At 37.0% G+C, this 124,180-nt stretch overlaps 1 protein-coding gene and 1 long non-coding RNA gene across 4 annotated transcripts; both read right to left on the reverse strand.

Moving 5' to 3' along the window:
* Positions 1–13,887: 13,887 nt before the first annotated feature.
* Positions 13,888–83,433, reverse strand: RB1CC1 (RB1 inducible coiled-coil 1). Of its 3 annotated transcripts, none has more exons than XM_052703166.1 (24): positions 83,333–83,433; positions 70,811–70,923; positions 68,843–68,970; positions 67,269–67,395; positions 66,843–67,013; positions 56,317–56,519; positions 54,841–55,276; positions 51,363–51,533; positions 47,007–47,191; positions 44,123–44,309; positions 43,961–44,042; positions 43,212–43,273; positions 42,265–42,368; positions 40,112–40,238; positions 32,027–33,942; positions 28,695–28,854; positions 26,477–26,585; positions 26,118–26,358; positions 23,345–23,396; positions 22,281–22,328; positions 20,964–21,022; positions 19,098–19,225; positions 15,478–15,548; positions 13,888–14,904 (listed from the first exon to the last, which is right to left on the reverse strand). In XM_052703166.1, the coding sequence occupies exons 3-24, from the start codon at positions 68,911–68,913 to the stop codon at positions 14,827–14,829; spliced, it is 4,788 nt and encodes a 1,595-aa protein (XP_052559126.1). In that variant the 5' UTR covers positions 68,914–68,970; positions 70,811–70,923; positions 83,333–83,433; the 3' UTR covers positions 13,888–14,826. The 3 variants fall into 3 exon arrangements, with proteins under 3 accessions (XP_052559126.1, XP_052559125.1, XP_052559127.1); XM_052703165.1 differs by having other exon boundaries at positions 19,089–19,225; XM_052703167.1 differs by lacking the exons at positions 67,269–67,395; positions 68,843–68,970; positions 70,811–70,923; positions 83,333–83,433 and adding an exon at positions 60,237–60,291 and having other exon boundaries at positions 19,089–19,225; positions 66,843–66,958.
* Positions 83,434–88,819: 5,386 nt separating this feature from the next.
* LOC128090723 (uncharacterized) lies at positions 88,820–96,718 on the reverse strand. The gene is made up of 4 exons (XR_008211074.1): positions 96,669–96,718; positions 95,370–95,436; positions 95,156–95,260; positions 88,820–89,399 (listed from the first exon to the last, which is right to left on the reverse strand). It is a non-coding gene; the product is annotated as an uncharacterized LOC128090723 (long non-coding RNA).
* Positions 96,719–124,180: the final 27,462 nt, after the last annotated feature.

Consider the following 124,180-nt stretch of genomic DNA (forward strand, 5'->3'; position numbering starts at 1 on the left):
AGGATGGGGCACGGAGAAGCAGCCTAGGACCTGTGTATGCGAAGCTGAAATCCCTGACTCTGTTCCTGCTTACCCTTGCCAATATTACATCATTCCACAAGGGCAGACAACCCAGTTTTCAGACCAACATTAAACTGGAAGACAGCTGGGCTTATCTTTCCCACCTGTAAATTTATATTCAAAGGGGGTTTTTTTAGGAAAAAGTATATAACACGCCAATCTATTTCTAATCCAAGCATATGTTGAAAAGCAGCCTACGATGGTGTACAGATAGATATAGAGTGGGGTGTAGGAAGGGAAAAACTCTTACATGAGCTCCAGAATCACTTACATCGCAATACAAATTGAATTTGCCCTATGAGCCAGTTCTGAGGGGTTCAGAGTCATTAAAAGGGAATTCAGCCATCTGAGGAATGCACCTGAGCAGCTGATTTTCATGACTGTGCTCCCTGATGCCTTTCTATGTGAAAAGATGCTCTAGCTGTTTAACTTCATCTCACTGGAATGTGTTTTGCAAACGTTTTAATAAGTTATGACCCTACTTGTCTATGTAATGCAATTCTTCAGACACGTCAGCTGTGCTCCTCTCAGCTGTTTAAGCTGCAAATTCCTTAACGGCTTGGATGTTTTGGAAAAAGGGAAGCTTACACCTTGCTAAACAGGGCTGTTGCTACCTCAGTGATAAATTCTCACTGAGTGAATATCTAAGAAAGCAATTTTAAAATAAAGTCTATATTTCTATTATTTCTCATGAGTCCTTGAGGCTGTGCTGCACAGTTCCCATCTCCCACAGTGAGAGTGTAGCAGGACAGGTAACCTGACTGCAAATCTCTCCGTGCCAGGCAGCTGGAACAGCTGCAGAGATGCACACTGAAGAACACCTCCACTCAGCTGCTCATTCTCGGAGCACACTGTGTTTTGCTTAGACAAAAATCCCAAGGCATGGGAAGCCCTGCTCTTTACTTGCTATCAAGGTGCCTCTGCCTTCTGCAGTAGCTGTCAGAAATATGCAATTTGTGTGTGAACTTTGATACTGCCAAACTATCAAACTGCATAGGTAACCATTTTGTTTTAGTAAGTGTACAGCATGAGATTGTAGAAGTGGCTTCAGACCAAGCTGGGGAAAAAACAATCAGAACAAAGAAAAAAAAATCAAACCCACAAAACAGCAATCAAAATTCCACCCTCTACTGAGTATATCTCATTTCAGAAGGCCAGCCTGAGGAGACTATTAAATATTGATTTGAAGGAGCCTGGAAATCAAATCAGATTTTGGTTTGCCCAATCAACAAGTGCTTTTGAAGGCCTATTGTGTCTACTTGAACAGTGAAAATTAAGTGATACTTTTCATTAATTGTCGGTGCTTTGTTTATCCTCTCTAAGGCCACGAGAACCTGCATGAATTGCTTTTTATATGATTTATAAAATTAGATTGCTCTCTTGTTCAACAGGAGCAAGACAGAACTTCATTCTTCTAAAGAAAGCCTACCTTTGGTCCTTGCAGTTTTTGAATAGCTGTAGTCAGTCCATCCACTTAGTAGAGACCTGATCTTCAGCAAGGGACACAGAAGAAAGATTTGTCAGAACTAAATTCTCAAAGTGATTTCATTGCACATCTGGCAACCTAAAAGATGCTAAGGAGAGAAGGATAAGTTAAAATAAATTCACAGAGGCCAACTCATAGAGTTGAGTTCCAAACACATCGAGAAGCAGAGGAAAAGCATGAAGAGTCTTGGGGAAGGTGATTTGCTTCAGACAGCACTACGAATTGGTAGAGCAAACCTGGGATCCCTCCTAAGGACTCACATCAACCATGTAGTCCCATTTCTATGGGACTCAGGATATCTAAAACAAACAACCGTTCACTAAACAACTCTGAGAGGAAGTTTAGTATTTTTAGCACACAACCTTCCTTCCTTGTGTGCTGAGGTTTAAATCACAGGCCTAGGCAACAGGAGACATGAAGTCAACCACTTTGTGGTCCTGAGGAAACCTGAACAATACTTTTGATAAACTATTTATTTCATGAAAATAACCTAGCATTCTTTTATAAGGAAGGTCATCACTGGCCAGCAGCTGACAGAACACCAGACACTCAAATCTTTGGTCATGAACAAGCCTGAAGATTAATCAAGTTTTTGACCAATTTTGGCGAGGGGAAATAAAAAGTTCATATTAAAAAATGTACATAAAAGTCCTGTCTTATAATGCTTCAGTCATTAAACTCCAAAACAAAAAGGAAAAGCTGAATTGTTGCTCCTGCGTGGGGGCACTTGAATCCACCTCTACCACCATCTTTTAGAGCACATTTTGCTGTCATGTCTAACAGCATGACAATGGATGCCAAGGGAATGATTTCCTGGAAGCTTTGTTGCATCTCTACGTGTACCGACGCCTACAGCACTTCACTTGGATGTTAAACATTAACTTTCTCATCAAACATGCTGCTGCATTAAGTGGCAGATCTTAATGAAATCTTGTCCCTGTTACCAGGTCTGCACAATTTTTGTTTAAAAAATACAAAGCCTCCTTATTGCCTTTTATAAAGTACAGGTTTTTACACAGAAGAGGAAAGAGTTTAAATATCTATTCATGTTGAAACTTGCAGTCCTCAAGGGGAAATTTGTTCCACAGAGAAGTAACGAGGCTAAAATCTTGTTAGTTTGCAATTAGCCATTCTTCAGCTGTTTTCATAGCAGCATTTACAGTAACAAAGAACACTCATCAGAGACCAGAAGTGCCTGATACAGACATCAGGACTGGATTTTTTTCCTTGTTTAACAGATCACAAATGTTGTTTCATACCAAAAACTAAGTAATTTCCCATACAATCCACATTACCTTATATTATCAAAGCTGGGAAAAGATTATCTGCATAAGACTGGTATTATCATAGTCATCAGAGCTGTCCATCAGTCTTCTGAAATGTGTCTCCAAGCATTAATCTCAAATAATTATTTTCTTCTTTCCAGTCAGAGCAGCAACACAGACGCTATCACATAGGGTGAGAACATCTAAATATTATTTTGTATCTAAATATCTTATCCAACATCATTTAAAATATCTTAGAAACATCCCTAGCTGCTGTTAACAGTCAATTTTTATTCATATTTAACGTGCACAAGAAACCAGTTCTGGTTGGTGATTTTATGTAGATTAAGGGCCAGTTTTCAATACTGTCTCCCCTTGTACTCAGTCAATGCAAAGACATCCTACAGACAATTTAACATTGTCATCCTCAGGTTGGCAATCTGCTCTGGAATTTCTAGTCACAGAGCTGGAGGCTGGACCAATACCAACTAGCATACATACAGAGACACACAGCAGGCAAAGGAAGAGGAGCACATGCTCCTTCATTAGCACTGTGAAGTCGTTGCCCTTGGTTGTGAACATGATTAGGTCAGCATGGATGTGGGTGGCGGGCATTCATGAAGGTACCTCTGATTCTCCCGCTGCTCTCCAGATTGAAGAAGGATCTCTCTTGATCAATCAAGAGACCAATCTATGAAGTCAATCAAAAAGAAGAATAAGATGCAAGTATCTTCAGGAAGGGAACATGCTTTCCTGCTTCCCCCATGGTCCAGTAGATACAGGGTCACTAAAGCATTTGTGCAAGCTACAACTTAAATTTTACCCTAACACGCCCAGGGCAACAGACCACCAGAATGAGACCAAGGGCCACGTGATTTAGAAGTCAAGCTCATTTTTATTGTTTGCATTTTTAGAAAGCAGTGTTAATTGCTGTAACAAATTAGTAAGTGCTGCTGAGAGTCATGATAGTAGGATCCAGTATCCTCATGAAAAACAGGCTCATGCCTGTTATTTTGATTTAGGCAGGTTGTTGCGTTCAATTCAGTCGTAATGGAGAAAAGTATTAAGTGCTTAGAATGCCAAACTGAGGTCAAACTAAATAACCTAATCAGCTTTCTGACTTAAAGTCTACACAATTACAAAAATATTTAAAAAATAAAATTAATAAATAGAAAAATATGAAAACAGTCACTAGGACAACAGCACAAAATACCATTACCAGCATTCCGGCAGATGGAAGAATTGATATTGGCTGAATGTACAGTCATTTTAAAGACATTACTCAGCATAAAAAATAGATCAGACAGTCTAAACAAGACAGGTTTTAAAAAAAAAATCTAATTAATTATGTAAAATAAATTCATATTTATCCATAAATGAGATACTTTGTTTCCATGCAAATTTTTCTTAAGGGAACTTCAAGCTAATTAGTTTGGAATGGAAGACTACTCTAAAGGAGTAACTCCCAGAATACTTACCCAGATATTAAGCTTGTTATTAACACGCATTTGTTTAGTCTCATGATGCAATACAAAGAGATTTTTTAATGCAGCCATTTTAGCATTAGAAAGATAAGTTAGAAACAGCTTACATTTTTTCTTTCTTTCTTCAAAAAAACCCTGCATTTTCCTTAATCATTAGAGGTGTAAACATTTAACATAAACCTGTGAAAACCAGTTTTAGATGAGAATCATATCATAGAATCACAGAATCATAGAAGGGCCTGGGTTGAAAAGGACCTCAAAGATCATCTAGTGTCAATTCCCCTGCTATGTGCAGGGTTGCCAGCCATCAGACCAGGCTGCCAAGAGCCACATCCAGCCTGGCCTTGAATGCCTCCAGGGATGGGGCATCCACAACCTCCTTGGGAAGGAGATTAGGTTGCTGTTTTTACTTTTTTAATTGGAAAAAAGTTATTGGAAATAAACTCCAAACATTACAGAACAGATATTGAGAGCGTCAGTTCATACATAGTGAAAAATTATATACCTTTAAAATGATTACCTCTAATAAAATACCAGAAGGCAGCCTTTCACCTGAAATGCAATTTTATTTTAGCACGTCTTTCCTTGTAGATAAAGTTGTTGGCTCATCTTATTTTAAAGAAATATGCTGGTGAGAGGCTACAACAATATTTTTCTGCCACTGCATGGTCATGCAACATCTCCCACAGTGTGCTTAATATCTAGAGCTGATTAAATTCTTGCAGAAGACTCCATATCAGTTAACAGAATACCCTGTCCATGGCACTGTGTTTGTTAGAGGAGTCAAAGGTTCATCTCAGCAAGAAACTAATAAAAAACATTCTTACTAAATATAAGACTTCTAATGAATAGTGAAAAATATGAAATAGTGAAAAAATATCAAAAGACATCTCATGAGATGTCTTTTGGTTCATATTGGTCACAGATGACTTTTTCTTAATCAAGGAAAAAAATATTCAAAGCAACAGTAGGTTTTTGATTAGTTTAATAACTTCATAGGAATTTACCACCCTTATGGCTGTGATATTCAAGGATTCAAAGCACTGGAAAAGATCTGCTTTCTTCACTGATATTCACCCAGTTACTTCCACAAGCAGAAAAAAAAAACAACTAAAAAACAAAAACCTCTGCTTTCTTCTCTCACCAATGAAGAAACTCAGCTAAAAATTCCACCACGGTCTTCTACTACAGGAAAAAAATGAAACAGTCAAAACCTTGCCTCCCAAAAACTGACAAAACCAGTTCCAAATTCAAAATCATTAAAACCATGTTTGAAGTGGTTAAAGACCTATGCTAGAAAATTAGATATAGTAGGAAAAACAGAATCTATATGAATATTTGATGAAGCATATTCAAAAATATCCATTATTTTCTGCAGAAATTAAGCAGCACAATGGAACATGAAACACAGAAGACTGCCTCTGAATTTCAGACAGCACTTCTGAGATGTAAGGGTGATGGAGCACTGGCACAGGCTGCCTAGGTTGTGTGTGGGGTCCTCAGCAGCTGCCGCCTGGACATGGGCCTGGGCCACTGCTCTGATACCCTTGCTAGGGCACAGGTAGGACCCGATGGACTCCTACATCTGGTAGTTATTCAGTGAACTTACTCTGAGACATGCTATGTCTGTGTATGCAATTGACAGTACTAACACATAATTCTCTCATGAGTCTCAAAGGCACATTAGCAGATCCCGCTCTGATGATGTCACCCCAGCAGGACTTGCTCCCCAGAATCCCACTGGCTTTCCTGTGTCGAAGGCACTCCACTGCCAAGCTTGTTCCTCCAGTGGTATGCAGCCAGCAGTCCTCCAGCTGCTCATCCTGTTGGCAATAGCTAGAATTTTCCTTTCCTCCTTCAAAGCTGACAGCTATTCCTATTATGAGACTGAACTTTCAGTATTATTCTCAAAACTATGTCACATAGCTATTTTCCACCTCACAACTGAATTGCATCATTTCCACTCAGATATTACTTACACGCACTGAAGCTTTTTGTAGAAGGTAATACTGAGTAATCAATTTTCATTCTTACTCTCAAGACAGCAAAATTTTTCTTGCTTCTCCATAGTATCTTCCTGAAATGGAAGCAGCCATTTCCTCCTTAAAATTGCCATAAAAGAGGCATTCAGGAGGTGTGAACTCTTCAGGTTAGACGCAAACTATTGAAAGCTCAATTGAGAATAGACAGATTAAGTTAGCTATCACAGAATCACAGAATGGCCAGGGTTGGAAGGGACCTCAAGGATCATGAATCTACAGCCTCCCTGCCACATGCAGGGCCAACAACCTCTACGTTCAATACTAGACCAGGCTGCCCAGGGCCCCATCCAATCTGGCCTTGAACACCTCCAGGGACGGGGCATCCACAACCTCTCTGGGCAGCCTGTTCCAGCACCTCACCACTCTCTCTGTAAAGAATTTCCCCAACATCAAACCTAAATCTCCCCTCCCTCAACTTAAAAACATTTCCCCTTCTCTTGCAGTTATCAACCCTTTCAAAGAGTTGATTCCCCTCCTCTTTGTAAGCTCCCTTTAGGTAGTGAAAGGCTGCAATGAGGTCACCCCGCAGCCTGCTGTTCTCCAGGCTGAATAAGCCCAGCTTCCTCATCCTGTCTTTGCAGGGGAGATGCTCCAGTCCCCTGGTCATCTTCGCGGCTCTCCTCTGGACCCTCTCCAACAGCTCCCTGTCTTTCTTGTACTGGGGGCTCTGGACCTGGACATAGGTCTCCAGATGGGGCCTCACAAGAGCATTGCAGAGGTAGACAATCACCTCCCTGTCCCTGCTGGCCACCCCTCTTCTGAAGGAGCCCAGGATACCATTTGCTTTCCAAGCTGCAAGAGCACACTGCTGGCTCATGTTAAGCTTTTCATCCATCAAGATTCTCAGGTCCTTCTCTGCAGGGCTGCTCTCAAAGACCGCTCCTTCCAGTCTGTATGGATGCCTGAGATTCCTCCGGCCTAAGTCCAAAACTCTGCACTTTCCTGTGCTGAACCTCATCAGGTTCACCCAGGCCCACCTTTCCAGCCTGTTGAGGTCCCTCTGAATGGCATCCCTTCCTTCCACCATGTCAACCGCACCACTCAGCTTGGTGTCATCAGCAAACTTGCTGAGAGCGCACTCAATTCTGTCATCGATGTCACTGATAAAGATGATAAAGATGTTAAAAGAGCACTGGTCCCAACAAAGACCCTGGGGGACACCGCTCATTACCAGCCTCCACCTGGACATAGAGCCATTGTTGACCACCCTCTGTCTGCAGCCTTTCAACCAAGTTCTTATCTATCGAGTGGTTCACCCCTCAAATCCACACCCCTCCAATTTGGAGATAAAGATGTGGTGGGGAATGTCAAAGGCCTTGCTCAAGGTAAATGACATCGGTTGCCTTTCCCTTGTCTACCGATGCCGTCACTCCATCGTAGAAGGCCACCAGCTTAGTTAAGCATGACCTTCCTCTGGTGAAGGTGTGCTGGCTGTTTCAGATCACACGCTATCTGGCACCACCTACTCCCTTCTGTTCTTCCATAGTTCAGTACTCTGGGACTCTGGGAAGCAGATGCTAAAATCTTCTTAAGAAAAAAAAAAAAAAAAAAAAAAAAAAAAACAAGACAAAAAAATCTATATATTCTCCCACAGTAATCTCATGATTTCCCATTTTCATTATCAACACGGAAAGGAATTAGGGTTAAACATACAAAGGAAAAAGGAAAACTCACAAATGGGAGGAAAGAAAAAAGATGCAGAACAGCCACAGGTTGTAAGGCTAGCCTGTGTGAAACATGGACCTGGAGAAACATCTCAGCCAAGATCCTTCATCAAGATGTTACACAGAGAAGAGAGTGGAGTTACGGGTAACCACTAATGCTAAACATCAGTAAAATGTGTATATACATAAAACAGGAGATATGTTCATTCACAAGTCAAAAGTAGAACTTAATGAAAGACAGGAAATATAGACTATTTGAAGTACTACCTTGTATGAAATTAGGGTGGTTTTTTTTTTTTTTTTTTTTTTTTTTTTTTTTTTTTTTTTTTTAATGTCTTACCTCAAAACATGCAACTTCTAAAAAGCAGGACTGGAGGAGGTCAGTTGTAAAGTCTAATCTTCTATCAGACAGAAACAGGCATCAGGAATTACCGACTTCACATCACAGCCATCCAGATACATCACAAACATGAAGCTACCCACACAGCAACACCATATTGCTGTTTTCGTGCTATGTAACCTCTATAGAATCACAGATTAGAAGCAGGGCATGAAAAAAACTTGGGCTTACTGCCTTATGCCCAGTCACTTTCTAAAGGATGAAACGCAGCAGAAAGCAAGCTATTATTTTCACTGTAGCTATTAACATATTGTTTATTGTGTGATTTTATTGTTCACCAAGTAAGCATACACAAAAAGTGTCTAAGAAGTAAAGAAGGAACTATCCTGAATACATAATTGCATTCAGTTTAATAAGAGATAATCTCTTTTTTTTTTTTTTAACTCTGGTTTTTAAAATAAAAAGTGTCTAATTCTCTTTTTTTAAAAATAGATTTAAACATAACTTATGTAAAAAAAAATTGTATGAGACTACTAATACCTTGCTTTGTCTCTTTCCATTGAAATAACCCACGGATTTTATGTTATAAAAAGACTTCTGGATTGCCAGGACACACTTGAAATAGTAACTTACTGAGAGTCATTTTATGCTTTCAAAAATTTAATAATAGTCCTCCTTTGCACTTGAATTTCCAGCACATTATTATTATTTTCCATTCTGGATGTGAACATACCTACCTAACCAACTATTCTGCCTTTCATATTATCATCATATGCTTGTTTTAAAAGGATCAACTATGCACGCAGAAATAAGTGCTACTATTGCTCTTTCATTTACCTAACAACCATCTTCTTAACAAAAATATTCTCTCAGAAAGAACCCAAAGAAGGTAATGCAACAGAGACAGACACTGTCCTGTGGGAACTGTTAATTCATTGTAAGAAGCTAAAAGTGTGAGCACTCATTTCTGGAGGTGTATTAAAGACAGATGAATGCCACAACTACATGTGGTTAGGACTCTGGCAGTTGGAAGTAAAAGAACAACAACATTTTTTTTTCCTTCAGGTTCATGAATCTCTTGCAGCACCACACTTTGTAAGAAGAGGCATAAGCTTTAAGCGCTGTCCTGAACTTTTATTGGAGAACGTGTGCAAGAACAACTTCACTACCTATTCTACAGACTGCCATCCTGAACCACTTGCTACACTCAGTTGAAGGATTAAATTTGAAGAAAAATATAATAAATTATTACTTTTTTCTCCTCCCACTATAGGTCAATAAACTATTTTGTACAATAATCTGAGGCAAAAGGCAATGTCCCAAAGGTCCCACCTGTAGATCCTGCATCATGAGCATGATGAAGGCCAACAACACAATTCAGCTGCCAGGATGGCCTGCTGTTCACAGCTGGTACTCAAATACTGCTCCCTGCTATGCTCCTTTCAATTGCCTCAGTCATTTCAAAGAGCTTACGATGACAAGGGTTGGAGTCGGCAGTACCAAAACAAACTGAATTCCAGAAGAAATGAAGCAGGATTTGGTAAGCTTGTTCAAAGGTTTAAAGAATCATGTGAAATGGAGCATTTTGACAGAACCAGCTATTCAACAAAGTACTGAAAGCAATACCATAATTTCTGAATGAAGCAGGCAACTTCAGCATCAGATTAATAACCTTCTCTGAAGACCTGTCAAACAAATCACCAGTACATTTCCTTCCTATCTCTGCTTGATCAGCAGGTCCTTGTTCAGCCATGCTAGTTTCCTACCACCTCTGCCTGATTTCATGCATTGGTGTATGGAGAGCTCTTGTGCTACAAGGTATCTTTAAAGAGGATGTGTTTAGATCACATAGATTGCATGTAGAAGCGTGGGAGCAGGAACAGAATTTCTTACTCTCTATGAATGACCTGACAAGGCTTCTCCACTAACATCTTAGTGGACTTCACCAGCTCAGTTCATGACAGGAATTTAGTCTAAATGTTCTTTTTAGTACAAGAGACAATTAAGGCGGTTCACTGGGAAAAGTCTCAAGATAAATACGTAGAAGACAAATTTAAATCCAAAAAGAAAAAGTTGAGGAAAGAAAAGCAAGGCTGCAGCCCACGATCAATTCCACAGAATTAAGATAAAAATACGGAGAAACTATGCAGCAGTGCAGCAATAAGCCATAAATTCAAGGCTTGAAGCATTCTATTACAACCATGAAAAGGAATATAAATTAATATATAAAACAAAAATACAGTGTATTTGCTGGGGACAGCCATAGAAATAACAGTAATTTAGTTGTGATCTCCAATCCTTTAGTGAAAACGTCCTTGCAATTGTGCCTGAGCAGGCACCCAGACAAGCTGACCTTGAGAGATCACTTCCAACCTCAAATGTTCAGTGATTCTGAGACCACTTGAGCATGTCAACATTGAACTGAATTCCTCGCCAGTAGCTACTTAGAACACAGGACCAGACTTTCCAGTACTCCTCAGTTTTATATATGGATGTTGTTAAAACAAGTGATTTAATTACAGTGAGTGCTAAAGGAAGTAACTGTTTAACATTTATAATTTATCATCGCTTTAGGACTGCAGAATGGCTTGTAAAGTGATATTTAAGACGCCGTGACCTTAAAACACAGCACTGAGGCAGCTTACTGAAGTCTAATAGTCAAATGTAGCTTGAAAAGGCAACAATCGCTGAGCTATGAATGTTCAATTTCTAACATTAATCATTTTACTCCAAGGAAAAATAATTTTCTGAACTACAACTAATCAATGAAAAACCGACAGGAATGAGTAAGAACTATAAACCGTTCTTCAAATTTTACTGTTACAGCCAATGGGATTTCCAGCTAAAACTCCACAAAACAAGAAGGGGTGGAATACTGGGTCACAGAGAAGATCTCATACTGCAGGACAGCACCGAATAGTTTTGCAAAGGGCTGACTTCCCAGTCTTGTTACACAACAAATGTAGTGGCAGCTATATTTAGGGAAACACAAACACATATACTTCAGCATATACTAAACCAGTCTTACTCACAGACCATAACAAGATTCAAAAGAACCACAACTGAATTCTTAAAAGCACAAGCACCAGACTGAGACCTGCTGCAGCAAAGCTGAACAAAAGGCCACATACTTTTCAGAGCACTTTCAAGAACAGTAAAAAGAGCCCTTTTAAATCATCACAGCCTTTCATCCTTTTTGTTTAGGTCCAAAGCATAAGCTTTGCTTTCAACCAGCTTTCTCCACCATCCATGTTATTTTGCACTTCAAAATATTGCTGCTGCTGTCTGAAATAGGACTTGCTCAATAAACACATCAAAGCATAAAAAAAAAACTTTTTTTTTTTAAACCAATACATTTTCAACAAAATAGAATTAGAAAAATCTCTGATGATCTAATTTATTCTCAGAATTCCCCCAACCTTGTGAATATTCTGTTCCTCCAAGTTATATAGCTATATACAAAGTTTTATTATGGAGCAAGATGAGACACATAGGTGGTGCATAACAAACATAGTTTCAAGAACCAGTAAGGCTGTGACATACAAAAAATATGTAAACCAAATTTTTTTCAATGACTGTTCAGAATCATTACTGAATATGTTAGGAGTTTGTTTGACAGAATTTCCATTTTGAATATACATACAGATTATAAGATGAAACACATGACAAATATTCCTCAAAACCAATGCCATGGCTTGGTTTTTTGGTTATTTATAATTTGTAAGTATGATGTCATGAAAGAATAACAGATATATCCTGGTATTCTCTTAAGTGGCATAGATCAGCAGGAAAGGACTTTTTCTTCCCTCGTGGTTTGCATTATAGCACTTTATTTTAATGAAGGTATTCAGCTGCCTCACAAGTTCACGTTCATAAACTGCTTGTGTGTTTGTTATATAAATGTCAGTCATGTTTTTGTCTACGTTAAGACAGAAATCAGAAGGGAATCATGAAGTTTCAAAGCATTATATATCACTGCTGCTACTGTCCACATAAAAGTTTAAATATGTACACATATTTTAATCCAGGCAGCAAAAGTTTTATTTCATATTTTAAATTCTCAGCACAGGGTTCTCACTGACCTCACTTCTGCAATCACAAATATGATCCCAAACCCACAGTGACCTCCTTCATGATGCAGAGTAGCAAGACACAGAGGATTTTTGAGATTAGATTACCAGAAACACAATTTAACTTTTGAATGCTCTAAAAGGAGTACTTCTTGTGGATGCATAGTTCTGTAGGGCCATAATCAAAGCAGCAGTTTTCTCCAACCTACAACTTTACAGACACATCCTCGTCTCCATGAAGAATGAACCTGGGGAGTTAACTTTGAAGTATGATATTCAATGATGGCAGCATGGGGCTTTAGGTTGTAGTGCAGGTTTGCATACAGCTGTGCAGGTCCATTGCTGCTGCTCCAGGAGTAAGTGTCCTCCCAGGAATGGAAGGACCTCGTGGTCCTCGTGGCTTTTGGGTACCTGGAAGACAAGTACACTCAAAGCAGTAGGAAGACTGCCTCAGGTAGGAAAAATTTTGTCACGGATGTAAAATGTATTTGTGCAAATGAACATGTAGCATATGAAGAAAAAAAGGATGAATAGTGCTACACATGACTTTCTTAAACTCAACTGAGTAAAGGAATGAGGCTGCATACAAATTCCAAACAGAACTGAATTCCTATGAATTTGAAAGTAAAGTATTCAGTGAAAATAGTGCATCATAGGTTGTTTTTTGTTGTTGTTGTTTTGCTTTGTTTTATAGATAGATGTTATTTCCTAGCTGACACTGGATAAACTCCAACAATGGCAATATTGTTCCTGAAGTACAAGACACTTCCTGCTAACTTTAAAAAAGTCAATACATCAACTAACGAATTTAAGAAACAGATAAGAATGCAACTTGACAAAATAACATCCTATTTTCCAGAGATCAACTGTCTCAGTTTTATTTTAATCAGAGATGAGATACAATTCCAAGCCTATGCATTTCACAACTTAAAACATCTGAAGTAACTTGAAATAACTCTTTTTCTTTTAAGTAAAGCATATACAGGAGTTTCAGGGTACTCACCAGGTTAGTCTACGGGAATACTATTTGCAACATATGGGCAAAAGCATCAACGTTTTCATTGTATCTTTACCTTTCTCTTCCTCCTTTCTACATCTCCTGAAGATAAACCAGTTACATGATTTTATCCACTAAGTCCTAGACATAAGCTTATTACTGAACCAAGAATTTAGCTTTCAACTAGTTACTCTTTTCACGGTGTTGTTAAAAATAAAATGAAATAAATAAATAACTACATCTCAAAAAATGTCACCTATCAATTTGAATTGCTGAAAAAAATTATTTCTACTGAAATTCTTTTTATTATTACAAGGTAATTCTTGTAATTACTGAATGTTATCGAACATGAACTGGAGCAAACATTTCTATATAATGAAACTTTGCTTAAGTAAGCAGAGAAAAGCTACAACAGGTTAATATAAAATAAACATTATAGAAAGTTAATATTTAAAAGGCACACAAATGCTTCAAACACATACAGTTTCAAATCTTTATTGTTTTAAAATTCTACATGTCTTTTACAATTACAATAATTTGTTACTTAAATGACTCTCGTATGGTTAATGTACAATGAGTTTTTTCCTGAAACTCAACCATGAAATACAATTTCATCAATATGATTTTTCTAAATAGATTAATACAAGATTTCTGGTTTGTCAGGAAGAACAAGTGCTTCAATTTGAACAACAGCACAGGTGTCTTCCCCTCAGAATCTGTGATCAATCCATTGAAAGTGCTTTTGAAGATTGCAAATCTAACTGTGACTGATTTCCAAAATCAGTCTATCAAATTACAAGGGTTTTTTTTGTTGGTTTTTTTTTTTGTTTCTTTTTTTTTTTTTTTTTTAATAACATTAAAGAGCATTTTCGTGTAATGAAACAAGTTGCAGTAGTTATTTTTATTCATCTACTGAGGCAAACTCATGTTGAAGAAAAATTATATGATTATCTGCATGCAATGAACACTCCTCTTTAAATAGTTGATGAATTTTACACATATAAAGAATCTGTTAAAGAGTGCAAGTACTTTGATAATGATTTCACAAAAGGACATATGCTGGTAATAATGGTAACTAACACTTAACACCTAAATACAAGCTAATGTATATTTAGCAGGCAATTAACATGGCTGACAAACCATGTTGTATGTGGTTGCCCTTTGAGAAAATGAACACGTTTGGTCCACACTCCTAAAGTTATCAGGGTAAAAAATTGGAACAGTTAGGGCCAGAGACTTTGATGCAACTCTCTTGTTTCTAAAATGTGACCTGTTAAAAAGTAAAAGCAGTACATCAGTGAAGTATCTTGTCACGTGAACTCAGTATAAAAACATGGCCTGGTATTTGGAGCGACGAATGAGCACTGCAGGACAAGTCAAAAAAGAATGGAGACAGAACAGACTGAAATTCTGCTGTGTTATACTTTCTTGTTCCACGGTACTGCTTTCACTCTGTAGAATTTTGTACCCAGAGGAACTTTAAATCTGTTTTGAGCCTATAAAAATCAAAAAGAAAAACAAAACAAATCACATCAGAAATGTAACTGGAAGCCCATTCCTCTGATTAATATATTTTTAAGCAAAAAATAGACTCCCATCCTTCCAAGTTTAGCAGACTCAAGAGAATCTGGCAAAGTTCCTCCATACTTTCTCATACTAAATGATTTCTGTATCTGGGCCTTCGATGATGCCTCATTACTTCCCCTGATGCTTAAAAGTACCAACATTTTTCTAGGAATCAAAACTAACTTTAGCAATTGCAGTCACTGAAATATGCTTGCACGGGGTAATCAGAAATGTTCAGGAGGATCCATAGAAAGCAAAGTTTCTCACACAGGCAGCTTTTCCAGGGGGGCAATCCTACCCAACACACTTGCTCACTTTCTCTTTTTTCTCGTTCCCCTTCTCTTGCTATTCAATGACTTGAAGAACACAGCGAGAATTGTAGAACTTTGGACAATTTTCATCCTGAAGAGCTCTCACTCATTACTCTAATATTTTTAGAAAGATAATCTTATTTTCTCCTCTATTAATTTAATCAGATGATGTTTCTGCTTCCATTTCCTTACCTTTTTTGCCTGGCAATATTCCTTTTCCATCACTTTTCCCAGCACCCAAGGTCTCCTAGATGCACCTGAAGCTAAAGAGACAATATATTTATTATTATAGATAATCAACTACAGATAACAGAGTATTATACTAACTATGGTTAAAGACTACATCCTTGAAAGCATAAGTTGAACCAAAAACAAGTTTTCTCTTATTTTTTTAAACAGTCACAAAAATTAAACAAGTTCAAAGACGTAAAAAACAAGGTCACTGGAATTTTCAAATGAAAAAAATGCTTTCTATTTAGATTTTGTTTGAGAATTAGAGAAAACAAAAGCAAGTCAAAACTTTATAGCTTCAATTAAGGGCTGAAAATTATTATAGTCAACCCAGACTGATCTTCGGGTCTGATTTAAGATAGTTATTTCTTGATGTGTTTCAAGAGATAGTCTCCACACAAAACTTTCAGCTTGTATAAATTTCTGTAGGAAATGTTTATTTCTCTTCTATTTTACAAAACATTGTCTATTTAATTGCTTCACTCTTCTCAAACCGTCAATGATCAATGGCATGGATACAGCATCAAAAACAGACTGAAGGAACAGCTCAAATATGCAGTGCATCATCAGTGCTCCTCTAAGCATGACTATGAAAAACTGTATCAAGTGATAAAAACATAAGTCACTTGAATCATTGTCTGAAATTTTATTCTTACTCTTGAAAATTAATTTGGTTATTAATGATTGTCTTAGTTTCAGCAGGGACAGTACTTTTTTCTTCAGAGTGCCTGGTATGATGCTATGTTTTGATTCTAGGAGAAAAACAATGTTGATAACACATCGTTGTTTATAGTTATTGCTAAGCAGTGTTGTACAGCGCCAAGGCTGTTCAGTTTCTCAGCTCATGCTAAGGGTTGAGAGGAGACAGAATCAGGACAGCTCACTTAAAACTTGCCAAAGGGATATTCCCTACCATATGACATCACACGATAGGAGAGTTTTGAAAGGGGTGCGAGTCCATCATGCTCTTCAGCTGCTCAGGGGGCTTGCTGGGCATTGGTCATAAGGTGGTGAGCAACTGCTTGTGCATTACTTGTTATATGCACACATGCATTTGTCATAACTATTATCCTTTCCTCTACATTAGTAAACAGTTTTATCTCAACCCATGAGTTCTACTTTATTTTTTTCCCCACTCAATTGGAAGCAAATGAAGGAAGTGAGCGAACAACTGTGTGGTGCTTAGCCACCTGCCAGGTTAAACCACTACAATAATGAAGCAGATTCCATTCCACTTCAAACTTCTACAGATCTGTGTGAAGTATGAGAAGTATTCATACCTGACCTGAAACCTCTACAACTAACATTTAAATCAGAAAACACAGTTTTCCTGAATTTGCTTGAGCAATGGACTTCACTTATTTCACAAAAATGAGGAAGATTCCATTTACCCCTGAAATTTGCAAATGAAAACTTCCATATTCAGATGATGTGTAACAACACAGAAACCTTGCAGTCTTCAGCCAATTTCAGTGTCATGCAAGGCAGAACAACCAATGACAACCTAAATATTTAACTCTTAATACTACAGTTAGATCTGTATAGATTAATACAATACATGTTGGTCAGATTCAGATTGTTTCTTGCAGCCTGAAAATAATAATCTGCAGTGCCTAGCCCTACTCCAATTCTAACTTATCACAAATTAAAGTGAACTAATAATCCTCTCTTTTTTTTTTCCCCTCATTTTCTCTACTGTACTGATGTGAGGATAAAACCAAGACACTGTTTTCTAAAGTACTGAGCTATAAATAAACATTCCGAAAGCAAATGGTAAGTCCTCATGGTTGTTCTACTTGCAACTTTCTCAAATTTGAACACTAACTGCATTTAACAAGTGGTAAAGAACGGAACAAAGTAAATCAATTAGAAGAGTTCAGTGAATCACAACTGCAGAACAGTAGAGAAACTGACACAGGGGTTACCTTATGCATGAAAAACAATACAATCAATCATATTTCACAGATACACACAATACCAATTCCATTGTTACATTATATCTGTCTTACGTATTGTAGCACTTCTTCTCTTACCTGTCCCAGAAAACAAAGCATAGATTCATCAGCAGTCTTGAAATGAGTTAAAGCTTGGTAGCTTTCTGTTACTGGGATTGAAAACTACAACAAGGGCTGCTGATTGAGAGCAAGTTGATAACTTCTCACAAGAAACACCATATAGAAGTTTTCACTGAGAAGTCAGAATTAGTACCAAAGTTCCTTTTCATGTATTCTTACCACATTTTTGCAACAAAAATATGGAGCACAGTGGGCTGGGAAGGTTTGCAAGACATACATCAGGTATGACAGTTTAAAAACATTCATATGAATCTATTTCTTTTTGTACAACACACTAAACATTCTTTTCCTCATTTCAAAGAGATTAGTGCTTCAATTTTGTAAAGTTTACAGAGCTGCCAAAAACAGATGACAAATAATATAAATATTAAAGAGGGGAAGCAAATGCACCACCAATTTCAGCGGCAACATAAGCAAAACATACAGAAACTATTCTCTGGAGAATAATGGGTCCTGATAAACACAACTGGATATGATGGAAAAATTTTATCAGCAAAAGCACTGCTTGCAAATCCCTCTACAGTAGAGATAGAATTTAATTTCAGACATGTATATGGAATTTAGAAATTTAAATACAAAGAGAACAAAATTTATCCAAAGACAATCTTTAAAGAATATCATAAAGACAGGTATTAAAAATAAGAACTGAGCATGCATAGTTTGGAAAGAAATATTAAAATGAGTTTTGTGCTTGCCTTTGTCAAAGAAGTCATTAAAAGTTTAAATCTACATAAAAATAGGCCAGAGATATATACAGTTATGTATCATTATTGCTGATTCTGAACAGTTAAGCACGTATTCACAGTAGGAATATTTTCCATAGGTAATCAAAAAGTTGGAGAACCTTCTCTATGAGGAAAGGCTAAAGCAGGCAGGTCTTTTCATCCTAGAAAACAAAAGGCTTGGAAGGATCTCATCACAGCATTCTTGTACTAAATAGGCAGCTGCGAAGAGGACAGAAGATCTCTTCACAAGCAGCTATGTAGGGAAGACAATGTGCAACAGGTACAAACTACACTTAGAGAGGCTCTGAAGCTTTTGAAACTTCTTTTTTAAGTGAAAAGGGCCAATTACTCAGGGATGTTGAATAATTTCCTATCACTGGAGGTTTTCAAGATGCAATTGGACAGGGAGCTAGACAATCTTATCCGGCTCTGTTTTCCTACAAAAGGTTAAACCTGATGATTTTCTGAGGTTCACTCTAACTTGTGCTGTTCTAAGATTTTGTTTACATATACCCACTGTGGACAAAATTGTCATTTATTACAGTTTACTTTAAAGATGCTCCCATTTTTCACAGCTAGATCTAAAATGTTCTGTACTGAATATCATTTAATAGCAAATAGCAAAAGCTACAAAGATAACCAATAGCTAACTACATTACATGCTTTTTATGTTTACCACAGATGTTTTTATAATATCATTTACTATCAGAATATCATTTAAGAGTGTTAACTTGGAAGAAGACATAATAACAGAAAGCAATCTGACACTTACCACACTCACCTGGTTTGAGGTCCAGTGCAGCAAGAGATTCAGAGTGCAAGAAATACAAGGTTGGACTAACAGTAAATAAAACGTAATTGTCGTGTCTTTCGTCTAAGATTATGAGAACCAAATCGCCAACCTGAAAACTAAAGAAATTAAGGAATTTAGCTAAAACAGCAAGAAAGTTAAAGATAACATAAATTACACAAAACATATTCCTACACATTGCCCAAGACGAGACTTCTGTACGGCAGCACATAATTTTCTGCTTGTCAACTCATTCATATTTTGTATTTTGTGGGATCACCAGAAAAAAAAATATAACTAATATGTTTTGGAAATGTTTTCCAATATCCCCATTTCTTTTTTTCCTGAAAGAACTGACAGCTTTGCTTTAAAACACGAACAGGAATATCTAAAACAGACTGAGGTCTATTTATACTGATTTTTATTCACCAAGACTAACGATGATGATAATAGTACCACAATATTATTACTGCAAATCTACAACAGTAGCTAGGTATCTGGTATTAAAATTTCAAGCATAAGGGAGGGACAGAATATTTATCAGACTTTGATCAAAAGGTTAAAAAAAGAAACACTTTGGTGACTGACTTCACATAAAAAGCTTTTTTAAAATCTTTCTTCTAACATCAGGATAACACAGGAAGCTACAAAATTCTTATGACAAGTTTCAGTAACAGAATTCAGACTTTTTCTGCCTCCAGTTTCTGTTTCACCATGCAAATGTGCTTGAAGTAATTTAACTATCCATGAATGAAATGAAGTTTAAAATAGCTAAAAATTAAGCATTAAACTACAAGAGCAATCCAGTAAGAAATACTGATACTATTCTTAAAGTGGGGAGAAATTAGCAAAGAAAGGGGAAATCTCTTCTTCATAAACAAAGAGTGGAGATATCCACTCAAGGATAAGTAAGTAAATATACAGAGAAATCTAGCTCATATTCTAGATTGCGAACTTTCAGATTAAACAAGCAATACTACAAGCTTTTCTCTCTATTCTGATAATGATGACAGACTTCAAAGACTCGGACAAAGACATCCCGCTTGGACAGGCATATTCTTTCATATTATTTTTCTCCCTGGCTACTTCCAACAGATTTCGACAATATTCTCTGCTCAAAGGAAAGGCTAATTCTGCACATACTACCATTATTATAATAAAAATGCAATTTTGTGCAAATCAGAAAACACTGAAATAGCGATCATTTGTTTTCTTTTGTAAAAGCAAAATTACTTAAGCAACCAACTACGGCTTTTGTATTTTGCAATAATTAACAGTTCTCCCCTCACTCCCCAGTAGCAACTATTAACTCTACATTATTAATTCAACCATACCTAATGAAATATTTGGGTTCACTTCATTATGTAACCAAAAATTTTTTAAGACTTTGGCAAAGCAGGATGTCTAGTGAAACACAAGGTAGCACTACACGTTCAGGGTGAACGTACACCCACTTTTCTTTCCAAAATAATAGCTTGAAGAAAAAGGAACCTAAAAGAATACATTGGGTGCATTCTAGGAAGCCCATGAAGTACTCGCCTTACAAATAATGTAAAGAATGGCAAAGGGAAAAAATATAGCAATTAAAAAAATAAAAGTTAAAAAAAAATAAAAATCAAGAAAGCCAAGTTCACCAAATCGAAAATGCTTTTTTTTTTTTTAAAGGAAAAATAAATGTTTAATGTTTTATTGATGCTGAACTAGGATTGTTCCATAACTAACGTGAACTATCGAGAAGATCTATACATCTTTTCATCATGAAGAAAGAACTAAAGAACTGTGACAAACTTTAATTACATAGCTATTACTGAAAGCACAGTCATCTGTTCATAGGGAAATTGTTAAACAAGTACTTACTCTCTAATTGCTATTTTTTCAGAATGTCTTGAGGATACTGATGACATGCTCTGGGACATCTGTATAAAAAAAACAAAAATGAAAAGCTATAAAGAACTGGCAAGCTATGATGAAGTATAAATGTAAGGTTAAGACTCATTATAGGTTTCAAACATTTTCTGTAGAAAATGTTCTGGGAGAGCTCCAGAATTTAATTCAGAAAATCTACACAGAGGCTTGGCAGAGTGTTCACCGTGTTTCAGAATATGAAGTATGGTGGAAAAGGTGTTGCAATCTTTTCTTTACGACCTTTGCTAGCAGTGTGATTAAGGACTGGTTTTAACATGGAATGGAAAGATTTTTGGGAAAAAAAAAAAAAAAAAAAAAAAAAAAGACAACTATTTCATATCTGAATATGTAACAGAAATAACAGATGACTGTCAGGGTCTCCAACTCAACTGGAAAAAAATATTCATACTATGAAATACAACTTCACTTCAGAACTTAGGTACCAATTTCTAGTAAATTACTAGATACCATTTGTCACTTGAAGGAAATGGGAGATATCCATGGCCAGCCCAACCAGTATACTGCTAAGAAATACATCTGTTTCCCCATATGCAAAGTAATTTTTTTTTTAAGCTTAAGGTTAGCATGGCTAAGTTGTGGGTAAATAAATAGAGAAGGATTCATAGTTCATGAATTAAAATAACTATCAGCATACTCCCTATTCTTCTTTAGGCACTGACTTCAGTGTTAAAAATGATGACTTGAGTATTTTCAGTAGCTAAGCAGAATTGAAGTTTCACACTTGACAAAAATACAAGTGCAAGTTAAAGGGTCTCAGAATATTCTGGATGCTTTATTAGGATAATTACATTTTTGGCTTGTAACTTAGAAATACTTTTTATCAGAAAAGTGACAGACAATAGCACTGACTTTTATATGCTGTATTCATATTCTGAAAATTGAAGAAACCTCCAAAATGCTAACTTCAAGAAACAATTCCCAAAATTAACCTCTAAGTTAGCTAGCACTCCTTATATACAACCATATATACAATTCTGTAAACTGACTTTCAATCTACTCTACTTGAAAAACCTGAGCCACGGTGCCACTGGAATTTACTCCTATCACATCAAGTATGGATAGTCTGTTCTCTTTGGGAAGAGGTCTCTCTAACCTTATTCATTGTTTACATAAGAAAACTTAAATTGAAAGATTATCAGATCATCAATTTTCCATTGCATTAAAAACATATTCATAGATTTTAACAAGTTTAACATTCGTGATTTTTTTTAATTTTTAAGGTAGTTAAAACATGTGTTATACACTTACCAATCTTTGATTTAATCTCTTATTCTCCTCTTCTTTCAACTGCAAAGTCTGAGAGAAAAACTTACTAGATTAGTTAATTAATACAACTTTCACAGTATAAACATCTAAAATAGTGTTAATATGACCAGAGACAGAACTCTTGCGCCGTGCACATACTATAGTTTTAAAATAGAATCAAAATATAATTCAAAGACCTATACAAAATTTGAAGGACAGTAATCACCCCTGCTACACCAAGTGCTAAATTATGTTAATCTGCAGTTTTTCTCCTTAATTTGAAAAACATTTTACAGATGGAACAGCAACAGAAAATTAACTTATTACTATTTGTAGCTGCCAGATACAAACCATGATAAATCATTTGAAAACAGATGACAGAATCAAATATGCAAGTGCTAATAGTTAGAAACATCCAGTAACTTGCATTATATGGTTCAGTATTCAATTTCTCCTGCTAATCTCAGACTTCAAGGGAACCTACAACCTGAAAGCTAAGAACTGAAATTTGGTGAACGGAATGTGAAGTGGAAGCAGGGGCATCTAGGTATAAACTTAAAATCTCAGCCTGCACATTAATTAAATACTTAATGTAAGGGCACAACCATAAATTCAGAATAATGATAACATAAAACATTCAAAACAGGTGTTATTTTGCTTCTTAAGAAAGCAAAATTGTCAAGGCTATAATGCATCCCAGTCAGAACTAAAGTATCTGTTTCTCAAAGATACAAGTAAACCAAACTTCTTTCCTGACCAATTGGTTCAGATGCTTTGATTTGAAAAAGTTGTGGGTCTTTTTTCCCCACCTGGTGAAGAATTCCCTAGATTAAGGATCTGTCACTTACAAAAGTATTACACCTGATGCATTTGTATGGAAGTTCAAATGAATAAGGTGAATTGAGTAGTCCTAGTATAAATAGAGTGCACTAATACCCATTTTGAATGGCTTCAGTTACATTGAAATTAGTATAACCAAAAAACCAAGTATGCTATATTGCATCAGAGTACATAACCAATATATTTACAATAATTAGCTGCAACATCTAATCTCACAATCTACTCACTCTTTCTAACAACATGATCCTCTGTTTTTCTTCAGACATGTGGACATTTTCACTAAAATAGAAAGAAGACAACAGGTATGTTAGAAGTAATTTCCCCCCCCCTCCTCCACACACACACACACACACACACACACACACACACACACACACACACAAAATGTTTCTTTTTCTTTCCTCTTCTCTCACTCACAGGTGAATGCCATCATTCTGCTAGCAGAATGGAATTCACAGAATACTTTGGATCCTAGCATTCTATCTTATGTAGACAAGGCATATATTCAGGAAAAGAAAGGATCAGGAAAGTAGCAAATAAGAGGGAGGAGAAAAACAAAAATAGTGCAGAAAGGTACCTTAAGAATCAGGACTGACAGAATCTTATAAAGTAGCTTTCATTTTCAACCCAGTGACTTTTCAGCCATTGATAGATAACTTACAAAGTTGCTTAGAGTCATTTCTGTGTATTTCACATTATTTTCAAAATGTTAGTATGAACTACAGATCTAAGGCCTTTGGCAGCTAACCTCTGATACTGCAGTTCGGCTTCACAATGCTGTATTTCCCTAATCTTGTCAGCTTAAATGCTCTGTGCTTTGGGAATTCCAGGTAGAGAAAGGCCAATATGAATACTGTGTTGCTAACTGTGCATATCTCTGTCCATCTGCGAGATAAAAAGCAGGTGGACATAAGATAACGCTAACAACTTAATTAGAAGTTCCCTAAGAACCCAGAGTAATTCCTTTTACATTTAAATTGTATTTTGAAAGGCAGGTTACTAGGGAAGAGCCAATACCTTGTGAAGTCCAACTTGATTTGGTTGGGAAAGGAAAACGGACATGTTTTTGAACTGATAGTGCATTCATCTAGTCTGACAAGACATGCTATAAAACCAAGCAAAATATTAGGTAGAACTAAAAGATAAGACATTTTTGTTATTATTTTGTATTATGCTTTTAAACTGTTTATTGTCCTCACTTGAAAAAAAAGTCCTAATGGATCAACTGGAACAGACCTTCATGCTGAATTTCAGCCCTTCTTCCCATTCATACCAAAGTGTTCTGACCCTGACCCTCCAAAAGAACTGCTACCTCTGTAGCTTCTCTAACACAGTTTGGAGGCCATACGGAGCTCAGGGCTGTCCACAGAGCAGCTCAGAGACATCAGTCCCAACCTGCCATCTTCCTTCCTCGAAGAATGTTCCATGACAACAAAAACATGCCTGAACTGGGCAAGGGAAGGCCTGAGAGTTGCCCTGGTTGTCACAAGCAGGATTCTGCAGGGTCCCATTTTTGAACTAGTTGCCTGTAATGTTTTCCATGAACGATTCCAACAAAGATCTGGAAGTTATATTAAGTACATTTGGACAATGATAAACTGGAAAGAGCGTTGACTGCCTTGAATGAGGAGAGGCCTTGGACCAAGATCTTGATAAATTTGAAGGTGGTCACCATTAGCATGAAGATGACTAAGTGCTGGATTCTGCACCTGGGATGGGGCAGACTATGGACAAGGTTCTGAAGAGCAGCCCCAGAAAATGGATCTGGGGGTACCGGTTGGCAGCAAGTTGACCGCAAGTTGTCAGCAGAGCTCCCTGGCAACCAAGAGGGCCAATGTACGCTGGGGTACACTAGGCCCAGCACTGCCAGCCAGGTGAGGGGAGAGGTTATCACCTCTGTTTTGCATAGCCTCACCTCAGTTGCCGTGAGCAGTTTGCTTACCATAATATAAGGACATAAAACTACTACAGAGCATCCAGAGGAGAACTACAAGATGGGGAATCATTTAGAGGGCAAGAATAAAGCTCTCCAGACCATTAGTACAGTACCAGCAAGTAAGGAACATACAGGACAAATAAGTACAGAATATAGTGAAGCTGATCACTGCAATAGAACTTCATGGAGTTCCCTCTGATGTCTGAAATCACTTCAGTATTTCAAACATAGCCATGGTTAGCTATCTGTTGACTAGCCTCTGCGAACTGTGATAAACAGTGAAATGTGAGCAATATTTACTAAAAGCTATTTCAATCCGTTGTAACACCAGTGTACAACAGAACCACTCAAAGAATCAATTTTATGTACTTAAAAGTAAACTTTTCATGCAATTTGCTTGCCCTCAGTATTTCTCCTTAAGTACGAATTTAAAATATCACAGAGTTATTCTTTCCTAGTCCTATTACTACCTTCTAATAAGTGTCTTAACACTGATGATTCAGAGGTTATACAAATTAAGAGATGCTGAATATCTGTCTTCTTCTCCAATAAAACAAAACATCAACCCACAAAGGCCACTCAGTCTCATGCTTTTCTTTTTCTTAATTTGGAGTATTTGGCTTAATTTTATTAAGCACTTCCCACCCACTATGAAGCATAATTACGCTTGTTTATGTGACTGCTGTAGATAGCAACCACAAATTTCTGTTTTATATGAAAATCAGCCACTGTTCAAAAGATATGCTAATAACATACAACCATCTCACCCTAGGACCCTATTATAATTGCTCTTCTCCCACTTTCCTTATTTTTCAAATACGTAAACATATTTCTTCACCTTTTAATCAAGTTTCACCTTGAAGCTGCCTACTTCTAAGTTATGAAAACCAAACATTTCTGATAATTGTGATGTCCCAATTGTGTGTGTACTATAGAAAGAATAATTTTAGCAAGAATGTCAAAGGCAGAAGGAGTGTTACATGATCTCATCTGTACTCCAGAACGTCCAACAGCACACATCTAAAAGAGTATGCTCTATTTCTACTACAATGCCCCATACTTACTGCACAGCCATCATACTGGTTTCCATGGTAGAGTCCATCCTTCCTTCAAGTGCAATGTCAGAAGCCAATCTCTCTGTATCAGTGGGAACATCAGCTGCACAGGCTCCACAAGCTTCTGAAGTTGCTGCTAAGTAGGTTGATGGAGAAAGATTACTACTTCTCAGCTTATTGACTTCTTCTTCAAGCTTTTTCTTTTCCTCAAGTAAACGAGCTCGATCTTCAGAAAGTGTTTCAATCAAATCTGTGACACAAGTAAATAAAAATTCCTGTAATAATAGAAGTAGTACGGAGTAAAGCCGAAGAAGCAAACGGAATTATCCTTTTAGAAAAGACACAAATTTCTGCAGAAGTTAGCTTACCCTTATCTTTTTCTTGCTGCTCTGTTAGCATTTTTAATTTGTCACTAAGATCATTAATTATATTTTCTTTCTTCATTTTTTCTCTTGCTAGAACAGTGTTAAAGTTGGTCTGAAAACAGAAAGAAGTACTACTGAAATACAAAATGTACATTATAAATGGAATGCAAACAACGTAACTAAAACAAAGGAAGCACAAGAGATATTACATGTGTTTTTCTAGATTATAATTAAACAAGGAAATAAGCTTGTTTGCATACTCTTCTGAACAAACTGTTGGATATTTTATTTTGAGGATTCTCTGAAACAGCCTCTTTCTTTTTCCTCTCAAATTTTCTCTCATATCCCATCAGTTCCATGTCCATAACACGTCATACAATTTTAAACAATCATTAAAAGAATATGGACTTTTAAACACATTTTATATTCCAATTTATGTATTAGTTGCATGTTTTTTTAAATTAAAAAGCTGTTTTGGGGATTAAATGGGCCACTATGACAAAGCTACACTGCATCAAGATATATAATACAAAAGACAAATGTAATTATTATTAGAACAATATACTAAAATCTGCATTAAAATAGCTTTCAAGTTATGCAGTAATTCCTCACTGAAGAATTCATTAACGCAGAAGTTACACAGGAATCATTGTGAATTCTCTTGAATTATTTAATATAAAGAAGAGCACTACATGCTTCAGTATCAGTCTGACAAATCTTTCTACTTCTTGAATCCTTCTACTAAACATTATGCACTCACCATTACAAATTTTTGAGGTTACTGCGACGAAACAGTCAAAAACCTATTTACAACTGTCTCTGAAGAGGACACTTTAAGCTACAATTTCACTTCTTCAGGGAATTTAAGAGCCAGGCATGATCTTGACTAGCTTTAGATTCTCTATGCCTATAAACATGCCTATTCATCCGTCTTAAACCATAAGCTACTTGGACAAGTATAAGCTCTACATAGTGCATAGCAGATTCTGGTAAACGTGTGCATAAGAAAACCAACACAATACGCCAAAAGCGTTAAGTAACATCTCAAAGGGACAAAAATTACAAGAGTGTGAAGTTAAATATCCAGAATATTCAGCATTCAGAAGCAACAGTTTTGTGAATCTTAAGCACTGACTGATTCAGGAGTGTTTGCTTTTTAATAGATTGTGTACTTCATCAGAATCTGCTGTCAACACTTCTGAACCTTTCCTAGCGCACTCTGCACCACACATGAAGATTACTGCATGAGGAAAATGGCATATCAAGACCAACTCTGATAGAAAAATAAATATTACAGTTGTCTATGTAATCTATAAAATATTCCTACTAGATTAACTACAGAAGGCTCTCTCCAGTATTCATGTTTGCACTCCAAAACTTTCAGAACTTCTTCTGTCTTTATAATTGCCTGTGATATTCGGCTCTCTGCACCAAGTAATTTGCAGCATTTATTTCACCAAGCCGGTTGATTACTCACTGTCTCTTTGTCCTTATTTGATCCTGCTATAGTTAAAGTGTAAGTACTTAAAACAGAAAATCCTTTCTTAGTATTTAAATGCAACAAAGCTGTAGATAATAGCTGTTACTTAGAGATCCAACTTTAGAAGTGAATGTTCACCTACAAAATTTGAGATTCAATGTTTAAAGAAAAAATGAGCCAGCAAAGATACTGCAATAAGTAATTCAGTGCAGCAATAATTAATCCAGTATAGTGTGAGTTTGTATTGAGGTGAGGAGTACAGAGAAATGTTTAATCTGAGTTAGAAAGAAGAAAAACATCTGTATTGAACCTAAAACACCATCCACCCAGGCTAATAAAGTCTAAAAGGCACTAAGAAGCATTCCAAATCAATTAGTATTTCTAAGCATTAAATTTGTGTTGCCCAAAAATAATACCATTAACTTAAACTATACTTAAGTGACATCCTTCTGAAGCTGAGAAAATTAACAGGTAAAACTTAGAGTATTAACATAACAATGCAAGCAAAACTATCAAATAAAAAATGAATCTGGATCGCTCACTTCACAAACAGTTAAGCAAAAAAAAAAAAAAAGTCATAAGCATGTTGAATTCCATTGGTGTACCACATCCTGACTCTAGACAATACCATAATGCAAATTCAGAATGCACAAGTGTTACAATAGCAAAAAAAAAAAAAAAAACAAAAAAAAACAACACATCCTTCTCAGGGGAGGAAGAGTAATGAAGAGTCAGTTTTACCTGCTGTTCTGCAGTTAGAGATGTTCTAATGTTCTGCACTTCTTCATTCTTTCTTCTTTCTTGTTCTTCAAGCTGCTCCAAGAATTTCATTTTTTCTTCCTGAAGCTTTTCTTGAAGTTCAGCAACCAAGCTTGATTCAGCAGATGATTCAGTGGGAGGACTTAAAAGAAAACGTTTAGGTTTTAAATTCATCATATATATAAGTCCCAGACTATATGAAATATGAAAGTAAGCACATAAGTCAGAAGTTAGTTGTGAGACTCTACTGTATTCAAATTAAGTCATTACTACTCTTCAATTTTATTTTTAAAACACGTGCACCTCACCAAATTCTTATTCTTGATCATTCTGTTTTCTAGTGACCATCAGTGTGTCAATACTGTTAAAATCTGCTTGAGGGGGAAGATGTGTTTTTACTATTTGAATAGATGGAATGCAAAGCAGAAGATCAAGAAACAATGACAGATCAACTCCCTGTAGATTTTACTGTGTCAAAATGTAATACCTCCAAAACTCTTACAAAAAGAAGCAATTCAACAATAAGGAATCCAGATGTAAAAGAACTCTGTGGGTTGCAGAATCTAGAGATCAGCAATAGTGATCAGAAGGAAAAGCATTAATTGTCACTCAAGCATGAAGAATAAGAACCTTAAGTGGCTCTTGAAGCAGGTAATCTTAAATGGATAAAATATTTTCTAATAATTGATTTCAAAGCACTACCTATCCACTTCTGTGGTCTGGCATGAGTTATCATGAAGCATCACTTTATAAAGTACTGGGACAGACAAATCCCTTCACTGAGCAACTTTTGTTAAAATCTGCACTATTTAAAATTCTCATTCTTCTCTTTTGTGCTGATTGAACTTCAAGTTATTTATAAATAAAGTCTAGCCATGAAAGCGTGTGTGTGACAAGTATGATACAATTTCTCTATATGGAGAAGCTTCACCACTAATTGTGGTCTTATGGAACTGGCTGGAAAATACTAAGGCTGGAAGATACCAACTTCTAACTTAATTTACAAAGCAGTCCTATCGTACTTTTTTTTTTTTTTTTTTTTTTTTCTCCCCAAGTATTATAAATCAAGTTAATCAAGCTGCTTAATGACAATCATTACAAATACTGTATCATTCAACTAATCTCCATCAATCTTAGTTGAGCACAGTACACACTATGTACGTAAGATCACATAGAAGAATTACAAATGGGTTATAGTTCTATTACCTCTCCTAATCCTGATAACTTCCAGGCACTTTATAACCAAAACACACATTATCATATATTGGTAATGCACAGGTAACACTCAAGTTCAAAAATGAAACTCCTGATAGCAGCAAAATATTCAGAAATTTAACAACTTAAGTTATCACCAGTGCCTTCTGGAACATTAACGTAACAGTGATCTTGCAGAAAAGGACATTTATGTGACAAGCAAAAGTTTCTTTCTAACATTACAAATTAACTTCTAAGCAACAATTCAGCGAGGATAACAAGTCAACTGGAGTTACATAACTTAAGGCTTTAGGAAGTCAAAAAAAACCAACCAAGCAGCTAGACAGTGACTTTGAAATATTAAGACAGATCTACATAACATACGCCCTCTGGAGATGAAACACATGCTAGAAAGGAAAAAACATAACAGCAGATGAAAGGCATAAACCGAAGCCTTAGAAGGCAATACATATTATAATGTTGTACTTCAAAAATAAAAACTACCTGACAGAACTCATAACTACTAATGCTTCATCAGACTGAAGCAGACAACATTTCTTTGAAATACATTGGTATCAGTCTTATCCAGTTTGTATAGAAATACACAGAGCTTTGCTCAGTTGTTAAAATTTGAATGCAGGTGGTGGTTTTGTTGTTGCTGTTTTTTGTTTGTTTTTAAGTCTGATGACATAGCTACATCTCTTCCCTACCGAGTCACATTTTTGATCTTCTACAAGCACTAATACAAAGAAAAGGTTTAAATATAGCATTTGATGCTTCCCTCTCCTCATTCTACCACATCTTATTAAATTTAGAGAATATTTTAAGAAAGAGGTCTTAACTGTAACTGAATCACTGAATCTGAATTCAAGAAGTGTATCACTATTTCAACCTTTTCTGTACAGAGATACATAAAATGTCAACACTGATACAACATCAATGACAGATATTTAGCATAGCAAAATCCTGAGGCAATGGGGATGATCTGGATATTTCAAGAGAAGTGGATGCTTACATTCCTCTTTGCACCACAGAAGTGAATTGTGCGTACACTAGATCACAGGATTCTTTTTATAGCCCCTCCCTCCATTCAATTTAGAAAGAAAATACACCATTACGCTGACATTTAAAAATTAAATGCTAACTTAAATTTGTGTTCATGTTCTGCACTGTTCTTTTAATATCCATTCTATCACTTTTTCTATTTCAAATACTCGATATACTGTAATATCCAGAACAAAAAAAAGCTTAAGATATTGTACTAACAAGATTTAACCTTGGAGTTCTGAGACAATCCAAAAACATTAATGACAAATTTGAGCACTTCAAATTAGAATACTGTTTCTAGGCCACAGCCATGGAGAAAAATTCTAATATTTCCATTACACAATATCACAGTCTGCTCTGCTGACAGCATTATGAGCTAGCAGACAGATTAGAAACAGGAAGTCAGGAAGCATAACTTGGCATTTATGGGAAGGAATGTTCTTCCCAAATTGGAAAAATATTGCAGAAATTAACAATGAAGAACAGTCATCCTACGATGCTCTTTAAAATGATGTTGCCCAAGTGTGTTTCGTTATAAAGCTCAAACTGAAGACCTTTATATATGTAACTATAGCAGTTAAGGCCAGTTGAAGTTCAGGTGGCTGTGGGACTGCCCTCAGCTGTTCATATATTCTCATGCAGTTTTTCATGGCAGCATCAGCACCTCCATAAGCATATCGTCAATCAGTATAAGAACGTTATCAACCCAAAAGTTAGGAACCACATGGTGTCACAGTACTAGAGCCAGAGCAAAGGATGCAACAGGAGAAGTACGCTAAGATCATCAAAAATTGAATTGCAGGCAATTGTAATAATATTCCTTAGTATAGCATCACAAAACTGAAAACCTTACTTCTTGTCTGAAAATAATATGTAAAAGACATCTGGCAAACTTTGTGACTAACTGCACATAAGAATGTCACTACCTACAAAATGAAAGTAACTTGAATAAAAAAACATAAATACTATTACAAATATATAGAAGTTTTACTTAATTCAGTGTATTCATGCTGCAATATGCAGTAATTACTTTAGAATACAAAGATAGCACAGCAACTTAATCCTTACAGTACCTCTGATTTACTTGCATCTCAAGTTGTTGTATTTTTTCCAAAAGCCCTTTTTCAACAGCTTCCTTTTGCAATTCAAATTCTTTACAAGCAGTTTGTACGGCATCTTCTTTTTCAGAATTGAGTTTCTGAATCAGCAACTGCTTGTCTTGCTCTTGGTTAGATACTAACAGATCTTTCTCTTCCTTAAGCCTATGGATGATAGCTTCATATTTTTCCTGCTGCTCACAAAGTGCCATTTTTTCTGTTTTTTCCTGTTCTAGGGCATTCTTTTCCAACTCTAACTTACACTGCAGTTCTGATATTTGATCTGAAAGTCTTTTTTCTGCTTCAGAAGTTTTTTGATGCAAAACTGTTACTTTGTTTAGTTCAGTTCTAAGCAAATTTGATTCTTCTTCATATCTGTCTACCAGCTCGGAAATGCATTGATCTTTCTCAATTGTCATTAAAGTTCTTAGTTCTGATAAGCCCACTTGATATTCATCACTGCTAACTTGTATCTTACTGTTTAATTTCTCTATCTCTTTTTTTAAGCTTTCAGTTTCCTTATCAATCTGAGATTTTAAGGTCTCTTGCTGCTGGTTTCTGCTTTCTTCCAAGAGAAGCTTCATTTCATCAGTTTCTGCTTCTTTCAGGGCAAGTTCAACTTCTAATTTACACCTCAAATCAGACAGATCTGAAACTTTGAGTTTTAACTCTTCTACCTGCTGTTGTTTCTCTTGCACAATTGCTGCATGAGATTCCTGCATTTGTTCAAGTCTATGCTGGTTCTCTTTTTTTAATTGATCTAAACTGTCCTTGTGCTCAGCAAGCATCTTCTCAAATTCCTGTAAATGCCTGGCCTGAAGGTTGTTTTCCAGTTCTTTTAAACGGCTTTGTTCTAAACTCTGGAGTTCTGCCCTCAGGAGTTGTAGTTTTTCATCATTTTCAACATGAAGTTTTTTCAAGTCTTCGAGTACTATCTCACGTGACTGTCTCAGTTTCTTAATTTCAGAATTCTGTGTCTCCATTTGGCATTCCAATTCATGTAGCTTCTGATCTTTTTCATTCTGAAGGGAAACTACAGCTTCCTTTTCATTTTTCACCATCGCAAATTCATTGTTCTTATTCTGAAGTACTTCTTCAAGGCCTAACAAGTCACCTTTTAACTTTACAATCTTTTTTTTGCTTTCCTCATCATCCTCCAGTAATTTATTAATTTTGGTTTCATATTCACTTTTCAGAGACTGCAGTTCTTTTTGATGTTTATCTTTTAGTGTTTTTTCAAGTGAAAGTTTTACCTTTTCAATAGTATTTACTATTTCTAATGAAGTGCATTTTAAAGAATTAGAAAAGTCACACTGTTCTTTTTGTACAAGTGTTCTAAAGTGGCAAAGATCTTCTTTTATACCTCTTAGACGTACTTTTGAATCTTGAGCAATTACCTTACACTTCTCCATGCAAACACTACGAGAAGCATTTTCTACTGAAATGTCCTTTACGCAAGAACCAGTGTCTTGCATACGTCTACTATCTATTGCATTGATAACTGAAGAATAAAGAGATTCCACCATCATTTCAGGACTCTGTGGATCACTTATAGCGTTAGGAGAGACTGGATTTTCTTCTATAACAAATTCATTTACTGCTGACATAAAGTCAGATTCTGGACTTTCTGCTAATGAATCCAAGTCCAATGATCCTTGCTTGAGAGCTTGCTCCAGGTTTGGGTGGGCAATAGTTTCAAAATCAAATGTATGAGCATCAATGCTGTCTGGTGACAATTCCTCTAGTGGAGCAGGGGGACACACAGGAGGACACAGGGGACCCTGAAGACTGAGCGATGGAGGAGTTCTGGAAGAGGTAGCAATTGTGGTTCCTGTTGTACTTTCCATCCTTGGTGTAGTAGCAGACTGTGGTGATGTTTGACTATTGGAAGCCTGCAAGTTAAAAAAATGCAGAACAAATATTTAAGGTGATAGGTAAAAGTCCTGGCAAATGTTTGAAACTGATTAAAAATTATCAGGCAAAAGTAAAATGAACAAGTCAGTCTTATCTATAAGGATGAAAAATAAATAACTTAAAAATTCAACTAAAAATATCAGAAATTGCAAATGGTACTTTTCTGAAAATTATTGGAAAACTGCACACACACCTAATTACCAAGAGCCCATTTATATAGAAATTCTACAATAATCCCATACAATTGTATTTGAAAGGAGTCAAATGTAAGTTTGGATGATAACAAAAAAACTGAAGTAATCATATACAGACATTCTTTGTTTCCTGACAAACAAAATTGTTTTTCCTAATAATTTTGTTAGTTAAATTACTTTTTTTTGCTTGTACAGCTTTATAAACCTGGGTAATTCAGTCATTGATAACGAATATTAAATTAAGAAGGTTTACTACAAATTTTAGTATAACAAAATTGTTGCCTTGTTCAGATCTAAGGATATCACACTTTGAGTAGATTTATTTTTCCATGTTGCTTCCAACACTACTAATTTCTGTCATTTTGCCTAGGGACACTGGAACAAAACCCAGACCTGATTCTGGAGCTCCAGATCATTCAGTCTTCAAATGAATGACTACGGTTTATACGGAATAACTATCTGTAATCTTGCTTGTGTCTCTTTTCCAAAGAACATGTGCTGACTCTCATGCTGTCTTTAGTCATCACAAATGAATACACGTCATAAGAGACAACTTAAAGAGCAACGTTCCTTTTGGTAAAGGTATTAATAGTCCATATTTCAACACCTGCCTTGGGATCAAATTGCTTTTTAACTACAGAAATTTAGAGAGGAACATGTTGAAAGATACGGTATATGGTGATAAATGGACTCAAATCATACGCTTTAAGCAACAAGCATTTAACATTGATAAATCAGAGCTTCAGTTGTAATAAAAGCTAGCATCAGAGATGTCATAAACAAAAAACACTTCAGGGAGTGAATATTATAAGGTTCTACACGCAAAGCAAAGATGGTATCAATTCCAGTGTGGTCCTGCAGGAGTACCAAGAAGTTAAAGAATAACTATAATAGCACAAAGAGTAAAAAACACAACTCTGCACTGTGTGGAGCAATAGTCTGTAGGGAGTTTGTTTAAAAATTGTGGTTGAAAAAATTCCACGCTCTGCAATGGCTGTTGTGAGCTGGGTCTGTAGTTGCATTACTAGATTACAGCATCATGAAGAATAAAGCCTCACATTTCGAGGAATTGAAACTAGATGGAAGACAGTTGACTGTTGCCTATTCCCCTGAAAACCTAATGTCTGCCATTTACAGCCTATAGGCAGCAATCAACGTATATCTCATATGCTGTTATTCCCATGATAATGAAGGAACAGGAGTTCAGAGGAAGAAAAGAAAAATAGGAAGCACAGAGAATAGTAGAGCTAATTTAAGTTCTGCAGTGTTGCTGGGTTACATATATTGCCCTGGTTATGTTACTAGGTAAACTCATGGACAAGGAATTGGGCAATTCTTTTAAGGATTACAAACAGTGCTGAATTTTGAACTCAACTAGAACAAGCTGTAGATTCATAATCTCATTTGAGAAACCAGCTTCTCTTACAAGAGCAATTTTTAATACCACAGGATTGAAAGTGTTAATTACCTGGTACCTATGAAGATGACACCTTAATCATCTTATCTCAGTCCTACAGGCACCTTAACTTTCTCTTAGATATCTTTAGACTAATCGCTGATCCGATTAAACTCTATCAGAAAAATCAAAGGGCACAGCAATCTCTTTGGTGTGAGGCCATTAAACAGAATAAGCAGAAAGCACTAAAAGCACATTTCAAAGTTAACAAATTATTTAAAGACCAATGTTGTTCATTTCTGTTTACTATGATGTAATATTAGAAGAAACTCACCAGACAACGACACATTTCATCGTTAGCATTCCATGAACTTAAAAGCTGTCATAATAAGATTTAAGGAGACACAAAACACACTAACATCTCCAAAACGATATTTGAATCCCTCTCTGACTGGTTCTTCGTTCACCTGGCTGCACTCACAGCTTTCCTCTCCTGCCTAAAGCAAATGCATGAAGACCATCCTCCTGCATCAGCAAGAAGAGCTAAACTCCGAATCAGTCAACTCAACTGCTGCATTAACAACATGCATGAGAAAAACTTTTGTAATCCAACTTGATGAACCAGGCTTCTACTGTCACTTGTTTTTAATAGAAAGCTGAGGTTACAGAACCACAAAATGACTTAGGTTGGAAGTCACCTTAAAAATCAACTAGTTCCTATCCCCAGTGGTCTGATGGGCCTCCCTGGGCAAATACTGTGGGCTACACAGGCCAAATTCAGTGCCCACTGAGTCATCAGCAAGCTGGGAAGATCTTACAGTTCACAAACAACTTGCAGGAACGTGAATATGAAGTCATTTTCAGGACTATTATTAAATATTGATTCATGTTGCTAGTTATGTAGTGTAAATTCCCAGCAACATTAAGGATAAGAAAAGGATACTTCATATTCTTTCAGTAATTCTAAGCAAAAGCACAAAGATATGCAAAAATAGTATGTATATACATATATAAAACTAAAAAAAAAAAAAAAAAAAGACACTTCTAGACTGTTTGCAAATCAAAGCAACACAGAGAAGAGACCTAAAGTCTTTCATTAGTTGATAACAACAACACAAAGAAAATCATCTCAATAGGCGTATTTGCTTCAGTACAAAAAAGTGTTCAAATGAATCATCAAATCACAGACAGAAATAGGCGCTTTCAAGATGACATCATGAGTGTTCCAGCTCTGATTGTGCAATGTAATTTACTCTATGGATAGAGACAATTACCCAAATCTGTCTGGGCATTTGACATTTCTGAGTCAGCCAAGAATCCAAAATGGTCAAAGCACAGCAAAAGAAAAGTGTGGAAAGAACAGATTCTCCTGACTTAGCAAGCATCTTTTTTGTGAAGCCATAAGCTAATAAAAATTTCTCAGATAAACAAGTCTGAATCAATTTCTAGATGGATTTTCGGAATACTAAAAATGATTAAGGTGGAATAAGTAAGGCAACTTTTCTTTTTCTTGTTCCAATGTTATGTATTTTGAATTAAAGTTACTGTTTTGACTGATTTCATGTTTTCCTTACACTTTTGTGAATAATAAATTCCCTAGAAAATGCGTCGCTAAGAAATTTCAGGATGCTTTCAGCTGGAAGTGGACATTTACATATCATAGTGTGATCTGCTGAAAGAATATGTTCAGAAAACTCACAGCTGCCACCATTCTTAGCCATTTCTTTGTCTAATACAGCGAAAAGGCCCTAAAATACTTATTCATAACAGTTGCTCATAAAGAAATCAATTTTCATTAAGAAAGAAGTGACACACTTTCTTACACTTCAGATCAAAAAGAAGCCCAGATCGCATATTCTACATAGAATTATAAGGTTGGAAAGGACCTGCAAGATCATCTAGTCCAACTGTGCTCCCATTACCATCACTACCACAAGCACTAAACCATCTCTCATAGCTCCTCATCCAGATGCCTCTTGAACACTGCCAGGAATGGCGACTCCAACAGCTCCCTGGGCAGCCATTCCAGTGCCTGACCACTCTCTGAGAGAAAAAGTTCTTCCTTATGTAACCTATCTAACCTAAACCTCCTCTGGTACAACTTGTGGCCATTTCCTCGGGTCCTGTTTGTTCCATGGCAAAGAGGCCAAACCACTCCTTATCACAACCTCCCTTCAGGAAGTTGTACAGTGCAATGAGGTCTCCCCTGAGCCTCCTCTTCTCCAGACTGAACAATCCCAGTTCCCTCAGCTGCTCCTCATAGGACTTGTGCTCCAGACCCCCCACTAGTTTCGCTGCCCTTCTCTGGACACGTTCCAGGGCCTCAATGTCTTTCCTGTAGCAAGGGGCACAAAACTGAACACAATACTCAAGGTGCGGCCTCACCAGCACTGAGTAAGAGGGATGATCACTTCCCTGCTCCTGATGGCCACACTAATTTCTGACTTCTAATTATTTCTAATTAGAAAAAATTTCTAATGCAGGCCAGAATGCTCTTGGCCGCGTGGGCACACTGTCAGCTCATGTTCAGCCAAGCATCAACCAACACCCTCAGATCCCTTTCCTCTTCACAGTCATCCAACCACTCATCCCCAAGCCTATAGCACTGCATGGGGTTGTTGTGGTCAAAGAGCAAGACCCAGCACTTGGCCTTGTTGAACCTCACCCCATTTATCTCAGCCCAGTGATCCAGCTTATTTAGATCCCTCAGAGGGGTCCCCCTACCCTCAGGCAGATCAGCACCACCTCCCAACTTGGTGTCATCTGCAAACTTACTGAGCGTTACTCACTCAATCCCCTCATCTGGGTCATCAGTAAAGATATTAAACAAGACGGGCCCCAATACCAACCCCTGGGGGACACCACTTGAATAAGGTCACTAGCTGCACTTAACTCCATTAACCACTACCCATCGGGCATGGCCCTCTAGCCAGTCCCTTACCCAAAGAATGAATCAAAGACTTACAGTAAATCTCATGTTCAAGTTTCAGAGGGATAAAAAGACAGAGGACTTCACACATCTGCTTTAAGCAGGAATTATCTCATTCAAAATTTCACATGCACATGACTTTGAGTACAAAATAAAAATAATAACAGTAACAGCCCCTTCAATGTATATACAATAAACTTAACTAGGACCATGGCGTTGTGAAGCAAGTTGCACAAGGTTAGTACTAGACAGCATCAAAATCCATCTGAACACTTATATTGTAGGTTATAACACGGAATCCTGCAAAATATTCAACTGCAGGAGAAGGCCAATCTGAAGCACTAAACTTTACATAAAATGTTAAACACTGCTTAAGTCCCCAGAATAGGTTACAATTAGAAGCTAAAAGGATCCTATTTGGTGTACAATGAATGTTAGAGGCAGAATGTGTAGAAGCAACCTAAAGTGACTGATAGGCTACTCTTTCTAGGGGAAGAATCTGCTTGATAGGTGGAGGAAGAGGAGGAAAAGGTAGGGGGTTTTTTTTGTCTGTTTGTTTTGTTTTTGTTTTGTTTTTAAGCTATCTGTTCCCTGTAAACTCAAAGGACTGCATGTAACACTTCCCCAGAAAGCAGGACTGCAACCAGCAGTTTTCAGATTAATAGCTACAACCAGTTATGGGGTCCCTGAATTCTCCCTTATCCTTCTGGGGCAGAAAGACTTAAACACTGAAAATATCCAAAGAAGTAACAAGCTTATAGAATCACAGAATCACTCAGGCTGGAAAAGACCTCAAAGACCATCAAGTCCAACCACAACCTAACCATACTACCTTAACAGCCCTCCTCTGAATCATGTCCCTGAGCACCACATCCAAACCCATCCAGGGATGGTGACTCAACCATCTCCCTGGGGAGCCTATTCCAGTGCTTAACAACCCTTTCTGGAAACAAGTTTTTCCTGATATCCAACCCAAACTTACCCTGGTGCAACTTGAGGCCATTTCCCCTTGTCCTGTCACCTGCCACCAGTGAGAAGTGACCAACCCCGGTCTCACTGTAAGCACTTTTCAGATATTGGAAGGGAGCAATAAGGTCTCCCCTCATCTTCCTTCTCCCCAGACTGAACATCCCCAGTTCCTTCAGTCTCTCCTCACAGGGCATACTCTCCAAGCCCTTCACAAGCATTGTTGCCCTTCTTTTTACCTGTCCAGCATCTCAGTGTCCCTTCTGTACTGAAGTGCCTAAAACTGAATATTTTTATATTTATGTTTGAAAAATACAAACGAGACAAAATACATACATTCAAAGAGGATCATAAAAAAAGCAGAAAAATATGATCAGAATAATTCCACTGGACTATAATTTATTCTATTAATTTTACAAATTCTGTGGAATACAAGCATCTGATGTGTTGAAGGCATTTCATACCTTTAGACTATTTTCTAAATAGACTTACTTTACTTATTATGAAGTAAATTACTACTGTAAAGTTGTGTGATCAACTAATCTTCACATCTGGAAAAACAAAGTACCTTCCTGAAGCAGATAAAACAACATTATGAAAATACACAGCTCTTTTTGAATAGAATATTCTATTTTTTTGGTTAAGAAAAATAAAAAGCATACCTTTTGTTCATTCAGCAGGTCAGTAATGGTTTGTGACATTTCATCCAAACTCTGTGCTGCTTTTACCAGGTTATGTAAAGCACGTACATGCTGGTGAAGAGGTTCAAAGTCACAAAGTATTGGAACCCTTAAAAACAACACAGGATATGTTTTTGGCACATTGTTACATCTAATATGCAAATGATTGATTTTTTTAATGTAGACATTCCAGCGAAACAAAGCTTCCCTCTAAATGAAGTTTATATTTTTTTCATTTCAAGTATTTAGCATAGAAAATCCACACAAGTACCTTTTATTTGTGCTTTAAATTAAGAACTTCAGAGCTCTTAAGAACCACATAATGATAAAAATAATGGGGAAGTACTGCATCAAGGTCTTTCCTTTTAAGACATACCAGAAGAGAACTGATGGTGATCAAATCTGTAACTGAAGCACCTATAATTGCAAATGGCTCAATTATTCTCCTCAGTTGGATCTTCTCCAATCCAGCTCCTACTTTGAAGCAGCAATTAATTCTATATTATTCTATTTAATTTAGGTTACCTATCACTGAAAAGACTGAACAACACATTGTGATCACATTGCTAGTGTTGAAAAGTTACAGGTTTCCTAAACTTTTGAAAAAGTAACATTTCATTTTTCTTGAGAGCTTGTAGTTCTAGAATATTTAATTTGTCTGGAATTGCTCCACTGAATTAATGAAACAGCAGTTCATTTAAACTAACAATACGACAAAAGCAGATAATGTTTCAGTGTATTTTGCATTCTTTAGTCAAAATATATGGCATGTGGTATGTAGTATTATTTTTATGGAATTAATATTTCAGCAACTAGGTAAACTTAGAACCTCAGAAACTTTTCACTGAAGCACTGTATGAAAATGGAGGCATAATTTTAATCCTGAAGCTCCGGGAATCAGCAGCGATAGAGAAGAATCCCACTGCTCATCCTCAGCTTGCTTGCTTGCCAATTGTTTTCTTTGGGATGTTCAATTAAAGCACTGAAGAGACCACTGCTATAAAATTTGTTCTGAAGCTCGATGTGTATAAATATGTGCAAAAGCTAGGCCTGCTCAAGTTACAAGTCCTCCACCTTTATCAACATTACCACCAAAAGCAAGTCTGAACCCAGAAGCCAAGGTGAACACAACATAATCCCACCTCTATTGCCATCAAGTGGAAAGCTGTGTCACTACATCAGTCACGAACAGCTTTGTTACTGAATATTCTCTAACAGCAGAAAAAAATTCTTACTAGACTCAGAAAGCTTCCTAGACAGTCATAAAATTCTCACAAATCCCAAAATCATGATGTCAATATCGGCAATATATAAAACCATAGTTTACATTTTATCTTTAGAATCCCTGAGAAGCAAGTCTAACATTGTAACAAGAGAAATTAGAAGGGTTTATCAGCAAAATCATGATTGATAGCAAATTCACTGTCAAGTAGGCTAAGCTCACTATACCTGTTGTTAATACCAGCAGACATAGCACCAGGAGGATCAGTAGGACTCCAGAATCAAAAATAATACCGATACAACATAAAGATGAAAAATGCAGAATTTCAACGCTGCATGCCAGTAACAGGTTTCAGGCTGATACTGTTGGCAAACCTAACAAATGACAACAGAGCATCTCCACGCGGACTTATCTTATTTTCTGTGGGATTTTGGCCTTAAAGCTGGAAAATGGAACTACAGCTCTAACAGAACAATAGTCCACACATATAGCATCTCATTGTGGTGATACAGAGAAAGATCTCTTCTGACATAGGATCTTACACACCATACTTGTTCTTGCCTATTTCTTGCTTGCTAACTTGCTTAACATTACTCTATCTTATTTCTACAGGTTTAAAATACATGAATTTGAAAGCTTATTATCCATCATAGCAATGCCCAACATTAATTACACCTTAGTAGAGAATACATAGGACATAGGTGCTCAGGTCATTTTAACTTGAGTACATGAAGCATACAAAGAACATACCTGTCAGCTAAAAGCATCACTTAAGAACGACACCAGTTTACATAATATCACTGTCTGTTCCTTACATAAAAGATATCAGAGAGGGAGAGGTCTGAATGAGGAGTGAGCAGGACAGAAAGGGAAGCCACTTCCATATCACAGAGAGGTTAAAAAGGTGATTTACCTGAGTAACGGCTGAACTTCTGAAGGACAAAAAGACTGCAAAAATTGCAAGTCACTTAATGAGATATCTGGAAGCTCACTGTCAAATCTGCGAGGTTTTCTTGTCTGTATCAAGAAGAAATTAATTCATACATTGTTGATGATGCTAACAAGATAACTAAAGGATTCAAAAGGAGTCTAATTCATAACAGATAAGTTAAACTATGATTTCTCTCATCAAAGACTTAATTCTCCTTTTAAACAAGCACATCTGGCCATGCCCTCACAACCCTAAAGAATAAATATATAAACTCAAATTTATTGTTACCCACAGCGCCTCTGGCAGCAGCACTTTCTCCCTATTATTAAGCTTACAAAAGTTATTAAACAGACCACTAATGTTAAGGGACAAGAGAGGACTTTGAAACTTAAGACTAACTTAATACACAAATACAGTCCAGTGTTTAAAATACTAAAAAAAAAAAAAAAAGTCAGCAATATTAGAATATTTTACTTTAATTAACTAATCTGTGAGAAATTAAATAGGCAATACTCAATTACAAACAAAAATTCTGTTCCACTCCTCCAGTAATCACAGGAAAAAAGGAAAACACTTGTTTTTACCAAATGATTAATTTTAGGTCTATATTATTCAGAATATTGGATTAAATAAACAATTATTCCTCCTGGCCTTTGTTTTCCGAGCATCAATAAAAAACAACTTTTAAAATCAGTTCTACAGATGACTCCTTAAAAAGAAAGAACAAACTGATACATACTTTCCCATCACAATACAAGTTGGTAAACAGTGTTAATATAGGTCCCTTTTAATAGCAAAAAGTACACTGTCTAGCTATCTCATCTGTCAGGGCAATGTGACAGGTATACAACATGAATTACGCCTCATTTAAATTACTAAGTGCTGTTCAGAAAAATGAAAGAAACAACAAAAAGATACTAAGTACATACACAAAAGGATGGAGGCCAGGAATCAAGTCCTCTGAACAAGCGATTCCTTAGAAAAGACTTCCCTGGGCAAAGAAAAAATGGTTATTTAAAAGGAATAAATGCAACGTACAAACAATGCCTCAACAAAAAACAACTGAGCTATTGTAGTTCAACAGTTGAACTAAATTTGGAGTTATACCAAACATACTTTTTCTCAACAAAAAGTGGTGACAGAACCTCATGTAAAATCCACCATAAAAGCAGAGGCTTGAATGGTGTAATGAATTCTATTTGCTTACTGTTCACCTTTTCAAAAGCCTCAGCTAATTCTTCTAAGTTGCTTCTTTGAAATCTTGCTAACTTTCTTTCCAAACATTTGATAACCTCTTACTCAATTCTCTTATTTAAAGAAAAAAACCTCTGGTCAAGTGTTCTAGACGTGCAACTTCAGCTTTTTATTCATTTTTTAAATGAATTACAGAGGATGCTGCACCAATGCTCAAATACTCAGTAATGATTTCAAAAGGATTCCTTCAAAGGAATCGTAAAGCTTGCAGAATACGTTCAAGCAGAAACTGCATTCAAGTGTAATAACATTTTTTCTTTCGGGAGCATTAAACTAATGAGAACATTCACAGTATTTTTGATAAAACTATATGGAAAAACATAATCATACACATATTTAAACTAAAACATAATGGAAGTATTTTATCAACTTCTGAAGAGAAATGTCATACTAAGCCACGGATCACAGAACAGGAAGTACTTACTGAACAGTTTACCAAAAGATTCTCTTTTTGCCCTTTCAGCTTCATATAGGTGTTTCCCATCATTTATTAAAGCACCTGCCCACTGTGAAATGGGAAATACATAGTTAGTTGTTAATTCATGCAGTGACACAAAGGTTTGAACCTGACATCTTGTTTACTTACCTCCCTGTAGTGTTTTATGAACATTTTTCTCCTCACAACCTCAACGACAGCTAAACAGTACATCTGAGGAACAGTACTGAGAGCCTCTACAACCTTGACCCTCTCTAAGAGTTCTGTCACAAGACGAAGCAATGCTTGCAGTTTCTCTCCATCTTGGTCAGCATGAAGCATTACAAAACAACACCACCTACAAAAGTAGGTTATACATTAGAAGATAACAACTTAGTCATCTCTTATGCATTTTAATTTCACTGAAATTAGCAGCATCTTTGGATCAAGTGAACAACTACATCATTTTACGTGGGACAACAGCATTCTATCTGGAAGTACCAAATAATTTAGAATTCACTAATTGTCTTCTCCATTAATTTCTCAATTAAGGAAGTCTCAAAAGTGCTCCATAATTAACACTTAGTAGAGTTAAGGTACTGTTTTTAATAAGTAAGTCTGAGCATACATAACTTCATAATAAACGATAATGAAGTTTTATCCAGAAGAACTTAAAAAGAAGCTGCTATGCCTAGAAGAGACTAGTCTGTTTATAAGTCTTAAAAATATTTACAGAAAAGCATTAGTAAGAAATATTGAATGTGTGGATACTGTCTAACAGATAAGATAGACTGCCATCTACTCATTCATTACAAATATCTCTAACATCTAAAGCCACTCTTAACATACAAATTCCTATATTGAAAATCTGAACATTTACTCCATGGCCAACACAATTTTCAATCAGTCAGCAAAATAATTAAATCATAGTTTAACTACTGAAACAGTGCTAAAATTGAGAGACCAAAGAGAAACATTATAGTGATTTTTTTTACACCAAAGAAGTCACTGTTAACTTTCTCACAGCAATGAGTAGCAAGAAAGAAGGAGAAGGCATTGCACGAATCCAACAAGCATCCAGTGGAAGCACAAAAATGAAGTATTTTCTCTATACCACTGTTATAATGCTCCTTGAAAAAGCCAGGAGCTTGTGAATTCAAAAAAGAATTAATGGAAGAAATCTCCACCAGCAATTAAATAAAAGTGAACTATTTCTGTAAGTAAATACTCTTAGACAAAAAGATTCCTTCTCACTAGATTCCCACTATGGTCATCTGCTACATACTGCTACTGAAGACAGACAAGCTAGAAGAATATTTGATTTGACCCAGAATACAATACTTTGCTTTTCTTTTTGAAAATCTTCAGTATTCCATAAAATCTATTTTTCTTGCATTCACTCTCCTTGCCACATTAGCTTTTTCCTCCCAAGAGGATGCCAGCCTTTTCCTCTAATAATTCACTAGTTTGGTGCATAGCTACATAAATACTTTAACATACAGGAAATTAAAATGATATTTACAGCAAGCTATCTTCTAGGTATTAACTCCCGTTACTTGTGAAAAATGGTGCCAAAAGAAAAAAGCCATCTTTTCAGTAAGTTAAAGGCTGCTGTATAGACAAACTCCTATTCTGATCCACCAATAAGTAATTCTTAGTAATAAAGACATAATAGGATCACAGAATGGCCAGGGTTGGAAGAGACCTCAAGGATCATGAATCTCCAAACCCCCTGCCACATGCAGGGCCACCAACCTCCCATTTAATACTAGACCAGGCTGCCCAGGGCCCCATTCAATCTGGCCTTAAACACATCTAGGGATGAGGCATCCACAACCTCTCTGCGCAGCCTGTTCCAGCACCTCACCACTCTCATAGTAAAGATCTTTGTCACTAGTGCACTGCTAATTTATTTTTTCCTGTATCTTGGAACTACCTCATCTATACAAACTGTAATCTTGCCATGAAGAAAAAATTCTCCTTGATAGATATCTAATCCAGTGTGCAAGTCTATGGTTCTGTGAATACTGCTATAGAGTCCAAATCCTGTCTCTCCATGCAGGAACACCCAAACCATACATGTGAGAGCACTGTCCAAACTCTCCTTGAATTCTGGCAGCCTGGGGCTGTGATCGACATCCCTGAGGAACCTGTTCTGTGTCCACAGCCCTCCATAGGAAACCCTGTTCCTAACCCCCTGCTGCCCCTCCCCTGACACAGCTCCATGCCATTCCCTCGGGCCCTGTCGCTGTCACAGAGAGCAGAGCTCAGGGCTGCCCTCCGCTCCCTGTGAGGAGCTGCAGCAGCCATGAGGGCTCCCCTTATCTCTCCTGCTCTGAACAAGGCATCTCACCCTCTTCTCATGTGCTTCGCCTTCCAGACCTTCCATTAATATTGCTTAATTATTAATTGCTGACACAAATAGAACTATTTAAACAAAATTATTATACTGTGTATGTTCCCTACACATTTGACATAACATTAAAATCTGAGTTGTTTAGTAGCTTGAAATAGTTTAGTAGTGTGAAAAACTTTATCTCTGAGCAATACATAATACTTACTGGCTGTGTCACACAGCAACGATGCTCACATGAAAAATACTATTTTTTTTTTTAAAGTTAATATAATTATTTTTCATTAACTGCTAGTAAATCAGAAACTAACAGCATGCCTTTCTTGCTTTGATATGATCATAAACTACTGACAAGTATTTTTCATATGCTTGCTACTGCCCTATGAAAACATTCATATAATTATCAGTTAAATTTTAAATAAGACATTGATAGTTTCTGAGGTTGATGGAGGAGGCAGGTTTGAGGATAATGTTTTACTGATATGAAGGTCATACAAACGCCTAAGAAATTTTTCTCCTAATATTTTATTTCACACTTAGAAATGATTTGATAAGCAAATGCAAGTTTCAAAGTTTATCCAACTTCTATTTTCTCTTTCATTTAGAAAAAGCTCTATGCATTAATGAAAATCTAACAAAATACTTTTAAAATCCTCAGTACAAATGGAATTCACAATATCAAGTTGAACAGTTGTAACTTACTTTAGTCTGACTTGTAGATTATTTGCAAGCTCCTGCTTGGCAGTGGTACATTTCTGTTTAATATCTAACAGCTTTCTGTGATTAGTTAACATAATCATCAACTGATTTGCATGACTCAAACACAAATCAGGTAGCACAGAAGGATCTTTCAAGTTCTCAGCTCTCTTCTGATTAGCCAAAAATCCCTGGAAAAGAAAAGACATATGTTAAAAAAGCTTTGTGACAACAAAAAGGCACTGAAGCGATCATCTTCTCTGTACGAATGAGTTTATTAAAACTTCCTGTAAATATTTGTGAGCTAACAGAATCATACATTGTGAAGTCACTGTCCAACATGCATTCTTTTCATTCTATAATCCAATTCAAATACATCTGATCTTACATTTTCTTCTCCAAATATTACTATCTCAACCTTATGAGACCTTAACTCAACAAACTGAATTCAGTGAAAGATTATACATTTAATGCAGCAGAAAGAAATAGATACCAATACTGAGGCAATGAACCATCAGTCTGACTTCAACAGCCAGCTTGGTAAATTCAAGCATACTGAAGACTTAGCGTTGCAACATGTTCAGCATTACTGCGGGCTAAATCATCTACCTTCTGAATATCAAAATTCTTCTACAAAACCTGCTTTCCTCTCTTTTTCCTATGAACACACATACAAACTCAAACATTATCTTCAGTTATTATCTCCTGGATTGATTAGCAGTACATCATAATTGTTACTACATTTTCAGCCACATAAATCCCACTTAACACAAATTACTGAATTTCTTTATGCATCATTGAATGTATAACCATAAGAACAGCAAAACAAATACACACAATGACAATTAAGGATGTCCAATATTGAAACATTAGAATAACCGACTTAAACTTGCCCTTAATCTTTTCAAAAAGTAAATATCTGGCATTAGCTCTCCCATATTCTATAGAACATACGTTTCAGAGAAAGTTTGAGTGTAATAATTACTGAAACTTTTTTTTAACCCAGAAGTACTCATTATGTGAATGAGAAATTCACCTTGGGTACCCATGATGCAAGCAAAGACAAAAGACCATTATAACCATCATTTAACCATTATAACCATCATTTTCTTTGGAACCTAGACAGCAACACAGATTCTCGGAAACAGTCATCCAGTTCCAGTTGTCCAGCTGACTAGAAAAGAATTATGATGTTGCAAACTGTATTGGTAATATGAGGACTACTCCAAAAGTAATGCCTCCTATTTTATTATGTTGGCCTACAATATCAGAGGCCAATGTTGCTAGTATAGCAGCAGGGGTTGAACCATGCAATTAATATCTGATTACACTTTGTTGCTGTGCAACAGATGGCAGCAGGGGGGCAGTCTGACAGAATGACATCTGACACAGAAATGCATATAAAGCAAAGGTGTGGAATTCAATTTCTTCATGCAGAAAAAAAGATGGTACCCATTTACACTCACTGACTCTTGCTGAACATTTACGGAGACCAAGCAGAGGATGTGAGCTAAAAAGCTGAAGGAGAAAGATCAGACAGCCAAGGCTGGGAAAAACCTATAATAAGGCAAAATGGTCTTCTAGGAAGTCCTATTCGCAGTGAGAAGGGCTAATAAGACTCAAATTTTCAACATTTGCTCTGAACTTTCCTTGTTTCGTGATCCAGTGGAAAACATGAAGACATAGGAGGGTGAGGAATAAACTTTACAGTAGACAGTAAGTACAGCCAGATGTTTATTTGTAACTAGGTGCTGAGCAGGGTAAGGAATTATCTGTTGTTCGTTGTACATATATGTTGTACAGGCAATCCATAAAAGGGGAAGGGGGGCAGAATAGGGAAGATGGACCACCTAACACATATCTAAATATGTTTTAGAATGCTGATTACAGAACATAACATATATAGACATACACAGAAGAGGCAGTAAAGTCAGGTACAACTTTACTCTTAGTGCCAAAAGACTATTTGTAAATTTGAAACTGCAGAAGATATTCTGTCCTGATGGAGTATGTTTTAAAGTACATTTTAAATTCAAATTCCTATTACATGCTAGTAGTCAAAAACACAAAATGACAAAAAAAAAATACGGAAAACAAATGTGGGAGAAAGCTAATATGCAAGTAATCAATTGTTCTCGCAAGTTCTTGCTTTTCTAGCCCTGAGAAGATGAAAGGGTTCATGATGTGACTGTCACAGGTAAACTAAGAAAGGTGCTGAGAAACAGGTATGATAATGCTTTTGTTTACTCAGTTACTACTTCAAAATTTAGACTTACTTGAAGACTTATTACTACAACATTTTAGACTTACTTGAAGCGAAATAGAACTACCCCAGAATCAAGAAAGTGATATGAAAAAAATCAATGTGTTGACTATGATTAACAGTTCTCATAGGATAACACTTCTATGAACCTAGTTCATGGAAGTGAATTTTGATGTAATCACGTTTTTAAAAGCTGCGCTACCAATAGCGAAAATTCGGAAAAAATACAACACAAAAATACATGCAAGAAAATGTAAAGGACAAGCTACTGAGTAGAATCAGATTGAAAGACTGAAGGAATTCCAAACTTTCTAGAAAAGTACTTTTGTAAGTAATGCCACCTACTGATCATAATTAAATATGTTTATGATACAAATTCCAGATTTCGTAGAAAATAAGTTTTGAATTGAACAAAATAGATTTCTCCAGTAAATGTTAGTGGTTCCTAACACTTAATCACCAAGTCATTTTTCATATGAAAGGGTGTTTAATGGTCAGTTCATTGAAAATCATATAAAAAAAAAGAAAAAAAAAAAAAAGAAAAAACAACCCTTAAGGCACATTCATGGATGAGCAAGTTACCTAAGCAGTGAAGCCTTCTAGCAGCACATGGACTGTTCTGTGAGCTAAGTTTGTTTTGAATTTCAGTAATAAAATTGAATTTGGAGTAGAAAGTCAACTCAAATGAAACACCAGCTTCTTCCAGCCTGGAAAAACAAGCCTGCAGCTTCCAATACACATACTGCCACTAGGATTACCATTTAGATGTTTCTAATCTTTGTTCCATAAAGTATATCAACTTGCTGTTCCCTTTATGAACAGAAATGGTTCACTGTTTAGAGGCATAACATAAAGTAATTTTTTTTTCCAGTACCACTAATATTAACAGCTTTAAAAAACACTCACGTCTTCATCCATATTTTTTGAATTAAACCCCTGCACTTAGCCCTTCTTTCTAGATTTCTATGCTGACCATCACTAGAATGAGTAACATGATACTAGCTCTGGTATCTTAAATGTGCTTGCTTTTTTCAAACAGTATCTAAACAACTGCATTAAATATTGTAGACCAAATAATAAGACCCTAAGAAATTAAAATCAATGACCTGTTAGCTGTTAGAACTGGTCTGAAAATGCTTCCTTTTCCAACATACATGAAGAGCATATATGAAAATGCTACCATGTAGCATACTTCATCAGTGGTTTAATCACAAGTATTCAACTCATTGAAGCTTCAGAAAAACAAATGACCTCCCATTCTATCTCACCATTCTGAGAAAAAAAACACCACCATATGTCATTTAAAAAAATGAATACACAGTTTAGAAAAGATTAGGCAAATTTAAAATCACAACTCTGGTAAAATTTCAAAAGTTACAAAATCAAAATACACAGAAGTATTTATAAATCTTTTCAAGGGACTCTTAGGCATCTCACTCAAGACAAATTGGTAAGCTTGAGACAGACTTCTCATTCAAGTGAAAACTGAAATCCAGCGAAGACCACAATCAATAACACTGGACAACCAAGTAGAGAGATGGAATACTATCTTTTCCATTATGTGAAATGTCCGTTGTATTTAGAAGCTGGCTACAACATAAGCACTTAAACAAGACTGAGATTTAACACAAACTTACTCCTAGACTCAGTCACTGAAATTACTGGAACACAGGCTCCACTGTTAAACAGTGCAGTGTTTCATTCAAAAGGGAAAGGGAGTCTGTTCATCTCTCAAGTTCTGATTTTCTAATTGTTTTGCTATTTCTAAGCCACAAGGATAACAATAAATCCCTCCACAAATGAAAACTGAAGGTCACAACTCCTTCTCTAACTACTGGCGTATAATAGTAGTGTCTCAACTTTTCAGTTAAAAAAAAAAAAAAAAAAAAAACACAGAAAAATACTTTAAAGTATTTTAAAAAAATACAAAAATCATACAGAAAATATCAGATTAAAAATTACCAATATCTAAATCTCTATTATGAATAATGAAAATCCTGCACAACAATCTGTAATTGTTTCATTATAATTTTTATCACCATGCATATATCAAAAGTTAACATCTTCCAGTGTCTCACACACACATATGTATACATTACCTGAGCAAGTTCTTTTTGTTCATTTACCAGTCTGCTGCAACTTGCTATCATTTGATCCAATGCATAGAGCCTATCCTCAAGGCCTTTAATAGCCTTCATGTTCTGATTATCTAGTTTGGCAATAGTTTGTCGACATTCTGCCAAAAAGGGCTGGATGATCCTTGGATCAAGCTGGAAAAACAAATAAATAAGTGCACTTGTTGTTCTGAAAGATAATGCTAAATAACTACATGAATTTTTATAACTTTATGATTTTTACCTTCACTATTATCTAGTTACCAATACTAATTTCACCAGGATTTTTGTTTGAATCAGACACCCTATGCCTACATCTTTCATTTGTTTCAGAAGCAGTAAGACTGGGTGGTATAGAATATCCCAAGTCACCACATCAATTTATTTGAAGTATTCTGACTATACTTAGCATACAAATAGCATACAAACATAGACTAGCATACAAATCCAGTTCTGGCAAGGAGAAGGGATGAGGAGTGGACAGGGGCAATTAAAACCATTGAACAGTTTACAGTGGAAAAGAATCCATACAGCCACAGTTAGAAAGAAAGATAAACATGACTCAGTGGGAAGTCTAATAGGAAGGGCAGAACAAAGAGTTGCAAGACCCACTGTTATTTCCCTACTGAGCAAATATTTTTGATAGCTTCATAGATAAGCAGACCAGTACTAGTAGCTGGAACACAAACTACAGAAAAAGCACATTTGTAACATTTTTACTGATATTTTTGTTAATAAAAACACATTTTGGAAAATTATTTCATCATATTCCTTTGTGATCCATTATCCATGGAAAAAAACTGGCTTGAGAAGCTACACAGAAGCTAGTAGGGGTAGCTTCTTCAAGTAGCTAGGGGTAATTCTTCAAGTACAGTAGGGGTAATTCTTCAAGTTTCACTACAGAAGTAGCGAAATAAAGACCTTATTACATGAGAATCTAATGGAAAGGAGGTCATCCTTTCTTCTGAGGTCATCCACACAGTCTTAAGCTTCTTGCATCAGCATGAAGTTTTTAACATCAACCCATACCACAAGAGCCCAGTAACTCTCAGAAAAGAGGTCACTTACATGGTATCAATATTAACATGACTACACTAAAATACTACCAGAGAAAATACAAAAGCCTGGTAATTCCAGAATTTTTCCAGAAGTAAGAAATAAATTTAATTTACAAAATCCCCAAAGTTTTCTCAAAACTTCTGAAGTTTCTTTTCATCATATTATGAATTTTGTTCTCTTCCAAGTATGAACTGCAGCTACCTGAACAGTTTCTTACTAGAGAGAAAAAAATACTGAAAACCATGTTTTCTTTTTTCCTTTCCTTTAAATCACCATAAAAAGCATGATTTATCCCATATAAAGGATATATTTCCTTTATAAAGAAAACCTGTTCCTTTTATTTCACCCTGTAATTTATTTCTCCCATCCATTCTTTTTTTTTTTTTTTCCATCTTTTACCTAATTGCATAGATAGCATTCTGCTCTACTTTCACTACTAAATAGATAATATTGTTCTCCTCATCTTTAAGTCTTCTCTCTTTCTACTTAAATTGTTTCTGTTAAGTGCTGTCATAACATCTGGTTAGCTCCTACTTACCCTCTGCTTTTATTGCAGCCTCTGTTTCCGCAATCAGAAGCATCACTGTTCAAATGCCTAGAGGCTAGAAGAATCACATACCTAACAGTGCTCTGCAACACACCAATTCTATCAAGACTGCTACTGTCAAAGATATAAGCTTCACACTCTGATGCCTTACATTTTAATAAAAATATTACTTGAAACTGAATTCAGGTCATCAATTATAATTACATGCCATTAGTACAGTTCATTTTTCAAAGAAGGGCAGGTAGAGAACAAGAAAAAGAATAGAATTACTGGTTTTATAGCCTTATTTCCTACTTCAAAGAGTCATTTCAAGTAGATGCTAAGAGAACAATTGTATTTCAGATATTTTGTAATTTTTTCTTTTCCTTCTCATCTAAATAGGCCAATTCTGTTTTTTAACTAATTCTAAATCAATGGCAAATAAAGACTGAATCCTTTGTGCTACCATCAAAAAACCATATTAATGCTTTCCTAAGGAAAACTAGGAACTGTCACATGACTTGGAAGCTTTCAGGTTCTTGTGAACCAAAACAGTTCAAGACTGAATCACCATTACTTGTTTCACACATAGTCTGAATATCCTGAACATCATTTCTTCCAATTCTAATTATACAAGAAAACAAAGGAGCAGGAGCAATCCCCTTCCCATTCCCTTCCCCCAAAAATAGCAACTTATATTATAGAACAATTGTAATAATTGAAACAAAGGGTTTCTAACTAGTCTTGGATAAGAAAAGCAAGGACAGTAAAGCACACAGTTGCAAGATAATCTCTTCTTTATATCTGGCACGTGACAGATAAAACTAGAAGCTGATCCAAATAACGCACAATAATGATTTTTTTGTTGTTGTTCATTTTTGTTACTTTAGTATCACTAATACAATTTATTTGAAGGACTGTTTAATGCCTCTCTCAAGACACTGATTTTTAAGAGATAGACCATTACTTTTAAAGTAGAACTCATCAAAATCAATGTGCAAAACCAATTACATGATAATGTTCCTTATAACAGGGGCTTAGACATAACTGAGAGAGTCTTCCAGACTTACCTTAAAAAGCAAATAAAGTGTCCAAGACAATAAAATTTATTTTCTTTTTTATAGCTATACTGAGTTGCAATAATATTATACACATGCAAACAAAGTTAAACTATTTAAGACATATAAGCCACAGTGAAAGGAACGAGCACGGAAAGATAGGAGGGAATTTCAAAGTAAAAGGTTACAATAATTAGAAGACATTTGGAAAGAATATGAGTAATTTTTTCTTCTTTTCCCCACAGAAATACAACATCTCATACTCTGCTCTTGTAAGCACATCTCTATTGACTGATGAATAATATATATGCATATAATACATATATATATATATATATACACATATATACGGTATTCAAACAAAATCACAATAAAGCACATGAATTTGACCTATATTTCAATAAATACTTAAGTATTTATTAGAATAATATTGAGTTTGGTCCATGAATATTTCACTGTAAGCATAAGAACACAATCAACTAAGATCTGAAGTTGCTTTTTTTAAAAGAAGCCACTGGCTTATCATAAAGAATGGCTACTTTTGGCCAAAAGCAAACAAAAAACATACTAAGATAACGAGCATTCATTGCAAAATAACAAATTTTCTTAAAGATCAAATTCCTAAAATTTAAGAACCCATTCAAAGTACTTCCTCCATCCTCACTCTTTTCTTGGTCTCCATCAGAAAGTTATTTGAGAAACAATAAACTACAGACAGCTGAATCACTTCAAAAGAACTGGCATTTGGAAAATAAACAAAAAAAAAAATCCACAGCAAATTCCCAATATAATTTGAGTGTAAACAAAATTATTAACTTACCCTGCTCATAGAATCAAAACATTTTCTGACCAGTGATTCAACATCATTAGGTCTGTCTTGAACATTTATCCAGTCTAATAAAGACACATTGAAGGAAGGCTGATCATCATCTTTCAGTTCTACTGATGTTTCATTGTCCTGGACAGCAGTATTTTGACCAGACTCCTTATCGTCTTTTACATTTTCAGGATTTGTGCCTTCTAAAGCTGAATGTTCAACTGACTTGCAAAATGATGCTAACATTGATTTATTGTTCACTTTAGATACATCAGAATAAAGCACCAGTTCAGAAGATTTCCCATGCTCAGTTTCTTCACTTTCCGCCACTCCATGCTCTGCTGATGAATCCAATCTTCCTAAACACTCCCTGTAACTATGTCTTGTTAGGCACTCCAGCAGTGGTATCTTGGCCATGACAGAGACAGCAGAACCCAAGCTTTTTTAAAAAGGGTGAAAACAAAAAGCCGTCAGTATCCAATTACAAAAACTGACACAAACCACTCACAATTAGTGTGTTACTTATATTCAAAACGAATTTGCTGACTATCCTTTCAAAGTACCACATTTAATATCAACTTCATAAGAAGTTGCAATTTCTACTCTCTTCCACTGCTGAACCTAATCTTCAGAGTACAATGCAATGACAAAAAAAACAAAACAAAACCCACAATATTTGACAAACAGACGCGTGCTCACATTTTAAACATGCACTTGAGACTCATGTTTGCATTCTGCATTGGTACGCACCAATGCTTACCAGCAAAGACGAGTGCCCTCTGGCTGAATACATCTGCAGAGTTTGAATAGTTTCTATATATTTGTTAAAAGCTATGGAGTTCATCTTTTTTTTTTTCCCCCCCCACTTAAAAAAGTAAACTGGATTTATATTTTATTTCTTTAAGTACCTGACATTCTATTAGGTGCATAACTCAGAGAAATATCATAATGCTATAATCATAATACTATAATGTCAAGAAAGATGTCAAATATTTTCCTTCAAGTAACACACAGAATTTGCAGAATTTAAGTATACATATATACACACACATTCAAAGTGTATATAACAAAATTTTGCATTAAAAATAGCTGCAAATTTGCAACATAAATCATCATTCTTAATGTATGTTTAAGTCCATTCAGAATTAATTCAGAAGTACAACTATGTAGTCAAAATATTGTTTAATGTCTAAACTATGTGTTAAATTATCTAGACGTTTCTAGTGCACATGTGGAAGGACTCCAGCTCTTAAACAGCTGTTCATTAATGAACATCATTTTCCCAATAACTCAGTAGTGATTTTAAGTACTGATGAAAGCAATGAAAAATGTCCATTAAAAATGACTAGTATACAACAGAAAGAATATTTTCAGAAACATAATCAACTATGTGCCTGATTAATTAGAACCAGCAAGAGATATACAACACACACAAAAAAGTAGCTTTGGAGACAGACTGGAGTTTAACAGCAAACCTACTGTGTAAGTTTCAACTTAATATCTTCTATGGACTGCAAATAGCTTGAATATACATTTTCAAACTTGAAAAGCAGCTTTTGATAAGAGTATGTACAGTCTTCCAAGTTGGCCATTATGGCAGCCCAGCCTTGATGTTGAAGATGTTCATCGTGTACCAGACCTTCACAAAATGAGCAAAGCTTCTTGGCAACTTCGTACATTTCCTGCCAAAAAAAAAAATTCCAAGAAAAAAAAAAATGCAAGTCACTCTACATAGATTTGTGATGTTTTATATTGCTATCATTGAAAAGTAAGAGGCCAAGAAAATATTAAGATAAAAAGTAATAAAATGTGACATGTAAGTTTCAACCAAGAACAACAAAACTTTCCTTACTCTTTAAGAAAAAAAGATTAAAAAAATCGGAAGATAGAGTAATTAATAATCATTTACTGAGAATTATTTTTCTTATGAAGAAGCAGATTAAAGTTGCAGTTGCAAAAAGAAAAAAAAACACACCATAACATCAAACCTCATGAAATTAAATGCTGCCAATATATGTTACTCAGTGCACGCATAATTCATAATTACATCTGTAGTAATCCAGAGTCAGTAAACAAGGTCGATTGAGGAGAAATCTACTAATGAGCCAAACAGAAACTCAGAACAAGACAAAGAATTGCAGCATCAGCCAGCAGAAGCACAGTGCATCAGATGCAGAGAGAGATGCTGATAAGTTAGGTAGTAATTCAACACAGTCCTTGATACAGCATATATTATATCCTCTTAAAAGTGCACTAATAGCAATGCTTTGTTGTGTTCAACTCTAGATTTCTAACTATTAGTAGAAAATCTATATAAAGTTTACTAAGAAAACAGATTGCCACCCACATCTGCTAGTGCTACTTCCCAAACACCAAATGAGAAAACAAAACAGATATCACAATAAATCCTTCAGCTCAACACTTCATCAACAACAGATATTGGAAATATTCTTCTCATCCTACCTTCCAAGAAAGGAAAGCCTACAACTTTATGCAGCTTGTTCATGTTGCTGAACTAAACTGAATGCACATTTTTCTTTTGCTTTAGTACATGTGAGAAACCATGCATGAAGAAACAAGTTACTTAAGTTCAGTGAAAAAGCAGTACTAAAACCCAAACCTATGACTCTATTACACAATGTTTGCTTATGAACACATAGTTAGCAGCACATATGCTTAACATACAGTATTTTCAAATCCAACAATAACACTTGTCTTCCCCAAACAAATAACAAAACAGCAGAGTTCTTTATCTGAATATTTCAGAATGTGAACAATACCTAATATGAAGCCTCTAAAAACAAATTTGAAAATCCAAGCCTTTTCTCCAGCAGCATCACAAGATTCCATTGTCCTTCAAATTACTGGTATCAGTAATCAGTGAGTGAACAACACATATACAACCATTTATACATGAAACTCCAAGGAAACCAAAATCTATTACAAATCTTTATTACTTCAGCAAGATGCTACGCCTTGTTTTCTGAACTGTTCACCTTCAGCACGTGTGACATGAAGTTTGAGAACATTTATTTTATTTGCAGCATAGCTCTCACTTCCTACGTCAAAAAAGTAGTAACACAACTTGAACAGCACCCAGATAGTCTGTAGATAATGACTTGTGGATGTCAATGCTGTATCTAGTCCCACTATACAATTTAAACACATACATGTAAACTAGTGATACTGAAAACTTGAAGAATTAAAATAAACCCTGAACAAATTTCTCAAATGCAATTTCTGCAGCAGATGAAAAAAAGAATATATTGTCTTAATTATCATATTGAGAACCAGAAAAATAGATTATTTTGCCAAAAGGTATACTTGAAGATATACCAAAAACAAGAAGCTGAAAACACACTATATTTATTATATTTATCCACTGTGTTCTAATATGTGCCTTGTGAACGTAAATGAGCATTCTACTTTCAATCCACAAACTACTCCCTTCCTAAATTCAATCAAGCTATTGGCAAGAATCCCAAAGGCAAGAGCACATGCAGAACCACATGTTAGTTTGAAGACAAAAACAATCTACAAAGCCTACGCTGACCATAAAGTCTTATATGCAGCAGTACCCTCAAATGACTACCACAGCATGATTTAGAAAATAAAGACTGGATTTATCTCATCACGAAACAAAAATATTTCTTTAAAAGCCCTGGGTAGAAGCCTTTGTTGGTTCTATTTTCCCTTGGACAAATTGACTCGGCATTGCACAAATCAACTGTGTAATGAGGAAATGCTTACACTAGGCTCAGTAAGATGAGATACTGCCCCGAGATGTACTTTCAACTCAGGCTTTATTTATGAGTTTTTAAGCTAGATATATTTCTATGATTCAAAATAGGAGTAAGAAGTTGTTAAGCTTTGTCCTATTAAGTTTTCTATGTCATTCTCAATGCTCCCTGGAGAACCTAAGTGCTGTCAATTTAAGATTAGTTTTAGCAAAGTTGTTTTCACAGCACAATACTTAAAAGTGAAAAGAGATGCTGCAAGTTACAACATTTTTGTAGGAAAAAAAAAACAACATTACAACTGAGACTGTCTGGTATGTTACATTTTTTACATTACTTTACAGACAACCAGAGACAGTAAGTACTGATAATTTTTACCCACCAGTCTGACCTGTAATGATTTATCTGAGTTCACCCAAGTCAAAGAGCTAAGTCCCAGAAAAGTGAAAGACTAAACAACAGTATTTCCCCCAGAAGCAAATTAATAATTTTTTGAAATCACATAACACATGAGCTTAACTGTCAAGATCTGTCACATAACAGAGATATGCCTAGGAACTGCTATATAAAAATATCATCCAATATCATCTAACTATTTAACCAAATTCTTTTTCAGTGTGAGGTGAGCTACAGCTCTTTGTTCTACGTTGAAGACAAATATTAAAACAAAAAATTCCATTATGAGTGCAATCATAAGAATGATTCTGAGATAGTTAATGTTTCCACAGTAGCTCAGAAGTAGTTAAGAAAAAAAAAAAAATGAAACCTTCATAGACGTATCTTTGTTATCATGTCATCACCACGGAATGCAGGAACAAGTGATTGGGCCTATTTTCCCTGACTTTTCCACATGCTGATTTTAAGGGAAGACATCCTCAAGCTACTTTAGGAGAACAATCTACTTCACAATCAGTATGTCTGCACACAGAAATAGTTCCTTCCTAAATTAATAACGTTTTAAAACTGAATTATGTCAGGCATACAAACTAATGTCTAAAAACTCAAACTACGTCAGACATACAAACATAGACCTACAAGTTTTGTTGGTTTTTTTTTGGTTTTTGGTTTTTTTTAATTAACGCTTCTCAGCAAAATTGCCAGCTCCAGCACAGAAAAGTGAGGCCTGCCTAACAACTGGCATGCTTTGTCATTGATTTTTCACAGATCAACTCAGAAGTAATTTAGAGACACCCAGGGATTCACAGTGAATTAAAAAATAATAAAAATCAAAATAAAAATAAAAACTAGTTGCCTTGCACAGCTATGTCCATTTTACTCAGATACACAGGCACACCTACAATACTGACAGTTTCACCATGCTGCTGGAATGTGGACCTTAAAAATGCACCACTACTGAGACAAGACTAGACAAACCCAACCTGGCCATTTATGTCAAAGAGTAAATAAAAGCATCTTCACTTTTGTGTTTGTCAAGAAACTCACAAGCCCACTAGAAAGATTTCTTAAACTTTGTCTGGATGTTTTAACAGAATTTTTACTTTATTATTTCCTCCTATGACCTAAGCTAAAACATTGTGAAGTTAATTTCTCATTAATTTCAAGACTTTGTCTTTGCATCTTGCCATCCTAATTTTGCTCAACTGAATGGAAAAAAGTAAATCTTGGGAAGGTCCAGTTGTCTTAAGTGCTCTTTGGACTTACCTCTACAGAACAAAAGTTCTCAGGAAATGCAGGGTTCTTTCCATTCTCTACAACCCTGTGATAAAAGGAAACAAGTCATCAAAGTCCTCTATTGCCATCTGTCTGGAATTCTGTAAAAATGACTCCTTAGAGGTTTAAGTCATCAGCATCAAGAAAAAAAGTGGACAACAGCAACAAAGATCAACCTCAGGTCACAACAAAGGATCCCTCAAAGTGTAATTACACACATTCACACAATACAGTAGAGGATAAGTGCTTCCAGAAAAGGTAACCAATATCTTGATTGCCAATATCTCTTTTCATACACCTCATCCAAAAACAACAATAATCCTACTAGACTAATCACTTCTCAATTTTATAACTTGTAATTGCAACAGCTGATTTGTGAGGGAGACTTGAGATCTCATGGCGATTTCTCTTCTTTCATTAGGCAGCTGATATTCCATCCCCTTTTAAAATCTGTCAATTTCAGCAACAGTGTCCTTTGGACACATACAGTTCATGGCTAATTACACGTTCATAAGGTATTTTTTCCATCAGCACAATACAGAACCAAGCTATTCATAGCTTAGTGACATTTTCTTAGTCCTTTTTCCACTAGCTCTTGGCAGTAATCCTAAAAGCAGGCTGCAAGAAGTCAAGTGACCATTTAGCACTGAAAAGGATATGAGAAGCTGATGTAACAGCCAGGGAAACAAAGCGGGGTACAAGGCAAGCAGTAGCTTCTACTACCTTGATTCCAAGTTATTCAAGCTTCTTTTTTTCTCTCCTGACTGGTGATTTATCAAACAGCTTGGTCACAAAGGCCAACCAAAACACATCTAATCTTAAATGCTCTTACATTTTAACCATAGGCAGCTCAATTATATTAAAAGATGGTCAGACTGATCAATAATCTAAGTTACAATAAGTTTGGACCTCTGTGAGGAGCTAGAAGTATCTGTAGCTATTAGACCTTTTAGCCAAAACAAAGGAATAAGAACAATTAAGTCACACAGATGTTACAATCTTCACAACACCTTCCAGAACAAAATTTTAAAGTAATTCTTTTCCAGTGGATGTCACAGTAGCTTCCTAGTCAAGACAAGAGAGTTTTTATTTAAATAGAGCTACATATCTTTCAAGCATGCTTGTATTTCTTCAGTAAGAGTGACAAAGCATTTGGAACTGAACCAAGAACGATGTAGGTGCTATGACTACAGTTGCAGTTTTAGGTAACAAAATGAAACAACCACACAGTTTCTCACTCTCATCTGGAAAATAAAAAAACTGACTGGAGTTGACAGTTTGACGATGATAGCAACAGTTTCAGTTCAGATGTGAAACATAGCTCCTAACAAAATCCAAGTTTCCAATAACCTTAGTTACTGGAAACAAATAATGTGGAACTTTCAGTTAAATTACTTAAGAAGATGTTCTAAAAGCTGAATACAAAATACAAAACGAATACAAAATTTTTAGCACTGGTGTTAAAAGATTGAAAAGTTAGAAAACATTCATAGAACACAGTTTATTGCACAATGCACTGTGTAGAGAACAGCTTGTCATCGCCTGCACTTCTGAGTTTGTAACTTTTGAAAGCACTCTGTGCATCTCATTGTCCACGTACTACAGAGCTCAAGGCCAGAACTGCTGAACTGAAAGTGAGAAACTAGACAAGCTGCAAGAAAGAGGTAAGAAAGACATGCTGTCCAACAATTTTTTAGCCAAAGAGAAACCAAGATCACAGAATAGCCTGGGTTGAAATGGAACTCAAAGATCACCTAGTTTCAACCCCCCTGCTATGTGCAGTGTTACCAAGACCAGGCTGCCCAGAGCCACACCCAGCCAGACCTGGAATGCCTCCAAGGGATGGGGCATCCACAGCCTCCTTGGGCAGCCTGTTCCAGGGCATCACCACCCTCTGAGTGAAAAACTTCCTCCTAGTAATTAACCTAAATCTCCCTTCTCTTAGTTTAAAACCATTCCCACTTGTCCTATCACTAAGATGGCTTGTACGGGAAATGGAAATACCTGCTTTAACTGTGATTTAAATGCCAAACAGTAGATGTTAAAAACACTACACAAAGATTATCTGGCAAAAAAACTTAAAAGCTTAATAAGCCAATGCACTGCCACATTTGACAAAAGAATTGCAGTTTAACCAGTGAAGGAACAAATGATGGTAACTGATGCAGCTTCTGTAAAGCTTCTTTTATACTATGAATTCTACACAGTGAGATAACCATGAAAAAAGAAAAAAGCAACACAAGAACTTACAGACATCTGTATAAATATCAAATTACCAAAAGCAAAAATAAAATACTTTATCTTGGTATGATAATCATGCAAAACAGTAGAAAAAGAAACAGGTGATAATAAACTTGATTTAAGCAAAGTGCAAGATTGGGAGGTATTGTTTGTGAGATATAAAGACCTAAAATAAGCTACATAGAAGTTTAAAAAATTGAACATTATTAAACAAGGAAAATAAAGAAAAATTAATAGCTGCTTTAATGTATCTCTACACCATATGGGGAAAAAAAAAAAAAAAAAAAAAAAAAAGACATTAAAATGCAAATATTTCACAAAGACATTTTAGGTTTCTTGCTCATGAAAAAACTGTACTTGTAAGTGGAATGAATTTGACTCATTCAAACCATAAAAGTAGTCAAGCTGTTTAGCTGACAATGGCTTGCACATGTAGGATAAAGAAAAAACAACGCAAACAAAAATCTTCCATGGATATTACTGAAAACTGGTACAGTTTTGCTAATTTTTTTTTTTAATCTCCATGCTTCTGAATTGATGAAATGGAAGAAAAAACAAACCATGAAGTAGCAAAATTTACGTATGTATCTTAACAGATACATTCCAGATATAATTTCAATTATAACTATTTTGTTCTACCTATGTTCCAGAATTAATCCAAAGCATGACTAATCACACAACTCAAAAGATTTAACTACCTGTAAGACAGGAGAAGAAATGTGCCTCCTCTGTTAGCTAGAAGACAACTTTTGTTTAAGCTGGAACATTAACTAAGGATATCGGAAACTTACGACAAAAAATGCACAGATAGCAACAGCAAAATCTAAAATCCATGCTGGCCAGTTATAGTTGCCCATTTAACAAAGGAAAGATATAAAATAAGATTTCAGGCAATAAATGATGTGAACAAAAAAAAATTATAAAAAGTACTTTGTTAAAGGAGAATGTGAAACCACTTGGTTTTGCAAATAGAAACTGTAAAAGACTGTTTACCAGTATATACAAAGTACAGATCAGAATGTAAATCAGAAATACCTGTGTACATTCTCTACAGTATAAATAAAGTTCAAACTAAGGATGAAAAAACCCTGTGACACAGTTTTACAGCACAGTACAACTCACAGATGCCAAAAAAATTATTTCAATAGTTTTCAAATACATTTAATATGAGGGAGAACCAAAATGAAAACAAAAGCCATCACTCCAAAACACACATAACCTTCCATAGAAGAAAACAAGTTTGCCTATTAATAAATTAGAAGTTGGCCACAAGCTACAGGAGGTTCTGCAAAGTCGAAAGCCAACTTCTAAGCAGTTTTTACTACTACATTTACTTATCAAGTCTGATTTTTAAATGTTACTGCTTGTCTAATAAACAGACCATATTCAAAACAAAAAATAAATTGGCAGCTATAAAATATTCTCCACTACTTTTAAATAGCTGCACATCACTGTCTCATTCTTGACAAAATAAGATTTTGTATTACAAGGAACAATTCAGATAAAATGTCATTGTAATTAATACCTTCTATAAGTAAATTATCATTAGTTAGATTCCCTGAATAATTACAACAGGCAAAAACACTATTTACCTCTGCAATTCTGCTTTTCCGGTAACACAGAAAATCTCTCTCTCTACAACAAGGCAAACCTTGGATCTTTATATTGCATATTTTTCATTTTAAGTCTAGTATCCAAAACCACAGTAAGTATACTGTACACATCATTCCCACAACTGTGACGGTTCAGAGCCTCTCTTCTCTCCCTGTATCTCAATCAATTGTGAGAAGAATTCCCATGTTTCCTCTTCCTCCCAAATCATACACTTACAAAGAACTTTAAAGAAGATCAATTTCCTCATCACATTTGCAGCCTTTCCCTCAGTTTCTTCTGAATTACTGCTCAATATGTTTCAAGCAGGCAACAAGACAGATCAGTGGAGTATAACACTGCAATACTTCTTTATGGCATTTTCACACTCCGGTACATCTTAAGTTAGAAGAGCCTATTTTCTCATCTTCTATTAGGCAGGATGGTTTTCTTATTCCGCTGAACTCCCAGAAAAGTACCCAGTGCACTTCCACAGCCAAATACAGAGCCTATGATTTTGAAATATTTAAAATACTGGATAAAATTAACAAAGTATAAAGAGACAACGGATTTAAGAATAAAACTATCTATTCAGTCTTTATTTTTTTTTTTTCTTCAAAAGAATAGGACAGAAGACAGTTTTTCAGAAAATTAATGTGCATACTAGAATAACTCAATTCTACTACAATAGAACGAAGGACCTTCCAAATATTATCATTATCCCCCTCATCAAAAAAATTAATAGATGTCACCAAGCATGGAAAGATTTCTTTACTCTGTGGAAATCAGCTGAAGATCAATCATGAAATAAACTTTATAGTCTTAAGCTAAATTCTGTAGCTTCAGTTGGCCAATAAAATCTATACTTCACACATAGGCTCGGAGATTATTCCTGAAATATGTGCTTCCCTTACAGAAGGCATGCCACTAGAACAAGTGAAGATATGAAGAACTACTTTAACACAGAAATACTGCAATGAACTTGCTTGTTGTGCATATTAATATAACCTTCGTAATTGAAAGAGAAGAGAAAGAAGACTCACTTCAACTTTAAGTATTAGTGCACTTATGAAAAAAAAACAAAAACAAAAAAAAAACCCAACTAAAAATCAACTCCTGGAATACAAAAAGCTTAATCCAGAATAATTAAATCAATTTATTTACCAGTGTACACTAACTTCAGTGGGCCAAAATTGAAGTTAAAAATTTTCGATATCACGTAACTGCCACTTTAATTTTTCCCCTTCAGAGATGGAGTAAAAGAAGAAAATATCAACAGTGGGAAATGAGAGATGGTAACATCACCTTTCACTTCCATTACACCAAGTAAAGCACATATGTGAAGAATGTAACACTTTTTTCTATCAAATCCATCAATATGTTAAACATTTGACAGATACTTGTCTTAATTACTTTTATAAAATCTTCTTAACACCTCACAAAAAAACAGTTTTAGAACATTTCAGTCTCAGCTGCTAGAAAAAAATCCACACAATTCTCACACTCCTCAAGTATGTAGTACAGATGAAAACCCTCCTACTCTTAGATGAATTCAAATCACTACTCTTCCCAGTATGAGTCATATGATTCACAGAATCCTAATTACTCAAGGTCCTATTTACCAAGTCAGCAAGAACTGTCAACAGGTAATAGAGAGGAGAGTGTTTATGGGACTCAATCCTCACCTTAAATCAGACAAAAAGTTAGTATTAGATTATTTAGGTTGACTTTCCCCTTCATCCATTCCTGAGAGGCCAAGGGAAAAAAAAAAAAGCAGAGAAACAAAACAAAACTTTCATACTACATGCATGATTTGACACTTCACTCTGAATTCAGCTGTATGAAATCAGAAAAAAAAAAGAACAGTCACTTCAAGTGTTAGATATTCTTTTAGACTAGAAGTTGCTACTGAAACTCAGAAACCAAGCCAAAATGCTAAAATCATATACAACTATTTAGTCTGTGTTAACATAACCATTCCCCCAGTCCCAGAAGCTGGAAGTTTAAATAATCCTTAGAGTTAGCAAAAACAGTTAAATTTGGAATGCCAAATTTGAAAAGTGAGGATACTATCAGCAAAAATCAATCAATTCAGCTACTGAATATGCTGTGTCACATTCTTGAACATGCAGCTGTTCGTAGCACATACACAGTACCTTAATACTCTTGTAGCAGGGCACCAGTCCCTCCTTATCAGAGTAATATGGCAATAATCAACCTGGAATTCTGAGTTTACTTTCTATGCAACTAGAAGTGACTACTCAGTAAGAAAAGATCTGAACGCATTTTGGGAAAAGGAAGTTCAGTTTTATGAATTCCTCACCAGTTGATTAGATGCATAAAATGAAACAGAAGATCAGAAAAGCAGTTTGAAAACATGTACCACAAATTTTCTACCCGGGTTAACAGCATTTGCAAACTAACTTTTCTTCTTTCAGGTTGAGGCAGACTAAAGACACTGAAAATAAGGCAAAGCGTGAGGGCAGGAGCCCAAAACAAAAACCAGATTGCTTTTATTTTGCAAATGTTGAAAACACATGCATCCATTAAGCTGTATTACATTTGCTTTTGAAAGAAGCTTTGAAGATGCTGAAGAGCAAGCATGTTTTAGTACCTACCTTGAATCTTAAAGACAAAGGCTTTGATGAACACACCATCACCAATATGCTATTTTCAAACTATTTCAAAGTTTGTATCAAGCTACCAATCTGATATACAGAAAGGTTATTGTTCTTTGTTGTTCAAGTACACTAAGAATTTACTTACCACAGCAAGCTGTGTTCGTGATGCCACTGTATGGAAAACTGCAGGCATCATGAGAGATTCTTCCACTTTCAATTCCATCTCATTCTCTGCTGAAAATGTGGTTTTGGGAATGGCTGGTGGGCGCTCACACAAAATCATTTCTTTGTTGAATAAGAAAATTGGGTTGGTGTCCTACACTCAGAAAGAAAATGAGACCAAGTATTAAGTAAAGACAATACACTGTTCAATCACCAATTATTCCATCATACGAGTAACGTTTTCAGAACATTCTACATTTACAAGCTGTACACATTTAAAAAAAGTTTCTCAAAGTAAAGGAATGCAGCAAACTGAAAAAAAAAAAAAACTTGAAAATCCCTCAGTAGAATACTTTTTTTCCTTCTTCTTTAAAGGACAGTTTAGATTATGAATACAGTGTGCACTTACTGTTCCAGCACTGTAACTACACACTCTTCTGTCTGGAGCCATACACTCTCCTCCATTGACTACCAATACCTGGTGCTGAATGGCAATCTTATACTTTGCTTGTATTGCATGTTTCAGATCAGCCACGCTAGAAAAAATAGGGGCAAGAAGATAACATCAACAAGTGTCAAGTTAAACTGATCAACTGAACAGTCTTTATTTTGTCTTGTCCATCCATTTTTCTTCAAAAAAAATATCAGACTCAGTGAAAAGTTGGCTCATGTCAGGCCATTAGGTACCCTGTCTGGCAGTTCAGATGTTGTACCTCACTGTAATTTAGGACAGAACGTCTCAGTGTACCAGAGAACACACAGAGGTATTGACATATCTGTAAATCAATTGGAAAAATCACACATCTCTTTAATATCTCCAAGGACGGCAAATCTACTACCATCATTCCAAGCAGCCCATTCCAAAGCCTATCTATGCTCTCCTGCTTTCCAATTTAAACTTCCCCTGGTGCGACTTGAGGTCATTTCCTTGTGTCCTATCATGAGAAAATGGACTGATACCCTCCCCACTGCAATCTCCTTAAAAGTAGTTGTAGAGAGCAATGATGTCTCCCCTTGGTTTCTTTTCCTGCAGGCTAAGCAACTCCAGTTCCCTCAGACACTCATCACATGTATTATAGTCTAGTCCCTTCACAAGCTTCATGACCCAGTAGATCCAAAATGGTTGAGATGGAATATTTTATCTCATCCTCAGTAATATCCCCAGCAGTTCTACTTTTATAGAACAAAAAAAATAAAAATAAAAAATAAAAAAAAAATCACTCTATGTACACTGTTAGGGCCCTTCTACTCCAATGTTTTAAAATCCAGATTCACTTGCTGAGTCATGAAAATCACAAACAGAAATTCAGGAGGAAGGAAACAGTGGACCTTAGCACTTCCATGGAAGTCTTTTAAGCAGCATTACCTAGCCCATGTTTCAGCATACACATCCGTTACCTGTTAGTCATTCACCACTGACAGAACAGGAAAATAGCCTGGAAGGTTGGCACCAAACATATGAGCTATGACGATGATATACAAGATTTACTGTATTAGACCAGTACTCTCTAACAGCGGAACATGTTTCAGTATACCTAGTACATATAGGTCTTTATAAAACATTATTAAGATTACAAGATGTTTTTATTGTGCAATGGAAAAAAAAACAGTAATAGTCAAGTTGTTGGGACTTCACTGGGAATCTAAACTACTGCTGTATCAAGCAGTTGGCAGTGCGGAAGTCCATGTTTTACATACAGAATATTGTAACACACATTAGAGTCTTATACAACAGAACCAAGTTTTTCCACCATGGGCATAACACAGATACCTGCATGCTTGTTCTTCAGCATTCAGTCTACGCAGTCTATATGGAATACATATTTTATTCAGAAAATGTAAAATACTGTGAGTAGAAAAACAATGTGTAATCTTATGATGTCAATAAATAAAACATAAAAATGCTATTCAGCAAAAGATCACAGAAGACCAGATGTAATTCTGACAGATTTTCCAAAAAAAGTAATCGCTTTACTTTCTTACTTTTGTACAGCAAGCTCTGTGTCAAAGGTAAGAGTAGTTCCAGTGTTGACCAGAAATACATATAGCTTCATGATGATTTCTTTAGGTTTCTGACGTTTATCACCTCCACTGCTAAAATCATTTAGAAACTGTATAAAAAAAAAAAAAAAAAGTGTCAGTTTCACATAGGAGTTATAAGAAGTATGTACTACATAGCTTTTAGCTATATAGAGGGTGAACACACTGCTTTTCATATTCCAGTTCTTTGTTATTGAACATACAGATGCTTATCCTACAAGAACCATGGGCACAGGAAGCCTTCCGACTTGTGAATGGGCTAGAGAAACACACGGAAAGTTACAGTGGGGATGGACAAGGAAGGGAGGGGAAGACGACTTTCAGTTGAAGAGGGGCAACATCCCAGATCATTACCTGGCTTTTTTTTTTTAAGTTATAAAATACATTTTTAATTCCCCCGCTAAAGTTATTTCTAGTTACCTTTTCTGCTCTTTACAAATAACAAAATGGTCTAAGTACTCATCTCCCAATGTACAGCAACAAAGCCTTGCTACTGGTTATTACCACAGGTGTTGTTTTTCCACTCACATGAAAGAGAACATCAAACCCCCAGAAAAGTAGTTTTTAAAAACGATTAGTTAACTACAGACAGACACAATCTACGGATCTACAGATTTTTCTGTTTTCAGCACTAGCTAACTCTATAGCCTTAGTTACTACTAGCCACTATGCAGTGATCAAAAAAAGTGCATCTCAGAATGCTTTCATTCCTGTGCCCCACAAATTTCTAGATAAACGACTATACGTGCTTTTTTTTCAGTATACACATCACAAGAAAACATTTAATTGCTTTGTAAGACATTCTTAGATATGTTATTTTGTCTTTGAAAGGCTTCATACTTCTGCACCTCTTCTGCTCCACAGAAACTCTTAAATTTGTGAATAATTTCTTATGCGCTAATGGAGTGGCTGCAAAAGTACACTATCACTGCAATCACTAAAGCACTGCAATTTTATTTATTTATTTATTTTTTTAAATGTAAAAGGGTTATGAAACAGTAAGATGTAGAAGTTTTAGCCTCAGCTATATTTCTGGACCATTATAGAAAAGACTTTTTGCATTAAATTTATTTCACAGGAAGTACAAGATGCTCCTTTCCCTGAAATAAGAACACGTACAAGATCTACACAGCTAACTGTATTATTCTAAAATGAGCTTGAATTCGTATTTATTTTTGTCTACAGAATAAAAAGCCTCATAATCCATAAAGGAAAATAACAAAACCATTACTGAAGTATGCAGGGCTAGGAAGGTAGTTCTACCAGATAAACAATTCCAGACAGCCCTTAGTTTTCTTCCATGAATACTCACATATTTCAAGTATTAATTGTAGCACATAAACTAGCAGAGATATGCATATTATCAAGAAAGAACATCATATTGGAAGGAGAACCATGTCAAATAAAAAAAAATCACCTCTGTAGAGAATATATTCCATAAAGAAACTTACTGAACAGACAAAAACTATCAAACCTCAAGAACAAACCAGCAGTAATTCATTATTAATTTTTCTGCCCTAAGCTATATAACAAATGGGACTTAAAAGTACAGAGAAACTTATTTCCACAACAGGCATTATTTGTGACTACGCTCCATGTAAAATTAGAAACAGACACATTAAATATAACATTAACACAAGCAGCAGGGAACACCTCTTTCCCACTTAGTCAAATAATTGCATTATATTTACTTTCCATATAAAAATTACTTTGCAAAATCTGGTGATAATCTGTCCAGAAACCTCATTCTGTTCATGTACAGAAAGAGAAATTTTAATCAATCCATCCCATTCTTAACACCACAGCTAACCATTTAAAGCACTGAAAGAAGATCAAATATTTTATGGCAGCATCTGTCATTCATGCATCAGCAGTCTCAGACTTTCCAACTTTAAGTAAAGCAAGAGTTACCTTCAGGCGCTACACACAGCTATCATCTTCTTCAAATACAAGAGAATAAATGAGCATTTGCTGTACTCGATTTTGGCAACAGAATAGCATGGCTGTTCAAAACCAGAGAAGATCTGTAAAGAAAATATACAGAACATAACTACAGGTATCATTAAAATGTCAAGATTTTATGGCCACCGCTGCAACAAACACCGAAATAATGTATGACAATGCTATTAAAAAAAAAAAAAGTGGTATTCTTTTAATTTATTAACAATGCCATCTAGTCACAAGTCTACTCAAAACTGCTACACACCTGAGTCTTTTTCCACAAAAACTGCATTTAAATAGCTGTAACATTTTCCAGTGCATACAAGAGAATTAGTTCACTAAAGAGAACTGCCTGAGTTTCCATCAGCTGAAATTATTTTTTCAGAACCAGCGCAGAATTCTTACATGATGCTAACAGTGAAACAGAAAGTCACAACACAATTGATCTAAGGGAAATCAGAGTAAAACGACATGTATGCTATGCTGTGTAATCAACAGTTCTATCTTGCAGATGTATCCAACAGGCACCTTCAGGAATAAACACTCCTTTCCTTTAGGTAACTTTGTTAAGCCAGTCACCTATTTGCAAAATAGATGCTTGTCAGTGGCATCCTCTCCAGAGGCCTCCTCTCCCAGAACTGGTGTTACAACTACAATCAAAGTGAGCCAGATCAGCAGTCTTTTAAAGCTAAGATAGCTCATTTTAACTTTTACCGCTCAGATAACAGTGCTGAAGGAGAAGGAACCCTTGGCAGGAAAAGCAGTGGCAGACAATTGGGCTCAGTAACCCACTGAGTGCAACCGCCACAACAGCAGTCAGCAAACTGCACGCTCAAATTCTGAATTGCAACAAATACTATTTCTACTCCGTTAATGCCCTAGCAAGCTTTCCGAGAAGATGATCGGGTGCTATAAAGGGTGATAATCCATTACTAAAGATAGGATTGCTGAAGCCCCCAAAAAAACATTAGAACATGTAACTCATTTTACACAACCCGTGACTAAGGGTAAATCAAAAACAAACTCTTCGTCCCAAATTTGCAAACATTATGAACAAGGAGAAAAATACACAACTGTATTTTACATGCATGAAACAGATGTCACTTTGTCAGCAGCTAGCTATCTGAGCTTTGAAGTTGTCTTCCTCTCTCCTGAGCCTCCTTCCTTCCACCTATTTAAAAGGCACATACATCATCTACTCAGAAGCAAAGATGCAATAAAATGGAAAAAGCAATGTGTTTAAGAATCACTATTGCAAAATTATTAATGGCAGCGTCCCTGTTTTGGCCATTGGCAGTAATTGTATCTAGACAAAGTATATCCAGCAACATTTGCAACATTTGCTTTAGATTGCAGTAATGGACATTACCACAAATTGGAAGAAACTACTAGCACACAGGTGGCCCCCAGTACTATAACTGCTATCATTCTAATTCCTTTGAGGCCACTAAAAAGTTAGAAATCAAGCATTGCTTCTATCACTCAACAAACAAGCTAGCAGTCAGTCCTGGGGAACTGGGCTACACGGACTGGCAGGACAAATTTGTGCACTCAAAGAATAACAGAACGGCTTGGGTTTGGAAGGGACCTTAAAAATCATCCAGTTAAAGTCCCCTGCTATGGACAGGGCTGCCCCCCACCAGCTCAGCTGCCCAGGGCCCTGTCCAACCTGGCCTTGAGTACTCCCAGAGATAAGGCATCCACAGCTTCTCCAGGAAGCTGTGCCAGCACCTCTGCCCTACTGAGGGCAGGCTGCAGCTCTCCCTCCAGCAGGAACCATCCTGCTGAGGACACTACTAAGCTCAGCTGCCTGCTTTCAGATCTCTTTAAGAAAACTAATGTTGAGAGCTCTTGCTACCCTTCTTTTCTCTGGACAACACTTGGCTGACCATGTCCAACAAAGCCCAAGATTAGTTAAGGGAGGAGATGCATTAAATTTGTTCACAGTTGTCTAAGTCTTTTCTTCGAGAAGTCAGGTTAATGTAGGCCAATTCAAGCCAAGTCAGCTACATATCCCACTGCTTTTTGAATCTACTCCTAGAATTCAAGAATATAATTCAACAATAACAAAAAAGTTTTCCACTTCAGCCTAGAGTGAAAGTCAACAACCATCAAGTTTCAACAGAATATATATCCACAAACACGTTACTACTCTTAGCATTATTTCAATAGGCTGTTAAGAGAATTTCACAATCTTTTCTGTGACACAGTACACTAAGTTTCAAGCTTCTTAGTGCTTCAGTGCTGAAATTATTTACCTCTTTTTTAATAGAAGTCGAAAAATTACAACATTTGACAACTACAGAATCACAGAATGGTTTGGACTGGAAGGGACCTCAAGGATAATGAATCTCCAGCCACCCTGCCACATGCAGGGCCACCAACCTCCACATTTAATACTAGACCAGGCTGCCCAGGGCCCCATCCAACCTGGCCTTGAACACATCTAAAGACAGGCATTCACAACCTCTCTGGGCAGCCTGTTCCAGCATTTCACCACTCTCATAGTAAAGAACTTAACTACCAAAGACAAAGAGGCTAACTGTGTAATTGGAAACTGTCCTGCAGCATTATGTCTATAGTATACATTATCTTTCAGATTATAGAAATTTATATGATACCCAGCCAGGAATTATCAGCAACATCATTAAGTGTTGAAAATTTAGAAACAGAAATTGCTGTAGCAATTCCCAGAACAGAAAGAATATGGTAGAAATGAATATAAGAAAAAGAATGAGGTGACAAAAACAAAGATCAGAATAGAATGTGGTAGGAAAACCTCCAAAAACTAATTCAAATATGTATGTTGCTGCATTACCTAACACCAGAAACAGCCATGAATATGTTATGCTGACAATGTAACATTTATTTCATTGCTCTACATTGTGTTTACATTGCATACATAGAACATGTACATAGAACTACATCTGCTTCACCTTACAAGACTGTCCTACCCACTATAAACTCTGAAACAACTGGCAACTTTTTAAGTCTGTGCTGATCAATACTTTCAATGCATGTTGTTCAGAAATTTTCAAATGTAGCTTATTTAGTTCAGAACACATTCATTGCTCCTGCATCTGTAAAAGGAAATGAATGTCTGTTTACAGACCTTTCCCTTTTGTAAAAACACCACAGACGTCATGAGCTTCACAGCACTCCATAAATAATCCTATGGCTACACTAGCCATCCATTTCTGCCATTAACTGCAGAATCACTACTCCATTACCCAACTGTGACTGTTCCACTGCTTCACAGTACAATTCTTTCTAACTTTACAAACTCAAAACAATAAAATCTGCATTCAAAGCAGGACAAAGACAAAAATGAATGTTTATCTACACTGACTGTGCTTAAAGGGGCATTATGAACCAAATTTTAACAATCTGAGTTACCAAAACATTTTAACTACCTAGAATTTAAACTAAACAATGCCAAAGTCATTGCTTTTCTTTAATCCCAAGTGTTTTGCATTCCTTTTACAGAAACACATCAGCAGTAAAAGGTACCTTGCTTTTAGTGCCTGGAGAAGCATTACTTCATATCTGCAAAGTGCTGTACTCATCAGTGCTTCATCTCTGAGATCAGAGAAGACCAAGAAGTCTGAACTCTTTCCTTCCCACACCACCCCCACATATCTTCAGATTGAAAGAAATACAATTCTAAATACAGACAGAACTAGTTCTAAGTAGCCAAGCAAGGCAGTACCCCCACTATTCATTCAGAAGCTTGCAATGCCACATCATTAATTATCAGGCATTCACATAGCTGTTTAGGAACATCACCTGCATAATGCTGATAAAGGAACGTTTTCTTATTGAGGACCCACTAAGGTTACGTTGCCGGTAATAATTGATATTGCTTCCATATGAATCAGAAATACTACCTGCAATTACATGAGTCCAATTTCTCACAGTAGATCAATGTAGATAGAATTTCTACCTGTCAAAAGGGTAATTCATTCAAGGCAAAGTCTGGCAAGTCCATCACATGCTACAAAAACAACAAAAAAACCTCATGTGCTATTTCTTACTCACTGAGTTATCTCATTTGGAATACACCTCCCCTCAAGGAGAATGTAATGTTCCTTTCAGTTGAATCTTTCTTCTGCAAATCTGTATTCTGCCTCTACTTCCTTTGCTTTTTCAGGTGCCCTTCTAAAAATGATCTCTTTGTCTAACTTTCACACCTCACTTCACAAGTAAAGGATTTTACAGCACTCTTTCTAATATCAAAGGAAAAGGAACATAGAGACTAAGGCTGAACTTAAGGAAATAAACAACTTTCTTCATGTAAATGATGTTTAAAAGGAGCTTTATTCAATACTGCTACTAATGCTTCTAATCAGAGGCATCTTCATTTTGCAGAAGGCCACTATGATCACCTAGAACAGACAAGATGTCCTCACAAGGATAGTACACATTCTCTACCACTGCTTTTAGTAGTGCAAACAGCTTAGTTTAAATAAACAAACAAATAAATAAATAACAAAAAACACAATGAAAATGCACACCATTATCTGGACAACTGACTGGTCAAAGAAAACACTCCTTAAAATAAACTTAAATTAACGTATCACAGAGTGCTTTGGGTTGGAAGGGACCTTAAAAACCTCTCAGCTTCAACTCCCCTATTATAAGCAAGGTTTCTACCCACTAAATCAGGGCCCAGGGTTAGGGTCCATCAGGGCCCATCCAACCTGCCCCTGAACACTTTTAGATATAGGGCATCCACAGCTTCCTGACAGCCTGTGCCAATGCCTCACCACTCTCAAAGAGAAGAATTTACTTCTAAGATCTAAAATAAATCTACTCTATTTCCATTTAAAGCCATTATTCCTTGTCCCATCACTACATTCACTCACACAGAGCCCCTTCTTCAGGTTTCTTCTAGGCCCCTTTTGGGTCCTGAAAGGCCACACTGAGGTCTCCCTGGAGCCCAGCTCTTCTCCAGGCTCAAGAAGCCCAGCTACTTCAGCCTCTCTTTAAGGATGTGCTATAGACCTCTGATCATTCTTGTTGATCCGGGTCCAGAGGAGACAACAGCTTCTTGTCCCTCCTGTGCTAGAGTACCCAGAGTTGAGCACAGCGCTGCAGGGTGGAGCCTTACAAGAGCTGAGTAGAAGAGGACAACTGCCTCCCTCAACCTGCTAGTTACATTATTTTGATATATCCCAGGATAAGGTTGGTTGAGCTACATGGTGAACACCCAGCAGAGCCTGTTCTGAACAGGATTCAGGAAAAAAATTAATTGCTCACCCCCCAAAAAACTTTTAAGCAAGCCATATCTAATGGATAAAACACACTTTACTGTAAGAGGCAATCCTATCTCCCATCACCACCTTACAAGCATTAAAACCTTGCTCAATGCCATCTTCATGTAAGGCTGCCAAACCCCAGTATCTGCAAGGTGCCACATGTAGCTTTATTTATACAGCACTGAGATGTGCACAGGCACAGAACCAGTTAAATAAAGCATCTCCAGCAGTCACTGCATTGTTCTCAAACTCACCAACTGGTCAGTCAAGCAAGTCTCTTATGCTCTTAAAACAGGAAAGATGCTGCAATTCTGCACAGCAATCAGGAAATGTGCCAAATGTCCCTACTTCCCAATTCATTAAAGAGGAATTTCAAAACTCAGAAGTATGGCACAGTTTTACTTCTTTCTCTTTTTGGTTTTTGAGGGTTAGTTTTTTTGTTTGTTTTGTTCTGTTTTATTAGGCATTTTGCAAAACATCAACTCCATCTTCAGCTTTTCAGTTTCAGGAAATATAATTTACACCACGTGAACGAGGGAGCAACTCTGAATAACATGGAAGCTACCTCTGTTCTCCCTGTTCAGCAGTACAGGTGGAGTGACACCTCCTCCACAGATCCTCAGCATCAGTGGTGGAAGAGCAAGAGATCAAAAGCAACATTTGGGCAGAAACAACAATAAGAAAACACTGTATTAAGGAATAGCTTTAAAACTGATGTAGTCCAAGACAGTGTAGCTTCTTGCAAGTTCAGAAAGAACTTATTAATTTAGGAAATAAATAGTTTCAAACAAGTTTATGAAGCAACAAGCATATTATTAGACATTATGTCATGACTCCATATGTATATAATTATAAAACTTCAGTTCTGAGGGTTAGAATCTATTTATATTATTCTGTTCATAGTATTTGAGGAACTGCCAAAATACAATCCACGTATGAATCAGACAATTTTTTTCCCCTCCAATAGTTTTTTTTTTTTTTAAAAAAAAAAAAAGGGGGTTGGGGGGAGTTTACTAGCTTTCGCAAAACCCCAAACCTCACATCTCATCTGTCAGAAAGTGAAGTTTCTGCATCTTGGTTAACAAACACAAGTCAGAAAACAAGCCAAGGTTTTCTGACATTCTTATTGCTAGGAAACAGCTTACATTTTGTAGAAGCATTCTCTTTTTGTAGTAGTTTGTTAACTGATGGAAACAGTCTTTCCACAGCTGTTTGCAACTGTGTCTTTGACAAAAATTAACTGAAGGCTGAGTCAGTTTTCCTCTTTTTTTAAATGTATAACTTTGCTATTTCAAAAACAAATGCAGACTACCTATCTCTCTCACATTACGGTGATTAATACTTTACAAAAAATGGTGCTCTTCAGTGTGTAGAGCTTCAGGTGGTTTTATTCAAGTTACTGACTAACTCCATACAAGTGGGAAGGCGTCCCCTATAGAAATGAACTTTTGAAAAATAATTAGCATGTAAAATCTTACTGTGTTTGCAAACAATTCCGCAAGAAACAGCCAACGAGCATTCCTTCCCGTCTTAGATCAAGATCAGACAAGTCAGCACCAATGCTTCTCCTTCACTAACCCTCTCTCTGGCTAACCAAGACCACGATCAAAAACACTGACTACAGCCTGAGCACCAGCCTTATGAATCTCTTTCCTCAGCCAGTTGTCCTGATCCTCTCCCTGCACCAGCTTTCAGCAGCACAACTTTCCAGTTACACGCTGTAAACTGAATTACTTTGCTGCAACAACTTTGAACTCTTTCAAGGACTGCTGTCTGCCACACAGCCCTTCAAACTATTACCCCAGAGCTAAGGGCAGGAAAAAAGATGATGGATACAAGAGGTAACCAAGTCAGCACTATCACTCAAGAAGAGAAGTGAAAATTTTCAAAAGGCATCACTCCAATTCCTAACTACACATGCCATCAGGTACAAATTAATTTCTTATAAATGGTAAATGTTTAGAATAACATTAAAGTTTCCAGCAGTAAAGGAATCAACCACAGTCTTGCTGAAGTGTTCAAATGATTAGCAGCTTCCAAACTTTTTTCCTCATAGTTAGTGTTTCACCTATGAACCACCTCCTATTTATCAAATTCTTTTTAAAATACAACTACACGAAACAGACAAGCAAAGAACCAGTTACTTGCAGAACTGACATAAACCCCATCTTTCCTACAAAGACATTCAAGAAAATCACAACTAGATTTTTGGCACATCAGCTATTTGCATTTTACACAATTAAAAATAACCTTCAGGCCTCTACTGTCAAATCTAAAGGATAAGAGCAACGTATTGAGAAATGACAAAAACTGCATGATGGGTATGAAGAACATAATATCTCTAGAAAGTATTTAGTAGCTTTCAATAGGCCTTCTTTGCTTTTCCTGGATAAATCTTTGGCAGTTTAAAGCAGCTAACAAAGCACATTAATAAATGCCTCTGTGGAATATTACCAACTTAAGAAATAGACAATCTCAGAGATTAAAAAAAACCCAACCCCACACCCACAGAGGTTTATACACTACAATTACACCTCTACCTTATTCAACCCCAGTTGTGGTGTTTGCAGTCAGAACATTCATGTGAAATTGCTTTGTTGTATTACACATGCTTTGTTCAGCTTATTGGTATTTTGCCTTCGAGTCTTTCATATGACATAAGAAAAGGCAAATTTATACACTCCACCCCCTCTTTTGCTCTGACTGGGATGTGAGAATCTTTAAATGATATTCTCACTTTTCGTTTAAAGAAATGTTAACTGAAAGGAACTTAATGCAAACCCAATCAGTAGGCAATACAAGTATCCATACAAAGTATTTTAAATTAGAATAGGCAAATAAGTCATCTCCAATTTACAAGCAGAATGCCTGCAATCTAACATAAGCATAATATATTTGAAAAGAACTGCTAGTCCAGTTACACAATACATTCTTACATAAGAACCTCCATTTCATCTGAATTTAATAGAAATATACACTCTGGAGGATGGAACTACAACTATCACTAAAAGCACCATTTATCAGTATAAACTACCATTCCAGACACAACTACACCAAATAAGGATCAAATACCTACACTTTTGACATATCAGCACTAATAGCAGGCATAAATGAACCCAAAACAGAATGTGAGACAGAATACTGACATTTGTAATCCCTAAAGTATCAGAATATGTTAGAAGACTGGAAGTTGCTGCAGCCATATCTGCAACATCCATATCAGACAAAAGAGCTTATTTGACAGAACGTAGCACAAACATACTCGTTCATACAAAGAACACGGCAGATAAGTTCCATCAAATACGAAAGAGAACATGAGCACTTTTGAGCAGCTAACTCAAATGTTCACAGACATCAGATCTCAAAAGTGCCATTTAGAACTGACAGTTTCACTGAAAAGTATGATTTTTGAATTTGCAATGGAAGTAAAACTTGTCTTTCATTACTTCTCCAGTGCCACTTTCTACCTCAGAAATACACATTACATACACATCTATGACTCTATGATTCTGTGATTGCCTTCAACCTGTTCAAACTGAAAGCACAACGCTAGCCTTTCAAGCACATCACCAAGCATAATAATGAAGACTGCTGTACTGTGACTATCATACAGACACTCTGTCCAAATAAAAAACTGGCAATTTTAATGCTGAACATACTATTTCCCAAACACTAACAAAACTTTCTTAATATCCCGTAAGTGTAAAAATACCACTAAAAACAAAAAAACACCACCCTTGAGAGGTAAGAAAATACGAGTTATTTCATAGCAAGGAAATAAAAAAAAGAGCTCTGCAGTCAGAACACAGTATAATACAGCAAAACAGATCAGGAACATCTGAAACCCAGGTCAACTAAATGGTTTGGTATTTTATTTTTTCAATCAACAGGTAACCAATGAAGATTGGAGAACAATGCCCATCACAGAGCAGCAAGTAATTTCATACAGAAAGCAGGCTACTCCTTTCTTCAATAGCTGACACACCAACTACTATAGATTATATATAGTCACTTCACCTTGATGTGATAAAGGCAGCAGGCCTGGCTGCAAAATCAGTTCCCAGAAGAAAATGTCAACATCTTGGATGGATATAGAAAGCTGCATTAGTAACTGCCACTGCCTGAGTACACAGTTTGAGCTCAGAACCCTAATGGAAAATACACACCTGTAGACAGACAGAAGATAAGCAAGAATTTTCCTGACAGCCAGTAGTTCTCCTGATCAGTCAACTGCAATCCGCCCCATTTGAATCCGAGTGAAAATTTTAAATCAACAAATCTGTTTTGATATTTCTATCAACAACCACCAAGAATTCAGACTTCAATATTATTTATTATTAACAACTTAGATACATTAAAATACCACTGGCTTTAGAAAGCATTGCTGAAGTACATCCACTACCAGTTCTTCCCACAGAGGAAAACACCCAATGTCTTCCAACTTTCTTTTCAACTGAACTCAAAACTAAATTAAAAGTGTATCTGAAATAAAAGTTTAACTCATAAACAAGTGACTTTAACAACAGCCACAGAATCCTTCACTAGTTCATAAAATAAGTTACTGTCAGTGATTTCTCAATCATCAATCATTTTTATGACTAAGAGACCACATGAGAATCTTTCAAAATGTTTTTCCAAATCACTACTCTGACAAATCAGCTACATAATGCACACTAACTCTAGCAGGTAGGTTAGTAATTTCCATATTAGTGATACTTTTTTTGCCTGTTTGGTATCAGTGCATTCAATCAGATGGTATAACACAATACTATTATAATCATGCTTCTTGTAGACAAGTGTTTGCTATTCACTGATCACTACCGCTGAGAATATCAACAGTTTATGGTCTAGTGCAAAGTTGGTAATTTTTCAAAGAATTTCACCTTTTCACCATTTCATTTTCCTCTTCAGAAATTCCTCAAGTAATGTCATGTAGCTCTGAACCCAACATCAGGAGCACAACTGCTCTTGTGCAATACACATGTAGGAGAGGCATGACAGCTGGGACAGTGTCCAAATGGCTCTGGAGTAGCTCAGATGACAGCCGGGTATGCATGCTATGGCTCACAGCACCCACCTTAGAAACAGTTTTTCATTTTGACTTGTTTCACTTGACTGTAATATAAAAGCAAATCCACTCTGTACAATACAAAATCTCTAGATTTTCACACTGTTCTAAGTCAGCCTTCTACTCAAACTAGCTGCTAGATTAAAAACAAGGGTCTAAGGATCACACTGACAACCACCAACACTACAGTTTAAGATAGTGAAAATTTCTGTCAAACAACCCCACTCCATCACCATCTTATCAAAAGGAGCAGGACTCATACTATTCCTCTCCTTCCATATACACCTACCCTATTTAACCACAATAACTGAAAGTGTAAGTTTAAGCAAGGTTTAGGAATTACACTTTTCACCTTAGCTCTCCCGGAACCATACATAATCTTAGCTGCATTCAGATCTCACAGGGACAAGCAATGTCTTAACCAAACACCACAAAAGACCTCAAAATAACCAATGTCCTCTTCTCCAGTAAATGCAAATCTGCCTCGTATGCTTCTAATTATAAATATGGTAACATGACATGGGGACAGAGCCAGCCCCTTGAGTAGGATCCCAGAGACTACTAACCCAAATCTGTGACAAGAGAAGGCTGGGTCAACAGACTACAGCACAACTTGGTTTTGCTTACACAGAAAAAAAACAAAAACAAAAAACAAAAACCATACAAACTGCACAATGGTAATAGACTTCCAAATTGCAGTTAAGTCTACCTTACACTAATGCATTATCCCAAAAGTTCCTGCTTGCATTTCTGGATCTATAACTGGCACAGCTGAAGGTCCTTACTCCACATTTGCAAGTTAATTTTTTCTTCACAACTCCCAGTATGATAAAATAAAACCATTTTGAGCTTTAGATGGCTTTTAAAGTAAGTACCATTAGATTCTCTTTAGTTTCATTTAAACTAAACTTAGTGAGTACTGTCTCATTTCTTTCTTGTGTGTTCTCCTTGGCACTATAGCTTTTGTGAAAATAGATAACACAGTTCTTTGTTCATTTACTTTATCTTTTAAAAACATCCAAGGTACTACGCTGTTTTAGGCATTTGTTCTTTTTTAGAAAAGTTCACAACTTAAACATATAATCAGTGTTTCCTTTATTGAAGTATGTTTCGTACTTGGCATCCTAAAAATACTGCCCAACAATATGAACCTCAACTGGGAGCTGCCTCTGCATTATCTGTCCAACAGAGATAAGATATCTTCTACTGTGCAGTGAACTAACCCATTTCAAGAGCATCTTCCCTAAAGGCTGCCATGCCAATTACTTCACACATTTACATCTAGGCAGAAACAACACATGACCTCCTCATTCCCTCCCATCATGAGGCAAAGGTGGAACTTTTAAAGTGAACTCATCAAATGGCTCACTGACAGAACAGCCTTCTTCAGACAAAAAGAGTCTTTCCTCAAAAAAATAAATAAATAAATAAATAAATTATTGAGATAATTACTGCTTAAGGAGGAAAAAAACTAACATTTGGTGGTTGTTTCTGAGTGTTTTGCTTTTAGGCACAATTTATCATTTTAATTTCTAGATAAAGATGAGGCGTCACAAGGATCTGCCCCTGCAGCTGTCCCACACACGCCTTTACCCTCAGCCAGCAGTCACTCACAACTCCGGGGGCACTGAGGACGAGCAGCAGCTCAGCCCCACAGAGCCGCCTGACAGCACGCTCACAAGCAGTAACGAGAAAACAACGGGAGAGCTCGGCACACGCTTCCTCGAGAACAACGATAAGTAAACACTGGAAACGGCGGCAGCGCACCGGCCAACACGGCGCTGCCGCACGCTGAGCCCGGCCGAAAGCACGGGCTGAGTCATTCTCCGGAGTAACTTCGTCGCGCAGCCCTCCCCCGGCAGCGGACCGCGGGCAGGGAGCGCCCCGGCCCTCCCGCAGCCCGCCCGCAGCCCGCCGGGCGCCGCCGCCCCGCGGGCTCCCCCGCCGCCCCGGGGCTGCAAACGGCACCGAGCCGCGCTCCACCCCCGGCCCCCAACGCTCCGCCGCCCACAACCGCGGCCAACCTCTGAACCACCGCCCCTCGCGATAGCCCCAGTAAAGGAGGCCCGCCGGCAGCCCCCAGCCAGGCTCCCCGCGCCCGCGGCGGGCAGGGAGGAGGCGGAGCGGGGCCGCGGAGGGGCCCTCGCCTCCCCCGGCGCCACTCACCCGAGGGTCCGGCGGCGGCCCCGCGCATCCTGCGGCGGCGGAGCCCCCCTACCGGCGCGGCCAGGCCCCGCGGCGCGGCGGGAGCGAGGGCCGCCTCGGCGGCCGCTGCGCTCGAGTGGACGGCGATGGCAGGGAGGGGCGAGCGGCGCGGGGCCGGCCGGGGAGAGCGGGTCCGGGGAGCCCAGGCGCAGCCGCCGCCGATGTTTGTTATTGTCGTCAGCGGCTTCCGGCGCCGGCGCATGCCGGGAGAGGGCGGCCCGGAGGAGGAACCGTGGGGCGGAAGCGGCGGTGCTGGCGATAGCTGCTTCCCGGGCTGTGGGAGGATGAGGGGTGCCCGTGGTCCGTCCGGATTTAGCTCTCTCCATCGCGGGTTACGACGCGGGAGGTTGTCTTCCGTTCGGACCGATTCTTCCCTAGCTGAAGGTTGCGCTCACCTTGCTGACCTGGCGCTTCCTCCCCGCGGGGGTCGTAGGGAAGCGCTGAGGCCCCTGGGGGCTCGGAAGGACTTTGATACAGCCTGCCGTGGGACTGCTCCGTGATTCGGCCTCTCGTGCCTGTCCTGAGAAATCGAGAATGAACTTTGCACACGTTGCTTTGTGGTTTCTCTTTTACTTCAGGCTTCCTCATGGAGTTTTAGCCACGTGAGAGCAGATTAGAGAGGCGTGAGGAAGGTTCGCTCTGAACTGCATGTGGTTTTTAGGGGTGTTCTGCACAATATTCCCTTAAAGTGCAACACATGGCCGGATCACGCATTCTGCAACACTGCTTTACCATACAGCAGGCAATGCGGGCCCGACCCTGGGAAAGCACTCACCGTCCTGCAGCAGCCAAAAGTCAGTGCACTATTAACGCTGTCTGAGCTGGAACCAGGGCACAGGGATGGCACAGTGCAGTACCACTCAAGTTATAGCTAATAATTTTATGCATTCATTGGCTAAACGCAGCCCTGTGAGCAGCAAACACTCTGCAGTCTTGCTTTCCATTTTGATAAAAGAATTTGAGAACAGGTTTCAAGACTGCAAAAAATCTTTTTTTGGGGTATATTTGCAACTTCAGTTGACATAAATACATTACATGGGAATTTTCTAATGCACCATATAGAGTTCCAATCAGACGCTCTATTTAAAAATCTGACCATGTCTCTTTAATTTTATAAGCCCTCTCTTACCAGAGAAAAAGTATCCTCGCTTCACAGTCATATGTTATTCATGTTATCACACATTTGTGAACAATTGTTTTCAAGGATGAAGTACAGGAGGAGTAAAATTTCATCTAAAATCTCTGACAAGCACCTTGAGAGCTCACTAAAAATTGCAGCCACTGCCGTTGAACTAGACTGATGTGGTAGTTTCACAACAACAGGGTCACATATCCCACTAGTTCTGTGTTTTTGTTGGTCTTTTTTGCTTTGTTTTGTTTTAATTAAAAATGCTAAAGATTAAAATGATTTTTGTTACCTATGTACATGAACTACAGCATATATTTTATGAGGGCTGCGTGAAAGTAATGCCTGCTGTTTTATTTTCTTGGCCCACAGTATCAGAGGCAGATGCTGGTGGCATGGTAATACAGGTTGAACATTCTCACCAACAGTCCATTACATGTTGTTGCTGTCTGACAGATGGCAGTGGAGGAGCACTGACAGAATGGCATCTGACATGGAAGCGCTGGCAGATGAAGCAAAGGTGTGGAACTGAATTCCTCCTGGTGGAAAAAATGGCAGCCTCTGCCATTCAACACTTGTGAACATTTATGGAGATGAAACAGTGGATGTGAGCACAGTAAGGTGGTGGGTGGTGTATTTCAGCAGGAGTGACAGCAAGGGTGGATCATGTCCACTGGTGCAGATTTTTATGAGTGCGGCATGCATGCTCTTGTTCATTGCTGGTGAAAATGCACAGCTAATGGTGGTGACTGTGTTGAAAAAGTGTTTTGTAGCTGAGAATTTGCTCTATCAAATAGCGCTATTGTGCTCTTTGAATCAGTTGCAGTTCCATGGAAACACAAGAGGCATTACTTTTGGAGCAACCGTTGTGTTTGTGTCCCAAGACAATTTCTGTTCACTCAGTGTGGCCCAGGCAAGCCAAAAGATTGGGCACCTCTTCCATACAGTATAAGCAGCAGGTCATGGCACAGCAGAATTCAAAGTGCAATCCTACAGCCAGCCTACGAGGCAAACACATAAATAAGAGGAATGCAGAGGGGAGCACATGGCACCTCATTTTCAGCATGCAGGACAAGTGCACTTAGTACAATAACTAGATTGGCTGTATACAAAATTCAGTCCTGAGATTTTCTCTTAGGCTCACACACACAGCCCTACACCTAACTTCTTTTGCTTTTAGTTCATCAGCTTGTAAGATACCCATTCTCAAAAGCTGGGACAGGTTTCTGGCTCTCACGGGAGCCCTCAGAAGTTCCTGCTGCTGGGTTGAAGAGCTGCCTGTCTGCCTGTCCTGTTACAGACAGCTCTAAGCACCCACAGCCTATGCAGCCAGGTGTTTGTACTTGGAAGACATTGCTGCTGTGGGATGTTGAGTGACACCTGTCAGTGTCACCAGGTGCCTTATGGCACCAGATAGATGAGCACTCTCTGGCTTCTGCATCCTGTTGGGAAGCATGGTGTAGTTACCCACATCCTGAAAGATGGTGTTTTCATCTCAGAGTACAGCAGTAAATGGAGTTGAGAATGGTACTGAGAGGAGCAGACTGGTTTTAATGGGAAATACCATACAAGTTTCTAACAGCAATTCAAGGCAGATTTAATTTAATCCCAGTGATCAAGCTCCAGTTCTACAAATGTTAACTTCTGCTTACTGTATCACCAAAAATGTTCTTCCCCTGCATAAAGTCTTTGAGTGCAATGGGGTGATCTGTAACATGAAAAGCTTCACAAAACAAGCACTGTCCATACCCTAAGTGGGGACAAACCAAAGTTAAAAAACAACTTTGAAATGTATAGAAACATTAAAGTTGTAAAAGATCTCTAAGATTTTCTTGTCCAACCATCAACCTACTACCACCATGCCCATTAACATGTCCTTCAGTGCTATATCTCCATGTTTCCTGCACACCTTCAAGGACAGCGACCCCACCATGCCCTGGGCAGCCCATGTGTGTCTCAACACTCTTTCCGAGAGGAAATTTTTCCTAATATCCCACCTGAACCTCTCCTTGTGCTATTTAAGACTGTTCCCTCTCATTCTGTCATTGTTACCTGGGAGAAGAGTCTGACCCCCATCTTGCCACAACCTCCTTTCAGGCAGTTAGTTAAAGTACCAGGGAGGCTCATTAAAGTTGTCTGGCCAAGGAGATAATACTGAGGTGACCTGTTGCACATCAATAGGAGAAGCTGATAGTAGGTATTCTAACACAGGCTGCAGTGCCACTAGGCCTGGTAGTTTTCTGACAACCTCTGCAATTCAGGCTTTCAGCAATTGCATTAAGGAAGGCTCTGGGCACTGAGGCACTGTTTGGTTTTGGGCAGCACGTGCAGGACAGCTTGATTTCAGCACAGTGCAGGAAGGACTGAAGAAGAAACAGGAGTCAGCAAAGAGCTGCCAGCAGAGCAGGTTGATCTGGCTTGTTCTTGTAACATTTCATTATGTTGCTTCCTCTCAAAGCAATCCAAGAGACTTTGTGTCAAGCAACTAATTACAGGGCTTTTTTTCTGAGACTGTCTGAACAATAACAAACCAAAGTTAAACATTTTATCTAGTACATCTGCCCTGAAAAGAAATATTTTATGAATATTATTTTGTTCCAGGATATATCAAAGGAAAGGAGATAATTCTTCACATTTCAAAGCACTGTGCCATGTTTAGGTTATTGTTCTTTCAACATATACTGTCACCCATGCATTTTTTTTCACATTCTGTAAAATAGATTAGAAGTTGGATTGATCAGAAGTTGGAAGTTGAAGGAGTTTATCACTATGTGCTTTTAATTTGGGGTGCTACCTTAGGTGTATCAAGGGATCCATTTCCTCAACCTTGTGTTTGTGTGGCTGTAGTTGGGTAGCAAAATGAATGAGCTGCTCTACAAGGGCAAGTGAGTTGGGAGCTCTGTCACTGTGGACTAAGGGCACAGTGGCACATCCAGATTGGTCACTAGTTTTTTTTTTTTTTTACCAGAGCACTGACTGGTCTGTAAGCTCTCAGTAATTTGTTTTTGAATGGTCAGTGACTCAGGAGCAGCTGATGCCATTTTTGAAAGCATGCCACTCCCTCTGGGCCCTTTTATGGATCATTCCTAACCAGTAATTTGAACATCATGTGACTCTTCCCAGTATGTTTCTGTAATTCTTTCTACACACATTTTGAATTCATAAGTGAGTAACACGATTTTTTGAGTTTATTGCCCAAGGTTTGTGCATGAGGGAACAGTTGGCTTCAATTTAGCATCTAGGTCATGAGATTAGGTTTTGGTCCCAAGAAGTAATGCGCAAATGATATTTAAAACTCAGATGAAATAGTCAGAATGGACATACTTTCAGAAATGGTCAAAAAGAGGAGCTCTGAAAGGGACACAGGCTGAACTTTCCCACCACCTCTTCACAACACGCAGGGGATGCTGAACACAGCAAGGCTGAGGAAGTAATGCACTAAAAGAACAACAGTAATGCTATATGCAATTATATAAAGACACTGTTGTATTAGCATTACTAAGTATTTCATGCTATTGTGAATAGGACTTTTTTTTTTTATTTTATTTGTAGCAGCTTTATGCACACATACATATAAGCACTTAAGTCACATTTACATTATACATTTACAGTTTTAAATGTTGTCTAATTCCTATAAACAAGGAAGATTATATAAGCAGATATTTGGATTGAAGAAATTATGCAGGAGTTTATTTGGCCCATGTTTCTAGAAAACTGTTTTGTTTGTTTGTTGTTCTCATTTTACAGCTATGGCACAAGATATGTTGTCCACATTTGCAGAACAGTGTTCAAAAAACTTAATGGTCTTCCTGTTCACATCTGTACATGATTTGTGTCAGTTACTGTCCTGGATCAGTAACAACAAAGAAATAATTTGTAAGCTAAGGGGTGTAGGCTTACCTATGAGGCTGCAGCTCATCACAGCCCCTGCTACACTACTCACTGTATCCCCTGGAACAGCACAGAAAAGGAGATTCAAGAGGCAGAATTGACCTGAGACAGAATTTTGGGGTGTAGCCATCTGGAAACCCAGGCTATAAGTCACCCCAGCTCCCAGCATACTACCTGCAGCAAGATCCCTCATTAGAGACTGCCCTGAGACAGACTTGTACACTTCTGGACTATGTCCACTCCTTCCATATTTAGATTTTAACGTGTAGTCTATCTTTCCAAAAGCTAGAAAAAGTATAATTACATATGATCTAAGTCAGCAATTTAGGAACTTGTGTTTTTTCCTTTCTTTTTTGTTTAAAAAAAAATAAATAAATAAAAAAATCATATCCCCTTTTTATATTAGCCTACAAACTCCCTCCACCCACAAGCTTTCTATTAACATAAACTTGAAATTTAAGATGCAGAAACTCTTCCTTTAATACATTTTATTAATTATATTTAAATTAATAGAATCCTTAAACTAAATATATACTACTCACTTTGTGCCTATATGAAGATGGATTGTGAAAAGAAAATACTATTTATTGACATATTGAATTTACTTTTCTCCCTTGCCCTGGCAAGCTATAGCATTCAGTGCTTTTTTTTTTTCTTTCATTTTTATTCCTGAATGAAGTGGAAACAAAACAATCATTTTCTTCTTGCTTTCAGAGTCTCAATTCACTGAATTAGTCATTGACCTCAGTTAATGGAATAAAGTAGAAAGATTATTCTCTGCATCTCCAAAAGAGGCTGTACCTATCAAACATTCTTAATTACACATTTAAATTATTCTGTAGGAGTACACTAATTTAAGCTAAGTTTTAAATCACTTTAAAAAAATCTGACTGTTCTGTGTGCACTTGCATTCATTACTCATTCTGAGGAGGTTTTTTATATTCATTGATGAGATCAAGCGTGGGTTCTGGCAGAATCCTCTTTCAGAGCTTTGCAGCTTTGGAATTTGTTCTGTAGGAGAATAAGAAAAATATGTTAAAAGTGTAATCTAAGCACCATCAAAATTGTGAATAGGATTCTTGTCTTGAAGACTGGTTTAGGTTTTTGCTCTTTTTATGCATACATGCAAAATGAGATTTGTGCATAGTGTTTTGCATGTTCATGATTTAACTGTGAAGGCACAAGTTTCTGCAAGTAGCCTGTCTGTTGTTTCATCTAATACATAACCTGAGTCAATGAAGTCTTACTGGTACGGCTCCTTTTTCATGGAACCATTCAGAGAAGGATCAGTGGTGGTGTTTGATTCTGATGTCTTCACTGAATTGAGCTGTTAGCATTTTGATGAAAACTGTGGTGTAGGTGGCACATCAAACTGTAGATTAACTAGTTTTATCCATTTGTCATTTCAAACATTGCCTTAGCCTTAGAACTCTACATTTTAGTCTTCTGAAGTTTTCCTGCTTTTTCCTGGTAAAGATACCTGGATTTACTCACTCAAATTGTTAATCCATAGCAAGGGTCTAGTAGAGAACTTTTATGTCATTAGATGTTCAGCAGCTTGTTGTAAGCTGAGTGTTAGCTGTAGGATTTGGGGAACAAAAGTGTAAGTGACATCTACCTCGAATGGCTATGCACTTCAGCTTTCCACTTTCTGATGTTTTGTTACTTCCAGGTCACTTTGCTGTTATCTATTTCCCTTTCCTTTTGAGCTGACACAGGATACTGGTTATCTTTGTTGTTGCAGCTGTTTAATTTTTTAGTTCCTTCTTTCATATAAGTATTGAATCTGTATAGGCTCTTAGTGCTAGCTTTCACTAGATTACACAGTTGGGGATTCTGTTCTGCTTTATAAACCCTCTGGAAGAACACCTCGTTTCATCCACGTTTATCTTTGAACTTACCTTTTCAGATCAGTTCTGCTCATTAATTTTACCTTTCGAAATTTAGGTGAAAGGATGCAATAGGTTTACATACATCCTCTTATCTGACCAAAGTACACCCACTCTGAATGTGAGACAAACATTGCTGGTGGTCACTAAACAGCCATAAATTTAAATTCGTGTGTTGTTTTTTTTTTTTTTTTTTTTTTTTTTTCCCCCAGCTTGCTTAGTATTTTTGAAAGACAGAGAGGGAGAACCTTTAACCGTAAGCTTTACGGTTACTTTTTTCCTAGTGATAGCATTACAATAAAAATAATCTCCAATTGCAGTATAGAGTGGCTAGAGTATTGCTCAGGCACACTCTAAAAAAAACAAGTACATCTGTGTTGACACAGGAAGTAGCAATTAAATGGAGGCAATTAAAGGAAATCACAGAGCACTCTTGCAGATGTAAGGAGTAAGCTCAGCAGTGTGCTTAACGTAATTAGAAAGAGAGAAGAAGAAAAGTGAGACACAAGTGAGAGGAAGCCAGATCCGTAAGTGGAATTAGTGTGAAAGACTTTGCACTCCTCAGTGTCAGATGACCACACCAAATGCTGGAAGAACCTGGTGAGATTATTTAGTCATTACTCTCTAGCTGTATTTATGAAGTCCTCTGGAGTCCTCTCATGAGATGCACCAGGGATGTTCGTGTTTTTAAGCCATCCTGCTGTGGCAATTTGTCCATACATACATTTTTTCTTATTTCTCTGAAGCAATATGTATTTTTGATATTTAGTAGAAATAAATCGATCCCACTTATCAAATACATGCATAGCTCTAGCAGCAAGGTCTGAGCTATAGGGCTTAGGCCAGTGATTCTTGGCACACCTGTGGTGTTACCAAAGAAAAGTGTTGTGTTCTTTCTCAAACCCAAATGAGCAATTGATTTGCATCTTGTTCTAACCATGTCTGTGTTTCTAAGTTTATTCTGTCCAGGCTTATGTTTGTTGAAGCCAATATGCAACAGGAGTATTTGTGTAGGCACAGTAACAGCATTATCCTTGCATGAAGTTTGTCTTAGAAAGCACCGCTGCTCAGTCCTTTCCCTACAGACGGTCTATAGCATAGCCAGCAACAGTATGAAGTACATTAGCCTCTCACTTGAATAATACATTCTAGAATTACCTATTTCATGGATGCTGTGGTTTACTTGTGGCAGCACTATACTGCAGTTCTGAAAAAGCAACACTAGGGGACATCATTAGTCTTCACATTTTTTTTTTCTAGCTGAAAGAAAGGTTTTGCTCTGAAAGCTGGAGAGCTTGAAACGTACAAATTGTGAAGTATATTTGGGAACCAGTCCTCTCTCTATGCATGGTTTTGTAAGTTTTTGCACCTCTTTTGAATTTTTTAAATTATATGTATATTCTTAGGAAATAGAGTAGGACAGCAATCCCAGAGCAGACAAGGGAATGAATATGTTAAAACCAACAAAGTGGTCTAACAACCTGCATGTTAGCCCTACATGTATTTTGTATTTCTTAGTTGTTTTTTTCCACTATCTAATCTAGCAAGAATTAATTTTCTGTTTTAGTATTTTTCACTGAAGTTAGATATTAGGAATTACTACTGAGTTGTGTCTAACATGTAGAATGCTGCTCAGGCAGTGTTTCAGGAAAGACTTTTATCTTTTGTTTCTTTTACAGTCCAGTGAGTATAAAGTTGGCTGAAAGTCATTTACTATATGCAAGAGGGCATATCCTTGAATATTTCTAATATTCTAACAAAAAACAAAAAGTTCAGAGGTCTAATATGGCATTACCTCAAAATGTTTTACTATCAGTACATAGATAGATGTATCTAGATAAACAGAGACATAATTTCACAAAATACTAAGGTTGTGTTGCACAGTTCCAGGGTTATGTTCTACTTCAAAATTACTATATTGAAAGATCAAAAATAACTGTTTTATAATGAAAAAAAATCTTTGAACAATTTCTTTTTTTAAAAGCAGTATTTTATATGGGATAGACATCTCTGGCATGGTATTTTAGAGCAAATAAACTGCTATTCAGATTTATAGAATTACTTGTTTTCTTTATAGAAAATGCATTAAAACACTTTCAGAACTCCAAGCTATTTGAATTTCACTAGTTACTTGGTAAGGCAATAGACAGGATAATAAATAAGGCACACGGATGTGTGATTTTGTTGGGTTCCAAATGTTGTTTGCATTTGCCATATGGACCTCTCTGAAGGGCATGGCGAGACTTTTAGTCTTTTATATTCATCTTATTCATTAGCCAGAAATCTATAAACACTGCTGGTTATTTACATCTTGATAAATTCAGGAAGAGTGCTTAAAGGTTGAGAAAAGTGCTGTTGAGCAGGTTAAAGCTTTTATTTCCCTTACCTGCTGAAAATCTGCATCTGCCTTATCTGAGAACAGCAAGTTTATTTTTGCTTGCACTAACTTCCAAATAAATACTTTAAAGTATGTTCTTAAGAGGCTTTTTTTTTTTTTAACTTTTAAATTTTATGAACACTGAAAGCGCTTCAACTGAGAATATTGCAGCCATGTTATGAGGACGAGCAGATGAATATGGATCTGCTCATCATAAACATTTAAGTCATTGCAACATTTATCCACTCTAGTTTAGATCAAATGTAAGATGCTGATTTATTTATTTATTTTGCATTCTGAAGCGACTTGAATCTGATTTGTAAACATCAAAAGTTTAGTTTAACAACTTTATATCCTTACAAGATTATAAAATGGCACAATTAAGATTGATTACATATCTGAGTTATATATTTGCATACATAAAAGATATTTTTTTAAAAAAGGCAAATCCTTACTTTTTTTTTTTTTCCATCTGCCTTCTATTAATATACTTTTTGTTAATTAATTACCCTTGTGTCACTAGAGGTTATTTAACTATAATATATTTTGCTATATTTACAAAGTAAATAGGCAATATGCATTTGGCAGCAACCTTACATTCAAGAATAGATATCTTGGCTTTGAATGCCCTGAGTTAAGTCTGTCATTTCACAGTCTGGTGCCATAACTAGAGGCTAATTCCAAAGGAGATAAATACATTAACGACATCTCAGGGTATTGAAGCTTATTTTAATCCTGTTTCCTTATGGACAAGTAAGCACAACCCTACACTTTTCTCAGAATATCTTGTGTGCTATGTGAGTGTTGTGAAATGAAACCTGAGTTTGATCACATGGTTGTGGCAAGTACATATTTAAGTAAAAATAAGAGTTTTATATGAGCTTTCAGTTCTTTGTTGTTAAATTTTGTTTGATTTTTAATAATGCCTTAATATTTTTCCCCACTAGATTTACTTATCTCTCCTGCTTGATTGTACTGAGATACTTTGATGGTGCCTTTTTCTAGCCCACATTTTTCCATTTCCCTTCAAGCTCAGATACAAAAGGGATCTTTGCAGTAAGCATCCTTTCCTTCAACCATCATTTGCAAACCTGCCATTTTTCAAAGCTGTGGGTTTCTTCTCCATTTCTTATTTCCTCACTGGCCAATGTTTAGCTGATAATTTCATATCCGATTAGCTATGGAGAGAGAAGAAAATATTCAAATTTTAGATATAACTTCAGGAATTAGTCCAGGGATTATTGATAGTTTGATTTTTTTTTGTTTTGTTGCTTGTGTTTGGGAAAAATTAGATTAGGAAAAAATAGCATTTCATTCTTCTGTGTAAACACCCAACAGTGCAGAAAGTTTCTTTGGACACTAGATGACAGCGAAAGATTGCAACAGAACTCTTTTTAAAGTAAAGCATAACTGGAAGTATATTCAGTAAGATTGTGTTATCACTGTTGATAAGCCACTGATAACATTTATGGAGTTAGATACTTTGCAGTACAGAAGTTTCTATTACAGAATCTACAGAAGCTTAGCCTTCACCTGTCACATACGGTGAAATATTATCCTGAGTCTGAATTCTACTCTGACAGTAGAGTTTTTGCTTAAACTCTGGGTATTTATGAAAGACACTGCTTTTGAGTAGAGTGAGCCTATGCTAGTAAGATATCTGCTTTTAAGTTCTTGTCTTGTAGTTTTTCATCCATGTTTCATTTTGTATGTAAGGAAAGAAAACCTAATATTTGCCTTAATGGCAGTCTCACCATAAAAGACTTAGAAAGCTAGATTAAAATAGGTACTTCACTTATGAATTAACATATAGGAAATCTCTGTAGTCTCTCTCAAGATATTTTGATTGGCAAATTCCTGTTACTAGCAATAAAGCAAGCAATAATAATAGGTGAGTAAAAGTAGATTTCTGCGGAGAAGCAAAATAAAAACAGTCAATAGTTTTTTTTTTTAAAAAAAAAAAGCAGCCAACAAAGTGGCAAAACATTCATGTGTCAAAGGGAAGAAAAAGAAATAGAGTAGATATAAAAGAAACTGTTCAAAAAAAAAAAAAAAAAATTGTGAAGTTATATAAGTGCATAGAGATGGATTCCAGGATGCTGTATTTTTGACGGTTGGAATAGCCTACCAGTCCTCTTTCAGTTAAATGAACTGAGGATCAATTCTGAGATACCATTCCAGCTCTCCTCTCTTTTCTCTTTCTTGTTAAAATTTACAGAAGATGGAAAGTTCACAAGATATGGAAATGCACAAACAGCCTATTTTGAACATTTTGTGCACATAACCCATGCACAAAACTGCTTAAGTCTGAGATAGACTAACTACAAGCATAGTATGCGAGTTAGTAGTAAGGCATGCCTAAAGGGATGGTACAGATGCTCAGGCAAGCATCACTCAAACTGAACAAGCATCACTTCTGTGACTGATATATTTAACTGATAAATCAACACTGCCAAAACACGTCACTTGTCAATGACTGGCATCAAGTAGTTAAGTCATACCTTAGCTGAAGGCAGTGTTGAATCCATTTTCAGTAGTTCTGAGAAGGCACTTATTGCTTTCATTGACCTTATCAGTTTGACTGTGTGTAGCCATTTATTATTCTCCTGGGATAAAACAGAAGTCATCTCTGCTTAAACTGATCATAGATTTACAGGATAACTTAGCTTAGAAGGGATTTCAGGAGACCAAACAGTTCCCACTTCCCTAGCCTACCTCTTACAGGATCCATTTTAGTGTTGTACAAGGTTGCTCAAGGCCTTGTCTTGTCAATGTCTGAAGCCTTCAAGGATGGATTTCAAAACACCTTTGGTCAGTACATCTCAGATCTTAACCACTCTAGTTTTGATATTTATTTTAAACAGTCAACATTTCCCTTGCTGCAGCTTATTCCTTTTGTTTCTCATTGTATAGACCTTGCAGAGAAGCTTGAGTAAGTCTTTTATAGCCTACTTTTACACACAAAAGGGGTCTACAGAGCTTTTTTCCTTCATTGTTAATCTCTTCTTTTCCATGCTGAACTAAGCTACTTTCTCTAGTACCTCCTCATATTTTATACTAAAGTCCCCTAACCATCTCAGAGCCTTTCTGCTGGATGTCCTCCAGTTTCTTGATCTTTCTTTCACACTGGAAAGTGAGAGGGTCCAGACAAAGACATGATAGGTCAAACTCACTCTGAGATGCTTACTGGAAGGGAATCATCATTCTCTTGACCTTTCAATAGACTCTTGCTGATGCATTTATATCAGTAACACAGGGGTACTGTAACCTCACCTAACTTGTTCTCAACCAGAATCACAGGGTAGTTTCTCTAGGGCTGCTGCATCAGCCAGGGCCCAGCCTTTACTGCCACATGCAATTATTTTATCCCACAAGTTTGAACTCCCTTTTATCATTGCTGACCTTCCCATGATTTCTCCTAGCCTGTTCCTTAAGACTGACAAAGTTCCTCTGACAGGCAGATGCTTCTGCCAGCATATTGCCTGCTCCCTTCAATTTGGTATAACCTGCAAGCTCACTGTATACATCTCATCATTCAGGTCATAAGTGGAGATCCGCTTTGCCTACTCCAGAATTCTGGGGGAAGGAATTTGTCACAAGCCACAACTGGGCTGCAAGCCAAAAACTATATTTTGAGCCTTCTAACCCAGTTAATTTTTCATCAGTCTTAACACACATCCATCTACACAGTCTCCCTGCAGCTTGTCTATAAGGTTACCATACCAGAGGATTTTTGAAAGCCCTGCCAAAGTCAGCATAAGATAAATTCACTGTTTTTTCTTTATTCACAGAGCCAGTCATTTCCCCATGGAAGAGAAGTTTGACCAGCAATGCTATGCACTGTCAAGTTATAAAGTTATGCTGGCCGGTTCTGTTGCTCAAAAATGCTCTCAGAATTTGAGTCTTATCAGCTGTTCTGCTTATGAAGAAGCTGAACTACTTCTGGTAGCTTCTTAGTGATACCAGGTAAAGTATTCACAGATAGACCAATCATATACAGAAAAACTCACCCACCTGGTTAGAAGTGCTCACAAGCCCTGCAGCATCCCCTCTCAGGGAGCTGCCTAGGCTCAGGAAATACTCTCTCCTTAGTGGCTGGCCCTTATGTGAGCCCAGTGTGGTTCCACCCTGTGTCCATCCCTTCTGGTCATCTGAGGAGCACAGGTGCAAACAGTTTACCTGTGCTCCTGGGCCATCCACACCCCTTCACCAGTTGCTCAATCACCAGTTCAAGCTGTGACCTAACACTTCCATTACACCAGTGTACCCTCTCCAGCTGTCCACATTGAAAGCTAGAAAAATAGCTATCTTCCTGCTTCCTCAAAATTCAATTTAAAGATTACTTTTAAAACCTTCCTCAAAATTCAATTTAAAGATTACTTTTAAAGCCATATGACTACTTTGCTCCTTCTGTAGGATTTGCTGTTTGAAATTTAATATTCTTTCAGTACTGTGTAACCTAGAAAAAAATATGAAAGTCTTTCGCAGCCCTCCAGTATTCTCAAATAAAGGTTTTAATTGTTATGATTGTGTTGGTGATGGCAGAATTTATAGAACTACTCATTTGAATTAGCTAAAAAGAAAATCTAGGTGAAAAAAAATCTAAGCATATACAAAATAAATCACATTAAAGAGTAGTATTTGTGTTGGTCATTGCACATCCTTTACTAAATAGCAGTAATAAAGCCAAATCATTTATTAAGGAATTAAGCAGCAGAAAATGTCTGCATTTGTTTAAATAAATTTGCTCTGAAAATAGGAAAGGCTGTCTCATTCTCAAATCATATTCTGGGTGGTGGAAGAAAAGTAAACTGTGCAAAAAGAAATCAGGCTTCTCTCCAACTTGTGTATAAAAAACAGATTCTGACCAGATCATGAAGATCAATGGAAGTGGGATGTCTGATCATAGAACACCAGTGTTTGTTTAGTTGGTTTTCATAAATAGAGATTATTGAAAATTACACCATTAAAATGAAAGACTATTTCTAGATTTAGAGACAAACTACATCCACAGTTCTAACCACTTGCATTATAGTTTAGCAAATGTGGTAAAGCAAATTTCAGGATCTGTGAATTAGCATGTAAAACATCTATTTAAACCAAGACAGCTGCTTGTGGTCTAGCATATAAAACCCTTGTTCCAAGCCAGGTGCTCAGCAATGAAGCTACACCACAAGCTAGATTTATATTAGCAATAAGTGGTTGTTAACCCAAACAACCCTATAACAAAACGGTAGCAGCTAAGAACAGCTCAGGCTTCTGAAAGCAGCAGTCCTGTGGGGGATGAGACCACAGTAATGGAAAAACAAAAAAATATCATGTGGGTATATGAAGTAAAGGCAGGTTCTTGAATTATAGCCAAAGTCTTGATATAGAAAGCTAATGGGAGTTATGAATAAAAGTTGAGAAAATTGCTTGAGCTAGTGGAATACCTAGAATGATGGGGAACTTCATTTTTCATATTCCGTGCAAAATCCTTTTACAAGCATGCTTTGTCTTCACTCCAGATATTCATTCTGCTATTGCTAAATGTAGACAAGGCTCAGATCACTGCAGAACAACTTCTTAGTGCTGAAAGCCATGCTCAAATTGTTTAGAGATGTCAAAAGAGGGAGCAGTTGATTAAGAGTAGTTGATTAAAAAGAGCTTCTACATTTTTAATAAGAAATATGCCGTCATAACAATGAGCTAACTAGTGACATATTCATATGTTTTCTGGATGTCCACTCATATGTCTGGTGAGCTTGTGGGGATTGTATAGCTTCAAGTTAGTAGAGGCAGAAAGGAACTAGCTTAGCTTCTTTCTCCATCTTTTACTTGGTGCCAGGATGTTGCTGGTAGTTTGAAATATGCAGTCTTAGAGACATTTCAATAATTGTATCAAACAGTAGGAAAAACAAAACCTACAGAGAAGCTGCCAAAACTAAACAAAGGCAAAATACTGTATCAAGCAACAGAAAATGAAGGCGTTAAAAACATCTCATGGGGTTATTATTTATTTCTGTAAATTCAGGGTGGAACAATATCTATTCAACCATAATATTTGTCCAAAAACATGCTTAGTAGAGAAACCAATGTCAACAATATTAACATCTTTTTTACTAAAGATATGGAAAGCAAACTACTGAGATGTCTTTTCTCTTTTTCCTTTTTTTTTTTTCTCCAAAAAAGAAAGTTGTGTATGAGAAATGTGGATAGAAGTAGAGTAAGGGAACAGATACCTAGGAAATTTTTAATAATTATGTGGAACATTTAATGTGATTTCCAAATGCTTAGATCAGGGGATAGTTTATGCTGGCTGCTTCTACTGGGATAAGAAATGATGAAGCAATTTGCACTTGTAACTTTCACACTAACATCTTATTAAATAGCTCACAGCCCTCAAGGACTGTTTCAGAAAGGTTAAGCAGCCTCACAAGCGCTGGTACCCAGATCATCATGACAGGAAAAAAAAAAAGTCATATGTTTAGACTTACATTGCTTTGAAAAGCCCTATCAGTTACTGCTCCAGTATTACTGCTTCAGCTTCACAACTACAATGGATTGTGGAATGGTGTGTTAAACATGGAAAAGAGACATGTTAAAAATAGCCCTTTTTTCATGAGTGTTTTACTTATCAGCCATTAATTTCCCCTTCCAGTTCACCGTATATAAATAAGACAGTAGGACAGGAGCAAGGATCACATTGGGAAGCAGCTCACTCTAGTCTTGTCATTGAAAGAAACAAGCAAATAGCTGTACTTAGAAGTCAGAGCACAATTCGGCATCTGAAGTTTCAAGGAATTGGAAATCCTGCATGGAAGAACAGACTCAGTTCTGGTACCTTATTTTCAATCTGCTGATTTTCACTTCGTTTTTTTCACTGCTTGAGATTCAGCTATGTAATTTGATCAACTTATTCACTCTCTCAGAACGTGATCAGAGGGAAATCCATGAGTGACTGAAGAAATGGAAGTTCAATTTCACAGAAATTTCCAATACTAACTACCTTTATTTTCATTCCACATCATATCCTTCTGTAGCTCAACCAGAAGGTAAGACTACGGCACTAAGGAGCCAGCTGAGTTGGATACTTGGCTAGATGAATCTAATCGACCTTTTGGGAGACAGTGTGAGTGAACTACCGAAGTTGACTTAGTCATATTGATTAATATTGATACAACCTTAATTTGAAGCACATTTTGAGTAAATATATTGCAACATCATTTTTTCAGAGGAATTCCACTGAAATGCTTCTTTTCCCGTGAAACTGTTTACAATTAAACTCTCCCCTGCATTTTAAGAGAATAACTTATCAGAGATCTTAGGGCAGAGAGGAGAAATTGTCTCTCTTCTTACCAGAAAAACATGATTGAAACATAGCATTGTATTAGATCCAAAATCATTCCACATTTTCAGCTTTTTCCCTATTAGCAACTGGCAAAGAGCAAAGAAAAGACCCAAGATCACTGGGAACAAAACATACCCTTCATTTTGGCATCTAACAATCTCATCCAAGCCAACTGGGCTCCCAGACAGACTCACAGCTGTTATTATTTACTTGGGAAGCCAAAACTGGTGTTCAGAGAATGATGTTAGAAAAAAAAAATTAATCAGCATTCATTAATTTTCTGTGTAGCTCTGTTACTGGAAATTGTGTGATATTGTATCACAAACGCCTACACTACAAATCTTATTTTGCATACAGTGTTTTGCACTGTTCTCTTATATAACGTGTCTAGTAAACATTGAGTTAATTCTCAGCTCTTATCACAGAAGAGTAGTGATAAATGAAAGGACTAAAACTTTAAGCATATTTTCCTCCCCAACTCCCATGCATTAGGTAGTAGAATATTTAATATCTGATATTTCTGCAGACCTGAATACAAGTCCTGTAACTGTGCCCGAGTACAAAGGCAGAGGTGAGCATGTGTCTCATAGAGATACCTCACAATACTTAAGGTAGATCACAAAATCATACTGTGGTGAGTACAAATCCTTTATTATTTACAGGATCATCTTGTCTTCTGGCATTATGTCTGTAACAGGCACAAAGCATTTCTTGTTTTGTAAGAAAAAGTATTATGCTCTCCTTTGCATTATAGAAAGAAAGGAAACGTGGTATAGTATTCATTATACTAGAGAAATTGAGATCAAATAAATTCACCTTGTAGTGGAAAAGTGATTAGATCTGTGATAGTAACCACTTCTGATTAGTTTTCTTTCAGAATATTTCTTAAAAATTAATCAAAATGTAACCTAAGCTTGCAGCTACTTCCTCTCTCCCCACAAAGGGTCAGAAGAGAGAGAATGGGAAGAACAAGTACCAAAACTCATGTGTCAAGACAAAGACCATTTAATAAGTGACAGAGGGCAAAAAAATAAATGATGCAAAGGTCAACACAGCAGCTCCAACAGGCAGATCAGTGCCCAGCCAGCAAGCAAGTCACCTTAGATACCCCAAGTCGACACCCCCTTTTTCTTCTAATGCAGTTTTTATTGCTGAACATCATGCTTTTTGGCATCAAAACTGACCCCTTGGTCTGTTTTGTTTATCTGGCTGTGTCTACTCTTCTCCCCCAGTCAGACCCAACACAGACACTTCAGTGTGTGTGTAAAAACAGTCTTTGATAACCCCATTTTGACAGCATAAATGAAGACAAGAAGCAGCTGTTCCAAACAGCACCACAGTGAGGAATCCTACAGTTCTGAGCTAAGGACTGCATTACCCTGTTCACCTACATTGTGAAGTTTGCTGTCATTAGCTGTGCAGCATACAAGTCTGCTACAAGGTCAGGATAGATTTCTGCTCCTACAGTGTCTGATCCATCAGCTTTGAATGAGATTTTGTTGTTGTTCTTAGGGATGATTGACCTGTAACAATGAGTAGTCACTGCCATGAATAAGATGAGGGCTGAGCACTCAGAACCACACAAGGAACAAGAGAGGGCTCCTGGCCTTTGATGCTGCTGATGTACATAGAAATCAAAAGAAAGGTCAAGGAAAGACACTATCAGAAATCCCTGGGCAGAATAAATCTTGTTAGTTTTTGCTCAGAGAACATAATCTTACCCCAGAGAAATACTTTCATACAGAAAACATTACTGAAAATATAACAAACAATGCTTTTAACACTGAATAAAGACAGTAGTGAAAATAAAATGTGGTAAAAAGCAGATAAAAATAAAATAATTTTAAGCTAGTGTTTTATTTTCATCCAATGCAAATTTTTTCAATGAAAGCATGCAGTACAGAATACAGAATCTCATTTTACCTGAAAATTTTTTCTAGCATGTTATAATTACTGAAAATTTCCACTGTTAAAAGCTTTTGTTAAAAGCAGGAAAAGCATAATTAAGTGTAAAAAGTAGGATTTTAAGGATAAATAATAATAAAAAAAATCAGAATACCTCTCAGTTAGGAAAGAGTTGCAATAGGAAACATTCTTAAAGAGTTCTTGAGGAAGATCTGAGACAATCCAAAGGACTTCAGCAACTTTTATCTATCCTGATTTTATATTAAAGGCCAATTGTATAGATTCCTATTCCACTAAGTGGTGTTGAAGAGAGCATGCATTATCAAACCTGCATAAGTGATTGTTAAAGTCATCCTGGGAGAAAAGGTTTTCCTTACATCCAATTGGCAACTCTCCTTTTTTGAATCACGTCTATGGCCTCTCATACTGCGCTGTGCTCCTATGCGTTCCTGGCTCTGTCTTCTTCATAGTGGTATCTGAGGCATTATGCATGTGCATCAAAACCTGTTTTCTGCCTGGGGATCGTGTAAAAACATGCATTTTTTCATAGTGTTAATGTAATCAGTTTTCCAATTGGCTGCAATGTTTACAAAGATGACAAAAATATCAAAGAGTAAGACTGGCATCTCCAGAGAGCCAAAACATCAGAGTGCTAGATTTTTAGTGCTGTTTGGTTAATTTATTAAAACCTTAACCAAAGCCAATTTTATTTATAGTAAGGAATGCTATTGTATCTTTTCTACTCATCACTGAAAAGCAATATTGGAAAATACATAATAAGCCTCACAAAAAAACCAACCAACATATTAAGTATTAAAATTAGATATTTTACTGAGGGAATTTATTCCAATGCATTATCATAAAGTTTCACGATATAGAATGGCCAGGGTTGGAAGAGACCTCAATGATCATGAATCTCATGAATTTCCCTGCCACATACAGGGCCACCAACCTTCACATTTAATACTAGACAGGCTGCCCAGGGCCCCATCCAATCAGACCTTGAACACCTCCAGGGACGGGGCATCCACAACCTCTCTGGGCAGCCTGTTCCAGCACCTCACCACTCTCTCTGTATAGAATTTCCCCTGACATCCAACATAAATCTCCCCTCCCTCAACTTAAAACCATTTCCCCTTGTCCTGCTGTGTTATCTACCCTTTCAAAGAGTTGATTCCCCTCCTGTTTGTAGGCTCCTTTTACGTACTGAAAAGCAATGAGGCTACCCTGCAGCCTTCTTTTCTCCAGGCTGAACAAGTCCAGCTCCCTCAGCCTGTCTTTGTAGCAGAGGTGCTCCAGTCCCCTGATCATCTTCGTGGCTCTCCTCTGCACCCTCTGCAACAGCTCTCTGTTCTTCTTGTACTGGCGGCTCCAGACCTGGACACAGATGGGACCTCATAAGAGTAGAGTAGAGGGGGACAATCATCTCTCTGTCCCTGATGGCCACCCCTCTTCTTATGGAGCCCAGGACACCATTTACCTTCTGAACCGCAAGGGCACACTGCTGGCTCATGTTAAGCTTTTCATCCATCAGGACCCCCAGATCCTTCTCTGCAGGGCTGCTCTCAAGGACCACTCCTTCCAGTCTGTATAGAAGCCTGGGATTCCTCTGGCCCAAGGGCAAAACTTTGCACTTTGGCATGTTGAACTTCATTAGGTTCACCCCAGCCCACCTTTCCAGCCTGCTGAGGTCCCTCTGAATGGCACCGCATCACTCAGCTTGCTTTCATCAGCAAACTTGAGTTTACAAGCAGTCCAATGCATTGAGATCTAAATTATGTTTCTCTGGTTCAGGAACTACTGTGAGGCAAGAAGCTGCCATGATTTCAAGCTTTGTTTTACCCATGCTCGCTCTATAGTTCTCCAAATGCCAGCCATCTGCATGGTTTTGCAAATATTCAGTTTGTAATTCCATTCTGTGAGCTGCACAAAAGCAATAAAGTTAACGCTGAGATACTAATTTAAGCTTGTTACAGTTATGATCAGAAAATATGGTTCAACCAGTCTGTCTATGTTCATGCGATGAGCTGACCAGTTGGTCTGTGCATAGATGTGTTCAAGCAAACACACACTCTGCATGCACCAAGCTATAATGCCCCTCCAGGCTGGCAGGGGATGATCCATTGCAAGCTTTGATTAAAATGTTCCCGCTAATTTAGCATAGCTGGAATAGTTTTGCAAAATAAAATAAAAACCATTAACTTCAATGGTGGGTGTCTGTTTTGGAACAGGAAAATTACACAAGCCTCAAAGTATACTGTTTAATTAAGTGTGAGTAGAGAGATAAATTGTATGTGCTAAACCAAATTTGGACTGTTGTAGGCTTTTTTCTGTCACTGAAAATGATGGGGATGAAAATGACTTACAACCAACCCTAGATTTTGCTTTCTGAACAGGCATCACGTTGGCAATTTTATTAACATTTGTAGACAAGTGGACTGAACCTTTAATTCTCCCCTCTATTTTGCATTTTTAACAAATTATTGCTATTGCATTTTCCTGCACGTGTTTAGTAATCACTTGCTGTTAAATAATTACTTCAGTCCTCATATGTTTACAAATGTAATCTAGGGACTAAAAATTAGCTTGTAATATAGTCAGTAGAAAATAAAGATGATGGTTGGTCTTAAGTTTAGAAGGATGAGAAACAACTCAAGGTGTTCAAAGTGGAAAACAGGAGAAAAACCTTTACCATGAAAGAGTATAGTAAAAGGCTAGAGGAGGAAAAGCATAGAATGGTTCAGATTGAAAGACACTTTAAAGATCTTCTAGCCCCAGAAATACAGATATATAAACGTGAATGATAAAGGGGAATTATCTGAAAACATTTTAAATATGCAAGAGAAAAAACACTATTTAAGTTTACAATGAGTGTAAGTGAGCACTGTAAGAAAACAAATCCTTCTTCCCAAATCATAACAAATGGGAAATACAATAAATCGACAGCAAATGAAATGCAAATGAAGGTGAAAGGGATAAAAAAAATACATGAAATATATGAAAATTATGCCCAAGAAGATTAGAAAAAAGACATTTTAAAGTATTAGAAGCACTACAGTCTAACTGTAACACAATAGTGCCCATCTTTGTAACTACAGTACAAGAAGGAGATTTACCAGTTGGAGAGAATTCAGAAGGAAGTTGTGATGTCAGAAAAATAACCCTTAAAGTTGGCTCATAAAAGATTGAATTATTAATTTATTCCCAGCAAGATTAGAAAGATTTCCTCACAGCCAAATAGTACATAGGAGATCAGTCTCTGATACTCAAGTACCAAATCTGCAGTAAAAACAAGCAAAGGAACATAAAGAAAAACAACAACAAAAACCGAACAGTCATTAATTTAAATACATTTTTAAGGAAAGGTCACAGTGAGGTCACAGGACTGAAGTCTTTCAGTGTAGTAGAGGAGATGCATTCAAGTTTTCAGTAAAAAGGCAATTTTATTGGCTAAGTGCTCTATTCTAAGGAGTGTTCATTTATACGTGAAATTCATCTGTAGTATCCACCTTTCAAATCCTTTAATTAAGCCAGATTGGAGGTCTTCTGAATTTCTCCAAATGAGAAAATAAATAAATAAATAAATGCCCCCTCCCCCCAAAACAAACAAACAAAAAAAACCCCAAGAAATTAAGTTACCTTTTTTATTATTATTGTCAAAAAAAAAATGAACACCTTTTTTCTTCACACAGAGCAAGAACTGAGAAAGACCTGTTTCATTTCAAGCCCCTCTAGGTGGGGCCCTTCCCAAAGACCTTTGTTATCACCTGTCAACGCATCTTTCTGGCTGCAAACACTTTCTTCATTTTCTTTTGAAGAACTTTGCTAAAACAAATAAACAAATGACAACAACAAGACCAACTCATTTGCATCAATCTTCAGCCTCTACTAAAAGTTTTTGCTTACACTGCTGTTTCCTTTAGCAGATTTGGAAGTAGCTCAACCGAGCTGCTTTTCCTGCCAGAGCCCATTGAAAAGGCAGCCTCTGGCAATGTGGCAATGCCCAGCCTCCTGCAGCTTCATCCCAGGCTTCCCCATACAAAACTCTTCAACTGGCTGGAGTAGAAAATCAGTCACATCTGTTTCAGCTTGGAATAATATGCTTTCAGTGAAAAAAAGCAGCTGAGATATTTGAAAATGTACCTTACATGCATAGCTGTCTCTCAGTAGTGTCTGAAGTTGCCTTGGACAAAGAAGTTGTTGGCTTTATTACTTCTCTCTATGTAGCAGAATGAGCACCACTGGGATCTTTTCAGAGGTATGTGCCTGAATTTACAGGCAACAAAAGTATCAGGTTTTACACAGCTTTATACAACCAACTTCATTAACAGTATTGTTAAATGGAATAAATATTAGTGTCAAGTTTTGAAATGTGCTGGCAATACTAAAAGTTGACATAAAGTGTTTCTTAAAAAAAAAATTAGTTTTGCATTTCAATTGTTTTCTATTGTTCGGTGGAAGAAAACTCCATCCTGTATTTATTTATGAATTTTCCAAGTTACCTTCTATTTCAAAAGTCTAGAACCTTAATTTTTCAAGTGAAAATTACTAAGTATGACTAAATAATTACTTTATGAAAGATTTTTATTTGTTTTCCCCATACAGAAGTACAAGAAATTCACTACATGCAAGAAATTTATCTTAAGACTAAGGGGGGGGGGGGGGGGGGGGAAGAAAGAAAGCTCATCTATCTGCTTTAATCCATCTGATAAAGCACCTGCGAACAAATGTAATGGCAGCACTGCGTGTATGGAGAGAAAGCTAACATTAAGGAACTGGGAACAGCAAAATGAGTTTTCAAATCTACAGAAGAGAAAAAGGAAAATGAATGGAGCTTCACTTGAATTTTAATGAATTGAAATGAAAAGAAAACATAATTTCAAAATGAAATTACATTTCCGTGTAATTGAAATTGTTACAGAATTACCTTTATGCAGACATAGAAACGCAACAGAAAAATTGTGACAATTACCTTTGTACAGCTATGATTGGACTCTTGGTATGTTTAATGATCTCTACCTCTCATTAGCATTGTCCAAGCCAGCATAGCTCATTTTGTTTAGACATAGACCCAGTACAGATTATCACTTGCTGTGTTTCAGTACTTGGCTCTTTCTTGCAAAGACTACATAAAACAAAACCCTTCTGGAGGGAGAAGATTAAGGATGTGCCTCAAGTTGTTTGTTAAAAATCGTACACGTATATAAGCAATTGAAACACCAAAATATTGGTCTGTACTTGGGATAATTATAGCTGCAATGCACAAAGCATTAGAATATGCCCATGGAAAGATGGATTTAAAAATCTTAAAGCTTAAAAAACAAAAAGAGAGTCTGTAGCCAATGCATAGAAGTGAAAGCATCAAGTTTACATGGCACAGCTGAAGCAGTAGATCTCAAAGTGAGTGCGAATGCCCAGCATGTTGGACTTTGCTATCACTGTGATGTGGAGGCAGTCCTAAGCCACAGCAGAGCAGCCATTACACAAGAAGTCACAAGTCTCAAGGCAGTGAGCCCCTGGCTTAGCACAGTACTGTGTCCGTGCTTTTCCTGCCACGAGTTGGTGATCACACATTCATCTTACATTGGGTTAAATGCAGTCAATACTATAGTTTCTCTCTCTGTATAATACCTGACTACAGGAATTCTCCAGCAATAGATAAGCATAGGCATAGGTGGCCAGTACTGTAGACTTCATCTCCAAAGGGAAAGAAGTGTGTTTTCTTGCAAAAGTACAGGCAGTATTTAAGAGGCTCTGATAACCTCCCCAGTAGGCTGGCAATTACAGCTAATTTCTTTCTAGTTTTCAGAAGTTTAATGCTTCCCGGTGAGGTTTTTGATGCTTTGTTTACATGATTTTGTCCTTTCTCAAGAAAGCCTGCTGTTTCATTCCGGTGTTTCTGTAAGAGACAACAGCACATAATGCATAACCCAATTAATTTCATTTTCACTAATGATAGCCTTCAATATTAGCCTGTACTCAGCCCTTGTATTTTATGTAGTCCTGCTGCGTTCAGAAATATGGCATGAACATATGAAAGGATAAGCTCAATAAAACAGACAATGGACTTCCCATATGTGTCCAGCATACTTAGGATTTCAAATAAAGTAATGCTTCTTTTTAATGACACTTATTTGACAAACAACTACAGGAAGACTTAAAATGAAATTTCTAAAAAGACTTACTGTGGAAGTAAGTCTTTCAACTTGCATCCAAACAACAGGCATTTATCTATTTTTGAATAAAGTTTATTCTAGTTTTTTCTTTTTCCATTTTGAAAACTCATTTTCATTTTAATATAACTGGAAGAAAACTATGAGTCAGAATACATATATATATATTTTTTTAATTCAATCATAATTCCTGTTTTCTGTATTGGTTACTCAAAAATATTTGAGGAAATTCTTGTTCAAATTGGAAAGTTAAATACATAGAAGGTTCAATTACCTCAACCAAAACAAAAAACTTGATACTAAAATATATCCAAAATTGATGTTTTCCTTTTCCCTCCTTCCTCTTCCTATCTCGTTTAAATTTATTTTACTTCATGTTCAGCCTGAAACAAAATATTATATTCTTTTTAATTTGATTAGTGTTCATTAATTTCTATTTCCATCACCCCATAACAACGGCAAAATGGAGAACAAAAAAAAAGAAATATTCAATTTAAATTACATATTCAAAGATATATGATAAAAGAAATTTCTTGTGCATTTCTTTATATGAAGACTAAGATTTCCAGACAATCATATCAGTCAACTCTTAATCTTACCTCCCTTGCAGGCCATTATGAAGGGCTTGGAGTATATGCCCTATGAGGAGAAACTGAAGGAACTGGGGATGTTCAGTCTGGGAAAAAGGAGGCTGAGGGGAGACCTCATTGCTCTCTTACAATATCTGAAAGGTGCTAACAGCAAGATGGGGTTGGTCTCATCTCAGTGGAGGCAGGTGACAGAACTAGGGGAAATGGCCTCAAGTTGCACCAGGGTAAGTTTAGGTTGGATGTCAGGAAAAACTTCTTTCCAGAAAGGGTTGTTAAGCACTGGAATAGGCTCCCCAGGGAGGTGGTTGAGTCACCATCCCTGGATGTGTTTAAAAACCATTTGGATGTGGTGCTCAGGGACATGATTTAGCAGAAGGTAGTTAGAGTAGGGTAGTATCATTAGGTCATGAGTGAACTCAATAATCTTTGAGGTCTTTTCCAACCTGAGCAATTCTGTGATTATCTAATTCAATAATGCATGAAATAATGCACTGCTCATTCTCATTGAGCTTTCATAGAATCAAAGAATCATTTAAGTCAGAATGGACCTTACAGGTCATCTAGTCCAACTTCCCTGCCAAGAACAGGGACAACTAAAGCTATATCAAGTTGCTCAGAGTCCCTCAGCCCAACCTGAAATGTCTCCAAGAACTGGGCATCCACCACATCTTTGGTCAACCTGTTCCACTGTCTCGCTACACTTATAAAAAACTGTTTTCTTCTATCCAGTCAAGATCTCTCCTCTTTCCGTTTGAAACCATTTCTCCTTGTTCTGTCACAGCAGACCTTGCTAAAGTGTCTATCCCCTTCTTTCTTATAGCCCCTCCTTTAGATACTGAAAAGTTGCTCTCAGGTCTCCCCACACTTCTCCTCTCCAGACTGAACAGCCCCAGCTCTCCCAGCCTGTCCTTGTAGGGAAGGTGTTCCATCCTTTGCAGCATTTTTGTGGCACTCCACCAGCAACGAACCCAGTGGGTGGCTAAATGGTGCCATGAGACATGGGCTCGCAGGGCATTCGGACATCATGCAGCTGGCACATTGCAGTGGGGAGGCCAGCTGGGTGCTCAGCTGCTGCCACCAGTCATGTCAGACATCTCCTGGGGCCCTTAGAACTGTCAGTGGATTACTGCTGATACTGTCAGCACATCCGCTGGAATAGCAACCTGCACCGAGGCAATTAAGAATCCACTGTAATTACTTACAAACTAAATTGGTTTGCTATTTTCAGTTTAATTTAAAAGGGCAAAAGGAACGATTACAGCTGATTATATTGCCATCTACATAACCTCATTCAAGCAGACAGCTCAAATAAAAACTGTGCTTAAAGTGAGATTGAATGACTTAACTTTCCCCCTTAGTACAAAGTCAACTCAGAAACCTCTTTCCAGCTGCTATGTCACCCCAGGGATCTCTGCTTCCATAGATATTAGCTTTAACAGTTTTCTGACTCTGAAGTTCCTCAGATTCTTATCTGAAATATGTGCAGAATTACCCAGCCATAGCATTGCTGGACAAATATCTGACATTCAAGCACACTGGAGATCCAAGGACTGTATTCCTAGAAGGGATCAGCCTTGTAGGCTCTCTCTCACAGCAAAGAATCTGTTCCTTATATCTAATCTCAATCTGCCTTCTTTTAGTTTAAAACCTTGTTGTGTCATTGCACACCCTGGTACGAAGTCACCATCCATCTATTCTGTAGGCCTCTTCAGGTACTGATGGGCCACATGGGTCTCTCTGGAGCCTTCTCTTCTCCAGGCTGAACAACTCCAGATCCTTTATCTGAGGTTCTTTATCTTCAGCATTAAAAGAATTTCACTTTTATGGATTCAGAACTGCAACAGGAATGGAAATAAAAAGAGAAAGGGAGACAGTTGGAAAAAAAAAATCGTAAATTAAAATATCAAAGTTAAAAATGCAACAACAAGAATTCCAATTATTTTTCAGTCCAAATATAACGTATCCGAGAACAAAAAAGAAATTAGATACAACATTTAATATTCATAACTAAAAATATTCCTCTGCTAAGAAAATTGTAAGCAATGATTTGGATAGAATGGACAGAATTTTAAGAAACTGTAATGAGTGTCTTTGTAAATTAAAGTGGAATGCTGACTAGCCTTTTAGAGAAACAGACTTTAAATGGTGGTAGGAAATTATGAAAAAAAACAAAGACCATTTGCTAATCCTTTTTCAGAAGATTAGAAGGAAACAAGCCTTTAAGTCCATTACATCCATAACAGCTACACTTCTATTCCAGCAGCTATCATTATGCAATGACTGAAATATACCAGCTAGTTATTTCTTTATAGGTCTGATAGCCAAGACATCCTATTTTTTGTTCTTTTTTTTCTTTATTGCCATTTTCATTCTTTTTTCCTTTAATCCTTGCTACTCTATTTTCAAATGTCATATCTTCTGTCTCTGCATACATGTGCATGTATAGTTGAGAAAAGAAATAATTATCCAAGAGATTTAGAAATCTGCAGTTTTCCTTGATAGCGCAGGTAGCACAGAAATCCTAGATGTCAGCAAATCAGCTTCTCCCAGGGCTTAATCCTCTCTGCCAATGAAAACAGAGGATTCAAACTAGATTTAATTGAGATGCCTACTTTTATGGGTACCAATATTTAGTTAGAAGTATTTTAGAAGTATTTTATCTGGTATGTACTTTATGTAATTTTATGTATCATATTGTGTATTTTAACTGGTGAAACTCCTCAAATTTGGAAATGTATTTTTGTATTTTGGAAATGTATTCCGTTAGAATACAAATTCTATACATTACTATAACAACATGATAAGCAGCTCTAACCATGGGCTGATACCTGCCTTATTCTCATTTTAGCATTCACCTTGATTTTATATTTGAAAAGCCTTTTTGTGCATTCTATTTGTTCTTTCCACACCCATAAGCACTAAGTATCACACACAGAATCACACAGAATTCTGAAGAAACTTTATCTATGGGAACAATCCATTGCATGTAATAGAAAAGCTATATGCCAATATTCAAAAAGTTATAAAAAGATATACCTACAGTATCCATAAAATAAAACATTCTTTTTAAAAGATGACAATCAGAAATGGTGCAGAACAAAATTTGATTTTACTACATGACCTTCACTTGCCTTCTTAAAAATCTTCTCACTCACGTCACGAGGAAAATATAACAGAAATGCAAATAACTAATAATAATAAAAAGAAATGCTACCACAGCAACATTTTGTCCTTTCAAATAATGAATATATGCAAATGAAATACTGCAAGCATCTATCCATAGTCAGAAAATGTCTTGTTCATCTGATACTTTTCCTATGTTTAATGATTTTTCAGTGCTATTGAATTTCATTTTCCAGTATCACAGGAAGGGTATATTACCTCAAAAGGTGTATGTCAGCATGTTCACAGTCTTTCCAAGTACTCCTACTCTTGCTTTTTAATGAGATATAACACCTCCTGTTTATTCAGCCTGTCAGCATTGTCTTCTTTCTTAATTCAGGATAAGTAAATATTATTCATTCATTTCATACTCTGCATGTGGGCAATGCAGTCAAAAGGTTTTATGGATATGTTCACAGATATTTTAAGAAAGCTGCAAATTTTCTTCAGTCATAATGTACTGTCTCTTCATCTCTGCCACAGAATCACGTTGGGGTTGGAAGGGACCTTTGGATACATCTAGTCCAATCTCCCTGCTGAAGCAGGTTCCCTGAAGTATGTTACACAGGAAAGTGTCCAGGAGGACTTTGCATATCCAGATAAAAGACTGCACAACTTTCTAAGCAGCCTGTTCCAGAGCTTTGTCACCTATACAAAGAAGCTATTTCTTGTGTTCAGACAAAAATCCTGTCTTCCAGTTTGTACCCATTGGCTTCATCCACTTGACTTCTGCCTTTCAGATATTTATCAGCATTGATAAGAATCCCTCTCAATCTTCTGGTATGTCAGCCATTCCCCCCAGCTTTGTATCATCCGCAAGCTTCAGCTAGCAACAGGCCTTCAACAACACTCCACACCACTGATCTCAACCCTCTGAGTTCTGTCAGTCAGTCAATTCTCAATCCACCTCACTGTTTACCTGTCTAACAAATTCACAAAATCACAGAATGGCCAGGGTTGGAAGGGACCTCAAAGATCATGAATCTCCATCCCCCTGCCACGTGCAGGGCCAACAACCTCCCCATTTAATATTAGGTGCTCAGGGCTCCATCCAACCTGGCCTTGAACACCTCCGGGATGGGGCATCCACAACCTCTTTGGGCAGCCTGTTCCAGCATCTCACCACTCTCTCTGTAAAGAACTTCCCCCAGACATCCAACCTAAATCTTCCCTCCCTCAACTTATAACCATTTTCCCTTGTCTTATCAACCCTTCCAATGAGTTGATTCCCCTCCTGTTTGTAGGCTCCCTTTAGGTACTGAAATGCTGCAATGAGGCCACCCCCACAGCCTTCTTTTCTCCAGGCTGAACAAGCCCAGCTCCCTCAGCCTGTCTTTGTAGGGGAGGTGCTCCTGATCATCTTTGTGGCTCTCCTCTGGACCCTCTCCAACAGCTCTCTGTCTTTCTTGCACTGGGGGCTCCAGACCTGGACACAGTATTCCAGATGAGGCCTCACAAGAGCATTGCAGAGGAGGACAATCACCTCCCTGTCCCTGCTGGCCACCCCTCTTCTGAAGGAGCCCAGGATAGCATTTGCCTTTTGAGCTGCAAGAGCACACTGCTGGCTCATGTTAAGTTTTTCATCTATCAAGACCCCCAGGTCCTTCTCCACAGGGCTGCTCTCAAGGACCGCTCCTTCCAGTCTGTATGGATGCCTGGGATTCCTCCGGCCCAAGTCCAAAACTCTGTACTTTGCCATGTTGAACCTCATCAGGTTCACCTGGGCCCACCTTTACAGCCTCTCAAGGTCCCTCTGAATGGCATCCCTTCTACCGTGTCAACAGCACTACTCAGCTTGGTGTCATCAGCAAACTTGCAGAGGGTGCACTCAACTGTGTGTCTGCTCTTACATAAGCCTTTCTTTTGATACACGAGGACTTCTTATCCTTGAAGTCCACTATGACAGACACCTCACATTTTCCTGTGGTTATGCGTTCTGTTTGACTACACTGGCTGTGGTCAGAGCATCAAGACATCTTTTCAGTATTGCCAGACAGTCAGCTGCTGCATAAGGAACCTTTATCATCCTTACTAGCTCAGTGTTGACAAGTCTATTAATTCCTGCCTCTTTCTGACCATTTCCAGGCCCCCAAATCTCTGTGAGGTTAGAAATCTGCATTACTTTTTTTTTCTCTTTAAATCATTCCAAAAGTTTCCGCATACTTGCCAGTTTAATATGTATATGAACTGATGGCATGGCAAAATTGGCCTTTCAAAAAAGACACAGGCTAGAGTTAGAATCATAGTATCATTTCAATCATAAGCGGACCCTTACAGTTCATCTAGTCCAACTTCACTGCAATGAACAGGGACAACTAAAGCTATATCAGGTTTCTCAGAGCCACTTCAGCCCAACCTGAAATGCCTCAAGAACAGGGCATCCACCACATCTTCGGTCAATCAGTTCCAGTGCCTCACCACCCTTGCTGTAAAAAAATTTATTCTTCTATTTAGCCTAAATCTCTCCTCTTTCCATGTGAAACCATTTCCCCTGCTAAAGAATCTGTCTCCCTCTTTCTTACAGCTCCCCTTCAGATACTGAAAGGCCACCCTTAGGTCTCCCCAGACTCCTCCAGACTGAACAGCCCCAGCTCTCTAAGGCTATCCTTGTAGGGGAGGTGTGCCATCCCTTGCATCATTTTTGTGGCCCTCCTCTGGACATGATCCAACAGGTCCTTGTCTTTCCTATAGTGGGGACTCTGTGTCTGGATGCAGTACTCCAGGTGAGGCCTCAGCAACACAAGCAATCCTCCTTCTGATGCAGTTAAGAACACAGTTAACTATCTAGGTTGTGAGGGTACATTGCTGTCTCATGTCCTGCTTGCCATCCATCGGTAACTCCATGTCCTTTTCAGCAGAGCTGTACTCTATTCTCTCATCCCCCAGCTTGTGTTGGTAGTGGGGGATGCCATGATCTAGGTACAAGGTAATCACTGTGAAATCCTTCAGGCTTTGCAAATCATTGGAAAGGCATCCAAGCAAGCTACCTAACAACATGTTGGCTACAAGGGATCAAAGTTATGTTGTAATATTTTATATCACCACAAGCTAAAAATTACCTGCTACAGATTTAGAAAAATTTGTAAGTCTGTATTTGGCTTATTTTCAAGTGTTACCATTTATTGCAGATAATAAGTCGTAAATGTATGAAGCTGTTTATGCATATTTTTTCAAACACATTTAAGAATAAACACAGATCAATGCATTATATATAAAACTATTATAATGTAAGTATTGATTATTGAACTCTTCAAGATATTTCTCTGGTAGATTCTCATCAGCAAAGGGAAACAAATATACTGAATTTCACTGGCTCTCAGACAGACAACAAAATAGAGCTTTTTTTTTTTTTTTTTTTTCTGTGAGATAGTGCAAATGTTTCAGTTTTCAGACTTCCAGTCATCCTTATCTAATTTTTCTTTGAGTAGAGAAAATGAAGCTGGTGCTCTTAGCAGCAAAGAATTTTTATAACTTTCCAAAGTACAGCTAGGACATGCACAGAATTTCCCCAAAGCATTTCAGCCAACTCCAATAAAGTTACTTGCAAATCACTGCATATTGTAATCACGGACCTTCTTTTAAAGCCTATTTCTAACCTTCTCATTCCAAGCCCAGATCAGCATGCCCAAAGAGACAGGCAGATTATCAAAACGCTCCTGCTGCAGGTTGCATGGCAACAGCACACCACCACATCCTTCTCAATAGGTGCGTCTGTTTGATTCTCCTTCACTGTTCAAGCATTGTTGAGAGATTTGTATCAAAGCAAAAGAACACATCCTGAATTACAAAGCCTTAAGAAAGAGAAATGAGTCTACCTCATTCAGCTCCCAGCCAACAAAAGTGCTCTCTGTCTTTTTTATGTTTTCTACCTACCCTGCAGAGAACTTTTTATTTCTTTACCACAGAATAGGTTCAGAAAAGAGGCTCAGTCCATTTATAGCACCTCAGGTGTGTGAGGAGTGGATCTCAATCGCACTGTGCACACTTTTAATAACATCAAAGGCTTTAGTTCACATGGAAAGATTAATCTCATATACAAAACTTTGCTTACCATAAAAGAGAATTGGACATGAATTGATATTGTTTTAAACAATGGAGTTAAGACATGATATGTTTATCAGAATATGTTTGGCTACTTACTTTCATAGAATTCCTTGGGTTGGAATGGACCTCAAGGATCATCAGGTTCCAACCTCCTACCACAAGCAGGGTTGCTAATCACTAGATCATGTGCTTGATCAGATTTTCCAGGCCACATCCAACCTGGCCTTAAACACCTTCAGGGATGGGGCATTCACAGCTTCTCTAGGCACCGTGTGCCAACATCTCACCACCATCTCAGTTAAAAACTTCTCCCTAACATGTAAACTAAACCTCCCTTCTTTTAGAGTTCAAGCCATTCTCCTTTGTTCTATCACTATCTACCTGCTTAAATAGCTGATTTCCCTCCTGTTTATAATCTCTCTTTAAATATTGGATGGTCATAATGAGGACCCCCCTCAGCCTTCTCTTATCCAGACTCAACAAACCTAGCTCCTTCAGCCTGCCTTCATAGGAGAGGTGCTCCAGCCCCTGATTTTCCCCAATAAATGTAATATACATTAGTTGCAATTTGTGATTATTTATACAGGCATCTGTTTTACTTTTATTTTATTCACCACACCAATCTTTAGTTGATACTATCATTCTTAAAAATTCTTTTAAAGATTTTGAACTCTCCAGATAATAAGCCATAATAAACATGCTGCTGTACTATGGCTATATAGTCAAAATCATTTTCAGAGTCAAGCTTTCAAATATAATCTCCAAGTTTTGCAAGACTTGTACACCGTTTGCAAAGCAGCTGTTTCCTTCTCTGCTCATCCATCAGCCATTCTTCACTGACCTGCTATGTGGTGTCATGGTTCCTGTCCTGAATTCTACTCTGCATATGCCGGGAGGCTGCCAGGTCTGACCTTGTCCATCTCTGGTCAAGTTGCATTTGACCTAAGCAGTTGTCCAGTGCTGCAGCAGTTTTAGTTTAGATTTCCTCTGTAACTTTTGAGCTCCTTTGTTTCTTTTTACTTTTGAAAGAAAATCGGAACCTTTCACATATCTAGGATAATATTTTTTTTAGTTACACGTTTCCCTTCACCACAAGACATAAAAGACATAATACGAAATATTTAGCCAAAAATCCATCCATAAAAATTTATCAAAATCCAGAGTCTGATTAACAAGATAAAGATCAGAGATTCTGAAAAGCTCTATCACCAATTCAGATCACTTTTCCAGAATAATCTTCTAAAGCGTATTTCAGTGCTTTATCGGTCCAGTGTATCTACTGAAAGTTGCTTCCGTTATTTAGTGAACTATTATAGAGTTTGATTGATCTTACCGTTATGCAGTTTTCTAACATTTAGCCTAAAATGCACTTTACTCCATTTTTTTTCTCTCAGCAGTGATAATTATAAGCCTTTATAATCACCAACAGTTTTTCCCTTTAATGGTACATGTAGTCATTTAATAACTGTATACCGATTCTCAATCACTTACATTCTGCTCAGTAATGCTTTCCTTCACCAGAATTTCCACCAACTCCAACAGACTCTAATTACTGAGCCAAATCTTCCTTTGTGGAATTCACTTTTCATGGAGAAAAGTTAAGGAAACACATTTAAATAATGAAAATTAACTTAGAATGTCACATTTTGAGAGCAAGTCAGTGTATCTTTTACCTTATTGCAGTTGAATGCAGCTTTACCAAACAGAGAGGAAGAGAAGAGAGTAAGAACTGAGTAAGAAAGACCTGCAGTGTTCATCTAGCAAATCCTAAGTAAACAGCTTGACATTCAGAAGTCCTTGATAAAGAGCCACTGCATACAAGTAGGATCCAGCTGGACATGGGTATGTCTGATCTGCTGCAACATGCACTGTCTTGCTGTAATTTTTATTAAGGAGTGTTTCTGCATTCTTTAGATGGAGATTTCCAAACTTGTCTCAGTTTAGCTCAGTATTACCTTCCTTGTAGATGCATTGAATAGATGTTCTTTAGAAGCTGTCAGAAGTTTTCTTGCAGCACCATCAGCACACTGTCACACTGATGTGACCTTGGCTCAATGGTTATTCAGCCAAGCAGTGAATGGACGTTAACAAAACATTCCAAGGTCTGTGGTTTAGCTGCAATACAGGGATCTTTTTCAACAAATATTGGAAAGTGTTGTAGCAATATTATCTATAGTAAGAGTGGGCACCAGATTAAGAATTTTAAACACAAAAGAAGTTAACTCTGAGGTACTCAGCATTGGTGTAGCCCCATTCCAAGTATGGCGTACAGTTTTCGGTAGCAAAAATATTAGAATGATGTATAGACATGAGAATGTGTCCTACAAAGGTAGTGAAACAATTAGAGGGTGTGACTTAAGATGAGGTGAGGATACAAGGCTTGTTTAGATTTGAAAAGGGGACATAAAGGGTGACGCATTGCTTGTGTCCACAACTTTCTTGCTCAAGGAAGGGAAGACAGAGGTGCTGAGTATTTGTGACAGAATGCAAGGAAGTAGCTTAAAGCTGCATCAGCAGAAGTTCAAATAGTACACGAGGAAAAGGTTCCTCACTGAGAGGCTGGTCAGGCACTGAAATAGGATCCCCTGGAAGTCGTCATGGTGCTAAGCCTGTTGTCATTCTTCACTTGTAAAATGCTGTAAGGTCTGAGTCATCATATATATAAAGAGGAAGCTGGAATTTAGAATGCATCTAAAAGGTATAAGGGCACCATATATTATTTTTGTCCCTGTTTCCTGGGAAAAGCTTCACATAGTAATACATTTCATCTATCTGGAATGATGGTATTTGAATCAGGTGAGCAGTAAACCCATAGGCTGAAATTACATACAAGTGGTGTCCTTTCTACAGCACAGAAATTACACTTCCATCTAATAAAATAGCAATTGAGAAATTCTTAAAACCAGAACTTGATCGCTATTAACCTTAAATTTGCTGTTTTGTTGTTGTTGTTCTCTTTCTGTGCTGTAGGCCAAAGTCAAACTGAATTTCCAGACAAATCATTTCTAGTTAGTATCTAAGGAACAATCACACTCCCAAGGCAGCAGAACACAACAGAGGTAGTCTTCACAAGCAGATATTCCAATAACTCTACTTCTATTACTCAAAGAAGCAAACAATTAGATATGATCTAATATGAACATACTGATGTCACATTTTCCAATTGAACTTTCTGTCTTGCAGAACACTTCTTCAAGTAATAGATTTCTAGCTTGAGGTCTCAGTGGTTGCCCAGGAAAACAGTGTCCCCATCCATTATTCCTGTATTATAAAGGCTGTTAGATAGGACGGAAAAAGGCACTTCTTCCCACTTCACACTTCTCAGATACTATTATTTAACCTTTATTCAAAAATCTTTAACAACACAACTCCTCAGCAGAGGCATTCATTTATCTGCACTGCACTCTGCAAGAAAGGCTTGATTTTTAAGTTCAAGACTGATATGGACCCGCATTAGTATGTCATACATAAAGTACTATCTTTATACCTTTGGAACAGACCTAGATGACAAGAAACATTATGTATGCAATTGAGAGATTCAGATTATCAGAAAATAGGTGGTTTCAGCATAAAAGTGTGGCTTTAATAGTTTAATAATTACAGCTGAACTAAGACATTACTTCATTTGAATCTTCAGCAACTCAAAACTTTACAAAAGTTTATTTATCGTGGAAATAAAAAAAAAAAAAAAGAAAGAAAGCTGGCTATTAGGAAAGTATCTAGAGAGTTTTGTTATCGTATAATTAGAGAGAACCTGACATAGATTTTCCACTTAACACTTGTTTATTTTCATATCTCCTACAAATTTCTGTAGCCAACATTACTATGTAGTCTTTATTGAAACTTAATTCCTCTGGAAATGAATTCGCATTTCAAAGCAGACACATGAGAAAATCTTCCTTCTGGTACATTTTTCAACAAATATTAAATAGCATCACAAATTTTTTCATGGCTTTTCAACTTTGGTCAGTAAAAGCAAAAGATGTTACAAATTTTCATATTACAGATAGTGCTTTTAAAGTCTCCTACAGTAGGAAGCATAAAAATGAAAATTGGATAAAATATTTGGATGCATTATGTCATCCAAGAATGAAAAACTGCAGTATCTCTCTACTCTGTCTCATGTACACCCATATTTTCCACACAGCTGTGCTTGAAAACCATTTTCTTCGCATTTACTCTAATTTACATATCCTTTAACTTCAACATTTTAACAGTGATTTGGTCAAGTATAGATTCTGTCTCTCTCAAATATTGAGAGGCAGCTCTTCAGTGAACAGGCAAATTTTCCCATCATAGCTGCTGAAAATTTTGTCTCTCATCAAGTAAGTTGCTCAACCAAGTCTAGTTTTAAACTCATTAGTATTCTTTTGAATACACTGTTTTTTAAGTCTATTTTTTTCTCTTTAGAAGTTACCAGTATCATCATTCAAATTTCCCAGTACTTATTTAAGATCTTAGCTTTACAGACAACAAATATGACATATACCAACTCAGAATCTTCAGAATAGGTTATCAATGAAAATAAATAAGTAGAAAAAATAAACAAATATTTCTCATTGAACACCTACTCTGATTTAAGCTTTTGCAAAGGATCATTTGCATTTTCAGTTTCCAGCAAGATATGGCAACTCAGTAGAAAGAACAAGAGCCAATTGGAAAACTATTTTCCTTTTCAATGTGAAGTGTTTCTTTTATTTGTGTTTAAAATTCATACTTCATATGAAGAAAAGCTTTCACAGAAAGAAAGGAAGATGATGATATGTGAAAGAGATGCAAAATAAGGAGGGAACCGGAAAGGTGTGGATTGACTAGTGAAGAAAAGGGAATTATTTTGTAGGGTGGAAAAGACAGATGAAAGAAAAGGTATTTGCTCGAAGAGAATTCTCTAGCAAAATTTTTGAGTGATAGGAGTTAGATGGGATCTCAGTACTTTCATCAGAATCTTCGCATGGAAAGTGTACTAAGTGATTAAAGGTTAGTGATATCTGCTAATAACATTAGGCAAGGAGCACTGTCAACAGAAACATTCTGTAGGAATATGGATGACAGTTGATATATAATTACATATTTGTTGATGCACTAAATGCCAATCAGTTTGAAAAACTGAAAAAGACAAGGACTTAGGTGTGTCAGGTAATCTGTAACCCAAGACTTGACCATAATCAATTTATAAAGAAAGGCAGACATTACCCCAAGTTGCTACTTCAGAATCAGAGAGTTAATACCAAAGAGGGTTAATACCAGAGGGCTAATACCAAGACCAAAATATAACATGCATTTGAATGACCAAATGCAATGCAAAAGTGTTAATCGATATTAAGAGAGATTAAGAATTACAGTGGTATGTAGCCAAAGCTTCAGAAACTTCTGACTAGCTTGGTCTGTTTATAACAACTAAGAACTAACCTTTACGTAGTACCACTCCTCATGTTTATAGTTGGTGATCTGTGGCACAGTTCTTGTTGACTTCCATTTTAACTACAACTGCTCATCATTTCTGTCAAATAAATATCAGGTTTTCCAATGGATCTCTGTAAAATGCAGACCAAATTGTTAGAGACCATTGTTCATTTCATTTTATTACACTACAGAAAAGGTGGACTTTTGGAGTGAGGATCTAACTTGCATGAAAATACTATTCCTCAGTTTTTCCTACAACTGAGGAAAAAAAAGAAAAAAAAATAATCAAGATTTTCAATGTGTTGGCATTCCCTCTGAAAACGATTACAAATTGACTAAACAGATAATCAGCCCTCTTCTTTCTGTATCTCCCCCAGAAGAGTTTGAAAACACTATTTTTGTTGTTTGGTTTGCTTTTATTGTGGTTGTTTATTTTCTTTATGCGGAGATCTCTAGAAGAAAAGTATTCAAAGTTTATAGTAGATAGCTAAGAAACAATCACTCAAATCGGTCTTTATTCAGAATTACATCTTGAGATTTTATTGTTGCCTACAGCATTAGGAAATTTGATTCCCTGGGATATATTAACTGATAGTGAGTTGTATAAGGAAAAAAAAAAAAAAAAAGTAGTGCACGTCTTATGAAGAGTGGTATTTTATAGGAACTTGATGCCTTTGAGAAACCTCAAGTTTGTGTCAAAAAGTTTTTCTAATATCCATTAGTATCAGGATGGTTTACAGAACTACAGAGGCAGGAACTAGTCTGAGTTATTACACAGAACTATACTGTGAAACCATCAAACTATATTTCACAGGGCCTTTGTAATAAAATGTTTCTCAGATCTATTTCAATGTTCATTATGTAAAAGATTTTCCCCTGACCTTCAGTTCTTTTCGAATTATCCACCTATAACAACAAAAATTTGCTTCTAGATTCACCGAATCCTGTATTTTTTGTCTACATATTTAAATCATTTCTATCTGATAATGTGTCTGTTTTTTATAGGCAACAGCTATCATCTTTGAATGAATTGGATGTTGCTAAACACTACATATCGACTGCTATTTGGCCTCAGAGCAAACGAAGTTTGTTATTGTCCATGTGATGAAAAACAGATAAGGCAAAAACTAGCTGCTTGTCCTACTGCCTCCAATGAGTTGGATGCAACAGGAGATCAACAATATAATGATACAAGTTGACATTATCAGGTTTCTTCCAATTAGCCAGGTCACAGTCCACTAGATTATGACTGTATGTCGGTGAATGCATGTACCCTTGTGGCAGGACCAGAAAGGTCCACTGCCTGCTTCCCCACATAAACACAACCTGATCTTGCAGTTTTTCAGTAATTAAAATACTGAAGAACACATTCACCAAATCTAGGACACAGTGGTATGTTTTTATTTCTCTACTCAATATGTCCACTAGGGAGGCAATACTGGGTATGTCTACATGAATAGGCGGCGTGACCTTGTTTAACTCTCTGTAGTTCACTGTCATTCTCCCTGTTCCATCTGACTTCCACACTGGCCATATGGGGGACTTATATGGGCTATACGCAGGTCTTATGCCTACATTTTCTAATTCCTGCAGTGTTCCTGATATTTCATCTTGCCTACCTGGAAGTCTATATTGCCTTACATTAGTAATCTGGCACTGTTTTGGCAGGCAAATAGGCTCATGCTTTGCCTGGCCTCTCAATATTGCCTGTACCACTCAGACACTAATACACCTTTGTCAGAGTCTGAACTTTCCCTCAGTCGTCTGGAGAGCCAGACCCCATAGAATGCCTATGCCCAGAATATATTATTGGACCAAGGTAATAGATGCCTGATACTTCTGGGGTGGGAGATGCCCAACCCTCAGTTTCAAGCAGGTCTGGGGGACTGGTATGGTCTGTCCCCCAAAATCTCCAATTATCACTCTATCACCAGTATCTAGTCGGATCTCCATAGATTATCAATGTTTCCACCCCTGTATCAACTAGCACCATAACTCTCTGAATGTTTTTTCAGAACCAGAAAAATGTCAATTCCACCTAGGGCCTCTGGTCTCTTCTGGAGGCCCTAGAGGAATTAACATCCCTTGTCATGCCATGAACTGTGCTGGAGTCTTTTGTTTCTTGAGCACTGTTGCCTGAGACACCTGGGGAGGCTTCTTTTTTCTATATGAGTAATGAAATCCTCTAGGTTCCGTGTTGTTGGTACTCTTTCTATAACTCTTACCCTCTTTTTTTTAGGGTAATTTTGAAATTTCTTATTTCTTAATTATCCTTCAGCTGTCTCCAAAGCTGAAGGAGGATGTGATTGGGCTGGTGATCAATTTTTGTGAATTGAACCCCAGCCCGGATAAGATCGTTGAACATTTGCTTTCACAAGACCCTTATGGGCTCCAATTGAGGATTCTGTACAAGTGGCTTCTTGGTTTTAGTTACTCCAGGGAATCCGTTGTAAGTGGAACCTCCAGATCTGATTTAGAATTTTTATTTTCCTGCTCAACCAGGTCTGTTGTTTCAGAAACACGGTTATTATCTATTGAAATATTATGGACCTAGCTTATCAGAAGATGCAAAGTTGGTCTTTTCCCCGTTAATACACTAAGTCCCTGTTCCAATTTCTCAATGCAATCTTTCAATAACTTGTTTTCACTTTCCAAAGTGTCAGCTCTTATTTCAGCTTGGTTTAAGGCATTCAACAGTGGCCATGCCACTGTAGAAGCAGCTAACTGCTGTTCTTTTGTAATTAGGATGTCTTTACCTAATCCTTGATATTCTGCCATGCAGAATGGAGAAACATTCCCCATAAAACACTGGGGACTCCATTTTTCAATTACGTTTGCCAATTGATAATAAGGAGAACCCAGAAACCTTGGGATCTGTCCAGGGATTGTTTTATCTAGGGGGGTGATGTTCTCCCCCCA

Source organism: Tympanuchus pallidicinctus, unplaced genomic scaffold (genome assembly GCF_026119805.1).
Source record: "Tympanuchus pallidicinctus isolate F22 unplaced genomic scaffold, pur_lepc_1.0 scaffold5, whole genome shotgun sequence".
In the NCBI taxonomy this organism is placed as follows: Eukaryota; Metazoa; Chordata; class Aves; order Galliformes; family Phasianidae; genus Tympanuchus; species Tympanuchus pallidicinctus.

Coding starts and splice junctions, on each gene's coding strand:
- RB1CC1 (XM_052703165.1), bottom strand. CDS start 68,913: ATGAAGCTATATGTATTTCTGGTCAACACTGGAACTACTCTTACCTTT. Junction 47,192..51,362: donor AACAAAAAGAACTTGCTCAG/GTAATGTATACA, acceptor TTTCTTTTCCAG/GGATTTTTGGCTAATCAGAA. Junction 26,586..28,694: donor CTCTAACTGCAGAACAGCAG/GTAAAACTGACT, acceptor TTCTGTTTTCAG/ACCAACTTTAACACTGTTCT.